This window comes from Argopecten irradians, chromosome 7, assembly GCF_041381155.1.
Source record: "Argopecten irradians isolate NY chromosome 7, Ai_NY, whole genome shotgun sequence".
NCBI classification, from domain to species: Eukaryota; Metazoa; Mollusca; class Bivalvia; order Pectinida; family Pectinidae; genus Argopecten; species Argopecten irradians.
In genome coordinates, this window is record NC_091140.1 from 7,644,876 (window position 1) to 7,746,912 (window position 102,037).

The 102,037-nt window shown below is 34.5% G+C and overlaps 5 protein-coding genes and 1 long non-coding RNA gene across 9 annotated transcripts; 2 read left to right on the plus strand and 4 right to left on the minus strand.

Moving 5' to 3' along the window:
- The first annotated feature begins 6,764 nt into the window (after positions 1-6,764).
- Positions 6,765-17,615, plus strand: LOC138327436 (uncharacterized). Its single transcript, XR_011209045.1, has 5 exons — positions 6,765-6,958; positions 9,673-9,802; positions 11,168-11,340; positions 11,711-16,865; positions 17,461-17,615. It is a non-coding gene; the product is annotated as an uncharacterized lncRNA (long non-coding RNA).
- Positions 17,616-19,119: 1,504 nt separating this feature from the next.
- On the minus strand, positions 19,120-33,283 carry LOC138327440 (uncharacterized). Its single transcript, XM_069273524.1, has 6 exons — positions 33,241-33,283; positions 28,107-28,245; positions 27,348-27,523; positions 21,430-21,525; positions 20,518-20,640; positions 19,120-19,708 (listed from the first exon to the last, which is right to left on the minus strand). The coding sequence occupies exons 2-6, from the start codon at positions 28,110-28,112 to the stop codon at positions 19,432-19,434; spliced, it is 678 nt and encodes a 225-aa protein (XP_069129625.1). The 5' UTR covers positions 28,113-28,245; positions 33,241-33,283; the 3' UTR covers positions 19,120-19,431.
- A 3,372-nt stretch (positions 33,284-36,655) lies between these two features.
- Positions 36,656-49,493, minus strand: LOC138327437 (heat shock 70 kDa protein 12B-like). Of its 2 annotated transcripts, none has more exons than XM_069273517.1 (5): positions 49,358-49,493; positions 48,425-48,781; positions 46,963-47,187; positions 38,648-38,822; positions 36,656-38,202 (listed from the first exon to the last, which is right to left on the minus strand). In XM_069273517.1, exons 2-5 carry the CDS (start codon positions 48,746-48,748, stop codon positions 37,142-37,144), a joined length of 1,785 nt encoding a protein of 594 aa, XP_069129618.1. In that variant the 5' UTR covers positions 48,749-48,781; positions 49,358-49,493; the 3' UTR covers positions 36,656-37,141. The 2 variants fall into 2 exon arrangements, with proteins under 2 accessions (XP_069129618.1, XP_069129620.1); XM_069273519.1 differs by lacking the exon at positions 49,358-49,493 and adding an exon at positions 48,922-49,076.
- Positions 39,564-45,867, plus strand: LOC138327439 (uncharacterized). 2 transcript variants are annotated; one of them, XM_069273522.1, is made up of 2 exons: positions 39,564-41,608; positions 43,884-45,867. In XM_069273522.1, the coding sequence occupies exons 1-2, from the start codon at positions 41,296-41,298 to the stop codon at positions 44,885-44,887; spliced, it is 1,317 nt and encodes a 438-aa protein (XP_069129623.1). In that variant the 5' UTR covers positions 39,564-41,295; the 3' UTR covers positions 44,888-45,867. The 2 variants fall into 2 exon arrangements, with proteins under 2 accessions (XP_069129623.1, XP_069129624.1); XM_069273523.1 differs by having other exon boundaries at positions 39,564-44,009.
- On the minus strand, positions 49,358-56,276 carry LOC138327438 (heat shock 70 kDa protein 12A-like). 2 transcript variants are annotated; one of them, XM_069273520.1, is made up of 5 exons: positions 56,114-56,276; positions 54,822-55,166; positions 54,288-54,512; positions 52,756-52,921; positions 49,358-52,391 (listed from the first exon to the last, which is right to left on the minus strand). In XM_069273520.1, exons 2-5 carry the CDS (start codon positions 55,137-55,139, stop codon positions 51,349-51,351), a joined length of 1,752 nt encoding a protein of 583 aa, XP_069129621.1. In that variant the 5' UTR covers positions 55,140-55,166; positions 56,114-56,276; the 3' UTR covers positions 49,358-51,348. The 2 variants fall into 2 exon arrangements, with proteins under 2 accessions (XP_069129621.1, XP_069129622.1); XM_069273521.1 differs by having other exon boundaries at positions 54,822-55,268.
- A 3,102-nt stretch (positions 56,277-59,378) lies between these two features.
- Positions 59,379-94,270, minus strand: LOC138326774 (transmembrane protein 272-like). The gene is made up of 5 exons (XM_069272780.1): positions 93,934-94,270; positions 65,675-65,943; positions 63,316-63,496; positions 60,676-60,735; positions 59,379-59,838 (listed from the first exon to the last, which is right to left on the minus strand). The coding sequence occupies exons 2-5, from the start codon at positions 65,903-65,905 to the stop codon at positions 59,393-59,395; spliced, it is 918 nt and encodes a 305-aa protein (XP_069128881.1). The 5' UTR covers positions 65,906-65,943; positions 93,934-94,270; the 3' UTR covers positions 59,379-59,392.
- Between the last annotated feature and the right edge of the window lie 7,767 nt (positions 94,271-102,037).

The window sequence follows — 102,037 nt, forward strand, 5'->3', positions numbered from 1 at the left end:
GATTGTTCTCTATAATAAATGGTTACGGCAATCGGAATTACTCGGATACACGTGTACTTGTTTTATATGTTTAAATGGATATAAACCCACAATAAATTGTTCTGTGTGTTTATTTATGATTTTCAGGTGTTTATTGAGGATTTAATTACAGTGATTAATTATCTAAAACGTCGGGTAAACGTATTGTATACCAACCGCAAATTACTTTATCACAGAGCGAAAGCTGGGCGAAAGCGTGGCTATTATCATAGGGAATATTTTACCCTTATGAAACTAATGATTATTTGTAAATACATTGAACGTTCAAAAATCTTATTTTATATCTTCTAATGAATATTTACCCTTATGAAACTAATGATTATTTGTAAATACATTGAACTTTCAATACTATAATTTTATAGCTAAAATCATATTGAATATACAGTATATTTTTACCTGTGTTAGTAACACATTTCATTTAGATAAAGATATGAGAAAAATGTGTCGGCTTATCCATCAATTAGCCAGCAATATATTTGATGTCAATACATCGTTCTGACCGACACGTATGAATTCAAAAGGGAGATTAATTTCCGGATGTTTCGGTCATCTTCAAATTGTTAATCAAAGGAAATCACTCGTAATAGATAGATTACTAGTGATATCGGAAGCTATCATATGGTCCTAGAATATATTTCTTTTACACTTTGGCACCGTACGGCGGTGAAATCTCTCTTAAGTATGGAAGTCGATAATATAATTGAAATTAACCATCTTTGATAAGGTCCCAACAAAGCGGAGACCGCCATATTGTATTTAAACCTATTGAGTTACGTCCCTTTACATTGCGCTGTGTAACGTTAACTTTACAGGTTAATTATAATGGCTTTTCTTCGTAAACAGATTCATTTTAATTATAATGCTATCAGTATATGTTGATTATTGTAGGAATATAGATCATTAGGATTTAAATAATGAATCTTATTGAACAGAGACATGATGTATTTTTAGATTTATAGTCGTGTACTACTCGTATTTGCCTTTAATACTTGTTGTATATCTGATGTTGTAGTCATGGATTTGTTAGCCATAAATAGATTTTTGTCTTTAGAATTAGCATATTAACTCATAAATCTTTCTGTATTTTATTATAAAGCATCGGTGATGTTGTTATCATCGGAAGCAATGTCATTACGTGCTCATTGCTATTGCTTTGATTATTTCATATTAAGAAATTATCTTCTTTTACGATAATCTGTAGTTGGTCAATTTATTGAATTACTTTTAATTAGGATTTATCATTGTTAATCTTCCCGTCGGCTCATTTCACGCAAAGCGTATGTTATGTACTCTACCGTAAAATAATTCCTCCTATTTTATGAGAATTTCCCCAAAACAAAAGAATTGTTTATTCAATATTGTAATCATTTCATTATTTAGAAAATAACTTGTATTCGAACTTCTACAATGTACATAATGATTTATTAATTTCGATTGTATGTTTTGATTTATGAAACATGATTACCAAATAAACTTCTGAATCTTATTGATGGCTTGACTATTTTTACAGAACCAACTACAGCTATACAGACCAACTACAACCGACACTACAAAAAAAACTAAGTAAAAACTACAAAAAAAACTAAGTAAAACTATAATGCAATGAACTAGAAAATGGAAAAGAACATTTGTTTTTCATATCCTCAGAAGTTTCTCAAAGAGATATGGTCGATTTCTGCTTACCACGACCCAGGCCTCGCATAGTGAGAACCTTAAAGGTAGGTTTCGCCCAATGAATATAAAGACTACGAAATTGAAATTTATCCTGTACATAGATATAATCCTCAGATCATTTTCAATGCATACAGCGAACAATACGGGTGGTCAGTTGCCTAGCTTGACCAGGAAAATACTTATCTAAATTTAGAGCGAAGCAAGCTTTACATAGAACATGATGTATATTTTTCCAAAACGAGGCCGCAGCAACAAACGGAAGCGTGCAACAAAAAGTCAGATGGCAGTGACAGTTTGCCACGGCATGTTCAGTTAAAAAAACCCAACAACAACAACAAATCGAAGTGCGATGGACTGTGTAGACATATCATTTAATCTAAAACACTTCATGTTACTTATATACGCTCGCTATTTTAATACACCAAACATACATGTAGTTAGTCTGCTGTTGTATGTGCGCTGGCATATGTGTTGAAATTTAACTCACCACGTGCAATGCCGTTACACGAGTCCCAACAGATCCGGGCAAGTTCCGCTTGAGATGTGGCTTCTGTTTCTTCTATTGCTATATGCCATCTCTGAATTTAATTCATTTATCGGATTTTACAAAAAAATATTTATTTGGTTGGGCGAAACCTACCTTTAACATGCATTACATGTATGTATCTACCATGTCTAAAATATATTTAATTTTTCACTGTTCGCATAAAGACCCACAGGAGCAATAGCATTTAGTATATTAATATACAATACAATTAGAAATATAATTTGATGCGAAATTTTAAGTGTACTTTACTTACAAGTTTTACAAGCCGCGGGTTTTACAACACTTTGTGACCCTCGGGTAGAATATCCCTTTCTCCCATACTTCACAGGGATATCCCGCGGTTGCTAGGGAAAATATATCTCTATCTTACACATATGGTAGAGGTGAATTGTGTTCCGAAATAATCAAAACAACTCCTCGGATGAGTTATCTGTCTTTATTGCTCAGATCTATCATAGATCTGTCTGAACCAACCAAACCCTGTAACATATACAGACGAATATAAGTAAAACCATACATATAGCACTTTTATACAATATTCATTCATACACATGATAAGGGAGACAACTCTTACAAACTTAACTTTCTCCCGGCTAGATTCACATGTACATATAACTTTTAACATTCGGGATTTTAACAAATTACAATTACCACATTCTATTGAATCCAATATCTGGATTCAATATATTTTACAAATTACAACAATACAAAGACATAAAATAGAACACGGCATACCTGCGTGTGGCACAGAGCCGTATGACAGATCTAGATATAAACTGTAGAATGATCCTGACCACCAAATATTGTACTGGAAATTATAATAAATACACTTATACAATCTCATTACTCAGATGAGAATATCACATCCCTGCTACACACAGGGGGGGGGGGGGGGGGGGTAAGACAGCTCACACGCGCTAGACAATCACGTGACGTCATCAATACATGCGGCGTAACTGCGGCGTGCATTGTAGATGACGTCATCAATTTTGACGCATAACGACGTTCATGCGATAATGGCGCGATGAAAAAGCTGGAAACCAAGTGGAATTTCATCATTTTTTTTCTACTAAGTATGGGAGAAAATGACTCAACATGGGTCTGTGAAGTGGACAGGGATATCTCAACCCTCGTGAAAGATTTTGGCCGTCAACCCTCGGCAAGCCTCGGGTTCACCGGCCCAAATCTTTCACTCGGGTTGAGATATCCCTGTCCACTTCACAGACCAATGGATTCTATTAATCCTTCATATCGACATATGAAAGAGTCTTAAAATATTGCTCGAGTAGAATTTCAAAAAAATACCGAAGGCGTAGCCGTTGGTTATTATTTATTCTACTCGGATGATATAACACCATATTGACCTCAACAAAGGTCCATAATTGATAGCTGTATATATTTATTTTCCTCAAACTAATGGGGTTTTCTTAGGATCTTCGCTAGCCAAGGCTTCTGATTACGTAATCAGAAGCCTTGGCTAGCGAAGATGGGTTTTCTTAGGTTCTCTCCCTTTAAAGTTTCACATCGCCTCGTTTTTATCCCAACACTGTTCAATTGAATTAAGCAATATAAACTTGAAACATTAACTCATTGAAAAATAGTTTAATGATAGGCTGACTGATAATACTGCTGCTTTTTACAAATTTGAGATTTACATACCCAAGTCTAGTACGTCATATCGAATAAGATAAAAACATTTCGAGCTATGTGTGATGTTACACAAAAATTACAGAAAGCCAAAACTTACACGAACACATATATACATTATATGCAACCTATTACTAATTCAACCTTTTATTCTGGTAGACGAAAAATACGTATATGCAAATAAGATAATTTTATGTTTTTATGAATTCCGGAGATTTGTTAGTAGTATCCTAAACTGTTGACCTTCAATATGTTATTGTTTCCTGTTTAGTAAGTAAAAATAACAAATCGTAAAATTATCTTAATGTTAAAATGTAGGCGTACCTTAGAGTTTGTATTATCATTTTAATTGATAGATTAAAACATTGATTGTGTATTGTATACCTTCTTTTATGTTGTGATCGGTTCTCATGAAAAGTTTTACGCTGTGTTGCAACAAAGGAAGTAGATTTTAACTACTTGATTAACTTTGTCTATCGGTATATTGATATGAGTTGTGAAGCGTGAATGATCCGTACGTTATGTCGTTTATCTGGTCCACCTAAACATACAAGTGTAATCACACATGGTCGAGTAGCAATCGATCATCTGATAATTATACATCTGGTCATGTAGATACGCCGAAAGATGATCAATTCTGAAGACAAATTCTCTGTAATTGTATTTAATTACACTTACGCTCGGGCAGATTTGGTTTTGTCTGTTTTTAATATTTTCTCTTTGTAATAATTGTAATTTATTTATGTTTTATATTGTGTTGTGATAAGCATGCTATAATTTATATAAACATAATAAAACTTAAGACGTTTGACATGTTGTCTGATGATCTATGATATTACGTCTCATATAGATGACCACAAGTCATCTGTCTTGCTGGTATAACACAGATCAAATTGTACTGATCCGTATCGGCCTGAATGGACATCGCACAGGTAACAAATACACCCAGATTATTAAAATGTAAATTTTATAATAGACAAAATAATTAGGACATAATGACACAAGGACATTTGTTATCTATTTATTTGCAGTGATTTAGTAACAGAGGTGTAGCAATCTACTCCTGTCTTTTTTTCATTCTGAATCGTGCTTATGGATAAGATAACTTGGCAATTCATGAGAACTAAGGTGTTTCGTTTTGGTATAATGGTAATAGATTCTTTCATTTGTGAATATGAATGATATAGATATTTCAGCCTCGGGTATATCCACATATATTTTTTTTTTCTCATACCTTTTTACGTTTTATACGTTTTATTGCAATTTTACTACTTGTACTAGGCTTTTCCGCAATTTTGAAATAAATTCGAAAATACAAAAAACGTGTCAATTATCCAAACATGGAAATTGCATGACATTTTTAACGCACATGCTGCTATTAATGCTGTTATCTTTTAAAATAAACCTATCCTAGTTTTTGAAAAAAACGAATGTTGAAATTGTACCGAGAAATTAGTAATTTTGTTGACACTGTGACGTCACAAATCTTCATTGTTAGGATTGCCATGCAAACAGGCGGCAATAGTGTTTTGTTCGAGACCCACCAGTAGTACACCTGTAGGTATGGGAGAATAAGAGTTTTATATAATGATCAGTTGGGTTTGATTAGGTAGCAGTTTAATATAATGCATACATACGGCACCTTTACTTTATATATTACAGGTAAATCCATAAGCATACGATATCAGATCTGAAAAAGAAATAAAAGAAATACAGGAAACTATTAAAACCAGATTAAATATGTTTTCTGATAATACACAACTTATGAATAAAACAGATAAATTTATAGAACAAACTTGTAACTGCTAAAGATATTATATGAAGAGGCTCAGGACCAATATTCATATATCATTTGGAATCATTCATAGACATATGATAGATAAATAATCTGTTATGGAAAGGAAAAATGCAGAAGATAAAGGGAAAACTAAAAAATAAAGTCTTTTATTATATCCTCAATAATTTGGAAAAAGACTTTGATAAAATATACAATAAAAAACCATCTACACAATTCTGCACACACATCCAGAGGTGTGGAATGCTATTCGGAAATACTAATTGATAACTTGATAATAAATACATGCAAACCAATTTGCCAACTGCAATCCTATTATCTTATTGTTTAAAATTCAGCTTTTGATATAATAATAACTTCAAATTAACTTATAACAATATTTAAAAATGCTCCACCACCGACCGATTAAAAAACGATACATTTGGACAATGTTTTACCGTGTATATATATATGTGTCTAATTAACATAAAAATGCATATAAAACAATTTAGTTTGCTCTTTGTACATGCGCAATCAATACTTCATTCCATATACGGATAGTACCGTAGATTTGTTTCGGGAAGCAATTAATTATTTTCAATATTTCTATATAGGAGTAAAACAAGAAGATCAAACCTTCCAATGATGATAGTGGGGTAAACTACCTCTATAGGTAAAGTTTGTAACTGAAGAAAAATCTTTATTCGTCTGCTCGTGTTTTTGATAGAGAAGAAATACTATTCATCAGCGCTGGAGCATCTTTAATATGTAAACAATTGAAATGGTTAAATGTATAAAATGTATGTATGGAAATTGTGATATCGAATAAAGGTATGTGTGAATGTTATCTGCTATGTTATACAAATGTATAAGAGTTGTCTCCCCTGACATATTTCCTGAAAATTACTTTACGAATTAAATCATTTATTGAATGGCTGTGAATCACAACGAATGTTGAATGTATATGTAATAATGTAAGAGTGGTCTAAATTTGTATTGAAATGAATAAAAAGAATATGGAAATTACTGTGAGACCTTTTGCAGACGGGAAATAAATTTTACTTAATACATGATATTTTTGTATGCCAGTTAAAATGAATGAATTTTAATCCAATTGGCCTTTTGGGAAGAAGGTAGATGCAGATAGGAACACAGTTGCTATATTTTTGAACTTTTTTTAACTAGCTGTGACTGTTGGTGTATGTTCCTTCGAAAACGGTGACGTCTGTTTCCTTGCTCAACGAAATGATGATGACTTTGACTGGACAATCAGAACGGTATGCTAACAAATGTTCAAACGACTTTTGTCAATACTATATGCAACATTAATAAAATAAATATAGAATATCCATGTGATTGAAGAAAAATATTTAAAAAAACAAAAAGTAGAACAGTTCTGTAATCTCTAGCGATTTAGCAGCTTGAGATGTTTAATGATGATATTAGTTGCCTTACCAACATCATCATGCAACATCTCCTGATGAGCAGTGAACCTGCGAATGCGCTTGATATTACAGACCTGTATTTATTTTTGTTTCTGAACATTAATATATATTTTGTAAGAAAAATTAATAATATATACAACATTAATAGACACATTGATAGAACAATGTATACAATCATTTTATTACATGCATGATAATATATTCGGTAATATTAAGTTACCAGAAGGAATTCTAAAAAAGCAAACGACAAACAAAAACAAAATAGTTGAAGAACTTACAATTGAAGTTATGTGTGCCGTAATTGGGCGAAAGTTTTGAAATTATTTATAATCATGTGTAATGATCATAGCTGTGAAAATAATTATATTGATCAGCCAAACATATACGATACCTTATAAACGTTTGGTATACTATTAGAGACATTATGAACTGTAAACTTCTTGTTTTATGCCTTATGTATATTCAGAAGGAAACATTTCTGCAGAAATTATTAATAACAAGACTGTTAAAAAATATTAAACGGAATTTTCGACTACAATTGAGCTTCGAAGTCTGATTTCTCTACACTGTTGACGTAAATATATTGTTTTTGGCAGTACTGTCAAAATCATTTTAGTTCTCACTTTAATTTGTAAAATTGAAACTTATGCAATCAAAATATTGTATTTCTCAAATGTTGATACCTTTGGTGTGTGAATAACATATCAAAAGTTTTTTTTTCGTTCGTAAGTATGAACTTTAATAACATAGACATTGGGTGTTAGAAATTAATTCCTTAAAGGAAATAATGTGTTCATCGTTGAAAATCAGAATCGCGAGATAGAGATGAAAAAATAATTCATTTGGGCTTGTAAAGTTGAAGCCATTATAGGATGAATAGTATTGGCGGTATATTGTCTCCCTTCATCATATTGTACCTGTATTGAATCGGGCTTGTACATAAAACTATACACATTTCCATTTTTCATATAATTGTAGAAATGCGTTAAAGTTTCAATACACAATAATGGGTTTATTATTGCTAAAAAATAACAACTTCCAACAAAAAGATTTACCTTTTGTTATTTTGACTTTAAAGGATTCGAATAACTTGAACATGGCTTTGTAGAAAAATTTAGTTTTAAATTAGTCACATTGTTTGGCGCTAGCAGGACGTGCCCATCATCAACATTATTCTTCATTTTAAATAGCATGCACTATTGCATTAATCATTACAGTTTTCATTTTATTCATCATTATCATTTCTAAAGTCAAATTGACCCATCATTTAGTAACCTTTAACACCTTCATAATTCCGGCATTAGTTCTGAATTACTTCATATTAAGTATTGAATTCGTCCATCATTATGAGAACTATTCATTTAATATTCACAAATTCATCATTGATAACATTGATAATAAATCATCATTTGTCCTTTGAAAAGGCAACAGTAAGAATTGTAGCGCACCGCTATGGAGATGCAAAGTTATTATTTTAAACTAAAATTAAACCACACAAGCCATGACAATGCTTTAAAATTAGAATTTAATGTCATATAAAATTACTGTAACCTAAGGAAGGAGCGGCAAATCATAATATTGGCCTTAGCACAGTGGGTAGGGAATGGCCTTGGATCTTTCAGTAGAGTCAAGGTACAGGTAAACGACTTATGAATTGTTGTAATTTAAAGTGGCAAAAACCATCGTAAACAGAAATATAGCACTAAAATATTCGAGAAGATCAAAGTCCAATTCGCTTTTCAAGTGATCTACAGAATTTTTAAGAATCAGCAGCAAATCCAGGGTCGTGAAGATAAAATAATCCACCGTTTCCGGTAGAATTAATCATTCTCATATCCTTTTCACACCTAAATAGGAAAAATCCAGCGAAACATCTACAGTAACAGGGATGGTTGGAAGGGAAAAATTGTTTTGTAATAAATACATACAGTTTGATAAATATTGATTTATCCTGAATATCGTCAAGTGTGCATGTTTACAGTTCATTGTTGATTCGTTGAAAGGCTCCATCGCCCAGGGCCTTTATATTGAATAATTTGAAACTAGAAAAGGAACATAACTATGGCAGCAGTTGATACTTGGCTTCTTCCGATTAGATGAATAAGGTTAAATAACTGGTGATCTTTCACTATAAAGGGCGTCTACTATCTATGCTGATAGCCCCTACCATTGCAGAAATCCCGTCTTCTAACTTTACGGACGATTAATGTCCTCATTACTGTAAAAAGACTTTCTTTCGCGGCTGCTCAATTTTGCGATTATCGTTTTAAATCAAATTCACATTGATCAACTTTCACTGATATCGTTATTAATATTGCTTACAGTACATCGTAAGGCGATATTGTATTTCGTGGAGAAAACCTTCGCGAATTTATCATGAACGAGTGTAAATCGCAAAAGCATTTTCGTTTACAGTAATCTTTGTTAGACATAAATACTTTAATTGAAGTATGAATCAGTTCATATGTTAAAGAATATGTTTTGGTTATCATTTAATAAAATTACTTTAACATATTTTTCTGATTGTTTCATTCTTTGGTTTATAGGGAAATACCCCAAGCAGTTCAACTGGGCCTTCAGCTGCCTTCTCGGGAGATTATTATGCTTACATTGAAGCGTCCAGTCCCAGAGTTCAATACGATAGAGCGGTGTATAGTGTACATTTGGGTAATACTGGTAAGGCACTTTGGATATATTAAGGTACTTTTATAATTGGAATATTACAATACACGATAAACGCTTACATCAAAAATTGCAAAAATGATGATCGATGGGGTAGCCCGAGGTCATAATTTTGAATCAAACGAGGGCGATATCACATCATATGAACCGAAACAAAGGTTCTTACTTTTAAAGAAGATATGTTTTTCTTTAACAGATGTAAAAAAAAATATTTAATGTGTATATTAATTACAAGAAAAAGCATTGGTCAAAGCACGCCACCCTAATTGGTACAGCGTTTGGGCAATGAAGTTAACAAAGGAATATTGACTCGGTATTTCTAAAAATGGAAACACCGAGTCATTTGTTAGACAGATACGCCCGTCATCTACTAAAATTTCTGTCCAACAAATGCAGTTTTCGCACCAGTAAACAACAAAAAATAGAAATAATTCCTTAAATATTTACATGTTCACTGCAACGATATCATGTAATCTTACCAAGCGCAGTTTGCATTCATCAGTTTATGAACTGTCATCTGCTTATTTTGACGTCAATATCATTGTTACTTCACAATTGTCGTGCCAGCGATCACCGCAGATGGCTGTTCAAAAGGTTGTTTCAAAATGTTATCAAAATTAATATAAGCATTGAACTTCTTTCAGATGGCATTCGTATGTAAATGTCAACATGAAAGAGGTAGATTCAACTTTTACCACTGTCTAGTTGGTCTTAATCTTAGCTAGGAATGCCAACTAAAAGATGGTCAATGCTTAAATGCACAAAATATGAACGATATGCATAGAACATTAACAAATTATGCATGGTACACGTACATGTAGATGTATGGATAATAAATATTAAAGTCGGAATCACAAAATAGCCATAGAACATCTACATGGATTAATGAGAAAATATACAAGATATACAATATACAACATATGTCAAAAGCAATCTCTAATGTGCATATTAATTATAAAAAAACGTTGGTCAAAAAACGGCACCCTGAAGAATGTAGTGTTTGTGCAATGAAGTTCACAAAATAATATTGACTAGGTGTTTCTAAAAAATGGAAACACCAAGTCAATATGCTTTATATTGAACGTCACATGACCATGTATTAGCCAAAGGAAAAAGTTGAAAATCAGAACATATCTTATATATATATATCAATTATGGACTTTTCTTTCGGTCCATACAAATGACCGAGGACGTTCTAAAAATGGAACCACCAAGTCAATATGGTTAATATAATACATTCATAATTATGTATATTTCAGTGAATTATATATTTTGCTCGAAATGTGAAAAATGATACCAAGGAGATATATCTTGAAATGTGCTGGTTTTGTAAAAATGTCTTTTTTATGTTATGAACAGCTGAAGAACGTTGTTTGACCTTTGCTTATCACATGTATGGAGACGCGACTGGCACACTCTCAGTGACCTACACTGATAACCAACAGACTACAACTGTGTGATCAAAAGATGGTAACCAAGGAAACGCGTGGGTTACTACAGCTGTCCAATTTCCGTCTTTATCTGACGGCCAGGTATATTGAAGATTGAGTCTTAAACAATCACGTAGTTGACACGTAGTTGTCTTTGTTGCAAGTATTGACAGGAATATCCTAATGAAATGAACCGAAAAAGAGAAAAGCATATGCATAAGTAAGGTTTTATCATTTACTTTATTCAACGTCTATGTTGGAAATAAAAGCATTATCAACCAATTTCTTTTCTACAGAGGAATCACAAATTAGTAATATGTCCCGCACGAGATAATAGCGATATCATTTCATTATCGATTACCTTGCAAAATTATCAAATTATGTTCAGTTAAATGAGATATTCATCAGATATCAGTGACAATTGAAGATAGTTATCTGCTTACCATATTTGCGATATTTCTCTTTATTTCAGATTTCCATTGTTGGAGAGAGAGCAAATGGCTATAGAGGTGATATAGCTATTGATAATGTGGGACTGCACACAGGAATTTGTGGTAATAATGCACGTTGTTGCGATAACGCGGACCACACGCTGTAAACGGAGAAGTATATGCGGCTTGGACATTTTCACATTATTTCGCTTTCAGTAAATCTGAGCGAATATATGTACTCATGAGTATACCATTAACTGTATGGAGCGATCAAATGTCCGTATTATATAATATTTTCAATATGGCTTAAGTCATTTCGTTGGATTTAACTGTTATAGTAAACATATGAACTGTATATTACATACTAACGTATATATTTCCATCAACTATACGAATGTGATAATGAGCTGTGAATGTGAATTCCGGCGGGGTTATCTCAAAACTTTCAATCGCATGTAAAATTAATGCCTGTCCGTCATCACAATATATGCTTGGTTTCATAAATGTTCTAATTTCTTTGGAATATTCAAAGTGAAAGTTGAAACATTTGTCTAAAGCTTCAACTCAAATATATTTTCTGATGACAAATGGGAATATATTTTGAAATGGAGAATACAAGGTCATGCAATGTGTTGTTTAAAGTTACAAAAAAGTACAACATTATATAAATCTTGCAATATCAATTTATTTGTTTTATCATTTCTTTATATATATTTAATAATATAAATATCCAACCAGGGGTATCATGGTAACTGATCACAAGACTATTCGAATCAGCTATATGCGCGCACACGCAAACGAATAATACATGTATGTATGATATAAAACAATACCGTTTTGAGATAATCCCGTTAAATTTTACATTCACAATTTCTCTCCCGTCCACTTAATTGATGAAAATGTCTTCCACAACCTTCATTATCGACTATCAACAGACAGTTTTAGTTTTGTCATATATACAACAATAGTCGATACACATTTGATTTGCAAATGAAGTAACGTTTCATCCTTTTTAACAGCAGACCTATCAAGACATCCACACCGTTATTTGTGACGCAAATTATGACATCATCATATGTTTATCATGTATACGTCAATGCATAAACCTGACTATCATAATAACGGCAAGCCACTATCACTACAGTGGCAGCAGATTCCTGGAATGTGCCATATGAAACGTATATATAGGATTTTAGTTACATTATGCTTGATTACTAAGTAACCAGTCTAGAACACGAATGTGTAGGATTTTCTGATGATAGTGTTACGTTTTGTTGAAAAGTCATGCGACGATATATGGAATACATTAAAACAATGACTATGGCTGATATGTTGACAGGATGTCTTGCGGCACCATGTAGGAATGGTGGGACATGTTTGGACTCAGCCAATGGCGTGGGTTACAAGTGTAATTGTCTGAATGGCTTTTCAGGCACTGATTGTGAAATTGGTTCTGTTAAGTGACCAATTGATTTATTATACCCACATTCTACAAACATATTCTGATCAAAGTTTGTATAAGCATGTCATCTTTCTTGACATTTTGCCATTCTTCTTAATACCGGCATACTGATGGCAGGTTTGCTTCAGCGTGATGTTGGGGGTATAGTTTGTACGCATGTGCGGCTACCCTAAAAACACTACCGATAGAATGTATTGTTGATATTTTTGTGTTTAGATGGTTAATCGATGCACAATGGTTGAAGATAGTGACCTATAGAACGATATATGTATATAGAAACATACTTATTTTATACCTAGCGGTTAAGTAAGTAATGATAGTGTTTCTTTGAAATAAATGCTTACAATAAACTGTAACCTGTAATCGACCTTAAGGATGTACACCTCTGAGAAGTAAACAATTTCTTGTATTAAACTTTTTTTCTCATATAGATTTTTGGAAATAGGAGTTCATACCATACAAGAAAATGGAAGAAAAATCATATGTTGGTGTGCTTGTTTTTGAGCTATTGTCACTCAAAGATACCAAGTTGACAAAATCTTAGATTTTTTGGGGTTTTTGCCGTTTTGGCCGTTTTGACCATATACACAAGAGTTTAAAGCCATAATTTCCTAATGAGATGTTTGATATGTATGGAAGTTTGAAGAATTTATTTTTCTGTAATCTTCTTTAAAAATATACAAGTTTTGATTAATAAGACTCATATTTTTCTCAGAATAACAACATATGCTACCCCTACCCCTTAATTTAGAGCTACAAAATACACCATTTTCAGCCATTTTTGCCAAATTTAACCCTTTATAGAAACAGTTGTGGTATTAAACTTTTGTTAATATTTTGCATATCAATAGGGAATGTGTTGTTCTTTCTAAATTAGGCAGAGAAATGGGAGGTCAGTGTGCTTACTTTTATGCCCCATTTGCATATCTGTTATTTTTCAGTATTTTAGAGTAAAAAATAAAAGTGATCATATTACCATTAAATGTAAAAATAAAGTGACAAAAGCGTATCACTTCACGAAATACTTCAACGGGACTGAAACCTCAGAAGAATACATCCTTAACAAATAATTTTCTCAGCCACCTCCATCAGTTGTACCTTTGAAGTCGGAGAAGTTTGCTTTATGGACCAAGTAGATGGTGACGATTTTGATTGGACGGTCCGATCGGTAGGTTTCAGGCAAAGCAGTTTTCATGCATTGGGAGTTAATGTGTTCTTTATTTGATAGTTTGGTTTAAAGCCATCGAATTTCTACTGCAACTGATACATTTTTTAATGGAAAACATCAATATACTTTTCGAAAGCATCAGTATGACAATAGACAACATCATCATGGTATAATTTATTTTCTCTCATACCTACACGTGTAATACTTGCTGGTCTAGGGCAATACACCCATGTCACCCTAAGCTGTATTGCATAGCTACACATGCCATAAAGCCTCGTGACGTCACAGCGTCAACTTAATTTCTATTTTCTTGGCACAATTTTAACAATTTCTTTTTGAAATTTAGCTGTACCTACTTTAAAAGATACAGACAACTGGATCTGCGTTGAAAATATCACGTATTTTTGTGTATGGAGATTTGATTTGCAGGCATGTTTTTTTCGATTTTATTTCAAAATGGCGGAAATTAATAGAAATTAAATTGCAAGAAAACGTCGATGTATGAGGGAAAAATATTCTTTCATTTATGGATATGAAGGATAGGGATATTCTACCCTCGGGATCACAAAATGTTGTAAAACCCTCAGCAAACCTCGGGTTTTATAACATTTTGTGACCCTCGGGTAGAATATCCCTATCCTTCATATCCACGTATGAAAGAGTCTGATAATCAACATCAATATACAACTTTTATATCGTATTTTCGTAGTTGTATTGATTTCATCATTATTTTATTTCCATATTATACACGTTTGGTTACAAATAATATTGCACTTAAATATGATTGTACACTTTCGTTATATGATTGTACACTTCCGTTATATGAGTGTAAATTTCCGTTATATGATTGTACACTTCCGTTATATGAGTGTAAATTTCCGTTATATGATTGTACATTTTCATTATATGATTGTACACTTCCGTTATGTGTTTATATACTTTCCTTATATGTGTGTACAGTTCGTTATATGATTGTACACTTTCGTTATATGATTGTACACTTCCGTTATATGATTTTACACCTACGTTATATATGTGTACACTTCCGTTATATGATAATGCACTTCCTTTATATGATTGTACATTTTTGGTATGTGTATTACTATCAAGATTTCCACCTGTCCATTTCTAAATTGAAAACGATAAACTAGGATAGAGTATCTTTTATCTTATGACGATTATGTATAGAGATATAACACAAACATCTGATTGTACTCTCATTATAAAAAAAGATTTGTACTTTTGCGTTATAGCTTCATAAAATGATATATATACATGTATAAGTTAATCCTTAAAATCTTAACTTTCAAACTGTAATTCCGCTTTTATTGATGATTCAAAAAAAATTCTCATAGATATTATTACGCTGCTATATGTAATAAAATTAAAAAAGATGTTATCAACATCGACGTCCTTCTACATATGTTGTGGGCTAATAACATAATTTGTAAAGCTAATTGAAAGGCTTTTTACAAACAAAAATTAATTATGTAAAGATTATACAAATATAGCATTTTGATGAGGTCGATACGGCGTTATATCGACCAAAGAAAAATATTGACCAAGGACATAGTCCGAGATTAAATCAGATTAAGATCATAATTAAATAAAATGAGGACCTAATAATTGCACCCACTAATACAACAGATATGTTCATGTTTGTTTTAAAATTGCAAAACGTGTGTTTAGTGATATTTAGGGATGTTATATTTAGAGACAGTAACTTGATTATTATATTTATTTTGCAATTGCTTATTATTAGCATTATATTTTATCATTAATGTTTGCAACAAACCTTATAATTTTTGGATCAGTTGGTATCATTATGAATACATATTCAATTAAACTATGTCGTATCTGTGTTGCATTGCATTTCGCTGCTCATTAGTTCACCGTATATCAAGATAAGTTTTACGTTTTTATACAATATTCAAATTGTAATCCTATGACGTCACATTTTTCATTTTTGTTGCATTTTTCAATTCTTTTGATTCCAGGATATCTTTGCTGAACTTTCTCTCTTAATATATGTAATAATAGCACAGAGGTATGAGGGAAAAAATGCCCTTTCATATTTGGATATTTATGATATGAATAGTCTACCCTCATAATCCAAAAGTGTTGCATTATCCACGGCATATTAGGTCGGTTACAATATCCCTATCCTTCTTGTCATCATATGTTATGTTATCTTCGACGTGAATGAGTTGGAGCATGATTGTTAACGCAAGATGCTCTCAACGTAGTTGACCTCTACAGTCATAATATGGGAGGTAAGTACACGTCCATGCCATACTTTCTTCGGAAGAATTGATTATTTAAAATAATCATAGGTAGAGATATGGAAGCGAAATTACCCAGGCAAATGATTATACTTAGAGTAAAAGTAACGCTTTACTTTTTCATTCGCTGACGTAACAGGGTAACAGTCTGTTACAGAAGCAGTTCACTGTACTGTAGATGCTTACATTTTTTTTAATACTTTAGGTAATGTTGAAAGGCAATCGCGGATATGGCTATCGAAGTGATATTGCTGTAGACGATTTAGAAATCACATCAGGAAGATGTAAGTAAATACCAATACTATAGAATAAACCCTCGCCATGTGGTCTTGTATCTTTGTAGTTGTGTAAGAATGTCTTAACGTCTTATTTAATAATGCATTGATACATATTAATATATCAAGGAAACACTAGCATTGACCTTTTAATATGTGTAACGGTAAAAATGGTTACAAGAGTTTCAACGAGTTTCATTTGGAGAGCTAAACGTTACCACGTTAATGATTTCAGATGTTTTCCGTTTTATGTTTTTTCTTATGATAAAAATTGTTTCTTAGATTAAAAGGTCCTTTACCTTTCCGAAACAAAACAAAAAATAAAATTGTCTTAAAACCAATAATAACATAAGGAAAATTATATCGAGGGACTAGGACGAGATTACTTTTTTCAGCACTAGATCATATGATCCTAATTCTTTGTGAGAGGCTTTGTTTTAAATCAATATATCACATCCACGATAAGTGTGTATTTGCAATTGTTCAGTACATGTTCCTCGATGTTTTTCCTTCAACCAAAAGCATTCCCTTGATGATAATTTGAATGGAACATTTGCCATCCCCAATACATACAAAATCTACTATAATACCTATTGTCTTACAGGTTAATATATAGGTCGTCTGTGAGGTGTTGGACCCGGACCGGATATGGATATTCTACCTATAAATATATGTATTGATTGACAACTAGCTCTATCTATAAACCTTCTTATATTATAATTTAACATTAGTGTATTCTTCTATCCATATCGCTATTCTTCGTAGTATTAAATGATAAGCATACTTAAAGATGTTTTCTTGTTTGTTCTTGTGCATGAAATTGATGACAAAAAATGCCTGCTTGTGGTGCATGGAAAAAGACGCAAATAATTATAACGCATGTTAACAGAACAGAAGTATTGATTGAATGGCAAGACTGATCTTGAAAAATAACAGCTAATTTTAACGTAGACTGTCTCTTATATGACATGATATTAAAAATACTAGCAAATTTAATATTTTGCGCAATACGGAATGCTGTAACCTAAGCACTGTAATCCCCAGTGTCACTATCTATATCTTCATGCATTATGTCATAAATTTCGCCATTTTGAAAATAGAAATGATACTTAGATAAATGATGATTTTTTCAACAACAATATTTGAATATATAACTTTATAACCTGTTAATATAAAATCATCATATTTCCTATGTTACAATTATTTCATTTGGTTAGATCTTTGAGGCTATGTTTTTTATGAATTGTACGTAAAAGTATTATAACGTCATATATACAAAACGTTTTCGCAGGATATTTTAAAAAACGGCACAATTATTTGCCAAACTAAACTATTGGATAAGATATCAATGTAACTCATCTCAATTTGAATTATTGTAAAAGTAAGTAAAATCACGGAAATTTATGCCTAATTAGTACCTGATTGAGTTATCTAAATTCAATTATAAGCATTCCTCTCAATATCGTTGGGGGTTTTAGACAAACAATGAAAGTACAATCTTCATAGAAGCTCTCTTCTATGGAAAAGAATATTCGCCCGGTTGTTTTTTTATCTATGACTTCAGAAACCAAAAGATATTTTGTGAATAACGTTTATTAATAAGTATCTCTGAGAAGTAAAACGTCAAACTTTTCCATGACTTACTAATCATCTTCCACACGATCACAAATCGAGATGAGTCACAAATATAGGCGTAAAATAATCTCAAAATATCGGTGAAGGCTTTTGCGTTATAACAAAAAAGGGAATTTATGAGATCATAATTCTCCTATAACTCACGTTGGTGTAGTTATATCTAGAACATGTTTCATGACGCCGTTCTAACTGACGCAATGACGTAATGACGCAATGCGAATTTTTGGTGCGTGCATGCGTCTACCGGAATGAAAAACCCAAATTGTTCTATGTTTTTTGCAACACTATTTTCAGTTATGATCTTAAATGCTGATTATTTGAAAGTGGAACATATTGATTAACACAATAAAATTTTGTCTGAATAGGATTTACTATGTAATTTGCAAGTAATAAAATGGGCCATAGAAGTTGTCATTTAATGCGTTCTATGTAATTAACAGGCATACCCCTCTTTTTTCAAATGAATTATAATTTATACGTTAGCTGGAAAAAATATGTATTACGAAACGTCATATGTTGATATTTTTTTATTTTATTTTTTTTTTATTTTGGTAACAATCGTATTAAATTTGATAGCCGGACATACCTTCTACTTGTTTGAAGCGAAAAAAGGACGACAAATCTGATAGAATCGCCGTAGTGTTTATTCAACGCTTTATATCTTCAGAAATCAAGACAATCTAGGCGGTTTACCAACACTTCAGAAAAATGATTATAATCAGGAATTCTTGATATGTTTTATAGTAGTGGCTAACATATGTCGCCACCTACAAAATATCGCTTTCTAAATAATATAGAACATCAGACCTCGAATGTTTCTGTGACCTAAATTGACTAATAAAAGCTTGCCGGAGCTATTTTTCAGACTTTTTAAAAATTACATTATCTGTATATTCCAATCTATATCATGCGTGAAAGTTTTGTTATGGGCACAATGTAGTTAAAGGCCATTACATAGGCCACAGGAACAGGTGGACGGCGTCTCTATAAACTTGAACGCGAAGTAGCCAGACTCCGGAGGAGGGACATCGCGCTTATCTGGCGCTCCATTTTTGTGATCCTCGATGAGAGCTTCGACGTCACAAAGGTCCGGATCATCATTGATTATATCAATGGAGCTAAACATATCATTATACAGGAAGTTACAGTACACAAGGAGCCTTTGTCGCACTATCCCAGATTCCATACACCTCGAGGCATTGTTACAGCATTGCTCCCTGAGAAAACATAAATCTGAGATCATACATGATGATATTTATATTCATATTACCAAAATGATATTTAAAATAATGTAAATTATATATTCTATAATTTCTATACTCACCAATCAAGAAGATCATTCGATATGTTATTCTCCATATAAATTTATCAAGATTATGATATTTTCAATACGTACGATGTACAGATCTTAAGTTTACGAAGTATAATAATATAAGTTTAAATAAATAACGTCTACAGTGAGGAATGCATACACATGGTCAAACAAAGAAGGCTCTTGTCTTCAATTTCATTTTACATCATATTTTGTACATTGATATTAGTAGTTATAAGTGACTTCATTATGTTTTCATCTAAGCGTACATAAAACATAGTAACAATTATTATCACGGTGTGTAAATTCTGCGGACCTTTATAAAGAATCACACATGCTTTAAATGATTTGTTTTATATTCTAATTCCTCAAAACATATGATTTATATAGATTATTGACGAAAGGAAACATATAAAATTGTTTGTTGAGTTGTACAATCGACATTTTATTCAGTGACGATTTCCTGGCGTCACAGGTTGACGTTTGACGCGAAAACACATTCCTCAACAGTCAATCACGATTGTCGTCATGTCAGACTGTCGAACGTCGTTTTCACCGCTTTGAACTTTCACAGTTTGATTTAAGAGATTTGTCAGATATTGTCATCGATTATCATGTTCAAATCGATAAGAGAAGGTGAGAATTGATACTAATTTTATGCACCGTGGCGTCGTCGTTCATTTCAGATGTTATCGCAGGTTGTCCTCTACTTACTGTTCACAGGTTACGTGTTCGATATGCTGAATGAGCGGTTCAACAACCAGACAGAGAACCTTCCCCTGAAGTTTGTAATATCCGTATATCAACTTCGTGTCATGTTGGCAAACAGGCATTCCCCTAAAATGTTAAATGAGATAGATATATATACATATATGTATTCCAATGGCCTAGTGTTGTTCTTACCGAAGCTCACACGCAAGTGAGTAAATAATTTCATTGAAATAACTTACAACCAAAAATATGTAAAACTGATTTCTATATTGTAGACACACAACAAAATATCAAGATGTACACAGGATAATTATGATGGGAATGGACTCTTAGATTACCTTCGATGCTCGTTCGATTACATCCTCATGTACAAAAATCAGCCATCCTATTAATGAAACACATGTTCTTTAAGGATGTATTCTTCTGAAGTTTCAGTCCCGTTGAAGTCTCGTTTAGATAAAGATCAAAATAGTTCTGAGATTTATCAATATCTGTAGCAAGTTGCCAGTTGCATTTTTTCCAAAAGTTTCATTTCTATTTTTAGTAGATTTTTTTATACAGGGATTTTGAAAATTGGCACATTTGGCGACCATTTTGAAATCGTGTCTTTTTCGCTTTGAGTAGAGCCACAGTTTTACCATTTTTACTTAAATTGCTTTTACTTAAATCATCACTGCGCCGGCATGTTTAGCTGTAGCGAGAGAGAAAAAAATAATACAATTTTTTTTTGACTTCTCAGAGGAATACATCCTTAATTTACATCATGTACATATAATGAATCTAATACGAATGTATACTATAATTCTTACTTAAAACTATATTGTATGAGAAGAAATAGCCCTAGAGTGCTAATCTTACACGCTATGCGGCGTTAATTAACATACGAACAAGTACTTAGTGTTACTGATTACTTACGCAGGTAAATGTCGGTCGATCTTCTCCACTTTTGACAGCCGTTCTATATAGTCGTTCGCGCTCGGGTGATTCGATAGGCTTTCGGTCATATGTGTCCTAGAATCAAAATGAAAAGGAAACTTAATCGTACGACAAATGTGTATATTTCCTACAACCAGTGTGTATGTTGTGATTCATTGTTCCATTTGGAAAATACCTTAGCTGTTCAATATTCCTAAGCTGTTAAATATGCAATCGCTGACATGACATACATACATGGCATAAATATCGTACAACACACATGTGTAATAAAACTATTATGACGTCGTTGATAATGACGTCAATCAATGACGTCATAATTAAAATAGATTTCTACTCTCTTGTCAGTTGTATTGAAACGGACTATAAGTTTTGCATTTATTTTTATACATGTAAATACTAATTATGTGATAAACATAATTTCATGCTCATGACTAGGTATTCAGAAATCTATCAAACTTGTTAAATAATTTGATCTTCAACAGTATGATACTTGTGAAATGAAACGGGATTCAAACCCAGGACCTTTAAACATCAACCGATTTGTTGTATGTGTCTTGACACCGGTTATCGATCTTGTTTCGTTATATATAGAACAACTAGAGGGAGGAAGAACGGAATTCCGAATATTTATGTTTTGTTTATATATATATATATGTTGAATAAAACATTCATAGTCATGAAATGTGTATCAACTGAATTGTGTTTTCGAATCTCCTATTTCATTCTGTCAAAGAAATATTGTGATGTAGTAGCAAACAGAAAATCACATGGTATAATCTCTCTGAACTAATATATGTAATTATGCTTGATACATCTAGCTTTCTCTATCTTGCATATTCGATACATACCTAACCTAGCTATAAATATGAGGTTATGTAATGTCTACATACAGGTAAATACAGGGGTTTGTATGAATAGTAGGTTACTCAACATCTAGACACAGGTAATTATAGGGGTTTGTATAAATAGTGGGTTACACAACATCTTGATACAGGTAATTACAGGGGTTTGTATAAATAGTAGGTTACACAACATCTGGGTACAGGTAATTACAGGGGTTTGTATAAATAGTAGGTTACACAACATCTAGATACAGGTAATTACAGGGTTTTGTATAAATAGTAGGTTACAAAACATCTAGGTACAGGTAATTATAATTGTTTGTATAAATAGTAGGTTACACAACATCTAGATACAGGTAATTACAGGGGTTTGTATAAATAGTAGGTTACACAACATCTAGGTACAGGTAATTACAATTGTTTGTATAAATAGTAGGTTACACAACATCTAGGTACAGGTAATTACAGGGGTTTGTATAAATAGTAGGTTACACAACATCTAGATACAGGTAATTACAGGGGTTTGTATAAATAGTAGGTTACACAACATCTAGGTACAGGTAATTATAGGGGTTTGTATAAATAGTAGGTTACACAACATCTAGATACAGGTAATTACAGGTGTTTGTATAAATAGTAGGTTACACAACATCTAGATACAGGTAATTACAGGTGTTTGTATAAATAGTAGATTACACAACATTTAGATACGGGTAATTATAGGGGTTTGTATAAATAGTAGGTTACACAACATCAGGATACAGGTAATTACAGGTGTTTGTATAAATAGTAGGTTACACAACATCAGGTACAGGTAATAACAGGTGATTGTATAAATAGTAGGTTACACAACATCAGGATACAGGTAATTACAGAGGTGTGTATAAATACTTTGTAACACAACATCTTGATACAGGTAATTATATGTGTTTGTATCAATAGTAGGTTACACAACATCTAGGTACAAGTAATTATAGGGGTTTGTATAAGTAGTAGGTTACACAACATCTAGGTACAGGTAATTGCATGTGTTTGTATAAGTAGTAGGTTACACAACATCTAGATTCAAGTAATTATAGGGGTTTGTATCAATAGTAGGTTACACAACATCTAGGTACAGGTAATTACATGTGTTTGTATCAATAGTAGGTTACACAACATCAAGGTACAGGTAATTACAGGTGTTTGTATAAATAGTAGGTTACACAACATCTAGGTACAGGTAATTACAGGTGTTTGTATAAATAGTAGGTTACACAACATCAGGATACAGGTAATTACAGGGGTTTGTATAAATACTTGGTAACACAACATCTAGATAAGGTAATTATAAGACTTGTATAAATGGTAGGTTACACAAAATCTAGATTCAGATAATTACAGGGGTTTGTATAAATAGTGGGTTACACAACATCTAGATACAGGTAATTACAGGGGTTTGTATAAATAGTAGGTTACACAACATCTAGGTACGGGTAATTACAGGGGTTTGTATAAATAGTAGGTTACACAACATCTTGATACAGGTAATTACAGGTGTTTGTATAAATAGTAGTTAGGTTACACAACATCTAGATACAAGTAATTATAGGGGTTTGTATAAATAGTAGGTTACACAACATCTAGATACAGGTAATTACCGGGGTTTGTATCATTAGTATGTTATGCAACATCTAAATAGAGGTAATTACAGGGGTTTGTATAAATTGTTGGTTACACAAAGTCAAGATACGGGTAATTATACAGGTTTGTATAATAGTAGGTTACACAACATCTAGGTACGGGTAATTACAATTTTTTGTATAAATAGTAGGTTACACAACATCTAGGTACAGGTAATTACAGGTGTTTGTATAAATAGTAGGTTACACAACATCTAGGTACAGGTAATTACAGGGGTTTGTATAAATAGTAGGTTACACAACATCAAGATACAGGTAATTACAGGGGTTTGTATAAATAGTAGGTTACACAACATCTAGATACAGGTAATTACAGGGGTTTGTATAAATAGTAGGTTACACAACATCTAGATACAGGTAATTACAGGGGTTTGTATAAATAGAAAGTTACACAACATCTAGGTACAGGTAATTATAGAGGTTTGTATAAATAGTAGGTTACACATGATCTAGATACAAGTAATTATAGGGGTTTGTATAAATAATGGGTTACACAACATCAAGATACGGGAAATTATAAGGCTTGTATAAGTAGTAGATTACACAACATCTAGATACAGGTAATTACAGGGGTTTGTATAAATAGTAGGTTACACAACATCTAGGTACAGGTAATTACAGGGTTTTGTATAAATAGTAGGTTACACAACATCTAGGTACAGGTAATTACAGGTGTTTGTATAAATAGTAGGTTACACAACATCTTGATACAGGTAACTACAGGGGTTTGTATCAATAGTAGGTTACACAACATCTAGATACAAGTAATTATAGGGGTTTGTATAAATAATAGGTTACACAACATCTAGATACAGGTAATTACAGGGGTTTGTATAAATAGTAGGTTACACAACATCTAGGTACAGGTAATTACAGGGGTTTGTATAAATAGTAAGTTACACAACATCTTGATACAGGTAATTACTGGGGTTTGTATAAATAGTAGTTAGGTTACACAACATCTAGATTCAAGTAATTATAGGGGTTTTTATAAAAAGTAGATTACACAATATCTAGGTACAGGTAATTACAATTGTTTGTATAAATAGTAGGTTACACAACATCTAGGTACAGGTAATTACAGGGGTTTGTATAAATAGTGGGTTACGCAGCATCAAGATACGGGTAATTATAAGGCTTGTATAAATAGTAGGTTACACAACATCTTGATACAGGTAATTACAGAGGTTTGTATAAACAGTATTTAGGTTACACAACAACTAGATACAGGTAATTATAGAGGTTTGTATATATAGTTGGTAACACAACATCTTGGTACAGTTAATTACAGGGGTTTGTATAAATAGTAGGTTACACAACATCAAGATACGGGAAATTATTAGGCTTGTATATATAGTAGGTTACACAACATCTACATACAGGTAATTACAGGGGTTTGTATAAATAGTAAGGCTACAAAACATCTAGGTACAAGTAATTACAGGGGTCTGTATAAATAATAGGTTACACAACATCAAGATACAGGTAATTACAGGGGTTTGTATAAAAAGTAGTCAGGTTACACAACATCTAGGTACAGGTAATTATAGAGGTTTGTATAAATAGTAGGTTACACAACATGTAGATACAGGTAATTACAGGGGTTTGTATCAATAGAAGGTTACACAACATCTAGATATAGGTAATTACAGGGGTTTATATAAATAGTAGGTTACATAACATCTAGGTACAGGTAATTACAGGGGTTTGTATAAATAGTAGTTAGGTTACACAACATATAGATACAAGTAATTATAGGGGTTTGTATAAATAGTTGGTTTGTATCAATAGTATGTTACACAACATCTAGATACAGGTAATTACAGAGGTTTGTATAAATAGAAAGTTACACAACATCTAGGTACAGGTAATTATAGTGGTGTGTATAAATAGTGGGTTACACAACATCAAGATACGGGTAATTATAAGGCTTGTATAAATAGTAGGTTACACAACATCTAGATACAGGTAATTACAGGGGTTTGTATAAATAGTAGGTTACACAACATCTAGGTACGGGTAATTACAGGGGTTTGTATAAATAGTAGGTTACACAACATTTAGGTACAGGTAATTACATGTGTTTGTATAAATAGTAGGTTACACAACATCTAGATACAGGTAATTACAGAGGTTTGTATAAATAGTAGGTTACACAACATCTAGATACAGGTAATTATAGAGGTTTGTATAAATAGTAGGTTACATATCATCTAGGTACAAGTAAATATAGAGGTTTGTATAAATAGTACATCGTAGGTTACACAACATGGAGATACGGGTAATTATAGGGGTTTGTATAAAAAGTAGGTTATACAACATCTAGGCAGAGGTAATTACAATTGTTTGTATCAATAGTAGGTTACATATTGTCTAGGTACGGGTAATTACAGGGGTTTGTATAAATAGTAGGTTACACAACATTTAGGTACAGGTAATTACATGTGTTTGTATAAATAGTAATTTACACAAAATCTAGGTACGGGTAATTACAGGAGTTTGTATAAAAAGTAGTTAGGTTACACAACATCTAGATACAGTTTATTACAATTGTTTGTATAAATAGTAGGTTTCACAACATCTAGATACAGGTAATTATAGAGGTTTGTATAAAAGGTAGGTGACATATCATCTAGGTACAAGTAAATATAGAGGTTTGTATAAATAGTACATCGTAGGTTACACAACATGGAGATACGGGTAATTACAGGGATTTGTATAAATAGTAGGTTACACAACATGTAGGCACAGGTAATTAAAGGGGTTTGTATAAAAAGTAGTTAGGTTACACAACATCTAGATACAGTTTATTGCAATTGTTTGTATAAATAGTAGGTTTCACAACATCTAGATACAGGAAATTATAGAGGTTTGTATAAAAGGTAGGTTACATGTCATCTAGGTACAAGTAATGATAGAGGTTTGTATAAATAGTACACCGTAGGTTACACAACATGTAGATACGGGTAATTACAGGGATTTGTATAAATAGTAGGTTACACAACATCAAGTTACAGGTAATTACAGGGGTTTGTATAAATAGTAGGTTACACAACATTTAGGCAGAGGTAATTACAATTGTTTGTATAAATAGTATGTTACACATCGTCTAGATACAGGTAATTACAGGGATTTGTATAAATAGTAGGTTACACAACATTTATGTACAGGTAATTACATGTGTTTGTATAAATAATAATTTACACAAAATCTAGGTACGGGTAATTACAGGTGTTTGTATAAATAGTAGGTTACACAACATCAAGATACAGGTAATTATAGAGGTTTGTATAAATAGTAGGCTATACAACATGTAGATACAGGTAATTACAGAACGTTTTATTTTAACTTCAAATGATATTTTTACACTTACCACAGACTGAAATAAAACGCAGTCCTCGGGGCTTCGAATATGTAATCCTTTTTCTTTTGTTTCGATTTGTCTACGTATATGGTACCGCAGTCTTCAGTTTCTTCTTGTTGGCTAACTAACGCAGTGACACCAACGAATCCAACAATGGTAACGGCGATAGAAAACCCTGCGACAATCTTTAGTTTGCGGAATGAAACAATAAATAAAAATATTACATTGCTAAAACGGAACCCACAAGTGTTATTTACCTACATATAGTAGGTTATATACCTACTATAGGGATGTTTCAGTGTATACCACAGTTAGACTGATCTAGATATTTTGATATGTTATTTCCCGATGTGAATAAATAAACCATTCGTAATGATAGACGAAACAAATATACTCCGCGAATGACTTCAATGAAACACGAAATTAAGAATAGATTCAGCAACAAATCACATAAATTGACGAAATAGCTTACAATTTCTACAAACTGTTAACGGTAAATATATGATAGTGTATAGTTTTTACAAATAAATGTAATCGTGGCTAAATTCGTTTTATTATAATTTACCAAATGTGAGTCATTAAAGAAAGTAAATTGGGAAACTGTTATTTAACATATATAGTTATAAGAAAGTATATGATATAAAAAATAACTATCAAACATTAATTATCGAAGTCTATTAAAAATTAAAAAAATAAATAAACAGCATAAAATATCTTATTTCAAGCAGGTGAAATATATTGTTATAATAAGAGGTAATTTTTCCTGACCTTCATTTTGTCAACTGACAACACACGATCCGTCAACGAATTGGTCCCCTTGTCACTATTTGTGAAGTAGAGTATTGGAAATCTCTTGTGCACACAGCGCTCCTTACGTAGATAGACCAGATTTCCGAGTACGATTAAACTGTTGAAATAGGTCTGATATTTTACATGTTGCCTGTGGCAAGTTCTCAACCATCTCTGGGTTCGTTTAATGTTTATTTCTTAATTATCTTACTGAAATATATGGGTTTCTTATAAAGATGTTGTTTAAATAGCATATTATGCCTGAAGAGATAAGTTTATGAGAAAAGAACATTTCTAAGATAAATTTACATACGATTGAAATAAATACGATGCCATAAATAAACATACGAGAGTGATATTTTAGAATGATTATAGATACATTTTATTTTTAAGTGGAGAATGTTTAGAGGGCTGTATTAGATAAGCAGCTGTTCGTCGTTTTTCGTAAATATTCAAATAGACAATAAGAGTCATTTTTCTTGATTATATCTAATTAGAGGCAGCTTCATTTATCACGGGGCTGAGAATGATCACAGTATAAACTCCTTCTGGACAGGGATGGGACAAACTTGTTACATATATAAGGTGTAAAGCATCGGCTCATCCTTCTTTATACAAATATGTCAGGATCTTCCGCTTCTAATATTAATGAAATATATTTTTATTCTGAACGCTTCTCGATTTTACATATCGTGGATGCATTATGCAAATTACAATATCAGTAAAATCTAGACTGGATTGCCTGTCGTAGTTTTTCTACTCTCCACTAGACTTCGCTCCGAAAATAGTATTTTTGAGTGCAGCCTTGCGGAGAGAATTGGTACTAAGGCAGGTAACCAGTCTACAGTAAAATCGAGAAGAGTTCCGGAAAAGTAGTAAACATGGCGGTGATGATTTAAGTAAGTGAGTTACAAAAAATGTACACGATGTTTAAGTGGGGTTTCTGCAAAGTACGTGACATAACCACTCCATAGGAGATTGTTGCTGAACTAATGCGTATATTTTGTGATTTTGACTTGGTTATATACCCAGTTTTGGTATATTTCTCTGTTCATCAGTCCGGTACCATATCTTGGTCAATCATGGATTAAAAATATATCTTGCGTTTTCTCTACCGTAGAGTTCATACCCTTGATACTATTTGTCAAAGAAGTAATATCAACAGGATTTTCCAGATTACACGGGATCCCATCAAATGTAGGTATGTAGGATATGAATTACTTCAAATGCTAAATCTGGGACAAAGCAGTAATTCTTACCGTGTGGACAAAAAAGTCAATGTACGAGGCGATCAACCCCTTTATCAAGACACACAAAACGAACACAATTTCATAACAGGATACGAACAGTAATATGGGACAATGAGAATAGATAAATAAACCCTTCGGCAAATGGAAGCCGTAGGCCGGATCTACCAACATGTAGCCATGGTGTTCACCTATGTATGTATAGACGTATCCACATAACTTGTTTTTAGTTATCGCCCTTTGTAAAGCGATAGTGGCGCCCGGAGTAAAGCAACTTCCGGTTTACATGGACAGAGCATTGTATGGTAGTAAACGGCAGCCGATCTTTCGCGTAAAACACGTTAATTACGAAACGTTAGAGGTATATGTGAGTTACGTTTGGATATTGAACTGTTGCTTAAACCACATGAAAGAATATTGTTAACTGTCAAGTTAAATTTAGTGCAAAAACTACCGACTCAAAGTCGCCGGTAACGTGATAATGGCAGTATAATGATATCGCCGTAATACAATTTACGCGTACATTTTGTAGATAGTACTTTACATATACACCCTGGTCTACTGTTGACTGTAATTTGACAGGTACAAATGTAACGTCTACATATCTTATTTGTTTGTAAACGTTTTTAATTTAATATTCTAGCACTTAAAAGTTGCCGTTTTAAGCGAAATAGATCAATTTATTTTTAATATGTAAATACTGTGTCTTCATAATACACATGTACATTTATGTAGATCTATATGTATCTGCTTCGACCACGGCACATGTACGTGTAGGAGATTGACGTGTCGCATACCAACACTATCTTCATAGAATTCTATTTATTTACATCAAAACACTATGCTTGTGTTAATTATTATTGACAGAACGTCAAACTTATGTCAGTTAATGTATTTTGACTGAATAAAGTAATACTATGTTAACAACATCTTGTTATCTATATATAGTTATGTACTTGTATGAATGTACATATTTCTACTATCATAACCTGTACATAACATAGGTAACATACAGTGTAGGTTCTTCCCCGTTTAGGTCAATTTTGGCAATAGCTTCTTTCCTGATGTCATGCGAATTTGGAACACACTTTATCCTGATATAAGTTTAGCACCATTGCTAGGTATATTTAAAGCTAAAATGAATAATGAAAATCCTGCTGGACGACATATTTCTCCTATATTCTTAAATTGTAATTCTAGAAAATTAAAATAATATACTTTGTCAATAGCAACAATGCAGTGATCTTTTTTTTAATATGGACTTGCCCACTTCTGGTGACATAGATTTACATGAAGATAGTAACGGATATGATTTATCTTTTCCAAAGTCACACAGTATACATGTATTTCTGCAACTACCTGATAAATGTTTAGGATGATATCTCTATTGTCTCTGTTGAACTACATGTATATCTAACCATTTGTACAATTTATGTCCTCTTGTTATCTAATGTTATAAAAAAATAATTCATGTATAAATATTTTTATACTACCGGAATGAAAAGAGAATCAATACAATGTACTTGTAGTGACGATTAAAAATGCATATTTGGCTGTGTCTTAAGCTAGGTCACAGTGATTTGAGAGCTCCTGTTTCGTGCGCATATTATATATGTATAAGCGAACTGATTCTCAACAACTGCCTTCTCCTCTTGCTTATGATGTCCATGTGGCTTGATACAAACCGTGTCAAAACATTTCAAAGATGGACGTTCCTTTGAACCTCTGTCAAAATAGTAAGCTTGTTTAGCCTTATTACGCACTAGCTGATCTCGTACGTTATGTGGAACTTGATGCTCCAATAGCTGGAATAACTGGGAGGCTGTAGGTAGCTGTGTTTTTGTTTTCCAGCTGAACAATCGTTTTCATTATACGTTTTGCCGCATGGACTGCCTTCTCCACTTTTCCATTTGACTGAGGATAAATCTGGGAGCTGGTGAGGTGCTCAATACCATATATCTCTGCGAACATGCTGAATTCAGCTGATCCAAATTGTTGTCCATTATCAGTCATGACAGAATCTGGTATGCCATGTCTTGCCAGGGGAGGTTTTAACATTCCAATGACTTCTTTCGCAGTTTTATCATGAAGACGGTCAACCTCAAAATAGTTGGAAAAGTAGTCAACAGTGATAAGAAAATCGTTGATGAGGCATAGAAATATTTATTCCTACCTTTTGCCATGGCCTGTTTGAGATTTCGTGACTAATCAATGGTTCCTTTTGCTGAGAAGCTCCGTGAGAATTATAAATATCACATTTGTTTACAAACTGTTCAATATCATTGTACATTCCTGGCCAGTACAATCATTCGCGTATCCGACGAATACATCCCTGGATACCGATATGTGAATGCGAGGTTTCAATGAATCCATTCTCTCAGATTCAGGAACGACAACTCTATCGCCCTTGTAGATAAGCCCATTTTGAATAATTAATTCATCTCGAAACGTGAAGTATGTATGCTAGTACTTCGGTATTTGGTCTCGCTGATCTGGCCATCCTCTCCAATTCACTGTCTTGAGGTAATGTGATAAAGCAGTAAATTATCCTCACGTAAATCACTCATTACAAATATTGGCTACACCTGTAAAATGGCGGGAAATGGTTAAAGCATGTTTTCACGTCATCAGGGAAAAAAGTTCATTTTCTTGCCCGTTTGCGTATTTTTTTCATAATTAAATGAATGTTTATGAATGTCAATCTTCTTACCACTCATTGAACCGCATCTGGCACCATGTTACGTGGGTTAATGGCTTATATAGCCCATACAATGCAGCAACAACCATGTACATCGAACAGCCATGTTTATTCACTATGTTATTTAACACACGCAGCTCCGTTACACACAAGTAATCGAACCTAACTGATAGATACATTACACGTTGTAAACACTAGTCGCTATGATTTGTTTTTAGATTCACCTACATATACAGTATATGTATGATATTTCGTTTCTTGTGGTATATTTCTATCATCAGATTGAATTTAATAAGATCTAAACCCTCTGTTGTTTGATTTTTTTGACACACTCGCCTTAACCAACTCTGACACTGTGTCGCCATGTTTACAGCTAGCAAATTAAAGTTGGTCACGTGCTTACACTCGTTGATTGATGTAAACAGAGGAAAATGCACTATAATAAGTAGTCCAAGAGTAATTTTTCAATGGCAAATATCACCACTTCTTAGGTCATAATTCCCCACCCCAGCCTATTACCTCTACAATAGGACATGCTACCCCCGTGGTATTGATCATTTAATGGACATAGTATTACCATGTTGTGTGTAGCACTTTAAAGAGATAATTTAGTCTCAAGAGTTCATTTAAATTTGCTTATCTATCGGAAAGAACCAGTTCTAATGGTAATTATATTAGTTGGTTTTACTGTGATATGCCAGAAAAGCCCGCTGTAGTGTATCTGAAATGTTCAAACTGGCTTGCTGTCCGCCATTACACATTGTAGTCGGACGTGTTGGCCCTTGGCCCTTGCCAGTGTATACTACTCCAATTGCTCTTACACTAGTGTGTTTATATTTTACACTTGCTAGGCTTGATCACTATACGTAAGTACTAGCCGATTTTGTTTACCATAACTGCATGGTAACATTGAACTTTGAACTTGCGTATGAAAATGTTCAATGTACCGTAAAGGGACTACTTTTTTTAAAAGAAACACATGGCTTTGTTTACATTTTGACACACCATTACGTGTATATTGTTGTTTGTCATAGAATTTTGGGAAAATGTAAACAATACATATATGTTTTATATTTATATATGTTACAATCATTTTAAAAGTTAACAATTGTATAAAGAAACGGGAAAAAATATCCGAAAAATGATGGATGTCAAATGTAAACATTACCTCTGTGTCTGTGTCCTACGATCGAGTCTTTGGGGTTGATGGACGTGAGACCCTCTGACAGAGCTAGGTCAGTTATAAACATATTCTCTTGTCTTTGTTCTTTGAGAATTTAATCATGTGTAGGTTCCTATCATAAAACATGCACCGCTAGTAGGCTAATCCACGTGTTGACAGTTACGCGTCACCACAAATACATTGTAGGCCTATCCATCGAACACAAGTGAAGTTGTTCCATCTATCGATGGTGATGGATCTAAGCGTAGATTAAATAATCACATGGCTCCGAAGGATGTAATATCGTCAAGTCAGACGACAATCTCCAACAAATTTAGCTACTTGAAAAGCGGTGTTTTGACAACTTCAGCAAACTCTAGTGTGTAAGCGTGCGTCAGCTTCGCCTCGCTGCACAATAACGGTCACCGAGTTCACACATGTGGCCGAGTTTGGTTTGGTTTGTTTAGTTTTACGTCCTATTAACAGCCAGGGGCATGTAAGGACGTGCCAGGTTTGTTGGTGGAGGAAAGCCGGAGTACCCGGAGAAAAACCACCGGTCAGCGGTCAGTACCTGGCAACTGTCCCACATGGGATTCGAACCCGCATCGCAGAGGTGGAGGGCTTGTGGTAATATGTCGGTAATATCTTAACCACTCGGTCGAGTACAAATACTTTATGATATTACGCTATATATTAACTTTTAGCAAAATTGAATACCTATTTAAAGTTCTGATCTGATTAAATAAAATTATCTCTGAAAGGTGGTGTTCAAGCTAATGTCAAAAAACAATAGAAACTGCCCACAGTCCAATTTTCTAGATACTTTGCATATTGTAAGTACTACTAGTTGTCCCTTTAAAATGACACTTCTTTTTCCTTTTGTGATTTTAAAAAGGACCAAAGGGCCTGAATTCTTTGTAGTCATTTTCATTAAAACTACCTGCACAAACATGCCAAAAAAAGGTTAGCCTTTGTTAAATATTCTACATTTTTTATTCATAAATCATTTGAGTAGATCGTATACTTTGTATTAAACGGAAAATTTTGTTTGAAATACTATTTTTTACGAAAATTTAACACTTTTTGGAAAAAACGCAAACGAAACATTGCTCTTTGTCATCTTATTTCACCCTGTTAATGGTTTTGTCCACAATTTTACCGCCGTTTAAAAATACTCTAATATATTGATATTTCCGGTCTATGTGTAAATCAGTTTCAAAATTAAAATCCGGGAAAACTGTTTTGAGTGACTTCAAAATAGAGAGTGCATGTAGCAACGGAACACTTCTTTGTTAGTATACCTATAGCTAGTTATACATTTCCAGTTTATGATTCCAGAGTCCGATAAAAGTGAAAATCGGTAAACAGTAATAATTTTTGATGCTAAATATCATGGTAACACCTTTTAAAATATTGGTTGCCATGGAAACAAAACGGAGGCCTCTGATTGGCTGAAATTTAAATGATGTCAGAATTAAGTGAAAATTGGTATATATGTGTTACAAGGTATGCTGAATAACATGGAATCCCTTTTTAAGCGATTGGTTGCCATGGAAACAAAATGGAGGTCTCTGATTGGTTGAAATTTAGATATTATTAGATATTAGTGAAAATTGGTACATATGGGTTATGGGGTAGGCCGAATGAGATAGTAACAGTTTTAAATAGATTGTTGCCATTGTATCGAAATAAAAGCCGTCTGATTGCTCAAAATAAAGATTGTAGCCTTTGTGGTGTTGGTATTATTTTTAAATTATACATACTTTATTTGAAATTCAAATGTAACTCTGTTTCCCTATTTAATCATTTTAATTCAATTTAAAATAGTTTCTATCTACATAAGAGAAATGGATAATCTTAATTTGTATCTTTTGAGTTTAAGTTGCTGACGAAAATATATTTCTTTCCAATAATTATTTGATTTCTGATATGAAAAGAGAAACTATTTGTTTCACCCAAGAGTATATCTAGTTGTTAGGTTTTTTTGTACTGGTGGGGAAGATGCATGAATAGAAATGCAATAATTTTAGAGTATATATGTTAACTAACAAAAAATTCTATCACTAACTGTTGTTTTATTATGGTGTCTATGATAATTTAAAATGTATGGTCAACTAGGGCAAATATTGATTTTTTTAGAAAATTCCTCTCGCTACATTTCAGCCTATGAAATGCTGTTTTCCCGGACTTCAATTTTTTGAAAAAGTATCTGTTATAAGATTATACCTATAGCATGATTTTAAAATGGTTTAAAAGTGTGGACAAAATCGATAACATGCCAAATATTTCGAACAAACCCAATATCCTCAATTTTTAACCTGACAAAAATTTCAGGTTTTTTGCTTCAAAATCAATTTGTCGTAAAAATGATTCGTAAATATCATTATAAATGGATATGAAATAAAGAATGAAGTATCTTTTATTAACAAAAATAATTAAAAAATAAAAATTATGTTCAAAAGAACACTTGCCACATACCAAAAGCAATTTTGGAAAATATCATTTCAGGCCCTTTATGCCTTTTTAAAACATACAAAATAAATAAACAACACATAAAAAAGTAGTTATGTACCTAGACCTTTAACACTGCAAAATTTGACAAAAATCGGCACGTGGGCGGATTTTGCAACACCACCTTTACTTTGTATGTCATGTTCATTTTACACTAAAATATTGAACTTTATTGTCGTCGCGGATGAATAATTCTACCTTACGTGAAGAGTACTGTGCTAACGCGCCCCATAGAATATATTCTTAGAGGAATTGCTCCATACAAGCATGGTTAACATAAAAACGAAATCCAATCCCTATATGTTATAAGGTGCATGTTCTTGTCTAAATATAATGTCACTTACTCCTCAGTGGTTATGTATTGCATTTGATTAACGAACGTGACTTTTGCTTGGGTATGAGCACAGCATGCATTTTATACCTGCTTACATTTGTAATCGTATTGATCATTTAACAATGTCATGGAGTTTGTCAATGTTTCTTGTTATAGGTCTCATAAGGAATATCGAATATTTTGCTTTGTGGTTATGTAACAGAGCCTCATTGAATGAATTGTTCCTTAAACAGCATGCAACACGTACACCATTGCATTTGTTATATATACATTTCTCTTAATTCTACCGTGTCTCTAAATGCGGGTTGTCTCCCCTTCTACAGTATGGTATCGTAACAATACACACAACTTCACTTTGAAGTCCTTCTTATACGTTCATAGAAGAATGGATTGGGTCAATAGTCGGAGATAGGTTTTCTCAAGTAGTAGAACGTCCGCCGGATAATATTCGGAGATTCTAGGCTTAAATTCCGATCTGCCGACTTTATTTTCTCTCCTTTGTTATTGGAGCAACTAAGAAATTGTAATAGAAAGGAAAACACAATATGTACCAATGAATAATGTACAAACAAACGCTTAAAGGGGTAGTAGCTAGAATTTTATACAAGAAATGACATTACATAATAGTTGCAATGTTTTTTCTGGTTACATACATGTATCTTGAAATGTCATGGAAATCACGTTGTAAAATAAACATTCAGACGTATTGATAATAATCGGTGATACTATTATTGGAATTGTAAGCTGATCAATATGGTCTCACGTGAAAAGTAACTTATCAGGGGTATAACATATACACAGTGACATTTCATGTACTGTTTATAATTGTAATATAACTCATTTAATTAAATGTTCAGCTATGATGGAAATAAGGTCAGATAGGAATATCAAATATAGTATGATAAATATTGGCCCATCTACATCAACGGGAACATTTAGCAGGCTATTAGAGGTACATTATGTAATTCGTCTACACTATGCTTCCTTGTTGCAGAATACGCACAGTTTCTCCTAGAAGAACGTATCAGTTTTGTAATGAAAAAAGTAAGATTCACCATTGATTCACTCTAGCAGATCGAATTGCGCATCTGTTGTTTGTTCGGTTTTACAGACACTTGCCTCCACCGACAACTCTGTGCCGCCAAACCTAAGCCTCGCCTTCACACCTCTATCGGATACGGGGACATTCATCGGCAGATCCACTAGTAGCTTACCGATGTAGGTGCAGTTCTCAGTTTCACAATAAGTTGGCTCGTCTCTTTCAGACGTGAATACCTTTAAGGCAAGTCGAGTTTGGTCGTCAGTCAATGGATAATATTTCTGATACTCGGTTGCCTCCCCTAGGTTTACCGATTGTCCTCTTGTAACGTGTTTGCAAAACTTGTCATTGCAGTACACTTTTCCTTCAATTAGAATCTTTTTGTTCTCGGGATCCCCTTGTCTAAATCTGTTGGACATCTGGATACCATATGTATGTTTCATAACGCGGGTAGATATTACTTTAGTGTCAAATCCAAAGAGAACTGCCCCCTTTAGGACAGATAGTCCAGCATCCCTTGGAAAAACTATCTTCTTCGAATGACCAAACCTTTGCTTCACTGCGTGCTGTAGCATTGGTGACTCAGAGAATCCTCCGACCATCAGGATAACGGAAGTTCCAGCAGCATCTTCTTGGTCAAAAATCCGTTCAACGTGTTCTACTATTGCTTCACACGGAGTTTCAAACAATTTCTTTGCTTCAGAAGCATCTACGCGCAGTTTATCGCCGATCCAGGCCAACTTTCGTCCTTGACGTCCCTCTGACACCGACAGACGCAGTGTCTCGCCTCTCATGTCCTGGAATACCTCATTTAGAGCAATTGGAACCTTGAATGTAATTTTTTGGTCAATTTCTGGCGTGATAGTACGTTTCTTGATTTCGAATTCGCGGACGATATCTAAGTAGGAGTCCCTATTTCTCGTTTTGAATGTTTCCCACACTTCTCGGGACACCAGATCTATAAGGAACTGCTCGTATGCCTCGTCTACTTTAGTACCGCCCCAGTCGCCACCATTCGCCATGTAGACCTGGTGAAGAGAGCCGTCTGTCTGGACCTCCTGCACCGTGATATCAATAGTACCACCTTAAACAAAACGAATAATAAAATCGAATATCAATGGTCAGTACGTTTAATACCACATTTTTCATTTATAAATATTGTAAACATAATTCAATAAAGGAACATTCATTTTTTTTTACATTAGAAAATGTACAAGTTATACTTCTAAACACAACTTGCATGGCAACCAAAACAATTGACTTTAGATATAATGCACACCAATGACAAAGACATTAGAGACTGGAGTGGGGAAACGTGATGTAGAGTAAATAGATATTGTTCATGTAGATCATCGCTGTCTTGTGGTACATTTAACTTCTTTGTCTCCCCCAGACAAATTACTAACCTCTTGCCTCCAGAAACATAAGTTTGTACATGGACATATCACCTACATACTGGATACTTGCCATCTGAGTCCAGAACATATACTAAATACGCATTACATGTCGCCTACAGACAAGATACTTACCTCCGGCGTCCAGGACCATATACTTTGTTCCCGGACAGATGGCCGCCAAGCCTCCGATATCCTCGTCTGCACAGCTTTGCTCCTCTGTACGTTTTCCTACAGGGATGTGTTTACAGTAAATAGATGCTGCCTCTGGTTCCAGAGCGATATCGAGGTGGTCAGACCGGATGCCAGCCTGATGTAACAATATAAAACATATCACATATAATAATGTGTATTGACTCCAGGACGACTTGATCACTGCAGACCATGCTTTCCCTAATAACACATCACATATATGTATATTTGTTTTATAGCTATGTTCAGGTGTCGATTTTAACAACTCCATAACTACATATATTATTACGTCAGTAGTAATTACAAATTAATGGTTTTAGCGTCTGTTGAGTAAGTAACTTATATTCAATAATTATCAGTAAATGTACGTGACAAGGGGAGTAACTCTTATTTAAAAAATTGTCCGGATATTATGTGAGTAAGCGCATGCGCATTTAGTTGTTTATGGAACAAAGAAATTCACAACACGAAAATTTTCACAGCGACTTTTGAGAAATTCTACATCAAAAAGCGAAATTATAGCGGACCAAGCGTGTAGATCATCAACATAATGTAAGTCCCATGTTATTGTGACATCGTCGATAGCTGAATAGACTAAAATACGGCTTTTTGAATCTTAAAATCCTCGTGAGGAAATTACTGCAGTGGGCCTATTACATAATGATAGCGAACTAGACAATGTGTGTATCTATATTGGACCATTTCGCTGTGATGTAAACTCATATTGGTAGTGTAAAGTGGACTGTTATAGACTAATCAATCACTGTGTGTTTGTACGCGATCAACTAGTTGCTGTTTGTTTGTTCTAACGGAGGGTCAAGTGCCAGAAACAGTGTAAGCAGTACGTATATATATACTGGACCCGATAATATCCGTGGTATTCGGTCATTATGACGGTTCTTATGGTCGGCAGTTCCCATGTTAGACGTTTTGAACAGTTTGTGTGTCAGCAAGGAGTACGTGATTTCAATATAGACCAGTGTCCCCCTGTACATTTTTTAGGCATAAGCGGGGGACGAGTTGACCAACAACAACACCTTTTTCGCTTTTGGCACGAAGTAGAGACACTTCGACCCAGACACCTGATAGTGCATATAGGGGGAAATGATTTGGACTCGACAACAGCGGTGGAGGAAACCATTCTTAAACTATTGACATTTTTAACAATGTGTCGAAATACCTTTAACATTGCACACATAACTGTACTTCAGCTTTTGCCGCGCGACAATACTAGAACAATACCTGTTCCTGAGTATGTGACCAAGGTGCGCTGTGCCAACATATTTTTGAAAGACCAGTCGAAATCCATGGATGTGATAGATTATTGGAACCTTCGGGGAATGAAGGAAGGTTTTGACACTTTGTGTGCTGATGGGGTGCATTTTTCGGAGAATGGACAATGGAAATACTTCAAAAACATTCGTGCTGCTATTTTGAAGCACAAGTGATCTTGTTTTAGTTCATTGAGATTGTACTATATTATTATACCTTTTAACTAGGCAACATATAGTCCAGTATACAATTCATTAATGTATCTCGACATGATAGAGCTGTATATAAAAATTCTATTTTATATATAAATATAATTAGATTCCTGTTCAGATATTAAAATAAACAATCCACTGTAACAAGCAAGTGATTTTTTTTGTTAGCTTGTGGCTTTTATGCCGATATTATCACCATTATATTTTTTACCTACTTCTAATGGTATTAGCATTAATTTACTCTTTGTATATATATACCACTGGCACTGCTTATGTAGTACAGGTACATGTATTTTGCAGCCAAGGCTAATGGTGCACAATTTTAATAGGGGCGATGGCAGTGAACCTTTTAAGGCATGCCAGTCATAACTAAAAAAAAAAAAAAAAAAAAAAAAATCCCCCTTTTTGTCACCAGCAAAATTTTGCAGTCAGCTTGCTAGCTATCTATTAATTAGTGGTCATACAAATGGCGAATTATTGCTGATACTATGGTTTTCAGTTACCAAGTCAGATTGCGTGTAAATACATTATATTAGATAACTCACTGGTACTGTGTATGTGCCTCCTGTGTAACAGGCATTCCTTGCTTTATAATATATATATTAATGCATGATGACAAAAAACCACAGTTATATTAGATTTCTATTATTTCAGTTTATATTTGTGGTGGATTTTGGCTGGTTTGTCAGGTGCATAGTATGGATGATATTTTCTCTCCTAAAGTGTGCATTTTAAAAGATAACACAATGCCTAATCTTCCATAATTATAGCGATACAGTCGATATTACGGTTTATTACCTATCTCTCTTTTATACCTGTGAAATGTCATCAACCAAATTATACAGTATAGCCTTGGCTAATAGTGGGTATTCTATGGTGTGTTTACACGTCTTTATATTTTTAATATAAAGATTACTTGGTGTACGTAGTTCAATTAAGGCAGAAATTAGTGCATCTTGATTGAATTTACTTTCTCTAGGTATTTTAATTGTGTTTATTTATTAATGGCACATGTACACTGCATTTTTTTTTTTTTTTTTTTTTTTTTTTTTTTTTACAGTTATTTTTTCAAGATGTCATTAAATTTTTCAGCATCATTAGACAAATATGTCTTCACCGCCAGCTAAAAAGAGACGGAGGGTCCAAGTGGAAAAAACTCGGCAAGCAGCACCAGCAATTGCAAGTACCTCCTCCCAGCCACAGCCAGACATGCAGGCTATGGTCAACTCCTGTGTGACGGCGGCAATTCCAGCAATCACACAGACTGTGCTAGATGCACTACAGAGGGCTGAAGTGCCAAGTGCCCCTACCCCAGATGATCAGGAGGTGGAGTCTGAAACACAGACCGACAATTTAGCCAGCCAGGCTACAGCAGGATCAGCTGTCGCTTTCGACACTCTGACAGCAGGCCCCTCGTCATGTGAGTATGTGGAGGAGAGTTCCTCGAAACGGAACATTTCTAAGCCGATTGATCTTGGACTTGATCCTAAGATCAAAACAAAAATCGTATCGGATGAATTTGTGGACATGGGTGTGCTGTTGAACCCGGGGAAAGATAACAAGGAGCGCTACACCACAGAAATCAAAGATGGGTCCCTCTCCTTGGTGAAGCTACCAGCGGCTAAAAAGGTCCATACTTTAAGCCAATGGTTAGCATGTTTCCATGTGTTTGGCGCAATTTATTCAAAGCGTCATCAGGACAGAGGTCACCAGTTGTTTGAGTATGCCCGTCGAATCCAGGCAATTGCTGAGGAGTCTGGAGATCATGCGGCTATGTCATATGATCGGTCTTTCCGTTTATGGAGAGAACGAGACCCTCATGACTGCCCATGGGACCAACTCAATGTGGCCCTCTACCATGAGGCTCTTTCAGAGGGCCTTGTGTATAAACTTAAATCTAAACCAGGGCAGCCATTTCAGTCCGGGGTCAACAAGAAAAAGCCCTTTCAAGGGACGGCCAACCGTAAGCGAGTGTACTGCCACAGCTACAATAACAACTCGGGAATGTGTAAACGAGGGCCATTGTGTACTTACCCCCACACATGTCAGTATTGTGGGGGACCCCATGATCGAACCAAGTGCACCTCTTCTCAACAACAGCCCAACACAAATGGCACCACACACAATGATCCCACAAAACAGTCCTTCACTAAGTCCTCCCATAACACAAACAAATCCAAGTAGTTTGGGTAAGAGTTACCAAATACAGACAGTGCCCACCCCAGTTAAAGCAGACAAACTTAACTCATTTTTGGCCGGTTATGCAGATAGAGATTTTTTAGTGCAAGGTTTTACACATGGTTTTCATATCCCATATACAGGGGAAAGAAAACAGCACATTTCTTCCAACTTACAATCCGTTAGCGATAAGGCAGATATTCTGAGAGCAAAAATAGAAAAGGAAGTTCTAGCAGGGAGAGTAGGTGGTCCTTTTAATAGCATCCCCTCTGCCCAATTTACAGGTATCACCCTTAGGTCTGGTCCCAAAAAAAGCACCCAATGAATATCGAGTCATTCATCATTTGTCATACCCACCAGGGGAATCGATTAACGACGGAATATCGCAGGAATATAGATCAGTTACCTACCAGACAGTAGATGATGCGGTTCGGTTTATCTTAGATTTTGGGCAGGGTACTCTAATGGCTAAAACGGACATAGAGCATGCTTATAAAATCGTTCCTATCCACCCTGATGATTATGAACTGTTGGGTTTTCAGGTAGATAATCTTTTCTATTATGACCGCACTCTACCGATGGGTTTGAGTTATTCATGCCAGCTTTTTGAGAAATTTAGTAGCTCTATTCATTGGATTTTGAATCATAAATTTAACATTGAGGGCTGTGTTCATATTTTGGATGACTTTCTGTTTTTGGGTAAATCTAACACCAATCAATGTAAACGAGGACTGTTAACATTTTGCGAAATTACTAAAGCCTTAGGTGTCCCTCTCAAGGAAGATAAGACAGTCTACCCGACAACAGTGTTGACATTCTTAGGGCTAGAGTTAGACTCGGAGGCTATGGAAATTAGATTACCACAAGATAAATTAGAAAAGCTTCGAACTGAGCTTCTGGCTATGTCTCGTCGAAAAAAAGCCACCCTTCAGCAACTTCAATCCCTTATAGGATTATTAAATTTTGCATGTTCTGTAGTCATCCCTGGGCGAACATTTCTACGGCGTATCATTGACCTTACCATTGGTCTGTCTAAACCTCAGCACTATAGACGGCTTACTCTGGAAGCGCGAGCAGATATCGCAGCTTGGTTGTTGTTTATTGTGAACTTCAATGGGCGAGCTCTCTTTCTTCCTACAAATTTTGTTACTTCTGAATCTTTAGAAATGTATACAGATGCTAGCAATATTGGTATGGGCGGATATCTGAGGAACAGTTGGTTCTGCCATGAGTTCTCTCCTGATTGGCTTACATACCCAATCACAGTGAGGGAATTCCTTCCGATTGTCGTTGCTATTGAACTATGGCACAATCAGCTTGAAAACCGGCGAATTCAGTTCTATTCTGATAATATGGCAGTTGTTCACATTATTAACAAACATACTTCAAAGTGTCCCACGCTTATGAAGCTTATGCGTAGATTTATGGTTAGTGTGCTCAAGTACAATATTTTCTTTCAAGCTGTCCATGTACCAGGTGCGAGTAACATAGCCGCTGATCATCTTTCTCGTTTACAGATGGACCAATTTCATCATCAGTTTCCGCACATGGACAAAGAGGCAACTCTGATCCCGCCACATCTACTGACTCTCTGAATCTAACAGCAAGTTTCCTGTTATCCAATGCATTATCCAAGTCCTCACTTTCTTCATACCAGCGGGCATTCCAACATTATTTGAAATTTCTTCACCAACATGTTGACGCCCAGGTGACAGCTTTCCCCCCAAATCTTCAACATCTATCTTTATTTATTGCCCATTGCTATCAGTTAGGTCTAGCTTCATCTACGGTCCTTACATATGTTTCAGCATTGGGGTACACATTTAAGATGGGAAATTTTGAAGACATAACTCAACACTTTATCATTAAAAAGACTCTGCAGGGCTACCAAAAACTAACACAAACACCTGATTCTCGTCTACCTATTACCCCAGCAATACTTTATACATTAGTTGATTCTCTTGGAGATTCTGTTTCATCTTACTTTCTTAGAGTCACTCTCAAAGCAATGTTTCTCCTTGCTTTCCATGCCTTTTTAAGGATTGGGGAGATGACTTCAACAGGTAAGAAGTCTCAACATTTCTTACTGAGGAAGCATGTGTCATTTGAAGTAGAATCTGGGTCCCCACGATTACTTGAAATTGTGTTCCCCCATTTTAAACACAATTCGCACCCAGTTAGTACACATTCAATCTCAGCCAACTCAGCTACACCCAAATATTGTCCTGTCCTAGCCCTCCATCAATATTTGACGGTTAGGAAACATGACAACCCAGACCAACCACTATTCTCCTTTATGGATGGTTCACCAATATCACGATTGTTTTTCACACAACAGTTGAAGTCATCCTTAAAATGGTCAGGGCTTCATGAACATAATTACAAATCACACAGTTTTCGTATTGGTGCTGCTACGACAGCTGCAATACAAGGCATTGATGAGAGCCAGATACAACTTATGGGTAGATGGAAGTCATGTGCCTTCAAAAAGTATATTAGGATCCCTATGATCAAAATGTAAAGTTAAATGTACACAGTGGCCCTCCAAGTTTCCCATCTTATACAAGTGAACCATGGAGTAATTGGCTTCTGGTTACAACTTGTGCACAAATAAATTCATGTATTAGTGACTTTTGTTACATGAACATTGTATCAAGTGAAGCTGCCAGATATGGGTTTTTTCCCACATGTAATTTAGCAGGTGTAGTGATTTTGTATCTTAGCTAGTAGTATGCGTCATAACCTCAAAGTTATTGGCTTTTGGTTATGTAGTATTACTTATACTATTTTTACTTCTGCCAAAGTTTTAAGTTCAGATTTGTCAACATGTGCAAGAATGTCCCAGTTTCAAACCTTGTGCGGCATGTATAGTTATAGTTCATGGGGTTATTGGCCTCTGATACTGTGTTCTTTGCAATTTTGTATTTTTGATACAACATATATGACATGTAATAGTTTCAGTTCACGGGGTTATTGGCCTCTGATACTGTTTTCTTTGTATTTTTGTATTTTTTGATACAACATATATGACATGTAATAGTTTCAGTTCACGGGGTTATTGGCCTCTGATACTGTATTCTTAGTATTTTTTGTTTTTGTATTTTTGATATAATAAATGTCATATGTCATGATTTTATGCAGTGGTGCCAATTATTGTAATGTTCTTATGTTTTTATCCATGTAGCCATGGGGTTATTGGCCTCTGGTTAAGGTATTTTGTACTATCTTCACATTTTCGTTCAGACCGGTACCATGCTATGGAGTAATTGGCTTCTAGTATGTGCTACTGATTTGTTAAATTCTAGTCATTTTTTTTTTATGCAAGATAAAGTTTGATGTTATCGAAGTGGGTTTTTATTATTATGATTAATTTCGAATGTATCATATTTATGTCAGATATTTCGGATGTGTTCCACTTCTGTAATAATACTATTGTTTCAATAAGTCTATCATGGATGTGGATGGGGGATATAACCATACAGTTTGGACAGTTTTCCATTCTGTCCGGCTATATTTGGCGTTAATTGATCCCCATCTTTGTATAAGGGATTTTCTTTACTCCATTTTTATATATAACAAACAAGTCTATTATAAGATTATTGATTGTATTTCCGTCATTTATTATAATAATAAATGACATCATTCACTTCAAGAATATGGAGTTGTTGTTGTGTTCTTCCCATTATACAAACATAGCACATCCATGATCTTTACTGAAGCAGAGCTAAAGTCTTATTTATGTTATGTACATAAATGGTTTTAGCGTCTGTTGAGTAAGTAACTTATATTCAATAATTATCAGTAAATGTACGTGACAAGGGGAGTAACTCTTATTTAAAAAATTGTCCGGATATTATGTGAGTAAGCGCATGCGCATTCAGTTGTTTATGGAACAAAGAAATTCACAACACGAAAATTTTCACAGCGACTTTTGAGAAATTCTACATCAAAAACCACCACCTCCCCTTCCACCTCTAGATCAGTTCATTTTTTGTTTACATGTATTTTTGATTCATGTATTTATGTATTTTTGATTCATTTTATGTTTTTAATTTTGTTATTAGTATTGGAGTAAGGCGTTAATTGATCCCCATCTTTGTATAAGGGATTTTCTTTACTCCATTTTATATATAACAAACAAGTCTTTATAATAAGTAAAGATTATTGATTGTATTTCCGTCATTTATTATAATAATAAATGACATCATTCACTTCTAGAATATGGAGTTGTTGTTGTTCTTCCCATTATACAAACATAGCACATCCATGATCTTTACTGAAGCAGAGCTACATATATTATTACGTCAGTAGTAATTACAAATTAATGATTGCATTTTAAATTACCTTGTATTTAGTCAGTTTTCTTTGTTGTTTTTGTTATCATTTTGTTTAGACGAGCGGTCTGGAGCATAGGAAATCCCTTGTCAGTTAATATTGATTTTGTATCACTATTTTTTATTTCAGAAAAAATAGGCGAAAGCCTGTGCTATCGATATGAATTGTATCAGCCTCTCTGTGCGGGCACATTATTGATATTTTTAGGACTATTTCAGATTTGCTTTTATGATTGTTTGTATAACATCTGCTTCTACTTACCCTTTTAGCCGACTCCCTCATGAACTGTTTTGCCTGGTCTGACCAGATAGCGGGTACTGTCAGGACCCAGTGGACCTCATCATCCTTAATACCGTCACTCACGGAACGCGCGTGCATTGCACGAAGCATGTGTTCTCGTAGGTACTTAATGATGGCCGAGAACACGTCCATGGCGTTCATTAGTTTACCTTTATCATCCTCAATTGTCGATTGGCGGGAAATGTGCTATAAATGAAAATAATCATGAAAGTTATTGTGGTCCGTTTCGTAAAACTGTCAGAACTCGATAACAAAAACCGCTAAAAACCAGACGATGTTCAATAGTCGAATTTATTTGTATGGTGCATTTTATTTGACGATAATGGACATTCTATATGCTGAAATATGGTTTCCATATTTAATTTGAATCAATACTGTGAATACAAGGAAGCAGGTTAAAAACATGTCTTACCTGAGTGCACCTTACATGTATGTAATGTCATTCAGGCTAAAGTCATATCTGAAATCCTTTATCTATAAAAGGCTGATCTCCTATTCTGATCAATATGACAACGGTTTATAATATCGTACAGATACCCGGGTATGTTTTAAATCGCACAGTTTGAAGCATTATAAACACCAATGAATAAATATAGATACGACATGTACTTAGTTTCAACACACTTTAAGGAATACATGTCACAGGACGTAGTTCATTAAACGTTTGAGTCTATATAACGGGCATATACGCATATACCTAGCCGTCCTGCTGTATGAATAATTTGGTATACGGACGACCCGGGTTCGAATCTGGCTCTCCTCTCATGTTACAGATATCAAAACACCGGGTACTTAATCAAAAAACATAAAATTGCTTTGTTAGATGATAAGTAAAACATGAATTGATTGATGCTTTAATTATGGGAAGGGATCCATATACGTTTGTATTTAATAATTAAATATAGAAGATCTGTGGACAGGTTTGAATCCACAATTCTCACGGTGCTGTTGTAATTATAGTTACAAGTTTCGGTAAAGTCTACAATACTAAGTTTGTATGTTTTTACAGTAGTGTTTGTGATCCTTAATTTGTTGTTGTATATAGCGAATAACGTCGTACTTTCGATGATACATGGCTTTTAATTTACTATGTTTTCATGTTTTTTACAGCTCATGCTTTCTATATGGTTTGAAACGTCTACATAGACTATTATTTAGTCATTTTACAAACATTTACTTACAATATTGATGTTGATGGTTATGGCATAAAAAGATCACATGTGTTATATATCAATATATCATTGTTGAATTATTGATAATATTCATGGTATTCACATTGAATGATGATGTGTAGGGAAGCCCTGCCATAGTCTGTCTGTACATGGTCTGTCGAGGGATAATTTACCATTGTTGTAGTGAACTTATTGGATTGTTTTAGGGCACATGTACTTAACAGTTATGACTTTGACATAAGCTTATTTACCTCGTTGTTGTATAACATCATTTTGAAGCGTCTGAAGTAGTACCAGTCGTGGTGTTCCTCATCAATAGCCAGGTCTGCATACTTATCCTCGGCATCAAATCCGAACGAGTGGAATCTCTGATCCGGGTCAAAGAGTGCACAGGTAGGTGTTTTGAGGGAGACTCCAACACGGGATCCGGTATTCCACGTGTTACCCTGGATCCGGAGAGCATCGTTCGCATAATCATTTCTGAAGGAGAATGCGTATCCGGAATAGGTAGTGCCGAAATCGATTCCAGCTACTATCATCTTTTCACTGTCTGTATCCTGAACACACGTCGCCATGATGATGTGATTGGCACGATAGTTGGTGTTTTTCTTAAATGGAATGAGAGTGATTAATGCATTAATAATATTGTATCAATAAAACAATATCTATTTTACGTTTGTAGTCTACAAATAACAAAATCATCTATTTATCTTTCTTTCAGAAATGTATGTGTTTACACAATTCCTACCTGGCTGCTGATGATATGCCATATAGTGCTGTCCTTTTGGTTTAATTTTCACTCAAACATATCCGTTACGGCAAATACAAAACGAAAGTACACGTGACACGTAACGATTCATGCTCAGACACGTCAAAAACACAATGTAATGAATGCAATACTTTGTATACGTAAACCGAAAGTAGACATATTGCACGTAGTTATAACAAAGATATATCAAATCGTGTGAACAGAGAATCATTTTAAGGACAATTTCGTTTCCTAATTTCACTAAATGGTTTGCATGATTAACCATATTTAACTAGTTTACATGATATAGCGAATCATATATGGTCTGGCTTTTCTACTTTCTCTTTTGAATATAACACTATTGTATACAATAATACAAAAAAATATCATCTTTGCACAATACTATGTACATTGTTTTAGTATCATCTTTACTCACCAGTCGTTCAACTTTCCAGTAGATAGAAAACCACTAAGAGCTTTTTGTCACCTGTTCATCCACTTCCCTGTGTGTATGTGTGTCGACTACAATACGTCATCGGCGATTCTAGGAATTCCCTACAACTTGTGTCGGGTATTGTAACTGTATACTAGAACGAATACGTACACAGCCTACTTTGCTTTTCTAGGATTTTTATATATTTCTATTTTTCACTTGCTAATAGATGCGTGTATATATATAATTCCTAATGAGTAAAATCAACGTAACGATCATCTTTTATATGTAGCCTAGTTTATAAGTGATATAAAATCGGATCAATAACGTGCATACAAAAGTGATTTACTCCAATAGCAGTAAGTGGTAATTGTAGCTCTAAAAACAATACCATTATCTGTTTAAATGTCTTTTGAGCTACAATATTGAAGCTAACTCTATACCACCCGTAGTGTGTAGATATCTGATTTATCGATACCAAGGACATGCTTAAAATCAATTTTAAATGTCATGGGGCCAATCTCTGATGGTTCTTATTGTTTTTTATATATATATAACTATAATCTCACTACCACAATCCTTGTTTAATTTTTCTCGCACCTCGGACAGGGAAATCTCACATGATACCCAGTGCTAGATTTTTCAATCTCGTTCGATCTGTCTGGTACCTTTACGTGATTTTTGGCTGAATTTTACGTCATTCATGTAACAGTCTCGAACCGATGACGTCACAGGCTTCAGACAATAAGTATTATTAGAAATATGTACATTCAAGTATTTACCATGCATTGTTTGGTTGTTGTTTTTAATTATTAAAACAGTATGTACCGATTGATCAGATTTTTTCTTTGAACCAAATTATAGTTTTACGCGATATGACTAAATTAAAAGCGCGGATGAAATGGTCAATCGGCTTTTAACCAGGAGGCCCAAGACGGGATAATTTTACTCTGAATGCGTTTATAGATGGTGATATTTTATCTTAGAGGCGCGAGGAAAAAAACTATTACCTTTAAGTGATCAAGAACGGGTTATCTCAGTCTCGGGCTAAGATTTTGTAACATCCCCACCTCGGCTAACGCCTCGGTTGGGTTTATGTTACAAAATCTTAGCCCTCGACTGAGATAACCCGATCTCGTTCACTTACAGGTAACAGCTTTTATTATTCTAGTATATTCGTTGTTTGTAAGTAGTCGATAACAGTTATCAATTTATTTCACATCAGTTCAAGTTCCTTTCGTCGATTGATTGTAGCTCATGTATCCATTGATATCTATAGGATAAGTAATATTTTGTAGTTCTTGCCCCTGTGTAGCGCTGAACATAAAGGGAGTGGGACGATTTTGACACACATTGAGGGAATTCAATATTAAAAGAATATAAGACTCATTTAAACGTTCTTTTAAAACAATTTTTATTCTTCAGCTCAATTGAGTACAAACCAACTCAAGAGGCATAAAGTATTGTTTCTTATGATCTTAGCACGAATCATTCCATAGTATAAATGGTTAGTAACAACATCCGGGGCAATACCTCGAATATTTATAATATATCTTGGTACATATTCTGTTTTTAAGAACTGAAAACTGCTGAAGTTGGGTAGACGTAATCTGTGATTAACGTTTTCTTTCTGTAATCTCTTCTTATTTATGGTTTTTTATTTGCTTGTATTCATGAAAATAAACCAAATGCAGTTTCTTCCATGAAAAAATAAAAACCAGGATGGGATGTTTCAATCCTAAGCTACACTCATCAATTAATTGTTATTTGCAAATTGTTAAAAGGATCATAATTAATCGGTTTGATTTTAAAGTGATGGCATAAATGTTTGCGATAAACTCTTTTTATTTCTACACACAGCTAATAAATATTGGAGAAACACAATCTAACAGAGTTTGATATTGTTTTTAGGAAAATCAAAGCCAAGTTTCATTTGAAGGCTTCTGTAGATACATACACAATAATTTAGGTGAGGATGAATAACAATCTAATTCCTATTCGAAGAGACAAAACTCTGCATGAGTTGTCTCCCCTGTAGCGGTAACCTTCGCACTGACTGCTAATTCCGTCCCCCCGAACTTCATCTTGACCTTCACACCGCGTTCTGACAATGGCTTGTCCGTCGGGAGACTGACCACTAATTGTCCAATATAGCAGCACCCGTCGGTGTCACAATAATCCAGTTCGTACCTGTCAGTGATATAAACCTTTAGTGCCATCTGGGCATTGTCCTCCACTGTACTGTAGTCTATTTCCTCTGTCTCTTCGTTAATATTCACCGACTGACCCTTGTTCACGTGTTTAGAGAATCTGTCTACACAGAACAGCTTGCCTTTCACCATGGTTTTAGTACTGTCTGGGTCCTTGCCTTTCCTGAACGGTCGGATTGACTGTATCCCATATGTATGTTTCATCACCCGTAATGAGATGACCTTTGTATCAAACCCAAACAGAACGGCTCCCCTAAGGACAGAGAGTCCAGTCTCCGCTGGAATTATAATCCTCTTACTGAATCTCTCTTTGACGGCAGCCTTCAACATGGGTGACTCTGAGAAGCCTCCAACCATTAGGATAACGGACACGTCTGCCGTGTCTTTTTCCCTGAATACTTTTTGAACGTGGTTGACAATCGCTTCACACGTTGAACTGAAAAGTCGCTTTGTTTCCACGGCATCAACTCGAAGTTTGTCGCCTTTCCACAACCAATAGTGGCCCTTTATATCCCCAGACGAGTCGAGGTTGTGGATCTCATCATACACTTCACGGAGTGCTACTGGTACTTTGAATGTTATACGATTTTTTGTATCCGGAGTTATTGTCCGCTTCTTAGTTTCAAAGTCACGAAGAATCTCGAGGTAGGAATCCATGTGTCTTTTCTTAAACTGATTCCAGATTTCCTTGCCAACTATTGCTATTAGGAAATCCTCGTACTCCTGATCCACCCTAGTCCCTCCCCACTCCCCTCCGTTCGCCATGTAGACTTGGTGGAGGGTTCCGTCTTCCTGTATCTCCTGTACTGTTATATCAATAGTGCCGCCTGAAAAGGATAGCAGGATATCTGACTGCTAAATTTTATTTGATGATAAAACAAATTTTTGGTGTCAAATGTTAAAATATCAAAATTTTCCAGTTAACTCTCAAATGAACATAACACAGAAAACCCACTTTATGCTTGTTTTGCTATCCCAACCATTAAATATTTTAATGCATACATGTTTTGCTTCATTGCATGATCAAATTAAAATACATGCCTTTACCTATATTACTTATACACTCTAAATCATATATGCATCATATTGTGCCTTCTAACGCTTAAAGTATAATTTGATAGCTTCCTTTTCTTTCTTATCGCTATGTGAACGTTAATTCTGAAATTAAACTCGCCAAGAATAATACTGTACCTCCAGCGTCCAGCACCATATATCTAGTTCCTGGACGAAGGGATTCCATACCAGAACAGTCATCACCATCACTCAGCTCTTGTTTGTTCACTGAGATGTGTTTACAGTGAATAGAAGCAGCTTCTGGTTCTAGTGCGATGTCCAGCTGGTGTGATCGTATTCCAGCCTGGGATAACATAAGGAATGCTGAACAACAATGCATAAGTCTCCTTAACATATCAACTTGTATTAAAAACTGAAGATATATCTAAATCTACCTAGAATAGTAAACATCTACAGTCAAGAGGATGTTCCCGAGTAAAGAACAACAAATTAACAATGTGCCGATTTTATAAACAGCAATAGCTAACCCGTCCATCCTCAAACATATATTCCTCATATTACATGATTACACTTACACTTATGTTTATAATGATGGTTTAATGCTTTAGCTCCCGTCGGTAAATGATTATAGTTATGCCTCAGATAACTAAACTCACTATGTCGTAGACCCTGGCTGTTAATAGGACGTTAATTATTCAAACAAACAATCAAACAAATAAAGCAGTTGAATGTTATAGAAACAACTACAAACGACTTAATTAATGTACCCTGCATGATGTTTACGAAAACATTGAAAATTGAAACTGTCACAACTTCTTCATGGAAAAGATTCAGACTCATTTGAAAGCAACCGATACCAAAATTTGATGCAATGCAAACATTTACAACTAGTGTATGATTTCAAAATAAAACATTATAACTCCATTGAAACAATGATATACTTTTTACCAAGATACATTTGATCACGAAGATTTGAATTGTTTTGGTAATGATAATTATTTCAATGATGACACTGCATCAGAAATGAATTTTGAGCAGATAAATGCACCCAAATCATCTAACTGCAACATTTTGAATCTATTGTAATAAATACTCACAGAATAAAGGGACAATCAAGCATTTTTTGACCAATAACCAAATGACCTTACCCATAAAATGGCGTCATTTCTGACAACTTTTGAAATATTCTGGAGTTTGTTCTATGTAGAATTTATGAACTGCATAATGAGCAAATTGTATGGATATTCATGTCTAAATGGTCTATAATCTATATCTTGACCTTTCTAGTTTGGTACATATTTTCTGGAACTATGTGAAACAGAATAGATAATGGTAAAAATAATTACATGGCTATTTTGGTGTCAGACATTTGATTCAGACTTGTTGGACATGTCATGTACATGTACGTCAAACGTGAGCCATATCATCAGTCATATTACATAGGGATGTGTGTGTATGTAAATATTCATGAGAAGATAACTGGGATTCATGAATGCATGATTGTCTTTATTTTGTTAGATCCGTTTATTTCAATTTCTTAATATTTAATTGACAAAAGATGTTAAGTGTCAATAGGATTATACATCAGGCATAGCCTATCTTAGTCTTAGATCCGTTTGTGACCGATACTGTTTGGTATGCTATGAGTTTGACTCCTAAGAAGACATTATCAGCATAGAGGCAAGGAAAAGCAGAACCACATGCGTTACCTTCTTTGCTGCTTCTCTCATAAATTTCTTGGCCTGATCAGACCAGATAGCAGGAACAGTTAACACCCAACTGATCTCCTCGTCCATAAAGCCCGCACCAATAGAACGTTCATTTATTTTGCTGACTGCTTGTCGACGGAGATAGGATATGATCGCTGAGAACACAGTCATGGCACTCAGTGACTTCCCTTTATCATCCAACAGGATGGATTGTGTGGAAATACTCTATGGGTAGAAAATATTCAACATATCTGAGGTGCAATTACCTTCAGTATCGGAATTAGCACAATTAGCAGCATGAAAACGGCTTTTGATAAAATAAAAACTACGTATCGTCTTCTCATCTCATGCCATGATTTTTAAACAGACTGCTGTATGTGGAATGTCACATCAAAGACATACGTATAATATAATGAGAATCTTCAATTGTTGTTATGGTAATTATATAGATATTTTTCAAGGAAAGTTTTCTGTTTACATTGGTAGTCAGTGTGGGACATTGGAAACAGTAATGTTCCATTTCTATGTACTTACCGGGTTGCTATACAACATCATCTTGAACCTTCTGAAGTAGTACCACTCGTGGTGTTCATCTTCGGCTGTTAACTCTGCGTATGTGTTCTCGGCATCAAATCCAAAGGAGTGAAAGTTTCCAAATTCATCGAACAGTACACATGTTGGAGCCTTCAACGACAACCCACCTTTAAAAGTAGCCCCGTGGATCCGGATATTTTGACAATCAGAGGTGTAATCTTTCTTGAAGGCGAATGCATATCCGGAGTAAGTGGTCCCAAAGTCAATGGCGGCGACTATTAACTTTTCACTGGCCGAGTCTTCCGCCCATGTTGCCATGGCGATATACGGCGCAATCGTTTAGATCTGAAATATTAGATATCGTAGAATGTAGTCCAGTGTGTAGTGAAATTATTCCAAGGCCAATATTGATTTGGAGTTTAAATGTTTATACTAATCACCAAATGACTATAAAACAAATACGTACAAGTAATCCGATTATACACTATTGGTCTTTGTGAAAAGATCATATATCTGCTGGATTGTTATCATTAAAAAAATCATCACATTCATATTCCGATTATTGGTATATTACATAACACCTTGATTTATCTATTAGGCTTTTTATCTAATTAAAGTTTCGGACACTGTTTATAACATTTTATGTATGGAACACATATATAATATTTAATGCGAGAAGTGTATAAAGTATGCTGCTACCTATGTATACAGAAGGATTCACACAGTTTCTTTACATTCTACAAAATACTAACTTACACACGTACAGGTTGGGCACATGTACATTTATTGCTATTATAGCGATATATAGCTATAATAGCTATTTATAGCTATACAAAACTAGCGAAAAACGACATTTCTGGAGATAAAAATGCTTGCGCTCAAAACCGACTCCTGAAACTTGCAGGGAATGTGTATAAAGATTATTTGAACGCTATGCAACCACTTTTCGTTCGAAACAATAGAACAATAATTAACTTGATTAGCTTAATTGTACCTCATCGAAACTGCTTTCAATATGTTTAAATGATCGTTATAAACAACCACTGCAAGTTCCAGTTGTCGGTTTTGAGCGGAAGCATTTTTATCTTCAAAAATATTGTTTACCGTCAGTTTTGTATAGCTATATATATCGCTATGATAGCAATACATTTACATGTGCCCAACCTGACGTAAGGACAATAAACAAGGCTCGCACACGTACACCTCTGTCATTATCAATATGGACGCTGTGTTTCCAATATATAAAACGAAAGTAGGGGGATTGTACAATATGTTGATTCATGATTTCTCACCTTATTCCCACTGAGCGGATTAGGCATGCCAGTCTTTGTCACATAATGTGTTCGGTATCAATACAGAAATTCTTGTTAGACCCGATGTTAAATAGAGCAGACGACAACTTACTACTCCTCGGTGTATATCCGGGTAGGTCACCTGATGTATGGTATACATGTGTGTGTTTGTTATCTGCATTCCGATTTATGTATATGTGTCGTCATGTGTCGCCATGCTTAGATAGATAGTGCAAGGTGAAAAATGAAATATTATACTATTCACGTTTACTATTCAGGTCAGGTATACAGCTATGTTGACAACAAACCAATAGTTTATATCAATACCAATATCATTATTACAGTTATCTAAACATTGTCAATGTACTAAACATACAAACAATGTATGTATCAGGATACTGAAATAATGCCCTCTTAGAGCGAGCTTAATATTTTCTATTTGGGTTTTTTTATATCGGAGATGGATAAGTTATAGACACGTCACTAGCATTTCTTTTCCTGTAGTTTTGCCGAAAACGCCCTTTCAACCTAGATTACCAATTTGTCTTGTGTTTCTGCTGTCCATTTTCCACTTTTCTAATTTTAGTTCACCGTGTCCAAACTGCATTTAGTAGTATGGCTTCAACATGTTTGCTGCGGTGTTGTACTTCAAAAGGAGCATCAAACTTATCTTTGTTTTTACCAAATATTAGTAGTGACATTCCGAAATGTTTATAATGGATTTTAACGGTGTGCTGTTTCCACTTTTTAGCTGTTCTCGTATGGCGATATTTTACTTGGAATAACACAGAAAATGCTGGACTTTATAGAATTTGTAATATTAGCAGTGTATTTTATAGAATTGGCTGTTCAGTTTGATATTAGCTTTTTCATGTTGAAGCCTTCGTCAACTTCTGCCATTCATATCAAATAAAATCACATTAAGATAAATTAGGTATAGTACTCTCAGTGCATTTAGACTTTATTGAATTTTGAAGACCTTAGTCGGCTTCGTAATTTATTCGTGTTATACGATTTCTATATATTTACTATTGTGAAAACTACATTTTCTCTTCTAACATTCTAACTTGAATTTTGTGTTTGTCTTTTATTTAATTAAATGTTTACATTTACTTTACATATCGTAAAAGTTCGTATATTTTTTAACCCTCCTTCATTTTGATCAATTATTTACTCTTTGTGTACCCTTGTATTTCTCATGTAAATATGCTATTTAGTTAGCCAGTATATGATAACCGAGTACTCCTTATAAAACATACGTGTCCCTTACAGTTTATATTTCAAAACAAAACAATACCAGTCTGAAAGATTTGTTAGAGATTAGTATAATGAAATTACGTTAATTGGTCTCTTCTTTATTTAAGCATTGATGTCACTATTTTTTTTTTTAAATTTTATCGGGGTATGAAAAAAAATTGTTTGCAAACTGTGTGAATCCGCGTATTGACATCAATACTTATAATTTTTTTATTTACTCTATTTGATAAAATGAAGTAGATGTTTAAATGTAATAAATTATAGTGGTTTTTCAAGGGATTCTTTTTTTCTCGAATCAATACACAACGTCAATGTCTCTATTGTGACGTCACGATAACGTCGGGGTTTCGCGCCATTCTCGGAATTTTTTTTTTCATAGTGGTATGCAAAAAAAATATTGGCAAATCAGATGAAAAATATTGGCCAATCAGAAAGCCAGTTTTGGTATGAAAAGAAAGAAAAAAATTATTATTTAAGCATTGAAGTCATTTTTTTTTAATTTCATCGGGGTATGAAAGAAATTTTGTTTGCAAACTGTGTGAATCCACGTAGCGGATTCTCACAAAAGTTTGCAAACAAAATTTATTTCATACCCCGATGAAATTAAAAATTAGTGACTTCAATACTTATAATTGATTTCCCAGGCTACTTTGTTTATAAAATGAAATACATTTACACGTACGATTCCATTGATTTTTTCTGAGGGATTATTTTTTCCAAATCAATACGCAACGTCAATGTTTCTATTGTGACGTCATGATGACGTCGGGATTTCCGCGCCATTCTCGGATTTTTTTTTCATCGTGGAATGAAAAAAATGAATAGACCAATCAGAAAGCCAATAACAAAGAGAGAATTAATTATAATGTTTTGATATACTGCAAATGTGGAAATCTGTGCGAGGGGAAATTTACGTTAATTACACAAAGTTCACTCGATCACGAAGGAACGAAATTTAACATTAAAAGAACGATTAATCCATTTCATGTGCAAGTGTTTCAATTTATATATTTTTTTCTTTGTAATCTAGACTTTATCTTGACTGATATTTCATCTTGATATTTGAACAAGAATGCAATAATAACAGAAAACACTTTTGATCGGCAAACAAATATCCGATATATAAGCACCATCTTTACACCTTTCCCGTCAAACTATAAGACCGGTGGTTTATCCTACATCATGTTGTTCACGAGTCGCTACGTATACACGTTAGGTATGTACTAAAGTGACAATAAACGTTAATTAACGGTATCCAGAACTGTATAATAGAATGATATGGATTCAGATTTTACAATTAAACACCATCCTAAGCATTATGGTCAAACATAAATCAAGGGAGGCATCTAACAGACGTTTGAGCGAATGTCATTTGATCACGAAAATAGAAACTAGCCCGCAAGTGGATAGTTTACTGCAGCAAATCTTGAAAATAACCACCCGCTAAAATTTCCGCGTTTACAGTACATTGTATATAGTTACGCTTTATTTACTTATCTATACAATTAATGATGTAATGATATGCTCTATCATATCCTAATACTCGAGAATAATGAACAATGCATAAATAAGAGGTATGCATCAACAATTAAAGGTTTTGAATGGAGGTAAACCACAACGGCGACGAACAATGGAGTCCATAAGTGTGCATGAAAGAATAAAGATCAATAGATCATGTTGATGATGTAAAACCAATGTTAATCATTGGAAGTATTCAGGTTACATTCACTTACATCGTAGGACATAATAAAATATCGCCAACAAGAAGGAAGATTATATATAGGGTGCTTGATTGTGTTTCGTAGGTTTCCGAAAGGTAACCATAAGGTAACCAGATTGAATGGCTCAAATGATTTAGATTCCTTCTTGTATGAAGACAACATTAATTCGTTGTCGGTTTATTCTCCATCAAAAACACATCATATTAACGCACCATTGGAAATCATAAATGATAAAATAAACGTGATGAATTTATATAAAACTTTAATAAATAGAAAAAGATATCTGCACAAAAGAATAGTATTATCTTCTTCGATGACGACAAACATTTTTACAATGAAAACACAACGCGAGAACGGCGGCGATGATAATAAGGACACATATGAACACATACGAGGCAATGATTTGGTATGCAGCGAAAAGGTAAACTGTCCTGTCACACCAGTTTCTGGGCTCGTGAAGTAGCTGGTGATAGTGTGGCTCCCAGATGTCAAACACCCAGAATGTCCCTGCCACCAACCATGCTAACAGAAAGGACGTCAGCATTACATCCATCATTCTGAATGTCCGTGAGGCAAATGCGCCGTCACCTTCGTGCGCATCGTAAAACGAATCGAGCTCCTCGTAACGTTTGCTTTGAATGTTATGCCACACTGTTCCAATAATTTTAACCATGCCGAAACAGCCGCCGACCAATAAATACACGGGGATCTTCCTCTGACGTGGACATTCGTTGAGGTATTTCACACCTGTATGGAAACATAAATAACTATGAAAACACAAGTTATGTAATACAGTGTGAGGTATGCTCATTCATTAGAAGCATAAATTAACAAACTCTAGTGACAAATACTATTTAAAGAACAAAAATAATTAATATTACATGAACTCCTTGGTAAAAGAGAAACTACTTTATATACTTTCAGTAAGGTGTGCTCGAGTTGTCTCCCTTAGACTACACTCGGTGGCCATCACGCATCGACAGCTTCTTAAATTAAGATTTTTTCTTTAACTTTTGTAATGTTTTTTTTTTCCTATGAGGAAATCTAAGTTAAGGTATTCCTTAAAGTTAAGGAATGCTCATGAAACTGGGACCAGTATGTATAAAATGTTATTTGACTTAAGGTAATATTTGTTTGTATTAAAATGCAAATGGAATTGCTGACATAAAATACGTTTGAATGCAAAGCAATTAGCCAAACCAGAAAGTTAAGCACAATACCTCTATTTACTAGGTCTATGAAATACTCAAAGATAGGAACTTTGTTTAAATAAACCTGCTGTAAACCATTTACCACTAGACATTTGCGTATATATATATATATTTTTCCAACAAATACATGATTTCGCGATCAAGGAACGTTAAGCATAAAATCATATTTCTTTACAAATATGCTCTATACAAAAAAGGAACTAGCGAAATTGTGCTAAAAATTATCTCGCAAAAATTTACAGTATTTTAATTGCTAATGAATTTGCATTACTCAAAATTGCCAAAAAAAAATATATTATTAACGATACTTACCATAAAGCAATTTCGCTAGCTCTATAAGTGTTTATATATTTATATTATTAACGATACTTACCAACGGACAACATGGTGATAGGTAGGGCAGTAGAGATACCAACCAGCACGGTTATAAAGGCTGTAAACACAGTAAACAAAATCAGATAAATAAGGCTGTAAATATAGAAAACAAAATCAGATAAATAAGGCTGTAAATATAGAAAACAAAATCAGATAAATAAGGCTGTGGATACAGTAAACAAAATCAGATAAATAAAGGCTGTGAATACAGTAAACAAAATCTAACATATAAGGCTGTGAATAAGTAAACAAAATCAGATAAATAAGGCTGTGAATACAGTAAACAAAATCAGATAAATAAGGCTGTGAATACAGTAAACAAAATCAGATAAATAAGGCTGTGAATACAGTAAACAAAATCAGATAAATAAGGCTGTGAATACAGTAAACAAAATCAGATAAATAAGGCTGTGAATACAGTAAACAAAATCAGATAAATAAGGCTTTGAATACAGAAAACAAAATCTGACAAATAAGGCTGTGAATACAGTAAACAAAATCTGGTAAATAAGGCTGTAAATACAGTAAACAAAATCAGATAAATAAGGCTGTAAATACAGAAAACAAAATCTGACAAATAAGGCTGTTAATACAGTAAACAAAATCAGATAAATAAGGTTGTGAATACAATAAACAAAATCAGATAAATAAAGGCTTTGAATACAGATATAAGTAAAATCTAGATAAATAAGGCTGTGAATACAGTAAACAAAATCAGATAAATAAGGCTGTGAATACAGTAAACAAAATCAGATAATAAGGCTGTGAATACAGTAAACAAAATCAGATAAATAAGGCTGTGAATACAGTAAACAAAATCAGACAATACAGAAACAAAATCGAAATAAGGCTGTGAATACAGTAAACAAAATCGGTAAATAAGGCTGTAAATACAGAAAACAAAATCAGATAATAAAGGCTGTAAATACAGAAAACAAAATCAGGAAAATAAGGCTGTAAATACAGAAAACAAAATCTGACAAATAAGGCTGTTAATACAGTAAACAAAATCAGATAAATAAGGTTGTGAATACAATAAACAAAATCAGATAAATAAGGCTCTGAATACAGTAATTAAAATCTGGTAAGTAAGGCTGTGAATACAGTAAACAAAATCAGATAAATAAAGGCTGTGAATACAGTAAACAAAATCAGATAAATAAAGGCTGTAAATACAGAAAACAAAATCAGATAATAAAGGCTAAAAAATACAGAAAACAAAACCAGGAAAATAAGGCTGTGAATACAGTAAACAAAATCAGATAAATAAGGCTGTGAATACAGTAAACAGAGTCAGATAAATAAGGATGTGAATACAGTAAGCAAAATCACATAAATAAAGGCTGTAAATACAGAAAACAAAATCAGATAATAAAGGCTGTAAATACAGAAAACAAAATCAGATAAATAAGGCTGTAAATACAGAAAACAAAATCTGATGAATAAAGTACGTAAATACAGTAAACAAAATCAGATCAATAAGGCTGTAAATACAGTAAACAAAATCAGATAAATAAGGCTATAAATACAGTAAAAAAAATCAGATGAATGAAGGCTGTAAATACAGAAAACTAAATCAGATAAATAAGGCTGTAAATACAGTAAACAAAATCAGATAAATAAGACTGTGAATACAGAAAACTTACTTAGATAAATAAGGCTGTGAATACAGTAAACAAAATCAGATAAATAAGGCTGTAAATACAGAAAACAAAATCTGGTAAATGAGGTTGTGAATACATTAAACAAAATCAGATAAATAAAGGCTGTAAATACGACAACAAAATGAGATAAATAAGTAGGTATTGATTGTGACGTCATGTGTTTGCGAGCGTAACGCCATACTTTTAGGAGATAAGGACGTAAATTTCGCTCATAAAAATGATGTAACAATCGATACCTATCCGTAAGAGACATCAATACATGCGGCGTAACCACTTCGCGCATCGTTGATGACGTCATCAATTTTGACGCATAACGACGTCCCTGCGATAATGGCGCGATAAAATAGCTGAAAACCAACTGGAATTCCATCTGTTTTTTTCGTCTAAGTACGGGGGAAAAGAATCAAACATGGGTATGTGAAGTGGACAGGGATATCTCAACCCTCGTGAAAGATTTTGGACGTCAATCTTCGGCAAGCCAAAATCTTTCACTCGGGTTGAGATTTCCTTGTCCACGTCACAGACCCATGTAATATTCTATTAGACTTTAACCGGGGTAGGGAAAAGACAGCTCACACAAGCTAGACAGTGACGTCATAAGTACATGCCGCAACCATTTTTACACACAGCAACGTTCATATCAACTGAATTTACGCCATTCTTCGTTACATATGAGAGAAAAAGAATCATACAAGGGCTGTCATGTGGAAAGAGATATATCAACCCCCGTGAAAGATTTTAACCATCAGCTCTCGGCAAGCCTAGGGTTGTTTAGCCAAAATCTTTCACTCGGGTTGAGATATCCCTGTCCACTTGATTCTATTAATCTAGTGACAAAATTCCATTTTTACACCAACTTGTTTTCTTCTAATGCAGCGTGTGATATACACTAAAAGTCATATTTGATACATTTATATAGTCAAGCTACCAGTCTCCTGGGCTATTATGATCCTCATGTCAGCATATGTACCTACCTGTATGGCAAATAAGTCTGCCACTGCGGCATATAAAGTCACATGTACCGGTGGCTTCGTCCTTAGCTTCCTCTATCTGTATAAATATAGCACCATAATTGCCCTGTTCCGACTCCACAGACTTCCCTCTGGAAGTCCAGTCTATCGTCGTGTTACAGAGTTCCCGCTGGTCGTCAAAAGACTAAAAACATAACAAAAATACTTAATGAACACCAGAAACATGCTTATCTATATTTTAACTATGCAAAACATAAATAAACGAATACCCAATGCATTTGCAATTGAAATGGGTTTTTTTGACAGGCATGATGCTCCAAGTGTTACTATCCTTAAAGTGAATAGTCGGGCAAAGAAAACCAGTCTTAATGCGTTCATTGGCCTTCCAAAAGTTCTCACATATTAATACAACGGTCAGGTTCTGCTTACGTTTCCCAGTTCTGCCCATTGAAATAAAGAAAAGTTGAAAGCATTGAAAGCGAGGCAGCGTGGAAATGTAACCACGGACATAGTCAGCCGGGAGGACGTTTTAGCATTCGTATACTTTAAATTAATTTCTACGTACGCAGACAGATTTTGACGAAAAAGTTTATTTTTCTATTCCATAAGAAATTATACTGGATACATTCACACCATTTGTACCGACTTTAGCCATCCTTGCCCGACTTTTCACTTTTAAGTGGTTAACTGTTGTGTGTTTGATCTCATACGATGCGAAATTATATTCAAAACATAAAATAACATGTCGTAAAATCCTATTTGTTGTGGGAGGTGTCCCCTTTTTACTCTACCGACTTATATCTCATTGATTCCAAGACGGCCTTGAGTAGATATGGTGCGATTTCTCTTACCCCCTAGTGATGTCACTTGATCAAACGTAACCCGATATTCAATTAAGCAACGTTGAAATATAAGTCCCTTTTCTGTTATATTGATAGGACAGAATTCTGGACACATTAGTTTACTAATATAACTCAAATGTATACCCTTTGTTTTCAGAGTCTACTAAGTCCCGGAACACGTTCTTCAGTACCATTTGAAGCCTACATATCGGATGTTTACCTCGACAGTTCCCACATCTAATACATGATACCAGTATCATATAGCCGAAAGACAGCGATGGTTTACTCAACAAGTTGTGTGTTTTATTTGTTTTTGTTTGTATGATAAAAATATTAAGATTAAAATCCAGTTTCAGTTACGACATGTTGTTTTGTTTATATTTATCATTTTTAATACATAAGTGATATTCATATGTTTTAGTGCTTTACGTTATAATTGACGTTATAATTGATATAAATCATATGTGGGTATAGAAGTCTGATGGTTAACACCACCTATAAAAGATATACCGACAGAACATAAAAAGTAAGGCTATTTTGATTTGTTTGTTCAATGTTCTGATCATACAATTTACGGCCAGACCTTAACTATGCCCGATGAAATTGCTTCTGCAATATTATGAAATCTTTTTTCAATCCAAACATGATCAATGCTACATAAACGCACGTTTTTATGATCAAACTTCCTGTCTGGTAATGACAATTGTTTTCATCACACAGCTTGTACACTAAGCTGGAATGACTTCGTGACATTTCGCTGACGAGTGTTGGTGTAAAACCTCATTATCGAATCAATAGAGGATATTCCGAATCTCCGAGGATATTCCGAAGGTAAACAAGAGGATATCGACAATTTGTGCTGTGTCACTACATAACGTTGACTATTATAACAGCGACATTGCAATCAAACTAATCACAACCAAATCGTTAAAGCGTAATTTAGATTTCAGAAACAGCATAACATAACATCACTTGACGTGTTGTTCAAATTAAAGCGGAATCCGTGTCTATCAATTCATAGCATGTCATTAAAATTTGTTATGCTAAATGTTTGTTATCCTTTGGGAACGAAATGTTTGACACACACGGTAATATATCCTATTACAGACACACAAACCGATAATGGCGTGTCCATTAAAAGGTATTATTTTGCCTAAATCTGATATCCGTATCATTGAAAAGAAGACATCTCAGATTGCAGCTTTGTACTCGAATAACTTGAGGTCCAGATCACATTAATTGTAATTAATGTCTCGTGATAAGATGACGCACTCAAGATATCATCAGACACTTTCAAACACTAAAAATAAAAATTTGTTCCCACGCTCTTTATTTCGATGATACCTTAGACACATTGACGATATTCGTTCATTTCTTTACCTTTTATATCCGTTAAAGTCAAGTATTTAATTATAAGTTGACAGACAGAAGTCGCGCCTGTCAGGGTACTACTAACATTTGTTGAATATATCGCTGTACGATTTACGACATACATATATTTAACATAAATACAAACTTACAACAACTGTGCTGGCAAGGCTCCTTGAAGGTGAACTTTGACAAGCATTTTCAGCTTTTATAGCAGCAACGGGTGTTGACGACCCCTTATAGCTGCCGTAACTTCCGGTCGATTTTGTACTTCCGGTTGAGACCCCCGTTGAACTAGAGGAGTGCATTCGTCTTCCTGAGCCCCTTTTGACCGAGCCCCTGGCCTTCCTTACCATGGTTCCTTTGCGGACCAACATTGACATTCTGAGATGATAACCTCGTCGTCCAGACACCTATGGCCCTGGCAACATTAATGACAGTATATTACAAATCCATCGCCATTTATTTAATGACGTAGGCGATAATACACACTCCTTGATATTGTATAACCATGACAACCTTTCAAGTATTATCCAGCGACATTCTGTACGATGATGAATATCCCCTCAAATCCTCACCAACAAATGACGTCCAATTCTTAGAAGCTATTTCTAGACTATTGTATTGGTTTTGAAATGCCAATTCATCAAATCAATATTTTGGTAAATCACTTCTGGCGACAACACCAAATTGATCAATAAATACATCTTTACATAGATATACACCTACACTTAAAACTTCATCCTTAAGCAATAGCAAGTAAAGAGTTGTAAACCCATGCATTAACTTGTTTGATTTTGATAATCTTATTGTAGTATAGTATTTCAATATAGGTTCTAAGATACGTCATTAGAGAAAGAACGAAAAACAGTTAGAACTTTCACTTGATTGCTAAAATGTCTATTTTTGATGTTTTTTACTCCGATATATGTGTGTCAAATATAGAAATGAGATCATTAAACAGACCATCAACACCGCAATCGGAATCCTAATATCGTTCAAACTCGGATATAGATACACATACAGGGGCACGGACAGAAAAGGATGTATTATAAATTACATAAAACCGTATGTTCTTTATTATCTTTTGACTGCCAAACGCGCAGTTTGCAGTATTAGTACTAAAGGTTAATATTACTGTTACAGTTAGCATTTAATAATTAATATGATACCAAATCATTATAACTTCTCAACCTCTGATATACAAGGACAGATTCCGGAATCCTACACTTAAGATATGACTGGATATTTCGGAAGGGCTGCCATTTTTTTCTTTATAGAGATTGAACAGTGTTTTGATTGAGTTAAAGGTGGTATGAACGCAAAGGGATACACACACATAGAATATGTCTGTATCCCATTGCGTTCATACCACCTTTAACGCAATCAAAACACTGTTCAATCTTTATATTTACATAAATAAGTCTACTTTTACGTCAAATTTAAAACGGTGATTGTTGCTAAGTTGGGTAACTACGGTAGTCAGGATGACCGAAGATATAGTTCCGATTGTTGAATGTTATAGCTGCAGTTTGATTTGAAATATAACAATGACACCTTTGATTATTTCTAAATTATGTTGTTTTCCAATTTGATAACGTATCAATAATGTCCATTTCGAATAAAAAAAATTGAGATAACGGAGGCGGAACGACTGCCGGTATCGTTGTCAGGGTAGTGATGCGGTCCGAAGTGGAGCGAGCCGCCATATTTGATTTTCAACCGAGGAAAGTAACTGTGAAATAGCCTGTTGATCAAATGGGATGACTTTTGAGCTGCTGAATGTTTGTAATGTATGTATCGGTCTACGCACGCGATATAGACTAAATTCTTCATAGTCACGACTTCAATTTTATTGTACGGATGATAGACAAGTGTTTTCATGGTGTGTGAATGACGTAACTATGGAATTCCTCGAACATTCCTGAGGAAAGCCCCCGGTTGTAGCCTCGATCAGCGATTCTTTTTGTTGTTTATTACCGTTACAGTGCTTGAACACATATAATCTATTCTGTTTTGATGTCAAATAAATTTTAATTGGACCTAACAACAACTCTTTAATATTATTGTGAATCCGACAACGAGGAAATTTTGTTTACATTTCATACAGTAGGCTAGGCCAACCGAGTAGGCTAATGACGAGCATGATATTGTCTATGCCGCCTAAGGATCAGTCTTGAGACAAATAGAAGACCGAAATCGGCTTTTAGTTTATTATTAATTCAAAGAAAATATGTCATCTATGAAAAGGTAAAATGTAAATTAAGTAATTAAAGTTTATTTAGATTATCATACGACGCAAAATCTTACCGAAGCGTAAACTATAAGTATTCCGATCCTACTCTGGGTTTTTATTCATGCGTCGTTGCGTTTACGCTAATTTGAACGCAACTCCCCTCCCATTGACTATATAGGGGCATATGTAAATATATAGCTGTGATACCAATTTTTGTCAAACTATGATCTAATCGGATTGTTACAATGAAGCAATTAGAGTGTTTGGTAAGAAGGGCTGAACATTTCAAGCTGTCCTTGGGTTGGTATTTCCTGATTGTCAAATCGGTTACATCCTCTCATTGACATCATCAACTTGGTAATATTAGCGGATTTTACCGAAATATACCTACTGAAGACGAAACAAAACTAGTTCTCAGTGATACACTGATACGATAGAAGTGAGGAATATTGTCGTAATTGTGTTGTCTCTGCTACAGAAGCTGCGATGGTGAGGTGTGAGTATGCAGGAGCAGTATGAAGTATACATTATTGGGTATCTAAGAGGTTTTCCCGGGATTTTCCAAACGGATAACACCTCCTCTACCATACCTCAATACCTTAATCATGAAGAAATGTTTATTTTTTTCTGCTTCTTGCTGAAGCGAGTTACCAGTTATATTTGTTTCTACTGTGTTAACACATGAATGCATCATGTTGGTTCTACCGGTACTGTAACATCCATTACATTATCCATTGTTATACCACGGTATATCGGTGTATGTTGATCGCAAGGACCTCCTCCCTTATATAGTCTGTCAGTACACTATCAAAGGGTAGATTGTCATACAAAAATGTAATCTCAAATTAAGTTTTATATAATTAATAATTATCAAGTTTTTTTAGCAATGTAGATTGATAGTTCGTGTGTTTTTTTTGACAATATAAATTTAGTAAATATGCACGCTTGAGTGAGATAACACTGTACGTCTATGAAACATTTTTGTCATTTATCCCTCTCTCTTATATATTACACTTCCTGGTTGTGTATAGGAGTGCAGAGCTTAACCGCGCATGAAATACATAATACAATATTATGATATCCAAAATATACTATAAAATGAAAATTGGAAAACATTTCGCTGAATATAATTCACCTAATTCAACAGCATGAAATGACATTCCTCCGTTGGTTTTTTTCTGTCATACTATACAAATCTGGTATATGCTATTTTGAACGGGAACAAATAATGCATAAATTGAATAAAAAAAACCCAGGATTCTGACTTTAGTTAAAAGGGATGATGATCGAATATGATCTTTGACGTACATGTATTGACCACTGTAAGTCGTGCGATGGCTATGTTTAATCAAACCATTTCTATTTTTGTCGCCAAGTTTGTACAACGACCTGGAGTCCAGTTTCTAACTAGGAACTGATATTGATAAAGCAGAAATGCAGAAGACAATGGCAGAAACGATTTCTCTTCCTTGGATGCTCGGCAAAAATAATGACGTTCGTACAGAAAACCGCTTTGAAGGGTCAATCACCGGATCAATGTCCTAAGTAATCAAAAATTCCATTCTTTTTTACTTTCAAAATATTTTGCTTTCGTTTCCATTAACTTTTTGTATTATATATCAAGCGAGACTGCTTATAGGTATAATTCAGGCGATTTATGTGTCCATGCCGGAAGTCGTAAGATCCTGTCGTATGCTTGTTTTATCATGTAATTTTACCACATCGGAATTCCTTGAAAAGCTTTGGGTTGCCATAATCAAGCTGAATCAAGTTTTGGTGCCTTCTCGTATTTACCTGTTCTGCAATTTCCTGGCACCGTTTGTTCCATTCACAGCGTTTAATTCAATAAAGCATACACAATAGACACGGGTTAATTAAGTTAGGTAAGGACTGAGGCTAGTTTCCTATCTATAATGTCGGAATCTAGTGTAAATCATATACGTACACACGTGATCGCCAAGAAACGGGACAACAATAAAAACTTGCTCGCTCATCCATACACCACATAAATTACTTACATTGAGTAACGTATATGCCCTAAACGAAAATTATACTGGAAAGTTATTTTTTCGTTGATAGTTCTTTTTAACGGCTCGCTTGAGCGACAATAATTAAATTCTTCACATTTTTGCTACATTTAACGCTATTAGAGCGAAAAAGAGAACAGAACACACAAATATTCTTACACTAAGTTAACTAGGAATGATCAACACTTTATTTGGAGGATTCCTCTTTCCTTGGGGATGATTCATAATCGGCTGCTGTCAAAGTCAGAAATTAGACAAGGATACAAATTACTTCTTTAATTAAAAAATCAGTACAATAAGACTGCGTTATATTTTTAAAAACCACAATCAATCTGTGTTACCACAGACCGTTACAAAGGCATGTTTTACATCGCTTCAAAACGAAATTAACAACACAACTTAAGTTCTCAAGCGCTTTTACTGGCCTCAAATTAATAATTACATTTTTGCGTTACACATTTACATTAGATAGATGTATGATTTTGGCAAAGTTTCATTTAATTTTACCTGATATTCTCACGTATCTGTACTATCATTGTATGTGGTAGGTGTGTTTGGTGATGGGCGCAGCTTGTGGTCAACAAAGTCCCAGCGTTTAACATAAAATTGGTATAGTTTGGGTTTTCTGAACGAAAACAAACCACCATATTTTCATCCGAAATTTATTACTGATCAACATTCAATCAAATGGTTTAAGGAATAACTGTTATTTCTATAAACTTCATTATTCTCTATAAATAATGAAAATATAAGTGTTCCTGGAACTTAGAAAAGCACAACTGTTTGTTTAATTTCAAAAGAAGAAGATCGGTGTGGCTAGTACATTGGCTAAGTCGGTAGATCTAGAGAGCCTACTTGTTTTTTTTACGCTTGAGACCAGGCCCCAGGATCATGAAACAATCTATGTCCAAAACTGTCTTAAGTAGACTTACCCAATCACAGAATGTTACATGTACAAAAAGTTACATCATTATTATTGGCTAAGCAAAAACTTAACTCTAATGCTATTTTATGATCCTGGGACCGGTCTTCTTCTGGTTCGGGAGACCAAAATGTGCGTTTACAATGGTGCACGACTGACTAAATAACCTACATGTACGTTTGGTGGTTGAGGAAGACCAGGAACAGTAGTGCAAAAGGAGCGGGTGGTGTGACGTGTATTAAATACGGTCTCTGTAAATCAACCGTTTTCAAACCGTATACTTGGGGTCGATTCCTGACCGGAACACTCGACGGATTAGTAGGATTAATAGCATGATACAATTAGCATTTCATTTGGTTTTAATCAATGTTATTACACACAGATTGCATGAATCAATACCTTATATGTAAAATTTCATTATGTTTACCAAACAAAGCCATCTGCAATTTTGTATATGTGTCGTAGGATTTAAAATAACCTCTTGACAACAAAGAAGCAGAATAATAGTATTCAGCAGACCACCTAATCCATTGTGTGATGAGTTTCATAACTGTACCTTGGAATATGAAACCAGGACGAGGATATAAAACTATTGTGAAAATACATAAAATAAACAAGGACATTATGACGACTTCTTATGTCCCTATACTGTATATAGATGCTAGTAATAATTTGCATCCATAGGCGATCTAGACAAAGGCGGTATTACAGTTAATCACATAATCTGCCTGATATCCGGTGATTTTGCCCGTGTAATATTGTTGCATATGTCACTATTGTAATATGACCTGGAGCGACTTTTATTTACATGAAATTCATTGTGACGTCAGACAGAAACAATGAAATGACATCAGGAAAAAATGACGTACTGTCAGTGATTACGAGGATGGCAGGACAAAATGACGGCCTTTGCTGGATTTTCGGAATACATTTTGATGTGAAATTCTTTGTTATGTAGGTATTTGTAGTTATGTGACAAAACGTATCTTAAATTTGGGTTCATTTCATATGAAATTGTATGTAACTCGTCTCGAAGTTTTGATTTTTGCTCGCCACGGCTTGCAAAAATAAAATCTTCTTAGACCTTGTTTCATAAAATCTCATATGAAATGAACACTCATGTGATATCCTATATATATGTGCACTTTTGTATTATGTTATATGATGCGTTAGAGATAAGTTAGGTTATTAAAATCGTTATAGTATTAACACAAATCAGTCAATAAACTGAATATTTGGCAATATGACTGGGCGGAAACACATGAATCAATACTACCCTTACCTTACTCCATTACAATTGTACGTTTTATTGCAACATCACTCCACTATCTATTAGTGTAGAAAACAAAAATGACAGTAGTATACTCAGAAGACAAAATGAACCTCGGGCATTGCTATAAATAATCTAAATATACCTCAATTTACTATGTGTGGCTTAAAATAAATGCAAAACCTTGTTTAACAGGCATAGCATGCTCCAGGAGATTACTTTTCAAATATCAATAGAATATAAATTGTTTAGATAGCAACTTCCTGGTATGGTATATCACTAACACTCGAATCAAACGGAAATATCATACAGCTGTATACAGCATCTTTCTTACTGTACTACCAGACGTTTACTGATAGTATTATGTACTATACATGTACAGACAATTTACATCGAAACATTTTAAAACTTTCAAAGTACTAAAAATTGCTTCTCTAATAGCCGTTTACAGAATATAATTAGATACCAAACGGAATCTGCAGCAGACCGGTCTAGCAGGATATGGGCGGCTATATCGCGCAGCTGCTACAGACTACGACTCGGAATCTAAATTGTATGTTAATGATCATCATGATACTAAACCGAAATTCCTAATTTGATTAATAAAAAAAACTAATGATCAATATAGTTCAATGAGCTTGATGCGTGGTCTTTAGCTATTCATAGTTGGGGAATTGATTTCACAGAGATGTATTGGCCAGAGGCAAATGGAGAGAAGACGAGAAGAAATAGGTTGATTGTATTCGAAATAGTTTAAGTTTAATATCATAATTTTGACACCGGCAAACGTTTTATAATACGGAATGGCGATGAATTTAAGTAATCAACCTTTAATCTGTTCTGATATCACAGAAAAGTATACTAAATGACACGCCGCGTACCTACGTATGATTATATATATACCGCTACAGCGCCAGGCTAGCATGATCACGTCCACATATACATCATACTATCTATAGATATCTATATCTATGTCCGAGCTATACAATAAGATGGCGAACCAGTATAAGCCTATTGTGTATTATGAGATATTTCAGCCTGCAGTATATTGTGGAATATTAACAAGCTATAAAAAATTACATTTATATACTGGACGAAATTCGCCCGACTTAAGCTATATACAATTATATACCGAATGTTATTACGGGGATCTTTTAACCTTTGAAAGATGAACATTTCCCGGCCTAGAGAAATGTCACCTTTCTCTGATTAACAGCAATTGCTTTGTTATTTGAAGCATTGCCTATAATACTAGCCTTTGAACTTCAATAATCATGAACATAAGACAAACAGTACGTAATTCCACAATAAATACGACAAAAGATATTCGCGATAATTATTCAAATCAGCAGCAGCACGAAAACGAAATATGATCATTTTGTGAAAATATGCGAAATATGCTTGGATTCCTACCGCAATGTTTTCTGTCATGTTTGTTTGTTTGTATACTACCCTACGATCAGTAATGGTCAACATTTAACAAACGCATAAATAAAACCAATAAACAATGCACCTGGTAACAACACATAAATGATACGGCTTTATGTTCTCTGTTTGATCCTATCCATTACATATGGATATGAAGGATAGGAATAATCTACTCGAGGGTTAGAAATTGATGTGGAACCTGTGCCTTGTCTGAAGGTTGAATATTCTCTCATACATGTACCTCGATATTTTATTGCATTCAACAACTAGGATATCATAGGCAATTTTGAAATAAATTCGAATAAAAACATGGCTGCAAGTCAATTATCTATACATGAAATTGCGTGATACTTTCACGATAATTCCCTTTATATGCTCTTTAAAAGTAAAAACTAGAACAGTTTCTGAAACAAAATGTTAAACATTTACCAAGAAAATAGTGATTTTGTTGACGCTGTGACATCTCGAGGCATGGGTAGCCATGTAATAAAACCTAAAGCATGATACCAGCTAATATTACACCCATAGATTAGATGCAATATTAACCCCAACACAAGCCCATGGTTGTTTGTTAAGCTTATATCTACTAATACAAAAGCAATTAGCAGACAATTCCATGCTTCATCGCATATGCGAACGAGCGCTAAATGAAGGCATTATGTTACGCTTACCCTAATGTTCCGAATATTGCCAACATATATTATAATCGCAATCAGAGTTTAGCAAAAAAGTAATCTTGAACAGGGTAGCGCAATGATTACTCGCCAAATCAATATATTCCCTGCGAGACGTTGATGAATAATTCATGAACATTCATGAATAATTCATGAATTATTCTTGAATATTCTTCAATTGAATATGTTCATGCAATTCATGAACTTAAAACTTCATGAATAATTTTGGAAAAAATATTTCATGAACATTCATGAATCCTTTCATTCACGAATTCATGAACGTTCATGAATCTCTTTTATTCATTAAATCATGAACATTCATGAACAACCCATTAATGAAAATTCATAAAAAGCTTATAAATATTTTGAGAATATTCATGAACTTAAAACCATCATGAATGGTCATGAATGTTTATTCATGATAATTCATGAGTTATTTATGAACTACAACTCGCAGTGGTATGCTCAAAAAAATTCACGAATATTCATGAAAATTCATGAAATGGAACAATTCATAAATATTCATGAACTTGAGTTGTGCTCATGAAATTTAATGAATGCAAGTTGGAGTCAGCAGTATCTGAATTTCATAACTCTACTCGGGGACAAGAATTGAAATTTCTATCAAAGCAATGACAATTCTTTTTGAATCAATTCAATATTTGATGAAACAAATGACAATAGGTATAATCCATATATTATTTTATTGAACATCAGAAGAGTTAACATGAAATCACCAACAGTTTACTGTGTACATTATATTTTCATACTGCCACAGATAAGTGCTAACAAAATCTGTTTTCAGTGATACACAGCAATCAATTTCATAACACATTCCAAGTAAATTAGTATATGTCCAAAATAAACCTATAGTTGTAAAGCATGATAGTTTATATGGGCAATCTTATTCAATATCATTTGAAACAATGTCGTAAACCAATATCTATGCATAATCACTATAGCAATATCAGTGTGCAAAAATTTCATGTTGAAAAAGAACTGCAGATAAATCAAAACTTACTGAAAGTGTTCATCTGTGCTTAAAAAAATCCAGGAATGGTATAATTCGTTCACTAATGTCCCAAAACTGCCATTTTAAGACGAATAATGTTTCTTCTTCCACACGCCAGCAGATACAGCAGCTATTTTGGATTGTGACTGCGTTGGCGGGAAATTAATATAGATGTCATGTGACTCGTGTGGTCATGTGACAAGTCATGTGACTTCAGTGGATATTCATCAAAATTCATCAACATGAATGGAATAGTATGTCATGAATTATTCATGAAGTTTTATGCATAACTGATATTCATTATAATTCTAAAAATTGATTGAAATATTTTCTTTCATTTTGAAGGATTTTAATGAATATCAGTCATACATAAAACTTCATGGATTATTCTTGAGACTTTGATCATGAACAATCATGAATGTTTCATGGATTCATAAAACTTCATGAAGAGTTCATGAGAGTCATTTGGTGAATATTCATGAACTTTTTTTCATGAACCACAATCTGCTAATATTCTTGAAAGTTCATGAATCATTCATGAATATTCACGATGTCATGAATACCGTCTCGCAAGGGTTTAGCCCTGTAAAGTATTCCGTCTTTGCATATTACAGAGTTAGCTCCCTTGCAAGTGGGTATCGATTGTAACGTCATTATTTTGTGAGAGCACTTCACGTCGTTTTCTCCGAAGAGTAAGACTTGACGCTCGCAAACACATAACATCACAATCAATACCTACCCGCAAAGGCAGACTACTTTATAATATGTAAATACAGAATATTCAGTAAATTTATTAAGCGCCACCATATGTTTGCGCGGCATTTCTGACGTGGAAATCACTTAAAAAGGATTACGTCTAAAATGTTGGTTTACAGTAAATTTCGAGGAAAACAAATCCACGTAGAATATCATAGGACTCTTTCATATGAAGGATAGTGATATTCTGCCCGAGGGTCACAAAATGTAGTAAAACCCAAGGCTTGCTCACATTTTGTGATCCCGAGGGTAGAATATCCCTATCATTCATATCCACTTATGGAAGAGTATTTTTCTTTCATACCTCGACGTTTTATTGCAATTTTACAACTATAATATCCAGCCATTTTTAAATAAATTCGCAAAGAAATCCACGGCTGAAAGTCAATTTTCCATACATGAAAAAGTACGTAATATTTTTAACAAAATTTACATTGTTTGCATCTTTTAGTAAAACTAGGCAAGTTTGTTGACGCCGTGACGTCACAGGGCTTTATTGCATGGATAGCCATGCAATACAGTCTCAGGCGACAAGAGTTTATTGTCATAGGCCAGCCGGTATTACACGTGTAGGTATGGAAGAAATTTAATAGTATCATGCAATCATATACAAAGTCCGTCTTTTTATGTTAAAGACGTAAAACTGACAAATCTGATTCATGATGAAAGCCTACTGTAACGTCATTCTCTACACATATTCCTGGACACTGTGTCTGAAATTGTGGTTGTGGCGGGGCTAGTTTATATCGGGAGATTCCAGAATCAAATAAATATCGGGCAGAGGTTGTTAAGCGACTAGCTTGGTCTGAAGGGTGGTCCAACACCGCGCAAGATAGAGTACACTTCAATACAAATTAAGAGTTAGACAAACGAGCAAAAATCTAATTAAACTGAGTCCTACAGCTGATTCCACCATCTTGGACTCCTCAGAGCTGTTAAAGTGTTTCTGCCTTGTGGGCAAATAGACACACTCTCTCTAGTAGATATTATAGTTTTCAGTAATACTATCATAAACCCCCTCTCTTGAATAGTCATCAATATCTGTTTCTGGCGATGTAAATTTAATTCATAACTCTTTTCCAGACACGTATGCTCTTAAATGAGAGTTCATTTCATAAAACAATGAAACGAGTCTAATCAGGTATTTACATTATTTTTGTGTAACTTCGAGATGACTTTCATAACATATCAAGTGGAACGAACGAAATTTAAGATACTATTATTACATAACTACAGCGACCACAATTTAGAAATATCTCAAAGTGTGTTGCAAAAACCCAACTAATTCTGACGTCTCATTATCGTTTATTGACATTCATCAATGACGTCACAATTAACTTACAGCTAATGGAAAAAACATAGTCTAATGTCATATGAAAAAAAAGCTTTTGATTTAGAGTCATTACATTTCTCTGGTAACTTACTCCGATATTAAAAAGCGCTAGAACGTTTTGTCGACTTTAGATATTTAACTATGTGTCTTAAAAAAGGAACCAGTTTTATGTAATTAAAATTCTAAAGAATTCGAATTTCGTTTAATAAACGGGTTTCAAATCTCAAAATATTACTACACTGCAAGCGAAAGTTTTAACCATTTTGCAAACTTATAAAGTTAGAGTTAGGAATATAAGCCATGACAACAAATAAAAATAAAACAATATCCATGTATTGCGTTTAAACATTGTTTATACATATTCGATTTTCCAATTATAGTATGGACGTTGATTGTGTGACATTGATAAGGATATCGCAAGCGATTTAGAAGCTTCGTTTCCCTATTTCCCCGATGTCCTTCCTCTGTACCATGTACCATATCGATCCGTCCGCTATGTGTCGTAGATGTGACACATTGACGTCCTATGGTATCGTCAATCACACAGTCAAGGACAACGTCTTTAATAATTTAAACGTTCTGACACGTTTTAAAACCATGTCAGGTATACATCATTACGATAATGGGTTGTATTACAAATGTACACACTACACATCAGCACCAAAACAAATAATTCTACCATTATTCAGGAAATACACCGTATGATTATCGAAAACTGTCACTTTTATTCTGTTTGATGCATTAGAGACTCGTAATTTCAAACACTTTTTCTGTCCTAAATTTGATTTCTGATAATTTGACAAGTTAGCATATGTTTTGTAAAGTATCAAATGTGTTTTGTAATATTTATTTTTCTATTTCAGGACAGCATATACCTGAGGAGACACTGAGCCCGTCGTTTGTATTGACTCCTGCTGATTAACTAGAGTAACTTACTTTCGTTTCACTCCGTTGTAATACTGATAACGAAGAGAAGAAAATAGTTAACAGCATACTAATAGCATTAATGTTAAGAAAGCCCGAATAGCCTGTTACATATTCCTTACAAACCAGCAAGATCAAATATACATGTAGTTACAATAAGCCTTCTTGTTACATAGCGAGACGTTAGTTGCTAGTTTATTTTTATCTATATTTTCCTTTTTATCATGTTATCCATAAACTTTGCCTGTGTAGTATTTTTTTTTTATCTCGTATGGAATGATCACTTACTAAAAATGTACATTATAAAATTCCTTTTAGCTGCTGCATTTGCCAGTCCGGTTAAACTATTCACGATGGCACAACGTGCTGATCAATTCAAGAACAATCAGCTGCAATAGTTGTAGGAAGTTATGGATGTTATACTCCTATCATTAGGATTATTGAAGATGGTTTCCCTTATAACCGTACCAGTGCTACCGTGTACTTTCATTCATCATTCAGGTATATGTATCTTTAGATCCTGCTGTCAAACATATACTATATAATATCCTGGAACTATATGTCGTATCAGATATTAGACAATACCTAACATGCGGAGATACAATCCAGATATGTGTAACAGCCTATATAAGCCTCTAACCACAATCTGACTGAAACTCGTCTTAAATTTAATGTAATTGGACGTAAATCTTGGATGAGCTATTAAATGTCTGCGGAATGTTTTATTACGTAATTAAGGGCTGGGAATCTTGGTGCTGATTAAGCCTTGTGTCATTTTGGTGTTAATTCCCTGGTGCAGTGGCCTTTTCATGTAATTGCTTGCATTGCTAACACGTTGTAGCACTGGTACCCGATACGGAAATATCTGTTTTTTTTCTGTAAGATAGCTGTCTGCTCTTTCTGATCACCTCATGTTAATTTTCTAAACCAAGGTCTTGACCTAAGCCTCTAGGCCTTGCCTACACACAAGGTCCACCTATCTGTCTGGCAAAGGGAAACTCCTTCTTCCAATATAATTACATGGTAGTCTGTCATGGACGGAGGGACCCAGGCGTGAATAAAATTGATGCTGAAGATAGGCATACATAACGTATAATAAAAAAATTCATTATAACGAAGTCTGCAGATATTTGTTTACATCATGCTCTTTGTCATCCTGGGTCAATCTGCCAGCATGACCTTCTCGCACTCATACAATTTCGAATATTTCCCTAATGTTTAATATCAATACTGTAAATTATCGCTGGTTTATTACTTGAGAATATATAGTATTCGTCTTCTGCATTTGTATGTGGAAAAGGTTATTTCCGAACAAGTGTATGCATAAATCCTGTTAACATGCGACATACAGTTTTTCCTTTCTACGACATATAAAAGACATACAAAATGTGTGAAGAAAAACTAACAAAGGATCAGACAAGACATGTCAAGCTGAATTCCCTTCCCGTCTTTCATGAAGTACAAGCACGAGCTGAGAGCGATTTATTTAATGTCGTCACCTCCATGTGAACTAATAATCAGACAGCGCCATTACTGCTCTATGGATATGAGTCTTCGGCTTAGGGAATAACCATTTCTCTAGCGCGCTCCTTTTATTGAATTGTCGGCTGTTGCTTGCGCTACCGGAAGCTGTGCATGATGGCATGTTTGGTAGTTTGTGTCCCAATACGTGCAGGAAATGTCAATTATAGGTTAGATTATTAGCTAGTAAAACCACCAAATCAGTCCTAGTAGTGAATACGTAAGGTCGAATCCAACTGGCTGCCTGTTATTGTAATCAGAATGTAACTTGTACGACATAGGCTCACTAGTTTGATGACTTTAGTCTACGCAGGAGAAGCTTTTCAGAATTATTCAAACAAAACTAGTTAAATACAAAAGAAATAGATTATGCTAATTAGTCCGTGGTTTCGGATTGAACCTGTCATTGATGGGATCTCGTTTTTGTTCCCGGACAACTATATCAAAGTTTGAAAGGATATACATGTGTATCATCCACGCGTTCCTGCAGAACACATATATATTATTTTCATTATGCTTTAGGCGACTACGTTATATATGTTCATTTGCATTGATTCTGTAATAATACTGATTTCCTGTTTCATTTAAAATTTTGATAATTTGCCTTAATGAAATAAGATATCAAAAATTTACAAAAATACAAATTTCGTACACCCAAAATGAGACAAACAAAAAAGTAGAATGTAGAGATTATACTGACCAGCCATGGCTATGCTTTCTGGTAGTAAATCACTACAGTAGGCTGTAATTGGATCCCCTGTAGGGAAACATCCGCAGTGTACATTGTGTTACACACTGGAAATGTCTAGGATTACGTAACACTCCTAATAAGTCGTTTTTTTCAAAGCTTGATAGGATTGTCTTTTGCGATAATTCGTAAAGAACGTTATCAATTTTCATAGATTGGCACGTCCGCTATATATCATATGTGACATATCAAGTAAAATATTAGAATAATTAAAGCTATCACACAAATGTCGCCAATACCGATTCGACATCAGCATTGTGGACTAGGGATACGATTGACTTGTCAGCTAACTACGTAATCACGTGAACCGTTTTCGTTTGATGCATACTCATCACGAAATAACTCTCATGGGCAATTACACCCTACAGAGTAAAAAGTAAATTCTCTATAAGCTAGCCTCTATAACGACATGATCTCGCGAAAGTTATCAGATAAGATAAAGTCCATTATCTCCTGAGTATAACACATTTACTCCGTTTGTGTATGTTTTATCTCCTGACATTGTCACTAGTCCATCTATACACTGCTGAACAGAGAGTATAGTAGATACACTCTCTGACAGTACCAACTCAATCTTAGTCATGTTTTAAAATGTGTTTAATAACATTGTGCGTTCCGATCTCGATAATAATTTGACAATGATGTCGTTATCTACTGTATAGCAATAACGGTAAAAAACCTAAACATTAGAGATTCAGCTTAGCAACTTGGTTGCCGAATCTTACTCATAGCTGATCTCTAACTCCATGACGAGGAAATGTGTCAAAATCATGATTACAATTCCATGAAATAAAGCTTAGGTTTAAGCGCGATAGACCGCTAGTTAATTATTGCTATAGGCATTGTCTATTGAACATTTTGCCTAACCTTGAATTAATCAAAATGTATATTTTGTGTGGTATCCCTAGCGCATCGATACGTCGTCTAGCCTCGAGGTAAATTAATATTAACTGACGCTGGTAAACGACGACCATCAATAAAGGAAGCCTCGATCGACCTTAGAAACACAATAAATGCTCTCCAAATAGGATTAGGCCCACTACTGGTGAAAATTAGATAACGTGCGGAAATATATAGGGTGATATCAATCCATACCATAAAACATTGATGATCATTCCGATCTATCGCTGATAGATATATGTATATAATGATGTTGTGTGAGCCGCTGTAACTATTTCTTGATGATATATGGAGATGACAAGATTAATGGACACGACGTGAGGCATGTCTTCCTATTGCGGATATATCTGTTTTACGTTCGTGTTGCATCTTGATCTGAATGTGATCCCAAATGTAACGTGATAGAACTTACTGTAGCAATACGGAGTACATATAATCTATAATTAAATAACAATGTTACAGTAGAGTTTATTAACTAAATAAAGATAATTACATCATGACGTTATTCGATAACGGTTAACACTAATGGAAGGGATGATAATTTTTCTCTCGCAGTAATTCTTACTTTTTACAATTTAATTAATAAACTACAGAACTGTTACACAGTTGACAGTATATATACCTTTGCAGGGTTGGTTCCAAAGCCAATATAAACACTTGTGATTTTACTAGAGACACGAAACAACTGTTTAGGTAGGCAAAACTTTGATCTGTCATAATGTTTCAATATATTTTGATGTTAAAATGTAAAACACTTAACATACATGTTACGTTAATGGAACACTGTGGAGACAAATAATTTCATTATAGCTCACCGATGAATCACAGTCGCCGATTGGTCTAGAGACGTCACGTGTGAGGGTGACATTTACCAAGCACTGATCATCTGACAACATTCAGAGTTAAGTTGTTCGTTTTCCATAAGGTTTTAGCAGATATTTAAAAATTGTTCAGTCGAACCCCCTCTGTATTTTACTTTGAATTTTTAAAGGTGATATTTTGGTTTTGTGTTTTGTTTTGTTTTTGTTTTTCTCTCTCCCAGAAATCACGTAGTCAACATCGCGTGACTCCCGAGTGCCAGGTGGTAGGTTTGTTCTCGGAAAGTGTGGCTAAATCAAAAGGAGCGGTCATCCCATGGACACGCACCTACAGAAGTAGTGTGATGAATGGCCAGCTAGCCAGCTTATTACTACCACAATGTTCGCATGATTTCTGTTCGTCTGCGAGTTTCATTTGCTAACTTAGTCCACATTGTATATACATCGTGAAATGACAGGATGGGTTGCTGTAGATATTTGCACAGAATTAAATAAAGGTAACAATCTCGCTCCTGGCTCTAGCATTGCAGCGTGTTATAATAAAATTACTAACACGTTAGCAAGTCTATATATCCCTAAAATCAACGAGTTATCAGTTCATCACGCAATCTACCGGAAACGCTTTCACTATATTGTACAATTATGGCTAAGTCCCGGAATCGCAGTTTCATATTTGCGCAATAAATTAAATATGCACGCGATTTATACAAACACCAAACCGGTTAGTTTGTAAAATCCAAGACCTAGGCTTAGCGTCCTATCTCTTTTTTGTAATTTTTCATTTTTTTTTTCAAATTTTGTAACACATTTGACTTGACAAACAAGAACACTTGTATTCTTCATGCACACATACATACACCTTAAACTATCAAATATACACAAAGAGAAAAACAGAGAGAAAGGAAAGAAAGAGAGAGAGAGAGAGAGAAAAAAAGATAAATAAAGGAGATGGGTAGAAAGAGAGATGGTATTTAGAGTGGCACGTACAGTAAGCGAAGATCGAAGAAATAGGAAGTTATATCGGCTAAACAAAAATGATAATAATAAATACATAAATAATTAAAACAAGTCTAAATATTTAAAAAAATAAATAAAAATAAATGTATTCATCTATGATTAATATATTGTGAATATTTCAGGGTGAGGAGAGCCATTTTTTTCCTAGTCTTCTTCTCTCCCAGAAATCACGTAGTCAACATCGCGTGACTCCCGAGTGCCAGGTGGTAGGTTTGTTCTCGGAAAGTGTGGCTAAATCAAAAGGAGCGGTCATCCCATGGACACGCACCTACAGAAGTAGTGTGATGAATGGCCAGCTAGCCAGCTTATTACTACCACAATGTTCGCATGATTTCTGTTCGTCTGCGAGTTTCATTTGCTAACTTAGTCCACATTGTATATACATCGTGAAATGACAGGATGGGTTGCTGTAGATATTTGCACAGAATTAAATAAAGGTAACAATCTCGCTCCTGGCTCTAGCATTGCAGCGTGTTATAATAAAATTACTAACACGTTAGCAAGTCTATATATCCCTAAAATCAACGAGTTATCAGTTCATCACGCAATCTACCGGAAACGCTTTCACTATATTGTACAATTATGGCTAAGTCCCGGAATCGCAGTTTCATATTTGCGCAATAAATTAAATATGCACGCGATTTATACAAACACCAAACCGGTAACGATATCTTATTATGTTAGTTTGTAAAATCCAAGACCTAGGCTTAGCGTCCTATCTCTTTTTTGTAATTTTTCATTTTTTTTTTTCAAATTTTGTAACACATTTGACATGACAAACAAGAACACTTTTATTCTTCATACACACATACATACACCTTAAACTATCAAATATACACAAAGAGAAAAACAGAGAGAAAGGAAAGAAAGAGAGAGAGAGAGAAGAAAAGATAAATAAAGGAGATGGGTAGAAAGAGAGATGGTATTTAGAGTGGCACGTACAGTAAGCGAAGATCGAAGAAATAGGAAGTTATATCGGCAAAACAAAAATGATAATAATAAATACATAAATAATTAAAACAAGTCTAAATATTAAAAAAAAATAAATAAAAATAAATGTATACATCTATGATTAATATATTGTGAATATTTCAGGGTGAGGAGAACGAATAAAAGGTTAAAGTTTAGCCATTTTTTTCCAGTCTTTCTCAAATTTCCCCTCGTTACTACCATTTCCACCACTAATACTACCATTACCACCACTAACACTACCATCACTAACACTAATATAACCATTACCACCACTAATACTACCATTACCACCACTAATAATACCATTACCACCACTAATACTACCATTACCACCACTAACACTACCATCACTAACACTAATATAACCATTACCACCACTGATACTACCATTACCACCACTAATACTACCATCATAACACTAATATACCACCATTACCACCACTGATACTACCATTACCACCACTAACACTACCATCACTAACACTAATATAACCATTACCACCACTAATACTACCATTACCACCACTAACACAACCATTACCACCACTACAACTACCATTACCACCACTAATACTACCATTACCACCATTAATACTACCATTACCACCACTAATACTACCATTACCACCATAATACTACCATTACACCACTAATACTACCATTACTACCACTACCACTACCATTACCACCACTAATACTACCATTACCACCACTAATACTACCATTACCACCACTAATACTACCATTACCACTTCCATTACCACCACTAATACTACCATTACCACTTCCATTACCACCACTAGTACTACCATTACCACCAGTAATACTACCATTACCACCACTAATACTACCATTACAACCACTAATACTACTATTCCTACTACCATTACCACCACTAATACTACCATTACCACCACTACAACTACCATTACCACCACTAATACTACCATTACCACTTCCATTACCACCACTAAAACTACCATTACCCCAACTAATACTACCATTACCACTACCATTACCACCACTAATACTACCATTACCACTTCCATTACCACCACTAATACTACCATTACCACTTCCATTACCACCACTAATACTACCATTACCACCACTAATACTACCATTACCACCACTAATAGTACCACCACTACTTCTACTACCATTATCACCACTAATACTACCATTACCACCACTAAAACTACCATTACCACCACAATACTACCATTCCCACTACCATTACATCTACTATTACCACCACTAATACTACCATTCCTACTACCATTACCACCACTAATACTACCATTACCACCACTAATACTACCATTCCTACTACCATTACCACCACTAATACTACCATTACCACCACTAATACTACCATTAATACTACCATTACCACCACTAATACTACCATTCCTCCTACCATTACCATCACTAATACTACCATTAATACTACCATAACCACCACTAATACTACCATTAATACTACCATAACCACCACTAATACTACCATTACCACTACCATTACCACCACTAATCCTACCATTACCACTTCCATTACCACCACTAAAACTACCATTACCACCACTAATACTACCATCTCGTACAACTATAGTAACCCAATATTCAATGTTCTGGGGATTGCTGACACCTGTTGCCATGGTAAAATGTAACGACTATATCGCCGTGTGTTCCGTTTGTTACATCATCGTCCATGCTTTCTTCAGAAAGACTGTAGACCTCCGGTGACAAACAAAATATATACTAAAGTTCTTGTAGGCTAGATAGATCCATCATATCGGGCGAAAGAGTACATGGTGGTACGAATCAAACTATTAAATAATAATGAAACATTTAGGGTTTTGTCAAAATATAATCCCTCTTCATGATATAGTGATAAGACCTAGTTTATTCAGAGCTTTAAATGCAAAAAAAAAAAAATAGATTATTCTAACGATTAATTTATTTCTGTACGCTCATTGCTATTTACGCAAATAATGAGAATAAAAAACCCCACTATTCCCGTGTGTATGCAATAACCTAAGTCTGAGATAGGTTCCAATATACTAGCTTGATAAAAAAGGACACCCTAATAACAATGCGCAATTTCAACAAACACAAATTTCATTTATGAATACGCAATTCAGTATTTCCTCATATTGGATGTATTTATCAAAAGCTTCTATATATATGCTGTATCTGCAGAGATAGCTAATTAGAAGAACCGGTGTGTTTAGTCAGGATTCACAATATATCACACAGCGGTAATTAGGGATTCACAACAGGGCATACAAAACGTTAATAAGAAAATATAATGGGTATTTATTCAGAATTCATAACAGCTTATACAGAAATATATATTTGCATTTCGTGTTTAAGTGTTTAAGAAAAAAACTTCTGTATACAAATGTAATGGGCTACTTTCGCGGGCATGCTCTATTTGCGATTTCGCGGGACTATGATTGCGAAAATTTAAATAGAAATAAATGAATCATAACCATGACAATCATATAGGGATTGCATATATTTTTCTAATTTTCATAGCGGCAATGAATAGCAGCATCTATCTACATATTCCGTGGAGCGTTTACATAAGAATACTCTATGAAAATAAAAGAAAATATTGAAATGTTATTATATTATATTTAAAATCATGACGCCCATATATGACAAGAAACGATATTAATGGAACAGCTGGATCCACAACCTCGCGTTTTCAAGCTTCCGCCTTCCGGTCGACTTTTTTTATGCAAATGACAAACGATAAACAAGAGATATAGTTAAAATAAGATTTGATTGACTTATTACAGTAAACCTTAGTTGATTCTACATCAAGAAAAACACATTATTTTTTTTTTGTAACTGTTTGTTCTATAACGTATTATATAATGGAAATATGTTGCAATGCTTTACTTTTCAATGATATTTAAACAATATAGTGTGCGCATGTTTTTAATTTAATAACCATGTAGTATATTTACTAGTACACCGCATCGTGTAACGGGATGTCTTTTTCGGTTCCTTGTACAGCTATCAGAAGTAACGAGATTGTGATTGCTTTTTGCGACAACCCAACTCAACCTCAGGAGAAATGTCCCGCGTTAGACCACAAAAGAAATATAATGTTCCTGTCGGCACACTCTAGTGTTTAACGCTAGAGTCCCGGTCCTATACGGAATCGCAGTAATTACCCAACCAAGCATTGGCCACCGGAAGCAGTTCCGTCTACAACAAAGCATGTTTTAAAGGCCTTAGATAGAGAAGAGCGGAGCCTAGTCTCATTATAGTCCTGTAACTACATGACCCGTGGTTCTGTTTCCAATGACCACGATTCCCTCCTACATGTACAACCGGAGACAGCGGCTGGACCACAGTTCCGTTTAATGTTCCGTAGCGGTCGGACAGCTAGGTCCAGTGTGGGTCAATACCAGAATTGGCTATGATTGACAGGCGACTACGCTGGTCATTATAGGGTTGGCCTTTATTGTTCCCGATGCGATTGTAATGATATTGTGCCTTCTCCCATGGAACATTCTATAGGCCTTATATAGACATTGTATCTGTCTTTTAAAACAGCGAATTAAAGAAATTTATTTCTGTCTGAGCCTTTACTTATTTAGATATATTTCTTATCCATGATATAATTTTGATAAGATTAGAATGATCCATTTGCCATTCATTTGTTTTAAATATAGTACAGTGGAAAATTTCTCTAATCCAATGAGACATATCAAACCGTCATATTTCTCTTATATAACAAAAATATACAAATAAGAAAGATAAATAAAACAACAAAGAATAAAGTAATAAAAAAGAGAGCAGTGCAAAGTATATGCTACTCCCATGTGCATTACGATATTCTACATTTTTGCACATTCTTATTTTTTAAATTTTTTTTACATTAATATTTCGTATCGTCTTCGTATCGAGAGTTCAGTACTTGGAATCGTCATATTGGCAGTTATATTGTAACAATAAGTAGAATGTATATGGAGTCGTACTGATATATTGTATTTGAATCAGATTGAAACTTTGATAAGCCCTTTAAATGATTTACAATAGTTTGTGTTAAAACCTCACAAAAAGCATATCCTGAACTGTACAATAATGTCCCTGCCATCATTGTTTAAACGAACGGTCATAGTACACGTATACTTCTGTGTATATAGAGGTAATAACACATTTCTAAAGAGTATTATTGATGAGAACAACATTCCACCGTCACTTAATCCATTTTATCGTCAACAACATCTATATGTTACAGCAATGCTACATCTGTGTAGTTTTGCCCCACACGGCCAGGCAATGAAATCACACACAAACGCACTATTGAGCGTGTCTATACAGTAGTAACACTCGACTTGACATGACATTAATCCAGGGATCCATCCTATTGTACGTGACCGTAGGTAAAGCCATCTCTATCGCCTACCCCAGGTTAATATCTAATAGATACACCTGGTTGTGTGGAATCGAAGCCTGGACACTTTAATCTGGGATCGATGGACTTTTATAATCCAGGAAGAACGCATTACACCATGAAATGTACAGCTTCCCCCAACAGTGTCTAGCGCCTCACATCGCCGTTCTTCCATCCTGTTTTCCAAACAGACACAATAAACGGCTACGTAGGTGAGTTCTTCCAAACTAATGACAATAACATTTCAACAACAACAAGATAACGAAACAGAAAAAAACGATAATTACACCGTGGTCTCCTTTATTATTGTAAAACATCAAATAAAATATATAAAAATCCATGTTGCTTAGTTATGCATTTCTGTGCCTGCAATAAAGTAAGGGAAACATAGCAACCTGAAAGAAACAAAATCCTAGCCCGGATGTCAGATTCAAACAATACACCATTGTTAGTGATCGGGATAGGCATGCTATTAAAAGAATAACTGATGGTACATTACTATTTTATAAACCTACTATGGTTTTTATTTTACTTTTATAAAAAAAGTTATATCAATATTGTTTGCTTTTCGAGAACTCTGCATTTCCCCGTTGTTTTACTTTCAATGTGTAAATAGACCGTGTTTTAGTAATGAGTCAAATAAAAGTATGGCGGTATGCAAATGTCATTTGACACCTACAACCAAATAGTGTTGTTGTGCAGAATATGTCAACACAAGTGTAAAGCTTAAAACGTGTGTACACATTTCTTTTGTAATACACACGCCCCCAAGGTGTTATACATGCGCATTAACACCTCGTTATTACGTTCGCTTGTCCTCCTGACACAAGGATACTGTACGAAGCCTGGAACCTAAATTTATATTTACTCGCCATAAGTATCTGAAGTTATTTCCTGTGAACAGCAAATGTAAATCAAATCCCAAACCTAGGCATATCATCACAATAATACCACCGGAGGTGCAGCCCGGTTAAAGTTACTTCTGTTTTCATCTTATCATTACTCTGCTTATATGAGAAATCGATTCTAATTTTGCTAGTAAAATCAAATGGTTTCGCATAAGGTTCTGTATTCATGTAAAACTTTGACGAAATTCTATTTACATAGGACCATTATAACACTATGAGGAATGGTTGTTTAAAACACTTTCAACGTTTTTGTTTCCATCGCTACATTGACAAGTTTTATTCTGTTTCTTCCCTTCAGGACTTTTAAATAAAAAATGTTGCCATGGAAGTTTGACGCATCATATCCACGAAAAAAAAATAAGAAAGTAACACTTCCCAATGTCGATAGATAATGGGGAAGCACCAATACATACATGAATCTTTTTTGTTTTAAACAAAAATACTATCGGAGACACTGCATGACACATCTCACACAAAATAAAAAAAATCTTAAAAATAGTTTTTATTTTCTGTATATACAAAGGAATGAAAGAAAGGTGTAACTGTAATATTCCAATTGCAATATCGATATATTTGATATATGTAATAATGAAGTGTGAAAACTGTTTTACTGAGCATTTGGTACCATTACATATGTTTATAGGTAAAGTTTATCAGCATTTCTAAAATTGGAGTGCAAGTAAGATCGCAATCCGTAAGGCTACTTCGTCTCTTACAATGTAATAATGTAACTTTTGATGAATATTGTAACCAAAATATGTTCTTATGGATAACACAATCCCAGAGACGACTTTGACGTTGTATCTACACGTAACACTGAATGGTGAGAGTTGATAGCCTTGTCTCTCTAACCAATGTTTTAATCGGATAAGCTATAGCTGTTACAGTAGTCATAGGGCGAACGTGATGGTCAAAACACGTTTTCATTGCAAGTATGATTGACACAAAACGTCCGTTGACGTCCTAAACTATAGCTAAGCTTCTCAAGAACACTTTTTGTCAACAAACACCAAATGGAGAGGATGATTCAACCAGGTATGCTTACTTCATTATTTTTGTTGTGTGTGTATATACATTACATTTGGTTATCTCTCTTTGTGTGAGTTAAACAAGTAGTAACTAAATCAAATGCTATCTTTATTAGGATCTTCACATATAACAAAACAGATCGTTGAACCATGGATAAAACTGAAATGAAAATGTGACTATTAAACTGTAATGACTCGCGCGATTTCACAGATCATTAACGTTTTTGAATTATTCGGAGTTAACCCATTAAACACACTGTAAGAAGTGTCAGCAGTTCACGACTTCATTTTTCTCCAGTTAACTTGATTTCGGTCGTAATCACGTATAAAACCTTACATAATTGTATCGAATATATTGCCTGTAATTTTATTTTACTCCTATCAAAATGGGAAGCAAAAGACCCTTAACAAACATTAGTGCCATTAAGGGCACAGCTGTTTGGTCGTAATACGCACGTGCAGATGACAAGAGTACGGACATTTTATTCTTAATTATAATCACGAATAAGTCCCTTTAGACTTCACCTCCTTCCTCGATTTACACCAGCAATTAAATTCTGTAATTTATTCATAAGATAGTAAGGCTCCCTCCATGAATCATCACCGCGATTATTTTGTTTTAAGAATATTATATCCGTAGTTAAAACAATCGTTTAATCGATTTCAGATACAATTAAGGCCAAAGTAATACTACCAGTGTCGTTTTGAAGATGGACATTTCAATCGCGAAGAGGTATCAAAGCTATCATAATCTGTGGGCTTCACAAGGAGAACAAATACCAGAAAGAGATATGAGAACATTTTGGATTCATTAATTACTGGGAAATGCAGTCACAAACTATTGCTTTTAATCCAGAAACTATTAATTAGTTAAAATTCTCCATTGTGATATTTATGACAGCGGCCTTTCGCATAAATCGATTCTTCAATTTTAAGATATTCTTTGTGGAAGGACATTTAAGTGCATCTATGCTTCATTTCTTTTTCTCATTTTTTCAGAATTGTGGATTAAACTTTTGAATATTTTACGCTTGGTGATATGATTAACACGGACGATAAAGATAAAAACAATTCTGAAAAGAATTTTGAAGACCAGATGCCGATTTTATCTTCAAGTTTGAAAATATATTTGGAATATGTGTTTGATATTAACCAAAATTGTCCGTATATAAAGGGTGACAATATCAGGAGTAAATGCGATTGTTTTCGTAAACCGTGCGTCCTACTATATCATATTTACTAGTAGCCATTACCGGGCGCGTTAGATTGATCAGCCTACGATGTGCTTATTTACTTGCTGTAGTCACCTTGCCAAATCTAAATGATTTACACTTAAATAGAACTATACATAACGCTTGAATTACATACATGGTACTCACATAACGAAAGTTAATTGGTTTTGTTACACCCTATACATAGTCAAACCTATGTAGTAAGACACGTTGAGTAACATAAGTCTTTACTAACTATGACAATGGGTTAACAATAATCTTATTAAATCATAGTGTTGTATACTTATATACATTAAAGTATATCCAATATGTATCTTGTTCTCGCTGTGGTAACACGTGACTGACAATATCAATACAGATGCCTTTAAGTGGTGAATTTAAGACGACAGGTTAAATACGTGTAATTGAGGTTATCCGAGGTTGTGTTAGCCTCCCCTGTGTACAGTATCTCAATGTTCCGGCTAGCCAGCTAATGAGTTCAGAGTGCCAGATTTATTGTTTAAAGCAGTAGCCAACAGATGACGTATTCTCCAATAGCCGTTGGTCATTCGCATTGTTGTTTGAAAACAATATCATATTAGAAAACGATAACAATCCTGACTAAATCAAAACATGACACTGATTGCAAGTACTCAGTTTTGGCCGCTTTAATTTCGTGGGTTCGTCGCGTGTTTTTCAATTTATTATTTAACATGTCATTCATAGTATTTCAAATATTTTTCACCTACATCCCTGATTTAATCATTGAAAGTTTTCCATTGTTGTAAATCTAGTTGCCATAAAAGGTGTACAAAACAAATTATGCATAATATTTTTTTTTTATTCTCTTAACCTGAATAAGCTAAGTATTATCTCAGAATAGAAATTACCTAACTATACCGTATATCTGTATACAAGGCTGCACCTTATGGCTAATATCAGAGAAATAAAACATCCTTCAGAACAAATGCTAGACACAAAAACATAAAGAAAAGAATTGCAGTACAATTATATTCAAAATAGTTCATGTTCGATTTCTGCATAGTAATAAATTCAATAAATTAACTGTCTACAACTTATTCTGTACCTTACTTACACAATGGTCTTTGAAATGCACCCGATGCATATAAGACCCCTCTCGGACTAGGACAAGACTGAATCTCAAACTACGTTGACGCGGCAACATCACAAGATGCATGTTACGGTAAACATTAACAAGATAAATGCTGAACAAAGGTAACAACGTCTTATCTTTTCAATTATTTTCTACGTCCTCGTCCCATATGTGTTAGATATTTGTTACAGAAGGAAATGTTAAATGCCAAACCGAATATAGAAATGTCATTTGTGTAGATGTTTGTACATGACCCGGTAAGCTTTACTCACGCATGTCCTTAGTGTATAGTGTAATAGTGAACGTCTGCAGACAAGATAATGTGTTCTCAGAAAGACCATCAACATTGCAAAGTCGTTAGGGAAACATAAATGTTTTACTTTGCTTGTCCACATAAAAGTTGGGCGATAGTAATGTCCTCAGCTAGACATTTGATGGAATAAATGCTAAGTACGTGACTTGAGGGAAACTTTACACATGAGGTCAACACTCTGATAGAAGGAAGAGGATAGCGTGATACAAAGGGGAAATACAAATGTTTTTTTTCTGTATGTATCAAACATTTGATATTTCAAGTATTTAAGTAATCTGGATTACATTGTGCATTTCGTACGATGTAAGTGATATTTTTTACAGGTATGTTGATATATCGGTTAAGAGTATTTTGATAAATATTTCGGAAGTCGTCAATTTAGACTATTTTGTTCCATGTATAGCTCAAAGAAGATGGCGGGAAGATTAGCTTGCGCTGATTTTATAAAAAATATCTGATACATTTCTGTTTTCATACATAGCTTCAAGCAAATGAAACATCGGTTATCAAGACCTGACTTTCATGATTGAAGTCAAAAAGCATTTCCTTATAAAACGTATTTAAAATGTTTTCTTTTTCCGCAAAATTGCCAAGCCGATAAAAATTATCCATAAAACTTATGTTGTATATTGTATTATGAATTTCAATGACACAGGCGATTTGATATACATTTTTTGTTGATTCTACGCATCCATGCCTATGCAAGTATATTTGCATTATATCCTTTTTCCTGACATTTTTTATTATCAAAACCACATATTCGGCGTAACAGATAATGTTATTGTAAAGGCATAAATTAACAACATGAAGTTTGGACAGACAAACATCACGTTATATAAAATATCTATACATGGATACCTACCTGTCGTGCAGGTATGTCGAAGGCTGGCCTAACACCGATGTCCTGTAGATAGCCTTTAGTCACTCACTAACAAATAAAAACTCATCACAATCCATATAGAGGCATTACCTGGTGTCCATTCAACACTGTTACCAATGAAAATCCCCCTACCTTAACACTGAGCGCTTCCAAAGTTATGTCGACATATATACCTATATAAAATGATAAAAGCACAAATCTCATTGGTTATGCGCTTTTTCCTCTATCATCAACAACAGGGTAGTTCTAGGAGAAGCTGATGAATATATATTTCAAATCGGTTTGCGATTACAGCTTACTTTCACAGCTGTGATTGCCGGCCGACACAGATTGACTGCTGAGACTGGATTGGTAGCATGCTTTAACGAGTAGCAGAATCAGTTGTCGCCCTTGCTGCTAGCATTGTATACCCAAATGTGTCACTATCGCGCGGAATTGATTCCCAAAGCCAACGTATATATGCCTGTTAGCTGAGACAACGCTGAAAAGGTGTTTCCTGCACAACAAGCTATATATGTTATATACGCTTCCTCAACTCTGCAGGATATACATTTAATATACAGTTATACTATACTATACTATACGTATTGGGTATTTGAAGTGATTCGTATACTATGAACATACGTTTGATAGGATCCCGTGTTACTTGGATGATACAGTTGATATCATTTTCTCCACAAACATATTTATTTCAGCATTGATGTCACTTTTTTCATCGGAGTGTGAGTGAAATCTTGTTTGCACACTCTGTGAATCTGCGTAGCGGAGCGTATTCTCAGTTTGCAAACAAAATTTATTTCATAAACCGATGAATATAACTAATAGTGACACCAATTTTTATGATTATTTTTTTTCAGACTGATTTGATGAAACAAGATATTTTAAACGTAGGATTCTATTGATTTTGCAATGAAATATATTCCAAGTCAATACACAACGTCGGTGTTTCTAATGTTTCTATTGTGACGTCATAATTACGTCGGATTTCCGAGCCATTCTCGGATTAGTTTCTTCAAGGAGGTATGAAGAAAAAGAATCGGCCTATCAGAAAGCCGGACTTAGTATCAAAATGAAACAAAACATATATAAACATTTTCTTTTTCTTCGCTTTTAGGGTTTGGAGTTCGTGTGTTGTGGGTGTTTGACGGTCCTAATTAGTATTACCACGCGAACACAACTATGAGAAGTGGAATGATCTACAATTTATAAAGTATCTGTCTAAGTTTATATCAAAAACCGTATTTTAATACGTCAATTGCTCAACACCATATATGTTAACAGTTTTATATACAATGTAACAATGAGGTTTTATAATTTACTACTAGAGATATTGACATGATCGGTCGCTGATATCAATATATCTGTTCTAGAAATCCCTAACAAATGTTGTGAGCATTGTGTGTCGTATGTGAGATGTAGTTAAAAAGACTTGACCAGTTTAACAGCAAACGTTACGATGTACAACCACTCTTTAATACTGACATTATATTTACACTTCCAGTTTGTGTTCTTTATTATACCGCGGTCATGCGAAATGTACAGGGTCAAGAAAAACGTAAACCTGTTTATCCTTCAAGCCTACATTCTAGAAGCATTAATTTACCGATACATACAAACGATATAATTTGTTTGAAAGCTTTATTCGTTTAACACGCTTCATCCGTGGTCCTCTTTATTCAATGTGTATTGTCATTTGTTATCGAAATGCAAAAACAATTTATGGTGATGTAAACTTATTTTTACATTTTAAAGTGGAAATTCGACATTTTAATTCATTCTGCGATGACGACAGTGATTTCATAGTCTTTCCAGGCTAAAAATTTGATTGTGCGATGATTTCGTGATAATTCCATCCTAGGGTTACATATTGTTTAATTTCCGAGACATCGTATGCTTTTAAAAACAGTATATAACGTTATTACTGTTTTCTTACTTAATGTATTGATGGAAAGCACCACATTAAAACTAGGAATGTATATGACATCTCTTTAGAAACAATAAAAAAACAAAATGTTAGCAACATACGAGGACTTTTTATACGGCACTAAACGTACATGCAATTCCGCCATCCTTAAAACTCTTACAAAAATCATTAAAACAATCGGACATTTAACAAACTGTTGTCGCTCGTTCATGTAATAGGTCATTGACCGTATTATATTTCCCCACAAAACTTTTACTTTACAGGCAAAAAAACGACGGCGAGTTCGAGTTTCCGACTGATACTAATGTCATCAACGGAAATGGCCTGATCGGAAACTAGTTTCGTTTTTTTACGTCGGCAACACCACTGTCCATTATATTATTGTCAACTGTTTCAATGCTTACATGAACGTTATTGTGACGTGTAGGAATACGTACACAGTTTTCATATCCTAAATTCGCATTGGTTGTTTATTGTTCATCTTTGTATGAGCGACATAGCCATTGAATAAAAAATTAAAAAAAAAAAAAACAAAAAAAAACAACTCAATTATTTCTGAAACGAAAGTTATTTTGATGCGTATGAGGTGGACACGCTTGTTCACATATATACATCATGTACATGTATGTCCTAATTTCAAATTTTGTTTACTAGCTAGCTTACATCCCAAGATACATTTCTGTTAAATACATATTTTGAACATATAAATGTCTGAAATAATCATAAACGCAAGATAAAAGATAATTACATTGTTTTTTTTATTGCGCTCCGGAATTTAACACAGTTTCCGTAAAATGGGTCGGCTGGTACATTTTGAAGTTAGTTTTTGGATTATTTCATCCGTAAGTAACGTTGAATGAATAAATAATACCTTCATATTTTGATAAAAGCACTGTAGAAATGCCAACATAAGATTCATTTGTTATGCACTGGCTTATGAACAGCAATTGTGATATATATTAAAAAAAATGCGTGCTAACGTGCGTCGTTTTAAATATCTATCATAATAACTCAATGTAATAAATACATTTATAAAAGACAAAAAAAAACCCAACAATTTCTCATAAATGATAAATTATTTTTCGCACAAGTTGGCTTAATAACTGCCCAAAAAACCAATATTAAACACGACCATAGCAAACACCTTACGACTTCTCCTCACGATGCTGGTAAGTGTATAACAAATTATGTTTATAACGTAGTAGTTATAACGGTCCCACTGGTTCGTTATAACCGCATATTTACATTTTCACTGCAGTCTCACTATGTAACTTTACAAATACACAACAGCAGTCATATAGAGAATGGACTTTAAACGCTTATCATGACGTCATTATCATTGTGACGTCACAATTATCGTGCCAGCGATCTCTCAAGATGGCTATTCCATCCATGACGATAACGAATGATTATTTAATCATAGATGCAAAATTCCTTGGGATTTCATCATAAAATTGTAACCAAATGTAAATATAAGCATTGAACGTCTTTCAGTTGGTATTCATAGCCAATAAGAATGCCAACTGAACAGAGGCAAATTCAACAAAGCGCTAGTGCGTTTCATGGCATTTGCCTCTGTCTAGTTGGCATTAATATTGGCTATGAATGCCAACTGAAAGAGGTTCAATGCTTAAGTGTTTCATCACATTTGCCGCCCAGGTATCAGACTGCAGAATCACAAATTTGAAACAGATCGGAATTTTGTTTGTTCGAGCACGATATGAGAGCTGTAAAACACTGCATCAGTTTGTATTACAATAATTTCTCTGGGGCCAAGCCATGTACCCGTTACTGGATACATGTTGAACATACATACGTGACCATCATCCGTCTAGATCGCTGAGCGACGGTTTATAAAATGACACTAAATAATTGTGTTCTCATCATCGTCTTTCATATTAAATATATTGCTACTAGCTAATACCGTTGAGATTCTATAATGCGGAAAGAGTAAATTTATCGTAGACGGACTGTGGTGACCGTGTTTTTTTATCACATTGCTAGGTGATATAATTTTGCTGTTGGCTATGTTGTAAGTACATGTACATTGTAAAGATCGATCGGGGAAGATTACTGTCTATGATTCCACATTGATGAGGGCTTTTGTCCGTGAAATTCCTGTCACACAGCGACTACAGATTATAATTACGCATAATTTACATCAAGCAAAAAAGAACCTCAAACAAAAAAAAACCAACCCAATGTCACGATGAAATTGCCATGTATCAGGCTTGTGGAGGTGATTGAGAGTAGTATCCAAATAATGTTACAAGCTTGTAAATCGTACTATAACATCACAGTGACAGGTCACCTAGACACAGGACCTGTAAAACATATGTGACAGGTCACCTAGACACAGGACCTGTAAAACATATGTGACAGGTCACCTACACACAGGACCTGTAAAACATATGTGACAGGTCACCTACACACAGGACCTGTAAACATAGGACATGCCTTGGCTAGTTATAATGGTCTAACTACCTCATTCGTTCTAGAAAAAGTCTAGACATTTCTGCAACGATGTACACTATCCGCGTTGAACAAAATTATGTTCAAACATTTTAACCCAGACTAAAGTTTAAAAAGAACGCATACAATTATTGGTTATTATTATTTCATTCTTAAAGAATTGAGAAGGTAAATCAAATTACTAGGTTGACGGCAATATCGTTACAGGGGCATTTGTCAAGGCCTTTAAACTGTTAGCATTATCACGTCACAATAATGTTATATATTATGCATACTGTTGAAATGGTGTCTCGATATTATTGTCTTGACGTATACTTATTCTATGTTAGAGAACTGTTTGTTTTTAATCGTTTAAAACCCTATCGACAGCCAGACCCATTGACTAGCGGTCAGCAACTGGCAACTCACATGGTAATCGAACCTAGATCTGAGTGGCTTGTAGTAATATGTCGGGCCATCATGATATCTTAATTGGCCACCACAACGGAATACTGATAATATACATGTACCTGTACAAAACGTATGGGGATATTTAGTACAAATTGCGTCAGTTGCGCACTATTGTAAACTTTAACAGACACTCAATGAATACTAATCACACCTTAAACCATGTTTGTGACATCATATATCCGCTCAGTAGTTTCCTTTCTTCCTCGAAGACAACAACACTTCAGGTGATAATGCTAGTATTTACCTCAGGCTATATATGTCTAATTTTGTTAATAATTACAGTAATATCACAATAAATGCGAGACTATTGATGTGGAATCTCTCTTGACTAAATGAACATTTAAATATTATTTAATATTAAAATCATCCACATTGTAGTGCTTGATCACCTATTTCGTGTAATTCTAATTATAATGATGCTAACGTGAATGACATAACAACGGATCTGTTTCTGGAAAACAACCTTCTCTGATTCGTCCCCAAACCATAGCGCTTCATTAGCTGAGCCGAACCGCCTCTTGGCAGTCACAATTAGTATTTTATACAGCATTACCGAGTGTGTCTCTGTACTTTAAGGGGACAATTGACTATTAATCAGAATCAGAATCTCATCAACAGTCACGGTCGCTCTGCCCTTTTAGGACAGGTCAGAGGACAGCTTGCTTAACGATGCAAATGCACCCTGTAAAAATGCTGACCTCACAATAAAATTTGATATCGCTGTTTTATTATCATAGCATTCGTGCAATAACTTTGGAAGAATCTGTAAGACCACTAAATAATTCTGTATGGATTTCTGATGCATTAAATCGCCACCAGGTATGTTCACAGCAGCTTCAGAATGTAACGAAAATAAGGTTAGTTGAACATATGACCTGCATAATGGTGGGCTGTTGCAATAAATAAACTGGTTAAGAAATTGTATCTCGTTTTCAGTTGCTTCGTCTGGGAGAGACGGTATCGGTAACGGCATTGGGGGACACATTCGATCTGAGACTCCATATCTGATACATTTGACTTGGAGACGTGAATTTAGACCTGATGTCATATCAATGACTGAGATTTACCTGTTGAGCTGATGTAATGGCGACATACGCTGCTATTTCGTGCAGGGGAAGGATTCCGTCCTTGATCTTTATTCATCATACCCGCAATATACAAGTGCATGCGTGGCGTGCGATTTGTCTGGACAGGCTACAAGACACTATTTATTGTCAAATCATTTCAGCAGTATCGTAATGTTAAATTGCATCTATCAATGTGTTGATTATATTGAGCGTGACAGGTGACGCTTACGTACGCCATGTGACCAATCACGTAAAATCCACATAAAAAGTGTCTGGGCCACTATATATCACCAAACACTGGTTTCACGACAAATGCCAGTTTGCTTCCTTCGTCCACGCAATGATCTATGACCAATAGGTCTTGCTCGTCAACCCGCATTATTGCTGTTAGCTAACTTTTTATAACAATACCGGCGGAAACGTGAGGCAATTTACGACCACAAGCTACAATACTCTGAATTCGTCATAAAATCTCATCTTTAAACACATAAAAAATGTGCCGGAATATCGATTTCGCAATGTGCATAATATTTCAGATGTTTTATTGGAAATCAATCAAGATTCGTCCAAGCTCATCTGCATTTTTACAAGATTCGTTGAATGTCAGCAGGATGCATGGTTTAAATATTAATCAGTGTATGATAAGTCGTTTTGTTGACGACCTGAAATGACTCTTAATGTGCAAAATAACAAAAGTTCATACAGTATTGCTTATATAAGTTTTATACGGACAGGGAATTATATTATTCATGCACTAGTCAAATATCGTGTGTAATCTACATACCTTTGGAATATGCATGCTTTTTCATTTTAGTGTTGAATTCGGACTTTGCTTTTTCGACATCGGAAAATAAATGCTGAACAGCTTAATATGACACTTTACTAAAAGTGAAATTCAGACACATATCCGCTTTATGCAATGTACCAGTAAGCCAAATGAATCGAACGATATAGATTGCTACGTGTTTTTCGTCATCGTGGAAGCTTGAAGGTAAATTGATATAAGAATGTAGTAAACATGATGTCAACGTCTTGTCTACCACTACAATCTCAACTCAGGTGATAACATATACAAACTGGTTATATATATTTCAGTACATTTTAGTTATAAAACGAAAGTTAGAAAAACAGAGTTGTCGAACTTAAGTTAAGCCAAAAGCAGTATGTAGAGGGAGGGGTTAATCTACAGGTCATGGCAGAGAATATTCCAACATTTCAACAACGTATATAACCAAAGAACATTGTTTGGCAAATGCCGCAGTATTTTGAAATGCAAACGTACTAGATGAACCACCATTCGTGAACAATATGAGGTAAACTATATGAAGGAGATGCTGAAACGGGACAAGTGAGAGTCCACACTTGCAAATTCAGATAGAAATGTGTATATTTACTTATAGTAAGTTTATATACTTGTTTTAGCCATCTGGTGGAACAGCCATGTTGATGTTATAAGATGACGCTATCCTATAGTTTATAAAACAGTGTTAGTGACAAGAGGATGTAAATATAAGTAGTTACAGTGAATGAAAAGATCCTATGTAGTTTTCGTTTAACCATCATTTAATGTAGGTACGTTGTCTGCTTATTTTCCATTCTAAACAGCAATCCCCAATCAACACATTATGTTGAAATAATTTACATTTCAAATGTCCTGGAATATTCTGATCATGGACAGCTTTATTGGCCTGTCGTACTATATACAAGTCAATGACATTCATATAGAACAGTCTCACAGCTTCTGACGCAAAGGATTTGCCATCGTCGACTCCAATACAATATATCATAATTGCAAATTTTCAGACTTCGATATTTACATATTTTCTGTCCTTTTATTATAATTCATTGTGTGGTATGAACAATATTTTGGGTTATGGGTTACCTTCTTCTGCTTACAGTTATATTCTGTCTGCCTAGTTGGCCAAACTGACCCGAATACATGTTTGAAATCATTTAGGAATATAAAAATGAATATTATGTGATATATGCATTGAAGAAGACACTTGAAAATCAGTTATTTATGATCGAGTTAAACATGTTTGGACTGTATTATGTGTACTAACCAAACATCCACGTGGACTTGTTTTTTTCCTAAGTTTTGTCTTATCTCTGAGGTGATACCTCCAGAGGATGGAATACCTCTTGATTTCAGATACAATAGCGCCATGCTTTA

Coding starts and splice junctions, on each gene's coding strand:
- LOC138327440 (XM_069273524.1), bottom strand. Junction 20,641..21,429: donor ATCGACCGACATTTACCTGC/GTAAGTAATCAG, acceptor TTAACATTTTAG/GGGAATGCCTGTTTGCCAAC. Junction 19,709..20,517: donor GAACACGTAACCTGTGAACA/GTAAGTAGAGGA, acceptor ATGTTTTCTCAG/GGAGCAATGCTGTAACAATG.
- LOC138327439 (XM_069273522.1), top strand. CDS start 41,296: ATGTCTTCACCGCCAGCTAAAAAGAGACGGAGGGTCCAAGTGGAAAAA. Junction 41,609..43,883: donor GACAGCAGGCCCCTCGTCAT/GTGAGTATGTGG, acceptor TCTCGTTTACAG/ATGGACCAATTTCATCATCA.
- LOC138327437 (XM_069273517.1), bottom strand. CDS start 48,748: ATGGCGACGTGTGTTCAGGATACAGACAGTGAAAAGATGATAGTAGCT. Junction 47,188..48,424: donor TGATGTTATACAACAACGAG/GTAAATAAGCTT, acceptor TTTCATTTATAG/CACATTTCCCGCCAATCGAC. Junction 38,203..38,647: donor TATGGTCCTGGACGCCGGAG/GTAAGTATCTTG, acceptor GTTTTGTTTAAG/GTGGTACTATTGATATCACG.
- LOC138327438 (XM_069273520.1), bottom strand. CDS start 55,139: ATGGCAACATGGGCGGAAGACTCGGCCAGTGAAAAGTTAATAGTCGCC. Junction 54,513..54,821: donor TGATGTTGTATAGCAACCCG/GTAAGTACATAG, acceptor TTCTACCCATAG/AGTATTTCCACACAATCCAT. Junction 52,392..52,755: donor TATGGTGCTGGACGCTGGAG/GTACAGTATTAT, acceptor TATCCTTTTCAG/GCGGCACTATTGATATAACA.
- LOC138326774 (XM_069272780.1), bottom strand. CDS start 65,905: ATGTCAATGTTGGTCCGCAAAGGAACCATGGTAAGGAAGGCCAGGGGC. Junction 60,736..63,315: donor CAGACTTATTTGCCATACAG/GTAGGTACATAT, acceptor CTGTGTTTACAG/CCTTTATAACCGTGCTGGTT. Junction 59,839..60,675: donor TATCACCATGTTGTCCGTTG/GTAAGTATCGTT, acceptor GTTTCCATACAG/GTGTGAAATACCTCAACGAA.